At 43.5% G+C, this 144,179-nt stretch overlaps 2 protein-coding genes across 10 annotated transcripts; one reads left to right on the top strand and one right to left on the bottom strand.

The window, feature by feature from the left end:
- Positions 1–34,345: 34,345 nt before the first annotated feature.
- Positions 34,346–92,328, bottom strand: WDR93 (WD repeat domain 93). Of its 3 annotated transcripts, none has more exons than XM_044279484.1 (16): positions 92,149–92,328; positions 79,348–79,625; positions 74,725–74,920; positions 74,581–74,645; positions 74,425–74,503; positions 73,797–73,912; positions 55,768–55,852; positions 54,978–55,161; positions 53,500–53,567; positions 49,490–49,576; positions 46,923–47,057; positions 46,649–46,844; positions 45,030–45,090; positions 37,903–38,059; positions 34,953–35,124; positions 34,346–34,862 (listed from the first exon to the last, which is right to left on the bottom strand). In XM_044279484.1, exons 1-16 carry the CDS (start codon positions 92,234–92,236, stop codon positions 34,760–34,762), a joined length of 2,070 nt encoding a protein of 689 aa, XP_044135419.1. In that variant the 5' UTR covers positions 92,237–92,328; the 3' UTR covers positions 34,346–34,759. The 3 variants fall into 3 exon arrangements, 2 of the variants coding, with proteins under 2 accessions (XP_044135419.1, XP_044135420.1); XM_044279485.1 differs by having other exon boundaries at positions 79,348–79,712; positions 92,149–92,260; XR_006387804.1 differs by lacking the exon at positions 34,346–34,862 and having other exon boundaries at positions 34,998–35,124; positions 45,032–45,090.
- Positions 92,240–114,899, top strand: PEX11A (peroxisomal biogenesis factor 11 alpha). 7 transcript variants are annotated; one of them, XM_044279488.1, is made up of 5 exons: positions 92,240–92,334; positions 92,782–92,825; positions 104,065–104,147; positions 104,298–104,413; positions 112,130–114,899. In XM_044279488.1, exons 3-5 carry the CDS (start codon positions 104,092–104,094, stop codon positions 112,690–112,692), a joined length of 735 nt encoding a protein of 244 aa, XP_044135423.1. In that variant the 5' UTR covers positions 92,240–92,334; positions 92,782–92,825; positions 104,065–104,091; the 3' UTR covers positions 112,693–114,899. The 7 variants fall into 7 exon arrangements, 4 of the variants coding, with proteins under 4 accessions (XP_044135423.1, XP_044135421.1, XP_044135425.1 ...); XM_044279486.1 differs by lacking the exon at positions 92,240–92,334 and adding an exon at positions 92,455–92,548; XM_044279490.1 differs by lacking the exon at positions 92,240–92,334 and adding an exon at positions 92,498–92,531.
- Positions 114,900–144,179: the final 29,280 nt, after the last annotated feature.

The following is a 144,179-nucleotide window of genomic DNA, read 5'->3' as shown; positions in this document are numbered from 1 at the left end:
TTTGGAGGGGGCAGGAGAGGTGGTGTGATGTTATTTAAATGGGACTGTATGGTATAGGCAGGAATATAACTACAGGGGGCACTGCAGGGACATTATAAATACTGGGGCACTTCAGGGTGAGCATTATAATCTGCCTTATTTCTACTAAGAGCAGTATGGGGGGCCTTATTACTACTGAGGGGTCTGTAGATAGCTTTATTACTACTGGGGGAAAAATAGGGGGCTTTATTTCTACTGGAGGCTCTGTGAGGGTATTATTAATAATAGAGGGCTCTTCTACTAATGGAGGCACTCTTGGGGAGCGTTATCACGGTTGGGGGCACTGTAAGGGGCAGTATTACTAATGGGGGAATTCTTGGGGAGCATTATCACTGTTAGGGGCACTGTGGGGGCAGTATTACTAATGAGGGCATTATAGAAGGGAATTACTATTGGTAGGACTATGAGGAGCACTATTACTATGGGCTTCCAGTATCCGTAGTTTCAGGTGCTGCACAGCATACGCTGTGAAGATACGAGATGTGCAGCACCTGAAACTACGGATACTGGAAGCCTGTGCTAGCATTTCTCCTGCGGTGTTGCTATCAGTGTGCGAAGAGTGGGAGAAGAGGGTTGCATTGTCAATCCAACACAATGGGCAGCACATTGAACACATTTTATAAGTGGTCAGAAACTTGTAAATAATTCATGAAAGAATAAAGTTACGTTAAAACCAAGCACACCATTTTTTTTCTTGTGAAATTCCCAATAAGTTTGATGTGTCAAATGACCCTCTTCCTATTGAAAATACAAAAGTTGGATTCAAAATGGCCGACTTCAAAATGACCGCCATGGTCACCACCCATCTTGAAAAGTTTCCCCCCTCACATATACTAATGTGCCACAAACAGGAAGTTAATATCACCAACCATTCCCATTTTATTAAGGTGTATCCATATAAATGGCTCACCCTGTACAGTCGTGGCCAAAAGTTTTGTGAATTACATAAATATTGGAAATTGGAAAAGTTGCTGCTTAAGTTTTTATACTAGCAATTTGCATATACTCCAGAATGTTATGAAGAGTGATCAGATGAATTGCATAGTCCTTCTTTGTCATGAAAATTAACTTAATCTCAAAAGAACCTTTCCACTGCATTTCATTGCTGTCATTAACCACTTCAGCCCCCCTAGCTTAAACACCCTTAATGACCAGACCACTTTTTACAATTCTGCACTACACTACTTTCACCGTTTATTGCTCGGTCATGCAACTTACCACCCAAATGAATTTTACCTCCTTTTCTTCCCACTAATAGAGCTTTCATTTGGTGGTAGTTCATTGCTGCTGACATTTTAAAAATTTTTGTTATTAATCAAAATTTAACTAAATTTTTGCAAAAAAATTACATTTTTCACTTTCAGTTGTAAATTTTTTCTAAAAAAACAACATCTATATATAAATTTTTCTCTAAATTTATTGTTCTACATGTCTTTGATAAAAAAAATGTTTGGGTAAAAAAAATGGTTTGGGTAAAAGTTATAGCGTTTACAAACTATGGTACAAAAATGTAAATTTCCGCTTTTTGAAGCAGCTCTGACTTTCTGAACACCTGTCATGTTTCCTGAGGTTCTACAATGCCCAGACAGTAGAAAACCCCCACAAATAACCCCATTTCGGAAAGTAGACACCCTAAGGTATTCGCTGATGGGCATAGTGAGTTCATAGAACTTTTTATTTTTTGTCACAAGTTAGCGGAAAATGATGGATTTTTTTATATTTTTTTTTTCCTTACAAAGTCTCATATTCCACTAACTTGTGACAAAAAATAAAAACTTCCATGAACTCACTATGCCCATCATGAAATACCTTGGGGTGTCTTCTTTCCAAAATGGGGTCACTTGTGGGGTAGTTATACTGCCCTGGCAATTTAGGGGCCCAAATGCGTGCAAAGTAGTTTGAAATCAAAATCTGTAAAAAATGGTCGGTGAAATCCGAAAGGTGCTCTTTGGAATGTGGGCCCCTTTGCCTACCTAGGCTGCAAAAAAGTGTAACACATGTGGTATCGCCATACTCAGGAGAAGTTGTGGAATGTGTTTTGGGGTGTCATTTTACATATACCCATGCTGGGTGAGATAAATATCTTGGTCAAATGCCAACTTTGTATAAAAAAAATGGGAAAAGTTGTCTTTTGCCAAGATATTTCTCTCACCCAGCATGGGTATATGTAAAATGACACCCCAAAACATATTTCCCAACTTCTCCTGAGTACGGCGATACCACATGTGTGACACTTTTTTGCAGCCTAGGTGGGCAAAGCACCTTTCGGATTTCACAGGCCATTTTTTACAGATTTAGATTTCAAACTACTTTGCACGCATTTGGGCCCCTAAAATGCCAGGGCAGTATAACTACCCCACAAGTGACCCCATTTTGGAAAGAAGACACCCCAAGGTATTTCGTGATGGGCATAGTGAGTTCATGGAAGTTTTTATTTTTTGTCACAAGTTTGTGGAATATGAGACTTTGTAAGAAAAGAAAAATAATCATCATTTTCCACTAACTTGTGACAAAAAAATTAAAAAAATTCTAGGAACTCGCCATGCCCCTCACGGAATACCTTGGGGTGTCTTCTTTCCAAAATGGGGTCACTTGTGGGGTAGTTATACTGCCCTGGCATTTTAGGGGCCCAAATGCGTGAGAAGTAGTTTGAAATCAAAATCTGTAAAAAATGCCCTTTGAAATCCGAAAGGTGCTCTTTGGAATGTGGGCCCATTTGCCCACCTAGGCTGCAAAAAAGTGTCACACATGTGGTATCGCCGTACTCAGGAGAAGTTGGGGAATATGTTTTGGGGTGTCATTTTACATATACCCATGCTGGGTGAGAGAAATATCTCGGCAAAAGACAACTTTTCCAATTTCTTTATACAAAGTTGGCATTTGACCAAGATATTTATCTCACCCAGCATGGGTATATGTAAAATGACACCCCAAAACACATTTCCCAACCTCTCCTGAGTACGGCGATATTTTTTTGGGCACAAGTTAGCAGAAATTGATTTTTTTTTAGTTTTTTCTCACAAAGTCTCCCTTTCCGCTAACTTGGGACAAAAATGTAAATCTTTCATGGACTCAATATACCCCTCACGGAATACCTTGGGGTGTCTTCTTTCCGAAATGGGGTCACATGTGGGGTATTTATACTGCCCTGGCATTTTAGGGGCCCTAAAGCGTGAGAAGAAGTCTACATAGTAGTAACATAGTACATAAGGCCGAAAAAAGACATTTGTCCATCCAGTTCGGCCTGTCATCCTGAAAGTTGATCCAGAGGAAGGCAAAAAATCCATGTGAGGTAGAAGCCAATTTTCCTTTACTTTAGGGGAATAAAATTTCCTTCCCGACTCCAATCAGGCAATCAGAATAAATCCCTGGATCAAGTCTGGAATATAAATGTCTATAAAAATTTACGCATTTGGATTCCGTGGTGAGTTCATGTGAGATTTTATTTTTTTGACACAAGTTAGTGGAATATGAGACTTTGTAAGAAAAAAAATAAAATCTATTTCCGCTAACTTGTGCCCAAAAAATGTCTGAATGGAGCCTTACAGGGGGGTGATCAATGACAAACAATCCAACAACAGTTTAGTGAAGAACAATGCATTTTCCAGCACGATGGAGCACCGTGCCATAAGGCAAAAGTGATAACTAAGTGGCTCGGGGACCAAAACGTTGACATTTTGGGTTCATGGCCTGGAAACTCCCCAGATCTTAATCCCATTGAGAACTTGTGGTCAATCCTCAAGAGGCGGGTGCACAAACAAAAACCCACTAATTCTGACAAACTCCAAGAAGTGATTATGAAAGAATGGGTTGCTATCAGTCAGGAATTGGCCCAGAAGTTGATTGAGAGCATGCCCAGTCGAATTGCAAAGGTCCTGAAAAAGAAGGGCCAACACTGCAAATACTGACTCTTTGCATAAATGTCATGTAATTGTCGATAAAAGCCTTTGAAACGTATGAACTGCGTGTAATTATATTTCACTACATCACAGAAACAACTGAAACAAAGATCTAAAAGCAGTTTAGCAGCAAACTTTGTGAAAACTAATATTTGTGTCATTCTCAAAACTTTTGGCCACGACTGTATATTAGCTTTCTAGAGGGATAAAAACATAGAGCAAATACTCTATAGAGAAAGGAGACATCAAAAGGAATAAGCCTCAAAGAAATGAATACGTAGGCATATAGCTAATACAACAATTTGATAAAAAGAGTCGGTGTTCATATGTCGTCATAAAATTTGTGTGTGTGTACGACTGAATTCATAAATAAATAGATAAATAGACTTGTACATTCCAAATCTTGTTGTGATATGCGCCTCACGTCCACAAGCTCGTCAGATCACCAAAATCGTGATGGGCACCGTTACTACTTCTAGGCACACGACAAGGCACAGAAGGCAAGGAGCGCCATGTGGTTTTTGGAGGGCAGCTTTTGATGGAATGGTCTTTGGGCACCATGTTGCATTTGAAGAGGCCCTGAGGCAACCCCACAGTGAAAACCCCCAAAAAGTGACCACATTTTGTAAACTACACCACTGAAGGAATTTTTAAGGAGTGTAGCGAGCACCTCATTCAACAGCTGTTTCATAGAATTTATAATATTTGGCTGTGAAAATGAAAAATTACTTTTTTTTTTTACAAGAAAATGGTGCCTTACCCCAAACTTTCTTTTTCACAAAAGATAACAGGAGAATATTCCCCCAATTTGCTACCCACTTTCTCCTGCATACAGTAACACCCCAATTGTGCTTGTAATCTGTTATTTGGGGATATGCCAGGGCTCAGAAGGGAAGGAACGGCATCTGGATTTTCTAACATGGCATTTTCTGTCATGGATTTTAAGAGTAATCACTTTTTTATTTTTTGTTGAATGAGCTGCATGAGGGCTTATTTTGGGCACAACAAGCTGTAGTTTTTATTGGCACCATTTTGGGGTACATTTGGCTTTCTGGTCTCTTTTTATCTCATTTTTGGGATTTAATTGATTGATAGTTTTTTGTGAGGTGACTAAAAAAAACTTTTTGGGCATAATTTTTATTTGTTTTGTTTTTTTACACCATTCACTTGACGGGGTAGATCATGTGATATTTTTGTAGAGCTAATTGTTACGTTAATACTCTATGTTGAGCCATTCATTTTAGTGGATTTGTCTGAAACAAACCTGAAAAGATTTGGGGCAATCTGCTGTCAGAAAAATAGCAAAGTTTGGACTGAACCTGGTTTGGTCCAAACTGGTTAGCTCATCCTTAAAGCTAAATTGTTATGACATGTCACCGAACTCTGTGTAATATGCACAGTAGTCATATTTAGCTGTACAGAAGATGTCTAATAAATCTACAAGGTATCAAGGGCAACCTCTCAAGCATATTCAGCCAATCTGAGCCTATAAGTGCACGTCGGCGGGGAAAAAAGCACTAGGGAGGAAGAAGAAGGGGTCTCACATAACCCTTAGAGGAAGTAGGGACGAGGGCTTGACCTGATTGGCTACCAGGCTGACAGACAGCCTGGATGAGTCAATCAGACCTGCAGCAGGCAGGGAGGTGCCCTAGCAGAATGAGCAGAATGCCATTCTGTGCTGAGCTGTAAATGAGGGTGGTTGTGTCTTACGGTGTCTGCCAGAAAAACGTTCTTATGGAGTCAGAGACAGTCAGAAATCAATCAAGCTTGTATTCTATTGGCATGGAGTGTGAAGGGAAAGGCTAGAATTACAAAGAAGAATTGTGTATAGAATAGGGAAGCTGACAGCCAGGAAGAGAAGAGATTAGACTATGTCGCCACATGTTGCTGCTCTCCGAAAGAAATTGTAAGGCATGGTGCACCTCAATGGTAATTAAGTCCAGAGAGTCAGCGTCTGCAGTAAACCAGTGCGCTTCTTTACTGGAGGAATTCAGGTGCAAAACAATACAGGCAAAGCAAAGGACTGACTTCTCCAGTCTCCTGCCAGGCAGAAGGGTTTGGTACTGAGGAAAGACCTGAGCTAGCTGTCCCTATCTCTCTCTCTATCTCTTAGAAGGCTGGTACCCTGGCCAATGGCTGGAGGCCCACGGTCTGTGGCTCAGTAGTCTGGCTGGCTCCTTGATCACAGGGCTGGTGACCCTTGGTCATGAGTCTCTTCTAAGCATTGATCTCTAACTGCAGAACACTAGAGACTCTGACTGCTCTCCTTATGTAAAGTTTCTAACTGAACTAAAACCTTCTAGTTGGAGTGGTGGAGTGAAAAAACTCAGCACAAACAAATACAATGTTACACCGTCTCTCATAGACTTGCATTAGACCTTCAATGATACTCAGTGGCAATGACAAAGCAGTTTTTCAAAAACAGGCAAAAACTGGTTTTCAGATATAATAACATAGCAGCACCTGGCATTCAAAAGGTTAGTCTGTCTGGTTTGGTGGCAAACAAGTCTGGCTTTTTCCCTCCAAACGTGCTCTTCTTTAAACCTTATGGTAGTTGTGGAAAATTACCAGCTTCTCATTATTAGCTACAAAGTCCCAAAAGTCTCTCAGTGTTCGATAACCCTTTCCACAGTACTGTACAAATACAGTGCAAATGAACAGGATATCTATCACAGCAAATATATAAAATGCAGTTACACAGTATTAAACAGTGCAAGTCAATGCAAGTTAACCCTTTACAGTGAAATAAAGTAAGAAATTGATGACTTTGCATAGGAGAAACAGACAAATGTCCACAAATGTTCAGACTTCAAAGTACCCCTGCTCCAGGGCACTATACTCCTAGCAGAACTGATGCTGCTGCAGTACAGACCTGAAAAGAAGCTACCTTCCTTTTTTGTGGGGTTAAGCTTAATTAAGCAGCATATATACATGATTACTGCAACAATACACAAGGTATGTACCTGTGAGTGTTAACTTGAACTTAAGCCTCAAGCCTCAATCTTCTGTTTCTATTTATTCATTTTCCACATGGTTGGAATAAAATTTTTGAGGGGTGGGTTCAAGTTAATTAACCAGCATATATAATGTGATTACTGCAACAATACACAAGGTATAGCAGCAATATACCTGTGAGTGTTAGGCTCCTTTCACACGGGCGAGAATTCCGCACGGGTGCAATGCGTGAGGTGAACGCATTGCACCAGAACTGAATCCAGACCCATTCACTTCAATGGGGCTGTTCAGATGAGAGGTGATTTTCACTCATTACTTGTGCGTTGCGTGAAAATCGCAGCATGTTCTATATTCAGATTTTTTCATGCAACGCAGGCCCCATAGAAATGAATGGGGATGCGCGGAAATCGCATAGCATCCGCAAGCAAGTGCGGATGCAATGCGATTTTCACGCATGGTTGCTAGGAGATGATGTTAGTAAATTGATAAAAGTCAATTTACTGTATTATTTTCCCTTATAACATGGTTATAAAGGAAAATAATAGCATTCTTAATATAGAATGCTTACTAAAATTTGGCTTGAGCAGTTAAAAATAAAAATTAACTCACCTCATCCTCTTGTTAACGCAGCCGGCATGTGTTCTTTCTTTTTCTTTCAGGACCTGTAAAAGGACCTTTGATGATGCAATCGTGTGTCGCCCATGTGGTGAGCGCGGTGCTGTCAGCGCAGGGGTGGCTGAATGAACAAAGAAGATTTCGTCATCAAAGGTCCTTTTGCAGGTCCTGAAAGAAGAAGAAAGAAGACGATGCCAGCTGCGCGATCAAGTGGATAAGTTGAGTTAATTTATTTTTTTAACCCCTCAATCTACATTTTAGTAAGCATTCTGTATTAAGAATGCTATTATTTTCCTTTATAACCATGTTATAAGGGAAAATAATAAAATGAATAGAACACCTAACCCAGACCAGAACTTTAGTGAAGAAGTCCGGGTTCGGGTGTGGGTACCACATTCAGTTTTTTTTCATGCGCGTGCAAAATGCATTGCACTCACGCAGAAAAAACTAAACATCGGAACGCAATCGCAGTCAAAACTGACTGCAATTGCGTGCCTACTCGCGCAGCTTTCCCACAATGCACACACGACACATCCGGGGCAAATCCGGAATGCCTGTGTGAAAGAGGCCTTAACGTGAAAAAGAGTCAAACATCACAGGCTAGGGTAACATTTTACCTGGAAAATGTTAACCCGATATTAAGGATCAGGCCTCAATTATAAGAATATTTAGTTTCCACGTGGTTAAAATTATATATTGTTTTGGCAATTGTTAAATTTAACCCCTTCAGGACACTGCCATTTTTCACAGGACAGGCTATTTTTTGCAAATCTGACATGTGTCAGTTTATGTGGTCATAACTTTAAAACGCTTTTACTTATCTAAGCCATTCTGAGAATGTTTTCTGATCACATATTGTACTTCATGACAGTGGTAAATGTAAGTCAAAATATTTCATTTATATTTATAAAAAATACCAAATTTACCAGAAATTCGCAATTTTCAAAATTTTAATTTTATTGCTTTTAAGACAGATAGTAATTGCTCCTAAAATAGTTATTACTTTACATTTCCCATATGTCTACTTCATGTTTGGATCATTTTGTGAATTACATTTTCCTTTGAGACGTTAGAAGGCTTAGAAGTATAGAAGCAAATCTTGAAATCTTTCAGAAAATTTCCCAAACCCACTTTGTAAGGAACAGTTACAGGTCTGAAGTCACTTTGTGAGGCTTACATAATAGAAACCACCCATAAATGGCCCTATTTTAGAAACTACACCCCTCAAGGTATTTAAAACTGATTTCACAAACTTTCTTAACCCTTTAGGTGTGCCACAAGAATTAAAGGAAAATGTCGATGGAATTTCAGATTTTCACTTTTTTGGCAGATTTTCCATTTTAATTAATTTTTCCAGTAACAAAGCAAGGATAAGCAGCCAAACAAAACTCAATATTTATTGTGCCGATTCTGTCGTTTACAGAAACACCCCATATGCGGTCGTAAACTGCTGTACGGCACACGGCAGGGCGCAGAAACACCATATGTTTTTTGGAAGGCAGATTTCTGAGACAAGGTAACAAAAAATAGCTGTTTCTGTTCTTAATTTTTTTTGGGGTGATTTAAAAAAAAGCTATTTACATGTCCGTATTTATATTTTTTTTAAATCCTAAAATCAAGCAGTTTTCACATTAGCCATCAAGACCTTATGCTCTTTGACAGCCACCACATGGACCATAAACACAATAGACTGGAGGGTACCTCATTGACGTCTATGAGAGAGTTTTCTAGGAATGCTTTGTGACCTGTGCAGAGGTGAAGAGGGAGTAGATAAGCTAGGATATCTGTTGAGGGGAGTGTTGGATTTAAATATATATGTATATATGCCCTTACATATATGCATATATATATTGGCCCTTTTGCATGGGCCCGTCCAGGTAGTAGGTGTATACATAGAGATGTATGTATGCCCCTTTGTCAGCATACATCTCTATGTATATAATATATGTATGGGTGGGCTTATTGCTGCCCATTGAGACCCCCTGTGTTTTATATATATATATATATATATATATATATATATATGTATGTATGTATATATATATATACTTATAGATGTGCCCCAAGCATCTATAAGTGGATATATATACAGTTAACTGCCCCCAGAAGCTCCCATGGATACCCCCCCTCTGGAATGTGCCTGCTGGGTGGGGAGAGACCGACAACTGGACAATTATGTCCAGTTTCGGCCTCTTCAAAGGACAGATGATCAATAAAGATCCTCTGCCCTTTGTCACCATCTCCGGCAGCGCTGGAGATGGTATGCCTAACAGGGACATGGGAACAGAGTTCCCATGCCCCTGTGTGCCGCTCACCTCTGGCGCTGTAATTACAGCGCCAGAGATGTGCGATATCTCCACAGGCGGGAGGATTATAGGATCCCCCTGCCTGGGAGCGCAGGCTGGCGCAGGGCGGTAAAACGGGCGCGAGTGCTGCAGGGTTTAAATACCCAGCAGCACTGCGCTCGGACAGTTCGACCCCCCCCCCCCCTGAAGGAGAGCGCATCCTGCGCTCAGGAAAAGGCGGCCGGCCGGACCTCCCCCTGAAGGAGAACAGATCCGAGCAGAGCGCTGTGCTTAGGAGTCTCCCCAAAGAGCGCAGGCAGCTATCCAGGCTGCGATGCGCTGGGACACAGGAACCCCGACCTCCCCCTGAGAGAGAGAGAGCTTCCGGACATAGAGAGGAATGCAGGCAGTCCACACTAGCTGCTCTGCATTCTCCACCAGACCAGAGGAGGGGAAGACCGAGCAGTCGATCTGCTCCAGAGGAGAATGGCTAAGAATGGCTAAGTAGAACACCACCTCCCCTGATTAACCCCTACACCCCTGGCATATCCCTGACCCCTATCCCACCAACAATCTCACCCTGTCCCTGCCTTATGCCTTAACCCCTTCTGTGCCCCTGATTCCCTTACCCTTGCCCCTAATTAACCCTTGACACCCCTGAGTCTGTGTCCCTGATACCCCGGTGCCCTTGCCTACCCCATAACCCCTGATCCCCTGGTTAACCCTTGCAGTTGGCACCACCTCCCCTGATTAACCCTTTCCCTGCCAGGCCCTGTGAGTTAACCCTTACACCCCTGAGTCCCTTGATTTCCCTGATACCCTGCTGTTCTGTAGAGCATGCCTCTGCTCTGCAAACAATCTAAAGAACCCTGTATTTCATGGCCTGCAGGTATAAACCCCTGCAGAGCCATTGTTGTGTTTAACCCTCTTGTAACCCCGTAGGGACAGTGAGTAGACAGACGGGTGGGTTATGGTTAACCGATAATTGTATGTATGGAAGTGTATTATGGCAATGTATAGATAGTATGTGGGGTGGAATTTGGGATTGTGCTGTGTAGTGTAGTTAGGCTTGTATTGTGTTTATTGTAGTACTGTTTCTGTTCTGCGGTGTGTACGTTTATATGTATATATATTCATATCCATTGATCTATAAATATATATATATATATAGATATAGCGTATTGCTAGACTGGTATAATTGTATTGTGTAATAAATATTCCTTATTGTTCACAATACAGTGTATGTTGTTTTTACTAGTCGCTGCCCTAGTATAGTGTTAGTAAGGCGCATGCAGCTAGATTAGTGATTAGTGTAAGGCAATCAGTAGCGATTTGTTGTTAAGTAAGGCATAAATAGGCAGAGTCATCACTAGACGATTCGCGCCTATTTATGAATATTAATTAGGCGGAGATATCATAAGACGACTCACGCCTATTTATGAATATTAATTATCAATATTTGCATAAATATTGGTGATTGATATTCCCCTTTAACAATATCACCTCTTGTGAATGGTGGATCCTGTGTTATCTATACATAGTTGATATCTGTCATTGTAATTCTGCCCGTGCTGCTTATGTGATGGCTACTGATAAGTTAACTGTATATAACAAGAAGTGTCAACATATTATGAGGCTTACTGGGAAATTTGCATGATTTTAGACATATATATTTTATATTTTTTTTATAGATAATGACATACAGGATAAAATTTTAACAAAAAACATCAATAATTCTAACATAAAAACATGAACATTCTTTTTAAGTAATGAAATAATATGAGTCCAGATATGAGTCCAAAAATAAAGGAGACCTGAGATAAAAATAATACATATAATAAGTATGAATAAGGCTCTGCTCCAAGCCTATTTTTATATTTTGCTAAAAAGTGCAGAAATGAAAGTATTAACAGGACAGGAGTCAGGATCCGGTGTCCTGAGTGCAGACATTGAGTGTTATTACGTTTGTTATAAATGTTACTGGGTCATGATGACTTAGTATTTGAAACAATCGGAAGAACAGCTTATCTTGTCATATCAGTGAGAAGCTGGTGGAAAAGTCTGAATCCTTACTGTCATACATCTGGGAAAATGAGCACGAGCAGAGCATTAACACAGTGCACCTATTCTATAACACTCCCTAATATTATCAATTGTGTCATTAAGGAACATAACAAACACCTAGAAATAGACTGTAAAAAAATTCCTAAATTACACCAGTTTATTAGAACTTTTATGTTATATTTGTAGCTGTTCTTCAGTTTCCTTGAAGTACTACATGGATAACAAATGAAGATGAGAAAAAGGCAGGTAAGGGCTGCATTATAGGGAATTTCTTCTTATATAATGCCCCTAATATATAATTTAAAAAGTTTTTAAGACAATATTTTTTTTTTCAAGGGCCACAAAGGGTTAAAAAATACATCATCTCAGGTAATTAAATAAGAAAGACTTAGAGGTTTCCCTAGAAAAAGGGCTACAAATGGTAAAAAATGAAGAAAAAGCCACCCTTACCAACACCTGCCCCTGTTGTCTTGACACTGGACCGGACCTGATCACAGGTCGACATGCCAGAAATGGCAGAAAAGCTGGCCATAGTAGGGACCCACCAGTGATTGGCTGAACAGGTCTTTCGTGGCATTCCTAACATGTCTGGCCAGGACCAAGAATTAGAGAGCAAGTGGAACCACACCAATGTCAGATTGACAGAAGAAATGGGATTGGCAAGGATGAGTATGTATAATTTTTTAGTCATTTGTAGCCCGCTTTTTATGGGTAACTTTTCTCATTAATTACCTTACAACTGGTTCTGTCAGTAATATGAAGCCATTTTCACACATCAATATTTGATCCTTGTTTATCATCAGTATTTGTAAGCCAAAGCCAACAGTGGATCCTACTAAGAAAACCTATAATGGAACAAATTGCACCTCTTCTGCCTGTTTTTAAACTACTGATCACAGATATTTACCAAATACTGACTGTGGCAGCAGGGTCAGCATTGGGGGGGCAAACTGGCCAATTTGTCTAAGGGGCCCCCTGCTGCTGTTCAGCTGAACGTCCGCGGAAGTGAAAGGTTGGACAACTGAACAGCTGCACTTTACAATGCAGTGTACGGTCTCCTCCCTCACATATAAGAGAAATCATTCACCTAGTGCTGACAGGACCTGCCATAATGCCAGATGCAGGAGGCAGGAGCTCAGCAGACAAGAAGGGATGAAGGACCTGTGATGACCTCATCATCATGTGACCAGAACAGGAGGCGGAGCTCAGCAGTGCAGTAAAGTAATGAAGAAGTCCAGGCATTTTTGTGAGGAAGTATGGATTCAATGTAAGTGCTAGGGAAATGCTGGGAGTTGTAGTCCTCTCCCCTTTACCTCCTGTTATGTAATATCAGAGTACATTACAAGAGGAGGTATGAGGAGAGGACTACAACTCCCAGCATGTCCAGCTTGTTATGTAATATCAGAGTACATTACAAGAGGAGGTATAAGAGGAGAGGGCTACAACTCTCAGCATGGTAAGGCAATTATTATATAATATCAGGGTACATTACAACACCCTGGATATGCTGGGAGATGTATACCGCCTCTTATAATGTACTCTGATATTACATAATAACTGTTTGGACATGATGGGAGTTGTAGTGTTCTCTTATACCTCCTCTTGTAATGTACTCTGATATTACATAATAATGGCTTGAACAGGCTGGGATTTATAGCCCCATCCTCTTATACGTCCCCCTGTAATGTGCTCTGATATTAAATAATAATGGCTTAGACATGCTGGGAGTTATAGTCCTCTCCTGTTATATTTCCTGCAGTAATGTGCTCTGAATTAGGGCCGGGAAGATGGAAAGCCGATGGTAGTCATTCCCCTAGGGCGCCACTTCGCCCCATAAAGGGGGGCGCACTCATGGCCGTCCAACTTCACAAGCCTCAGGCTGGTAGGCCTCAAGCCTGTGAGGCATTAGAACAGAGCAAGAAGCTGCAATGACATCACTGCAACCTCCTGCTCTGGGTCTCGCATGATGACGTCATCAAGTGAGACCTGGAGCAGGAGTTGTGATGTCACTGGGACCGCATGCATCAGGATGCAGCAACACAAGCCACAGACTGTGGTCTGCATTACAGACAGCAGCAGGGGGGCGTTTTAAATTTTTTTTATTAAAAAATCCACACCAGGGGCACCAGGGAAGGGGGAAAGAAGATCATTATATATACTTGGCACTACTGGGGAGGAATGGAGGAGAATTATATACATACTGGCACTATGGTGGAACATTATTTATATATATATATATATATATATATATATATATATATATATATACACGTATATTGGCACTATGGGGGGGGCATTATATATTGGAACTATTGGGGAGCACTACAGGGGGACATTAGAGCCACTGGGAGCATTATGGTTATATTATTACTACTAGGGTACTGTAGGGGAGTTATTATTTGACGCAATATGGAGGTCATTGCTACTAATGGGGGCTATCTTGGGGAGTATTATCACTATTGGGGACACCATTACTAATGAGGGCAGTCTGGGTGTATAGTATAGTATAGTGTTTGTGGACATGCTGTCACGAGGGTGTCACGACCTATTGCTGACCCTGTGGTACCTGGGGTCAGAAGGTCGCAGCGGGTGGCTACTCGCCCGATTTCCAGGGATCGCTCTATGACCTAGTTGTGGGAATGGATTCCGGCCCAGGTCTTCCTAATTTGGTTTACTATCATTTTTATCTTATCTAGTTATCGGTAGTTTTCCTTTCAGCTGTTCTGGGTCTGCCACTCCCAGCCACTATTTAGTCTCTCTTCCTACTTCCCTTCTTGCCAGATATAGACCTTCCTTTCAGGTTATCTATTCTGTCCTCAGGTGGTGTTGCTGTGGAGTTGGTGGAGCAGTTGGAACCAAAGCGGTTGGACCTCTGGTCCTCTTCAGTTTGTTGTCTCTGTTCGGGGTTATATGTGGTGTTTGTGTTGTTTGTCCACACCCTGTTGTTACTCTAAGTGTCAGTGGAGAGGACTAGTGCTCCCACCAGCCCTACTCACTACCTAGGGCTTCTTCCAGGGTAAGTCAGGGACGAGGCACGTGATCCGCATACGGGTGATCTACTCGTCTAGGGACGTCAGGGTAGCCAGGTGCCAGTGCTAGATGAGTTAGGGGTCACCACTGCTCCCTCTCCCTTCTGTTAGGGCACCCGGTTTCCCTTCCCTCTGCGCCTATTATTTTTTTTAGATGCACTATGGATCCTATTGCTGCTTTGGCAAAGCAGCTGCAAGGTCTGTCTCTTGAAGTGACAGAACTGAAGGCGTCGGTCCTTCAGCAGCAGCAACTGCAGCAATCCTTGAGCCCAGTGGTTGCCATGGGTAACCAGGTTAATCCGGAACCTAAGATCACTCTCCCTGACAGATTTTCTGGAGCAAGAGACAAATTTGTGGTGTTCCGTGAAGCCTGTAAATTGTATTTCAGGCTGGGCGCAAATTCCTCAGGTAATAAGGAACAGCGGGTGGGGATTGTTATCTCCCCTGGGGTCTGTTCGTCGGAAAACTACTGACCCCAGGTTGTGCGGAGGATGACAACCTGGGTGTATACATTTCCTCCATAGGTACGTCTCAGTTTGTTTTGCCAGCTACGGACGATTTCTGTTTTCTTAGACAGTGGGGCGGGGGTCAATTTGGTGGATGCTCAGTTTGCTCGGACTTTGGGTTTTTCTTTTAGTCCATTTCTTAGATCTATCCCCATATTTGCTATCGACTCTGCTCCTCTTACTCAGGGGAATCTGACACACATTGTACATAACATTCGTCTTTGGGTTGTGGCCCTCCATAATGAGGTTATTTCTTGCTATGTCCTGGAAGGGCTACCTACTCCTATGATATTGTCTTCCTTGGTTGGTAGCGCACAATCCTGTTGATTGGCAGGCCAGAGAAATATTGGAGTAGAGTGAGCATTGTAGCGACAATTGCTTAAGGAGCAGTTGCTCAGCCATCTCCATTATAACCTTACAAACATTCGTGAACGATTTTGAAGAGGTTTTCTCTGAGAAGGGTTGGCAATAGTTACCACCCCATCGTCCGTATGATTGCCCGGTTAACCTGCTCCCTGGAGCAGAGTTACCTAAGACCAGGTTATATAATTTTTCGGGCCCGAAAGACAAGCCATGAAGGATTATATTTCTGAGAGTCTGGCTAAAGGACATATCAGATCTTCTTCTTCACCCGTGGATACAGGGTTCTTCTTTGTGAAGAAGAAAGATGGGGGCCTGCGTCCTTGCCTAGATTTTCATGAGCTAAATCGCATAACTATTCGAGACCCCTATCCCCTCCCTCTCATTACCGACCTATTTAATCAGATTGCTGGTGCAAAGTGGTTTTCCAAGATGGATTTGAGGGGAGCCTACAATCTGATTTGCATTAAAGAGGGGGATGAGTGGAAGACTGCGTTTTTAAAATTCTGAGGGGCATTATGAAAACCTGCTCATGCCTTTTGGCCTGAATAATGCTACTGCTGTCTTTCAACACTTTGTCAACAAAATTTTTTGTCACCTTATCGGCAGTCACCTTATCGGCAGATTTGTTGCAATATATCTTAACAATATTTTGATTTATTCTCCCGATCTGGAGACACACAAGGTACATGTCAGGCAGGTGTTGCAGATTTTACGGACGAATAAGTTATATGCTTATAATAAATTCCTGTGGTATCTGCTATTGGCTTTGGGGTTCCGTATGGATCCAGAGAAGGTCCGTGAGATTCTAGAATGGGATCTTCTGTAGAACCTGAAAGCACTGCAGCGTTTTTGGGGTTTTGACAATTTCTATAGAAAATGTATTCAGAACTATTCGGTGATTGTCAAACCCCTTACTGACATGACTAAAAAGGGGACTGATTTTTCTAAATGGTCTGAAGCTGCTAAACTGTCTTTTTCCTCTCTTTTTCCATACTGGTCCAGCCGGATGTTTCTCAACCTTTTATTGTGGAGGTTGATGCATCAGAGGTGGGGGTGGTGGTTGTACTGTCTCAGGGTCCGTCTCCAAGTAAATGGCGTCCTTGTGCTTTCTTTTCTAAGAAATTGTCGACAGCTGAGCGAATTTATGATATAGGTAACCGGGAACTTTTAGCTATTAAATTAGCATTTCAGGAATGGTGTCACTTTTTGGAGGGGGCAGCTCATTCCATCATGGTGATTACAGATCATAAAAACCTGTTGTACCTTGAGTCTGCTAAACGTCTTACCCCTAGACAAGCTAGGTGGTCTTTGTTTTTTACCAGGTTTAATTTTGTTATCACCTATTGTCCGTGGGGCAAAAAAGCTGATGCATTATCCCGAAGTTTTCTTGGAGGGGGTGAGGTTGTTGACCGGGTGCCGATTTTACAAAAGGGGGTGATTGTCTCTGCACTACACTCAGATCTGGAGGGGAGGGTGGAGGTTCAGGGGGACGCCCCGGTCTCCTGCCCCCCAGAAAAGTTTTGATGAAAATGTCTGCGTACATGATCCACTTAAGAAACCTATGTACAGTAACTGATATGCTCGGCAGCATGCAGGCTACTTCTTTGTGATCTCTACTTTGTGAAGTGGTATAGGACAGCAGGCTCAAGCACAACATGTCCTTTGTTTAACACTGCAGGCAATCAATGATATGATGTGCCTCTACTGAGCACTTCTATTAAACAGGATGCTGCAAGAACATCATAGATAATAAAAGAAGAACCCCAGGGGTTTTACAGATTAATTACTCTCCAATAATTAGATTTATTGGATTGCTAAATCAGTGTGAGTGTATATGTGTTCTTGGATCTTTGCCACCACTCAGCTGAAACAGTGGTCCATTTTCACAAATAGTTGAGGAGATGCTAAAACAAAGTAAAAACCTGACGTGAAAAATTCTAACATACTAGTGCTATACGGATAGAAAACAATAGACAAATGGAACGCGATCGGAGACAATACTGCTTCCACATAGATAGAAAATCATCTATTTTTAGTGGATGTAACACAAAAGGGTTTTCCAACGCTTGTCTGTGTAGTGTACAGGCCTAAAAATGTGTAAAAGAAGTCTTTGTCATATAATTTCTTATTTTAGCCCATCACTCAAACCAGTATCATGATGTATCAGCCTGAAGTTTAAAGGGGTTGTCTCTGTGCCACTAATGTCAGATAGGTGCAGGTCCCACTTCTGGGCTTGGCTAATTTTAGCAGTCTCATAGAGGTGAATAGAGAAATGGACATGCATGAGCGTTGTGCTCGCCGTTCACTTTTATAGCAATAGTTAAGTGCGCTCACTCTGCTATTTTCGGAACGCTCATAAATGTAAAGAAAGGACATGCGTGCATGTGCAGTGCGCTCTCATTCACTTTGGGGGGCCCATTCGGATGACAGATGACACAACCCACTGACCCCACAAGCCAATATAAAGGGGAGGGGGCTTCTTCCAGGATCTTCTTGCAGCCACCAGGACAGTTTAAGACATTTTGTCTATATTCTTCTAGGACTGTTAACTGAAATCCACCCTGTTGCACAAATCTTCCATCACATGAGAAACTGCAAGAAAATTCCACAAGGGTGAGTACCAAAACGCATGGCCGTAATAGGTATCCGGACAATATCAATAGTGCTTAATCCAAGGTGAACCCCAAGAAAGAGCAGGACAAGAGATAGCAAATAATATAACAGACATGAAGGGAAAAATAGGACAAGAAGGAAAAGGAATAGAAAAAGGGGGCAGTAATCCCATGTGTCCCCCACTCTATACTCTCTGCCAGGTACATCTTTGCTTCCTGTGTCCGCCCCCGATTGTTCTAGTTTTTTGGGGGGGTGTATTAATAGGAAAAAAAATGTCTTATTAGCCATTCTGCAGTGATTTTACATTGCTATACAGACACTTTAGAACAAACCCCCCAAAAAACTGTAGAACAATGAAAATCCACTCCAAAACGGCTAATAGGACGTATGTATATTTCCTATTAATACACCCCGTAAATGGCTGAATAGCAATGTAAATTCAATGCAGAACGGTTAATAGGACATTAACCGTACTGCAGTGGATTTACATTGCTATTCAGTTTATTTGGGAGGAATATACACTCACCTAAAGAATTATTAGGAACACCTGTTCTATTTCTCATTAATGCGATTATCTAGTCAACCAATCACATGGCAGTTGCTTCAATGCATGTAGGGTTGTGGTCCTGGTCAAGACAATCTCCTGAACTCCAAACTGAATGTCAGAATGGGAAAGAAAGGTGATTTAAGCAATTTTGAGTGTGGCATGGTTGTTGGTGCCAGACGGGCCGGTCTGAGTATTTCACAATCTGCTCAGTTACTGGGATTTTCACGCACAACCATTTCTAGGGTTTACAAAGAATGGTGTGAAAAGGGAAAAACATCCAGTATGCGGCAGTCCTGTGGGCGAAAATGCCTAGTTGATGCTAGAGGTCAGAGGAGAATGGGTCGACTGATTCAAGCTGATAGAAGAGCAACGTTGACTGAAATAACCACTCGTTACAACCGAGGTATGCAGCAAAGCATTTGTGAAGCCACAACACGCACAACCTTGAGGCGGATGGGCTACAACAGCAGAAGACCCCACCGGGTACCACTCATCTCCACTACAAATAGGAAAAAGAGGCTACAATTTGCACGAGCTCACCAAAATTGGAGTGTTGAAGATTAGAAAAATGTTGCCTGGTCTGATGAGTCTCGATTTCTGTTGAGAAATTCAAATGGTAGAGTCCGAATTTGGTGCAAACAGAATGAGAACATGTATCCATCATGCCTTGTTATCACTGTGCAGGCTGGTGGTGGTGGTGTAATGGTGTGGGGGATGTTTTCTGGGCACACTTTAGGCCCCTTAGTGCCAATTGGCCATCGTTTAAATGCCACGGGCTACCTGAGCATTGTTTCTGACCATGTCCATCCCTTCATGACCACCATTTATCCATCCTCTGATGGCTACTTCCAGCAGGATAATGCACCATGTCACAAAGCTCGAATCATTTCGAATTGGTTTCTTGAACATGACAATGAGTTCACTGTACTACAGTTTTTTTGGGGGTGTATTAATAGGAGAGAAAAATAAGTCGTATTAGCCGTTATGAAGTGAATTTATATTGCTATACAGCCATTAATAGGGTGTATTAGTAGGAAATATAAGTACGTCCTATTAGCCTTTCTGCTGTGAATTTACATTGCTATACAGCCATTTACGGGGTGTATTAATAGGATATATAGGTACGTCCTAGGGTTGCCACCCGTACTGGAATGACCCGGACAGTCCAGGTTTGTAATCCTCTGCCCGGGTACAAGCTTTTCTCAGACCTGGGCACAGGATTAATTGTATATATCCAACATCAGACTTATCTGTGGAGAACGTATGACATTCTTCTCTTTAAATCTGATTTACTATGCACTGTTCTTTTGCATTAAAGGGGTTATCCTATCCTGTAAAAAAAAAACAGAATGCCCAGGTCCCTCATACAGAACAAACTTGCTGCGTCCCTCCGGATCCATACACGGCTGCCATTGCATCTCCCCATCGTGCAGATCACAAAATCTGGCAATACTCACCAAAGAAGATGAAGGACTTTTTCTTGGGATGACTTCCTCAATCACATTATATCCAATGATTGGCTCTTTAGCTAGGTTATTGTCACTGGATACTAGGAAAGGCACCAGGAGTTCTACTATGTTGTCATTATCAGAGCTCCTTCAATCCATCCAATTAAAAGAATTTCAGTTGTACTTAATTCTATCCCACATATAGGTTTAGAGCCTAGTAATTCTTCTACTGCCCTGACTTCTCTTTGAAGAAGGTACTGCTGTCACAACTTGCTTGAGCTCCAGTATCCCATAATGCCTGAACAGGAACACCATTCAGTTTCCATAGGTCTATTAACCTTTTTCCTATTACATTAATGAGTTTTATTTGGTATCCTATACACTTTCACCAATCTGTAAGTTAGTCGTCCCAGTAGCGAATTGCTGTGTATTGCTCTGTTGAAGCTCCAGTTGTTGGATGCGAGCACACACATTTTGGAAATACTGTAAGGGTCCATTCACACGTCTGTATGAATGGTCCGGATCCGTTCCACATTTATCCTTCATTTTCAATGGGGCCGGAACGGATGCGGACAGCACACTATGCGCTGTCCGCTTCCGCATTTCCGGATCTGCAATTCCGTTCCCCAAAAAATAGAACAGATCCTATTCTAGTCCGCAACTGCGGACAAGAAAAGGCATTTTCTGTCCGCAAAACGCGGAACGCACATTACCAGTATCAGTGTTTTGCGGATCCCCAATTTGCGGACCACAAAACACCTACAGACATGTGAATGGACCATAAGTGTGTAACATATTTTCTTTGGCTTCTATACCTGAAGATGACAGCTCAGGTTACTGGTTTCCCTCACCAGCAACTTCCAGTCTTTTTACTATGCGGTTCTGGGTGCACAACATCCCTAGCATAATGTCCTTCTTTGCCACATCTGTAGCAATTGCAACATGTATGACCTTGGTCTTATGCCTTGCAGGCCTCACAAATTGGATTCTGCTTACTTCTGGAAGACTCTTGGGATGTGACCAACCTTGGTTCTTGAGGAGTCTTAAGTAGCTCTCTTAATTCTGACATCTCATCCCTCAGTTCTTTTAGAGCCTCCTCCCAGTTTGTAATTTCTATATCTGCTGAAGATGGAACTTTTTTAGCTTCCAGTGTAGGTGGAGCAGCTTGAGTAGTAGATGACTCTACTTTTGTAAGCAATCCTTGTTGGGTTATAACTGCCTGCATTTTATTAAGTTTGCAGATTTTTTTTTTCTTTTCGTAATTCTCTTATTATTCATGAAAACAAAGAATAAATGCATATCTTGTCAAACGTCATTGGAAAAAAGACAGGACCAGTTACTGTATTGTCATACCTCAGGGGTATCAAAGGTACCGGGGTTTTAGTATCTATTTAGGGGATCCTTGAATTCCCAGAGTGCCTGTGTGAGTTCCTGTTCCCGTTTGTTCTCTAATATGTGTCAGCCAAGGTTGTCAAGTGTCCAGGAACCCCTGCCTGTTGTGAGTCCCCAAGCCCACCAACTCCTCCATCCTACATAGGTAATTCATTTTCTCGTAGCACATGGATATGGTTGGCAGGTCAGGGGATCTAAAAAGTACAGGAATAAGGAGCTTGGCTGCTGTAATCATGTGGGTCTGTAAAGCATTTTTATGGGGGATGAAGTTAGTTTCGGGTTTCAATAATAGTGCAGTGAGTGTCAATTGGTCCGGGCAGATCTTATTAATTAATTTCCTCTATGGTTATCCAAAATTGCCTAATTTTAGGGCAAAACCACCAAACGTGGGATATGTTGCCTGTGTCCTTGAGGCATCTCCAGCACTCGCTTGACGTATTTAGGTGGATCTTATACAAATATTCAGGCGTGCGGTACCATCTTGTGAGGATTTTAAGTGAGTTTTCCTGAACTCGGACACACCTGGAAAACCCATGAGAGTGAGACATTATGTATTATTGTAATAGTTAGGAGGACGGTGACCTTGAGAGATCTCCTATTCTAAGCTCAGAGATTGAGTCCCACACCGGGTTAGTCTCAACCATCTTGGCAGAGAGCACATGCGGTAACACGTTAAGTGGGGTTACTGGGGACAGGTGATTGTTACCAAGATTCAGCGCAGGAGATTTCTGACACAATTTAATAGTGCTTTTGGTAATTTCACTTATAAGTTCTGAAGCGCCAAGTGTAGGAACTTTGTGCCATAACAAATGCTCCTTCTGTTTCTCTAGTATTGCTCTTTCCATATGTATATGTAAAAGTGCATCACATGGTCTGACCAAAGCTAACCACCTCTCTAAATGTATAGCCTGGACATAAGCTTATATATCTGGAAGTGAAATCCCTCCCTGTTTTTTCTTTCGCGTAAGTAGGGAGTAGGGTAACCTAGCTTTCTTATTGAATTTAGGTACAGAGATTGGCAGGGAACGAAGCATATATAATAACTGGGGGAGTATGTATGTAGTTATCACATTTTTCCTTCCTATCCAGGAAATCCTAGGTATCAAGGATTTATTCAAAAACGTATGTATTTTCGCTTCTAGGGGAGAGTAATTTAGGCGAAACATGTGAGCGGGGTTAGCTGGTATCAATACTCCTAATCTGACCCCTAAGGCCTCAGATTTCTCAAGATTAATTTTTAAATTGGAGATTTCTCCAAAGGCCTTGAAGATATATAATACCCTCGGCATGGCTACACTAGGATTGGTGATCATCGATAGCAAATCATCAGCAAAGGCTGCCATCTTGTGCATGAAGCCCCCTAGCTGGATTCCCTTGATGACAGAGTCCTGTCTAAATTTCAGCAGCAATGTTTCTAGAACTAATATGAAGAGCCTGGAGGAGAGAGGGCATCCTAGTCTTGTACCATTTCCAATTATTAAAGGGTCGGACAGGGAGCAGTTTACCATAATGCAGGCTGTGGGAGCTGAATACAAGGAGAAAATAGCCGTTATAAACTCTGGTGGGAAACCAAAGGCCTTTAACGCGCTACGCATGTAAGTCCAGCTCACTCTGTCAAATGCCTTTTCGGCATCGGTCCCCAGTAGGACTAAAGGCATGGTTTTTTTCCTAGCATAACAGACAGCGTTCACCACCCGACTAATATTATGTCTCCCTTCTCTTCCCTGCACGAAAACCACTTGTTCCTCGCCCACATGCCCAGACAACAAACCAGACATGTGGTGGCTCAACAGTTTAGCCCACCACTTTAAGTCCGTATTAAGGAGCAAGATCGGTCGGTAGCTTCAACAAACCTCCGGCTCTTTCCCCTCTTTGGGGATAATAGTGATGTTTGCCTCCTGAGCCTATGGGGGGAAGACCCGAACCTCGCAGAATGGAGTTACACAATTTAGTAAAATGTGGAATCAATGTATCTGCAAATTTTTTATAGTATACTATGGGGAGGCCATCAGGCCCTGGACTTTTCCCGTGTGGAATACTATGGAGAACCTTAGTAACGTCCTCTGTAAACGGCTTTAATAGATCTTATCTTCGGCAGATAAAGTAGGAATTGCAATGGATTTTAAAAAGTCATCAATTCGGGACTGCAAGTGGAAATTCTCATGGGCTCTGGTCTCTTTTTCCTCTAAGTTATAGAAAGAGGTATAGAACTTACAGAACTCCCTTGCGATTGCTGGGGTAGTTGTTAATCTAAGTCCCTCCTTAGACTTGATTATCGGGATGAAGGATTTATTTCTCTGGGATTTCAACAGGTTTGACATTAATTTGGAACCTTTGTCCCCATGGGAGTAATATTTAAAGAGCAGAGCCTGAAGTATTTTAGCAGATTTAATATTCAGTTGGTCCTTCAATTGGGATCTAAGGGATTTCAGCTGGTTCAACACCTCAGCAGTTTGAGCTGTTTTATGTATTCTCTCTAAGGTGGATATTTGTAAGAGCAGGGAATCTATAATCTGAGTACTTTGTCTTTTAACTTTAGCTCCTAAGCTGATGAGCTCTCCTCTAACTACTGCCTTGTGGGCTTTCCATAATATTGTATCCGAAATCGGGGGAGACTCGTTTAAACTAAAATAATCCAAGAGTATGTTATTAACACGTTCCATATGCGCATTCTCCTCTAATAAAGTGGCGTTCAATCTCCAGGACCAGGACTTCCTAGGAATATCTCTAATATGTAACTTCACGCTCACAGGTGCAAGATCCGAAATTGTGATAGACCCTATAGTGGCACTCAAGGTCGCAGGTATAGCACTGGTAGATAGAAAAACATAATCTAGGAGCTGGTAAGTGGCATGGACTTTGGAGAAAAAAGATAAGTCTTTAACCTCCGGGTGGAACAATCTCTAAATGTCAGATAATCCCATGTCTGCCAAGGCCGCCTGGATTATGCGCCTTTGTTACCCTGATGAATGGGGCGTGGCAGACGTGGAATCACCCACATGGTCTAACGGGAGATTGAAATCGCCTCCTAACAGCAATACGCCTTCAGCAAAGCTTTTCAAGGAATCAAGCATCTGAAGTAGCCATTTAATTTGCCCTGTGTTCGGGGCGAAGACAGGCTAGAGTGACCTGTGTGTTTAGGACCTTCCCTTTAAGAAACAAAAACCTTCCATTGGGGTCTATCAATTTCGTTGTTACCTGAAAGGGGAGGTTTTTGCTTAAGCTTATGGAGACGCCTCTTGACGCTGAGGAGTGGGTTGCGTGTTGCCAGTCAGGGTAGTGCTTACTAGCCATATTGGGGACATGATTATGTCTATAATGTGTCTCTTGTATAAACACTATGTCTGGGTTCTCCTTCCTAAGCATATGATAGACCTGGCTACGTTTCTGAGGTATAGGTCATTCCATTCATAGTAACATAGTAACATAGTACATAAGGCCGAAGAAAGACATTTGTCCATCCAGTTCGGCCTGTTATCCCGCAAGTTGATCCAGAGGAAGACCCCTCTCTAGTAGCTATAGCCTGTAATATTATTAAGCTCCAGAAATACGTCCAGGCCCCTCTTGAATTCCTTTATTGTACTCACCATCACCACCTCTTCAGGCAGAGAGTTCCATATTCTCACTGCTCTTACCGTAAAGAATCCTTTTCTATGTTTGTGTACAAACCTTCTTTCCTCCAGGCGCAGAGGATGTCCCCTCGTCACAGTCACAGTCCTGGGGATAAATAGCTGATGGGATAGATCTCTGTACTGACCCTTGATATATTTATACATATTAATTAGATCTCCCCTCAGTCGTCTTTTTTCTAAAGTGAATAACTCTAATTTTGATAATCTTTCAGGGTACTGTAGTTGCCCCATTCCAGTTATTACTTTAGTTGCCCTCCTCTGGACCTTCTCCAGCTCTGCTATGTCTGCCTTGTTTACAGGAGCCCAGAACTGTACAGTACTCCATGTGTGGTCTGACTAGCGATTTGTAAAGTGGTAGGACTATGTTCTTATCACGGGAATCTATGCCCCTTCTGATGCAACCCATTATCTTGTTGGCCTTGGCAGCAGCTGCCTGACACTGGTTTTTGCAGCTTAGTTTGCTGTTTATTAAAATTCCTAGATCCTTTTCCATGTCAGTGTTACCGAGTGTTTTACCATTTAGTATGTACGGTTGACTTGCATTTTTCCTTCCCATGTGCATAACTTTACATTTATCAGTGTTAAACCCCATCTGCCACTTATCTGCCCAAGCCTCCAGTCTATCCAGATCCCTCTGTAGTAGTATACTGTCCTCATCAGTGTAAATTACTTTACACAGTTTAGTGTCATCTGCGAAAATTGATACTTTACTATGCAAGCCTTCTACAAGATCATTAATAAATATATTGAAGAGAATAGGGCCCAATACTGACCCCTGAGGTACCCCACTAGTGACAGTGACCCAATCTGAGTGTGTACCGTTAATAACCACCCTCTGTTTTCTATCACTGAGTCAGTTACTTACCCACATACAGATGTTTTCTCCCAGTCCGAGCATTCTCATTTTATATACTAACCTTTTATGTGGTACAGTGTCAAATGCTTTGGAGAAGTCCAGATATACGACATCCATTGATTCGCCGCTGTCAAGTCTAGAACTTACCTCCTCATAGAAACTGATTAAATTAGTCTGACATGACCGATCCCTCACGAAGCCATGCTGATATGGCGTTATTTGCTTATTTCTGTTGAGATGCTCTAATATAGCATCTCTCAGAAAACCTTCAAACAGTTTACCCACAACAGATGTTAAACTTACCAACCTATAGTTTCCAGGGTCTGTTTTTGGCCCCTTTTTGAATATTGGCACCACATATGCCATGCGCCAATCCTGTGGGACATTCCCTGTCAGTATAGAGTCTGCAAATATCAGAAATAAGGGTCTGGCTATGACATTACTTAATTCCTTTAGGATACGGGGGTGTATGTCATCCGGTCCTGGCGATTTGTCTATTTTAATCTTTTTAAGTCGCTGATGTACTTCTTCCTGGGTCAGACAGGACACTTTTAATGGGGAATTTATTTTTGCATTCTGCATGTCATCTGACAATTTATTTTCCTCAGTGAATACATTGGAGAAAAAAATATTTAACAGCTTTGCTTTCTCCTCATCGCTCTCTGCGACTTCCCCCTCATTACTCTTTAAAGGGCCGACACCTTCAGATTTATACTTTTTAACATTTATATAATTGAAGAATATTTTAGGGTTAGTTTTACTCTCTTTGGCAATTAATCTCTCGGTCTCTAGTTTGGCCGCTTTTATTTGTTTTTTACATGTTCTATTTTTTTCCTTATAGTTTTTCAGTGCTTCCGTGCTCCCCTCCTGTTTCAGTGAATGATATGCTTTCTTTTTGTCATTTATTGCTTTCGTTACAGTTCTATTTATCCACATTGGTTTCTTTTTATTCCTTAACCTTTTATTACCATACGGTATGTACCTCTCACAATGAGATTTTAGGATGTTTTTAAAGATATCCCATTTTGTGGCTGTATTTTTATTTTTGAGGACTTTGTCCCAGTTAGTTTGGCCTATGGCCTCTCTTAGTTGGCTAAATTTAGCTTTTTTGAAGTTTGGTATTTTTGTTCCTCCCTGTAGAAACGCTCTTTTGAATGATAATTGGAAGGTTATTACTTTGTGGTCACTATTTCCCAGGTGTCCCCCAACCTGCACGTCTGTTGTTCTGTCCGGCCTATTGGTTAATACTAAGTCCAGTATGGCCGTCCCTCTAGTCGGGTCCTGAACCAGTTGGGAGAGGTAATTGTCTTTGGTTATTGCCAAGAACCTGTTTCCTTTATGAGATATACAAGTTTCAGTTTCCCAGTCTATATCTGGGTAGTTGAAGTCCCCCATAATAACCACCTCATTATGATTTGCCGCCTCGTCTATCTCGTTTAGTAATAGATTTTCTGTGGACTCTGGTATATTAGGTGGTTTATAGTAAACTCCTATTAGTAATTTATTGTTGTTTTTAGCTCCATGTATCTCTACCCACAGTGACTCCACATGTTCATGTCCCTCATTTATATCTTCGCGGAGTGTGGGCTTTAGACCGGACTTTACATAGAGGCAGACCCCTCCTCCTCTCCGGTTTTGACGATCCTTTCTAAACAGACTGTAACCTTGTACATTAACCGCCCAGTCATAGCTATCATCCAGCCATGTCTCAGTTATTCCCACTATGTCATAGTTCTCCTCACACATCACTAATTCCAGTTCACCAGTTTTATTAGTCAGGCTTCTGGCATTAGTATACATACATTTGAGAGGTTTATGTATATTTTTTACCCTACACCTTTCCTTCTGAACTGTTCTAGTCCCTCCTTCCATTCCTCCCCCAGTCCCATTACTTTGCCCCCGGTCTCTATCTGCACTATCTTCCCGTCCTATAACGTAATTACCCCCCCCCCCCAGTCCCTAGTTTAAACACTCCTCCAACCTTCTAGCCATCTTTCTCCCCAGCACAGCTGCCCCTTCCCCATTGAGGTGCAGCCCGTCCCTACGATAGAGCCTGTAGCCGATAGAAAAATCGGCCCAGTTCTCCAGGAACCCAAACCCCTCCTTCCTACACCAGTTCTTGAGCCACTTGTTAATCTCCATAATCTCCCGCTGCCTTTCTTGTGTGGCTCGTGGTACAGGCAGTATTTCGGAAAATACTACCTTTGAGGTCCTTGCCCTCAGCTTTTGACCTAAATCCCTGAAATCATTTTTAAGGACTCTCCACCTACCTCTAACTTTGTCATTGGTTCCGATATGGACCATGACCGCTGGATCTTCTCCATTCACATTAAGCAAGTAAAGTGGGATGTGTGCCATGTCATAATATCCTTGCACAAGCACCTAATTCTATTCTATTGGGTGTGGACCATGTTATCCGACTCAAAGGGACTAGGTGAAGGGACAGTAAAACAGTTATTAACAAGGTGAAAGGGCACATAGGCCCCAATAGGCGCAACACAGCTGTTAAATACTGAATATAAAAGATTGGGGGAGGGGACATAGGTAAAGACCTCTAGAAAAATCTAGTTGACCCAGTCACCCGATCTTCTTGTGTTAACAAACATTTGACCATCTGACTCAATGGTTTATGCTTAGGAGCTAATAGGCGGGAGGTGCGAGCTGTTCAAAATTATTATCTCACCATCTCATAAAAACAAGTGGCGATGCTAAAGCACAAAAGCCGCCCCTCATCTCCCAAAGCAGAACAGAATATGCAGGAACATATGAGCAAAGTGCAACAAGAGAAATATTTGGGGTTGTTCACATGTAAGCTTTGGCTACCCCTAAAACTCAATTGCATAAGACACTTTTATAGCAAGGCAGAGATGACTTATCTCGCCAGAATTAGAACTAGAAGTCTAGGCAATCTTTCCATGTTGGCAGAAGGAAGCCATGAAGGGATTTCCAGCGGGGAAATCTCCAGTGCCTCCCAAATCTTGGGAAGTTCATCTGGATGGCGGATGACTAAGACCAAAGGGAAAGAGCCATCTCATAGGTAGTCTCCTCTCTCTCAATTCAGCTGTAAGAGGTTTCAGCGCTTTGCGTTTAGCTAGGGTGCTGGTGGCTAATTCCTGAAACAGTAAAACTTTATTTCCTTCAAATATGACATTAGCTTGTTCCCTTGCTGCTTTGAGTACCACAGCAATGTCAAGGTAGTTCAGGAGGGCACATATTGTATCCCTAGGCGGGTCGCTTGCTGCAGGCTTCGGCCTAGGCGCTCTTTCTATAGTGACGTTTTCGGCCCGCTCTGCGCCTACAAGTATGGCAAATATCTGCCTCACACTGTCTGTCAGTGCCTCCGCTGCTACAGATTCAGGGATGCCCCTTATCCTCACATTTTTCCTTCTTCCTCTATTTTCCTGGTGAAGAAAAACGCTATCACTTGGGCACTTAGCAATCTTATTTGGGTCTGAAGTCCCTTACTGTGCTGCACCAGCCCTGTCTGAAAGTCCTCCACCGCCTCCACCCTTTGCCCCACGTGTGTTACCTCTGACTTAATGGCTGCCAATTCCTGAAGCACAGAGGACAGGGCTTGTCCAAGAGACTGCTGGAGAGAGTGCTGAAGAAAGGCTCTGGTGATCGGTGAAGGGTCGACATCGTCAGGTTGGTCTTAGGAGTGCAGGACCTGGCGTCATCCGATTTATTATCCAGCGCTGACGCTCTGTCCTCAGCCACCGCCATCTTCCCTCTTCCTGCAGGTGAGGCCATCTTCTTATAAAATTCATGTCTCCATGGGGTTTCTTTGCTCTGACTACATGCCCCACGTCTCCGCTCCTTTCCTTGCTGAGTTTGCCCATAGTCAGGCTGGTGAGCGTACTTTAAAAGCTAGTAGATCGGGTGCTGTGGTGAGGAGCTCAGAACTCACACGTCTTCCACCATGCTCAGTTGGCTCCGTCCCCCCTCAAGTTTGCCGATTTTGCTGGAAGATCACTTCTTAAGTTTCTGTTCCCCTCTCTTGATTGGCAGCTTCATTCATTTTCTCAATTAATACATTATCAGTGACAGTGTGGTCATCCAAATAGTATTTCAATTGGAATTTAATGTGTTCACTGAGCAGTCCTGTTCCTACTGATCTCAGGAATTTCCTTTGAATCAAATCCGTTTCAAAATTTGCTCCCACCTTATAGAGGAGAAGAGAAGCCTATACTTTAGTTCTACAGCCCTAAAGAGGAAATTTTGAGGAGATTCTTTGCTGTCTTGATAGACATTTATTAACACTACACAGTTGCTCTCCTTGTAGTGTCCTTTTAAAATGATCTTCAGCTGTGGCAGTGTTCAGTCACTTTTCATCTCATATTTATTATATTCAGGCCGGGGCGTATTGCTTTAACTGCTACCTCTATTACTTCTAATCAGCTGTAGCCTTTTTCTAGTCCCATGTCTATCTGGTCCATAAGATTTGTGTATGACAGACTGCATGAAAGTTGTCATATCTGGCGCAAAGGGGAACTGGCTTAGTTGCCAACAGCAACCAATCAGAATGAGCCTTTTATTTTCCAAATCAACTCTAAACATTGAAAGGTTGAATCTGATCGGTTGCTATGGTTAACTAAAACACCTTTGCACCAGTATAGATAAATTTCCTGCTTTGTCTTTTTCTCCTCTTTTACCAATTTGGTAGCTGAAGATGAGAATTAGACAGATTTTATCCGGTTTTTAGTGTCTGTCAGTGCACACAGTACGTAGAAATAATAATCAGTTGGCACTCTGGAAGAAGGTCGTGCTCGTATCCTGGGTTGGAGGCCCATGCATCCATACATCTGCCTGTATTCTGTTTATGGCAATAACATAAGATTTGTCAGCATCACAAAGTGAGTTCTGATCCACTCCTTCTACTTGAGACATAGTTGCTGATGGTCTGGAAGTGCCCTGTGAGCCTAAAATAATCACCTTATTCTCAGTATAAGGCGTGGAAAAGAGTTAAAGGCCAAACCTTTATGCACAGTTGTACTTTTCTACACTTTATGGAAAATCAACACCTTCTCATTTTGCAAAACAGTATGAATGTCTGTAGATGTTATTTTCACTTACTGGATTTGTTAACTTAAAAAAAAAAAAAAAAAGTTATCTTTACCTTCTCAGCGTCCAGTTCTTTCATTGTGCCAGCAAGGTACTCTTGAACTGAATTTTAGGCCTCAAGTATAAAACTAGTGCAAACAGCGAGAACAGAAGCAGGATTCAGTTAATAGGTGATATCTGGCTGTATCGCCTTATATTATCCTTGTGTGCACTCATGAAGATTCCCTAGGAGGGAGCACTTGTCTTACCAGGTTGCATTCACCTTCAGAATATTGACAACAGGACAAATGAGCACGGTTTGCCATTACTGGAACTCTTATACATTTTAATGGAAAGTGACAGAGACAAAGGGAGTCATTTAATTACAGAAATATGTCATTTAGACAGATTGCGGCGCAAAGAATCTTACTTTTTCCCGCACACGCCAGGTTTACGAGAGTGGGTGTGGCGAGGGATAAAGGGGATGGGCCAACGGCCCATGTCATTCATCATTTTCTACACCTGTTTTAGGTGTAGAAAATGGGCTAAACCTACACCTGCAAAGGAGCCAAAGTTATGTAGAGGCCTACATAACAGGGTACACCTGGGAAATAGTGACCCTAAAGTAATAACCTTACAATTCTCATTTAAAAGAGTGTTTCTTCAGGGAGGAAGATACCAAACTTCAAAAGTGACACCTATAAATCACTACCAGACCGCTTGTAATGAAGTATCAATTTATTACATAATATTCCCCCAAAAAATGTATGACATAAATATAAAAAATGGGGAAGAAAAGGACAAAAGTGCAGGAAATAAGCGGCATCACGTGGAGGGAGACCACAGCAGGCAAACAGTTCACACATGTGTCCGTGTGTTCAAGTAAAAAAACATTAAAGTGCATGTGCAAGTGCATAAGAACATACAAGAATCAATTGGACAAAGAACAGTTACCCTGCCTTGCAGCCAAATTAGCCATAGCGCATCACTGGAAATCACCAGATGTTCCTTGTCTGGCGGAAATTAAATCGCGACTAGACAAAACTTGTCGGTATGAAAGGATTATGGCACAAAGAAAACAACACAATTTAGACAAATTTAAGAAGAATTGGGCATGCTGGATAACGGAAAATCTAATAACTTTCGTGTGAGCCGCGGATTGGACGGAAAACACATTCGGAGGGGAGTGTGTGAGAGGGAGACGGAGAGGAATAAAAGGTGATCACTCAAGATTATCATGTCACAAAAACAACATTACATGTATAAAATGTTATATCTGTATATAGTCATGGAGACACAAGAGAGGAATTGACTCCTGTCCAGCAATTTACTTTTCCTTGTCTAAGTTGATGTATACTGCTTTGACTCAATAAAAAGTAATAAAAAATAAATTAAAAAAAAGAACAGTTACCCATGCTGAGCTACCTCCAGAATGGCGCCAGCCCTGACGCGCATTTCAGCGTACCTTCGTCTGGGAGTACGCCGAAACGCCCGTCGGGGCTGGCGCCATCCTGAAGGGAGCTCAGCATGGGTAACTGTTCTTTGTCCAATTGATTCTTGTATGTTCTTATGCACTTGCACATGCACTTTAATGTTTTTTTACTTGAACACAGGGACACATGTGTGAACTGTTTGCCTGCTGTGGACTCCCTCCAGGTGATGCTGCTTCTTTCCTGCACTTTTGTCCTTTTCTTCCCCATTTTTAATATGTATGTCATACATGTTTTTTTGGGGAATCATGTAATGAATTGACACTTTATTACAAGCGGTCTGATAGTGATTTATAGGTGTAATATTTAGTGTTCTACCATAGGTTTAGCTGTATACTCTGAGATGAGAGTGGCCAGTTAGGGACTGTGTATCCCATAGATGCGGCAAAAATTGGTTTACCAAACTTCAAAAAAGCTAAATTTAGCCAGCCCAAAAAAGAAATTTGAATATGTAAAAAACAAATAAAAGCAGCCAAACTAGAGACTGATAAATGAATTGCCAAAAAGAGCAAAACTAACCCCAAAATGCTCTTAAATTATATAAATGGTAAAAAGTATAAGTCTGAAGGCGTCGGCCCTCTACAGAGTCATGAGGGGGGAGTTGCAGAGAGCGATGAGGAGAAAGCAAAGATATTAAATATTTTTTTCTCCACTGTATTCACTAAGTAAAATAAACTGTCAGATGAAAGGCAGAATTAAAAAGAAAATACCACATTAAAAGTACCTTGTCTGACCCAGGAAGTAGTACAGCGGTGTCTTAAAAAGATTAAAATAGACAAATCGCCAGGACCAGATGGCATACACCCCCGTATGCTAAGATAATTAAGTAATGTCATAGCCAGACCCTTATTTCTGATATTTAAGGACTCTATACTGACAAAAAGTGTTCCACAGGATTGGCGTACAGCCAATGTGGTGCCAATATTCAAAAAGGGTTCAAAAACAGAGTCTGGAAACTATAGGCTGGCAAGTTTAACATCTGTTGTGGGTAAACTGTTTAAAGGTTTTCTAAGAGATGCTATCTTGGAGTACTTTAATGAAAATAAGCAAATAACCCCATAACAGCATGGCTTCATGAGGGATCATGTCAAACTAATTTAATCAGTTTCTATAAGGAGGTAAGTTCTAGACTTGACAGCGGCGAATCAATTGATGTAGAATAGCTGGACTTCTCCAAAGCATTTGACACTGTAACGCATGAAAAGTTAGTATACTAAATGAGAATGCTTGGCCTGGGAGAAAATGTCTGTATGTGGGTAAGTAACTGGCTCAGTGATAGAAAACAGAGGGTGGTTATTAATGCTACACACTCAGATTGGGTCACTGTCACTAGTGGAGTACCTCAGGGGTCAGTATTGGGCCCTATTCTCTTCAATATATTAATGATCTTGTAGAAGGCTTGCACAGTAAAATAAAAATTTTTGCAGGTGACACTAAACTATGTAAAGTAATTAACACGGAAGAGGACAGTATACTGCTACAGAGGGATCTGGATAGATGAATGCCATTCCTGTAACTCCCAGCATGCCCGAACAGCCTACAGCTATCAGCGGGGCATTGTGGGAGTTGTAGTTTTACAACATCTGGAGGGCCACAGGTTGAACATGCCTGCTCTAGACAGTGGAGAAGGAAATTGGGCAGACAGCTTGACATGCCATATGGCTATTTATTAGTGGAATCACCAGGGCAGAGTCTGAGCAACTATTTTCTATGTAGGGGAGGAAGGGGTTAACAAGAGCTGAGCAATGCTCTCCAGGGACATGCAGGTGCTTGATGGTCACATGTGATGAGCCGCTGCCTACACACAGAAAGTGAAGAGAAAAAAAACTGCAGATGGGGTGAGTAAAGCTAAAAATTTCAGAAATTACACAGGTAATAGTGAGCATTACTCCAGATATTTTTACTTTTTAACTATAAAATAGTCCAAAATCATGCTGGTACTCTTCTTTGCCAGCAAGTTAAAAAATACATTGTTTTGTTCTTCCATCACCTGCTCAGGGTGTTGTTCCGCGTAAAATCGGAGGCCTGCTTTCTGAGAAGCGTCCATGACTCTGCTATCTGCTTTCTCCTTTCTGAAAAAGTTTCTAACCTAAGGAAAACAAAATGGCACATAGAGATATGATTCCGGTTTCTTAATGAGAAGTTCACGAATCGTATGTAACACAGTGGATGGACCCACCTCATCTGAAACAAAGACTTGCATCTTTCTTCCCAGTGTACGCTTTGTGAATGGAGGACGGCTGGCTGTTGAGTTTTTATCATTGATTCCAAACCTTCCAGACTGAACGCAAATAGAGAGCAAGTGGCATTTTCATGGGTCAAAATCTCTCCAGAAACCCTTTTCTCATTTGCTACAAGATAAAGATAGAGCATGGTAAGCACAGACCACCCAAAACTGAATGTGGTCTTCTTAGTTGAATGGTCTTCTGAAAAAAGAATATATGGTGGAATTTAAACTATAAAAAAAAAATCTGGATAAAGATGTGGTTTTCTCATAAGAGGTCTATTGGGAAGGTTTTGCGGTACAATGCTGAGGAGCACATGTTTAATTTCTCATATACCACACCATACTGTGACTAAGCTGTTGGAAGTTTTACAAGCTGTAAGGAAATTGCCTACAACCTAGTTAAAGGGAGTCTGTCACCTAACCTGAGCCTTTTAGACCGCTCAGATCAGGGTATAGTCTCCTGTGCCCTCATTACAATGCTACCTTTATTCGTTCTGTCCCTCGCCGAGATCGTCCAAAAAAGACTTATTAAACGTATGCTAATGAGGTTTGGGGCGGCGTTACTGCAGCAAGTGCCCAGAAAACCACATCTCTTTCACCCCTCTAGCCCACTCTTGTTTCCTATTATTACCTCCTCCTCTCCCTCCCAGATCTCGCCCCTGCACCGCTCCACACTTGTCCCACACCTGCGCACTGCTGTGCCCATTATGGGCAGAGTAACAGGTAGTTGGACTGCGCATGCGCCGAGATCTGGGAGGGAGAGGAGGAGGTAATAATAATAATAATAATAATAATAATAATAGGAAACAAGGGCGGGCCAGAGGGGTGAAAGAGGTGTGGTTTTCTGGGCACACCGCCGAGGGGCCTGGGCACTTGCTGCAGTAACACCGCCCCTGGGCACTTGCTGCACTAACTCCACCTCTGGGCACTTGCCGAACCTCATTAGCATAAGTTTAAAAAGTCTTTTTTTTGGGGCGAGGCACAGAACAAATAAAGTTACCATTTTAATGAGTCTATAACCGGATCTGAGCGGTCTAAAAGGCTCAAAGTAGGCGACTTACTCCCTTTAATATCTTTTCATCCACGCACTTAAATATACATGGTCATGACACGTCCCACGAGCCATAACCCTGTTCATTTATTATAATCCTGGACTTGCAAGCTTCTTGATACAGAGTCATCACACCGACACTCCCACCCTGTACTGCTAGAGAGCAGACATGCACAACCATCATAATCAGCACTATGGGGGGAATTTATCATATCCTGCACGCTACAGTTCTGGCTTCAAAAAGTTTAAAAATAGATACTTGCAACTTTTGGGGTTACTTATGCAAAAATTAAATGACTTTCTGTACCATTACACCACTCATTACAGTTTTGAAAAGTGGGTGTGAGGTGGACGTGGTTAGCTATGTTAATGACTTTCACTTCAGATTTATCATTGCGAATTAAAAAGTCACAATAAAAATAAAAAAAATAATCACAAAGTCACTCCATTAGGGGTATGACATAGAAACACTGGAGTAGGATTTCTAGACATCAGTGCAACTACGGTAATAATAATGCGTGAGGATTAGGCGCTCAGAAATGAATATGTAGATATCATGCACAATATACATTACCTCATACATAACCTACCCACTGACACCAATTTATATTTGTTATACACTGCCCCTATCCACTCTTTATATTCATTAAAGCACTTTAACTATCTGGATGATTATGATCCAAGTGCAGATGTCACACTTGCGTTTGGTGTGGATCTGTCATGGATCTGCACAAACGCATCCGTTCAGATAATACAATCGCATGAACGGATCAGTTTGTATTGTCTTTAACATAGCCAAAACGGATCCATCTTGAACACCATTGAAAGTCAATGGGGGACGGATCCGTTTTCTATTGTGCCATATTGTGTCAGTTTCATCAGACAGACATCAAAACGCTGCAAGCAGCGGAAGCGGAATGGAGACGGAACGGAGGCAAACATGCATTCTGAGCGGATCCTTATCTATTCGGAATGCATTAAGGGCAAAACTGATCAGTTTTCGACCGCTTGTGAGATCCCTGAACGGATCTCACAAATGGAAACCAAAATGCCAATGTGAAAGTAGCCTAAAGTGAATGGACGGATATGAATGTAAAACTAAAATTGGGTCTGCGTTCTTGGCGTCATACGCTAGACAATGTGCACATTCTTGGCATCACTTTATACATATACGAGATCAACATGTATAGGAAAATTAGATGACTTAACTTATCGCTAAATATTGTAAAACAAATTTCCTTAGATTTTGGGAAAATAAAACTTTTGAATCGTTCCTCCTGCACCCTGTTTGCAGCGACCAGTGTAATCAGGCCAGTGCAAACAAGCACAGAGGGATGTTTTATCATCTATCTACGCTCGCACTGCCCGGACATCGGGCAGTGTAATACCACCCTAAATACATCTACCGAGTATATTGCATTGTACATAAAACCATATGGGACTGTGATTGTGCAGAATGATTGTATAGAGCGCGAGAAGCATCAAGGGTGAATCTCTAGGGAATGTTCTGAAAAGAAGCTAAAAAGGTTTTATTCCAGAGAGAAAAGGGAAATGATTTTTCATCTATTCAAATGCATTATAGAGGGCAAAATAAGAAGTCATTCTGAACGTGACACCAGACGATTCAGGTTAATAAATATTCACTATAACATTCTAGATAGTAATAAGATGACTCGAAATTGAGTTTTTAAATCTTGTAATAACAATACAATATGCCCAGAGTATGATCTACTGTTAAAGTAATAACCATAGCTAAGTGAACAAGGAATAATGGGAAAAATACAAGGAGGTGTGAAATTACATTTCAGGACTAGAGGTATGAGCTATGCAATGTTAGATATCATTACCCACCTTTAAGAAAAAGACAGTGGTTCATTGCATCAAGAACATACACGGGTTGCCAGGGAAATGCTACTGTGTGGGGCAAAGGGAGACCAAACTGGCAGACTGGTTGTCGTTCAGCAACATCCCAAAGCTTTACCATAGCACTGCGGTAAAATAGAAGCACCTAGAAAAAAAAAAAGTGACTTGTCAACTGACCTTATTCTTATTTAACTGTATTATACTTCCTGATGCTTATACTAGTAAAAATAAACATATTCTACAGTTCTGTACAGGGACTGTCATCATTCACTTCAGTCCCTGTCTCAAGTGGGGCTCATAATATAATATCCCTATTTCAGGCACATAGGCACAATTTACCTATCAGTATCTATAGTGAGTAAAAGTTATACATACTGACTCCATGCATATATCATCCTTGTTCAGATTTTTGACCAAACCAGCACCCCAGTGCTAACCACCCATCCATGTGCAATACATTTAAAAAATAATAATAATAATAATAAAAAAAAATATATATATATTTTATTATACCTTGATAAAAAGAAAAAAAGGGGGCGGGGAAAAAAAGAGTGGTGCACTGGGTTTTCCAGGGGAATAACTTTTTTTTTTTAAACAGGTCAGAATGGCTCCAAAATAGAAGACAATCAATACTCCCAGACCCCCACTGCTGCCGTTACGATGATGCTGTCTACTGCGACACACAGGAAAGGTCTTGGACTGCCTGCACAGCCAATCACTGGCTGAGGAAGCTCGCCACTGCAGCCCCCGATTGGAAGAGGAGGAAGTCCAAGTATTTCCTGTGTGTTGAACTCTGGACTAGGAAGCAGAAATCAGCAGCGACCAGAGTTGCATTGGCACAGCAATAGATCGATTCCACCCCAGTTTGAAACATTCCTGTGGTAACTCCCTTAAAAGCCCTCTGTCAGCATGATCAACCCTATTAAACCAGGCATACTGCCTATTAGGGTTGATCATGCCAATTAAAACGATACCTTTCTTTTCCTGTAAGTTAAACAGCTGCAGAGATACCTGAGTTTTTAATAATATGGAAATGAGCAAATGGGAGCACCAAGGGGCGGGGCTAAATCCTTTGAGAACTGCTTTTGTATTAGCTTTCTAATTATAGAAAACCACTGTTCTCAATATGATAAGGCTGTAGACTGGTGGTAAGTGGTTAGCCTTTCAGGTAGATGTCCGGGGTTTTTTATACTTAGAAAGCTAATATATATTATTGGTATCATAATCATATATTGTGCCTGTAAATAAACCAGCATTACATATTAGCTTTCTAAGCATAGAAAAATTATTTTCTAAATGTAATAAAGCTACAGCCTTTATTATGGGTTAAATGTAAGGGGGGGGGGGGGGAAGAGAACAAAAATAAATAAATACGGTAAATAGAATTCGCTTCTTCGCATTTGAACCAGGAAAATCTACATGCAAGGCAGACCATTTACCTCCAGACTATAGCGTTACCATATTGAAAAGTGGTTTTATATACTTAGAACAGTAATACATATTTCTGGTATCTTTATAATAATATATTGTGCCAGTGAATAAACCAGTAACATATATTACCACAGCTCTCAACATAGTAAGGCTATAGTAAGTAGTGAACAGGATATGTACATGCTATGGTACAGCTCTGCAATTAGCATGCTGATGTCTAGCACTGTCAATGAAAGGGAACAGGGCTCAAAGATTCAGCCCCGCTCCCTGAAGCTCCAACGTACTTATCTGCATATGAAAAATTATCTCTGCAGCTGTTTAACATACAGACAAAAGAAAGGTATAGTTTTTATTGGCATGATCAACCCTACCAGGCAGTAGGCCTGGTTTAATAGGGTTAATCATGCTGACAGAGGCTCTTTAACCACTTCAGCCCCGCTAGGTGAAACCCCCTTCATGACCAGGCCACTTTTTACACTTCGGCACTACACTACTTTCACCGTTTATCGCTCGGTCATGCAACTTACCATACAAATGAATTTTACCTCCTTTTCTTCTCACTAATAGAGCTTTCATTTGGTGGTATTTCATTGCTGCTGGCATTTTTACTTTTTTAGTTATTAATCAAAATGTAACGATTTTTTTGCAAACAAATGACATTTTTCACTTTCAGCTGTAAAATTTTGCAAAAAAAATGACATCCATATATAAATTTTTCGCCAAATTTATTGTTCTACATGTCTTTGATAAAAAAAAAATGTTTGGGCAAAAAAAAAAAAATGGTTTGGGTAAAAGTTATAGCATTTACAAACTATGGTACAAAAATGTGAATTTCCGCTTTTTGAAACAGCTCTGACTTTCTGAGCACCTGTCATGTTTCCTGAGGTTCTACAATGCCCAAACAGTAGAAAAACCCCACAAATGACCCCATTTCGGAAAGTAGACACCCTAAGGTATTCGCTGATGGGCATAGTGAGTTCATAGAACTTTTTATTTTTTGTCACAAGTTAGCGGAAAATGATGATGATTTTATTTTTTTTATTTTTTCTTACAAAGTCTCATATTCCACTAACTTGCGACAAAAAATAAAAAATTCTAGGAACTCACCATGCCCCTCACAGAATACCTTGGGGTGTCTTCTTTCCAAAATGGGGTCACTTGTGGGGTAGTTATACTGCCCTGGCAATTTAGGGGCCCAAATGTGTGAGAAGAACTTTGCAATCAAAATGTGTAAAAAATGACCGGTGAAATCCAAAAGGTGCACTTTGGAATATGCGCCCCTTTGCCCACCTTGGCAGCAAAAAAGTGTGACACATCTGGTATCGCCATACTCAGGAGAAGTTGGGGAATGTGTTTTGGGGTGTCATTTTACATATACCCATGCTGGGTGAGAAAAATATCTTGGTCAAATGCCAACTTTGTATAAAAAAATGGGAAAAGTTGTCTTTTGCCAAGATATTTCTCTCATCCAGCATGGGTATATGTAAAATGACACCCCAAAACACATTCCCCAACTTCTCCTGAGTACGGCGATACCAGATGTGTCACACTTTTTTGCAGCCAAGGTGGGCAAAGGGGCACATATTCCAAAGTGCACCTTTCAGATTTTGCAGGCCATTTTTTACACATTTTGATTGCAAGGTACTTCTCACACATTTGGGCCCCTAAATTGCCAGGGCAGTATAACTACGCCACAAGTGACCCCATTTTGGAAAGAAGACACCCCAAGGTATTCCGTGAGGGGCATGGCGAGTTCCTAGAATTTTTTATTTTTTGTCACAAGTTAGCGGAAAATGATGATTTTATTTTTTTTCTCTTTTTTCCTTACAAAGTCTCATATTCCACTAACTTGCGACAAAAAATAAAAAATTCTAGGAACTCGCCGTGCCCCTCACGGAATACCTTGGGGTGTCTTCTTTCCAAAATGGGGTCACTTGTGGCGTAGTTATACTGCTCTGGCAATTTAGGGGCCCATATGTGTGAGAAGTACTTTGCAATCAAAATCTGTAAAAAATGACCGGTGAAATCCGAAAGGTGCACTTTGGAATATGTGCCCCTTTGCCCACCTTGGCATCAAAAAAGTGTCACACATCTGGTATCGCCGTACTCAGGAGAAGTTGGGGAATGTGATTTGGGGTGTCATTTTACATATACCCATGCTGGGTGAGAGAAATATCTTGGCAAAAGACAACTTTTCCCATTTTTTTATACAAAGTTGGCATTTGACCAAGATATTTTTCTCACCCAGCATGGGTATATGTAAAATGACGCCCCAAAACACATTCCCCAACTTCTCCTGAGTACGGCGATACCAGATTTGTCACACTTTTTTGCTGCCAAGGTGGGCAAAGGGGCACATATTCCAAAGTGCACCTTTCGGATTTTGCAGGGCATTTTTTACACATTTTGATTGCAAAGTTCTTCTCACACATTTGGGCCCCTAAATTGCCAGGGCAGTATAACTACGCCACAAGTGACCCCATTTTGGAAAGAAGACACCCCAAGGTATTCCGTGAGGGGCATGGCGAGTTCCTAGAATTTTTTATTTTTTGTCGCAAGTTAGTGGAATATGAGACTTTGTAAGGAAAAAAGAAAAAAAAAGAAAAATCATCATTTTCCGCTAAATTGTGACAAAAAATAAAAAATTCTAGGAACTCGCCGTGCCCCCCACGGAATACCTTGGGGTGTCTTCTTTCCAAAATGGGGTCACTTGTGGCGTAGTTATACTGCCCTGGCAATTTAGGGGCCCAAATGTGTAAGAAGTACCTTGCAATCAAAATGTGTAAAAAATGGCCTGCGAAATCCGAAAGGTGCCCCTTTGCCCACCTTGGCTGCAAAAAAGTGTCACACATGTGGTATCGCCGTACTCAGGAGAAGTTGGGCAATGTGTTTTGGGGGGTCATTTTACATATACCCATGCTGGGTGAGAGAAATATCTTGGCAAAAGACAACTTTTCCCATTTTTTTATACAAAGTTGGCATTTGACCAAGATATTTATCTCACCCAGCATGGGTATATGTAAAATGACACCCCAAAACACATTCACCAACTTCTCCTGAGTACGGCGATACCAGATGTGTGACACTTTTTTGCAGCCTAGATGCGCAAAGGGGCCCAAATTCCTTTTAGGAGGGCATTTTTAGACATTTGGATCCCAGACTTCTTCTCACACTTTCGGGCCCCTAAAAAGCCAGGGCAGTATAAATACCCCACATGTGACCCCACTTTGGAAAGAAGACACCCCAAGGTATTCAATGAGGGGCATGGCGAGTTCCTAGAATTATTATTTTTTTGCATAAGTTAGCGGATATTGATTTTTTTTTTGTTTTTTTCTCACAAAGTCTCACTTTCCGCTAACTTAGGACAAAAATTTCAATCTTTCATGGACTCAATATGCCCCTCACGGAATACCTTGGGGTGTCTTCTTTCCGAAATGGGGTCACAAGTGGGGTATTTATACTGCCCTGGCTTTTTAGGGGCCCTAAAGCGTGAGAAGAAGTCTGGAATATAAATGTCTAAAAATGTTTACGCATTTGGATTTACGGATCCATGGATACATGGATCGGATCCACAAAACGCATGCGGACGTCTGAATGGAGCCTTACAGGGGGGTTATCAATGACAGGGGGTGATCAGGGTGATCACCCCCCTGTCACTGATCACCCCCCCTGTAAGGCTCCATTCAGACATCCGCATGATTTTTTACGGATCCATGGATCGGATCCACAAAACGCATGCGGACGTCTGATTGGAGCCTTACAGGGGGGTTATCAATGACAGGGGGTGATCAGGGTGATCACCCCCCTGTCACTGATCACCCCCCCTGTAAGGCTCCATTCAGACATCCGCATGATTTTTTACGGATCCATGGATACATGGATCGGATCCGTAAAAACCATGCGGACGTCTGAATGGAGCCTTACAGGGGGGTGATCAATGACAGGGGGTGATCAGGGAGTGTATATGGGTGATCACCCGCCTGTCATTGATCACCCCCCTGTAAGGCTCCATTCAGACGTCCGTATGCTTTTTGCGGATCCGATCCATGTATCCGTGGATCCGTAAAAATCATACGGACGTCTGAACGGAGCCTGACAGGGGGGTGATCAATGACAGGGCGGTGATCAATGACAGGGGGGTGATCAGGGAGTTTATATGGGGTGATCATGGGTGATCAGGGGTTTATAAGGGGTTAATAAGTGACGGGGCGGGGGGGTGTAGTGTAGTGTAGTGTGGTGTTTGGTGCGACTGTACTGACCTACCTGAGTCCTCTGGTGGTCGATCCTAACAAAAGGGACCACCAGAGGACCAGGTAGGAGGTATATTAGACGCTGTTATGAAAACAGCGTCTAATATACCTGTTAGGGGTTAAAAAATTCGGATCTCCAGCCTGCCAGCGAGCGATCGCCGCTGGCAGGCTGGAGATCCACTCGCTTACCTTCCGTTCCTGTGAGCCCACAGGAAATCTCGCGTCTCGCGAGAAGACACGTATATGCGTCCAGGAGGAATAAAGCAACCACCTCCCGGACGCATATACGCGTACAGCGGTCGGGAGGTGGTTAAAGGGAACCTGTCACCGGGATTTTGGGTATAGAGCTAAGGACATGGGTTGCTAGATAGCCGCTAGCACATCCGCAATACCCGGTCCCCATAGCTCTGTGTGCTTTTATTGTGTAAAAAAAAGAATTTGATCCATATGCAAATTAACCTGAGATGAGTCCTGTACATGAGATAAGTCAGGGACAGGACTCATCTCAGGGTAATTTGCGTATGTATCAAATCGTCTTTTTTCCACAATAAAAGCGCAGAGAGCTATGGGGACTGGGTATTGCGGATGTGCTAGCGGCCATCTAGCAACCCATGTCCTCAGCTCTTTACCCAAAATACCGGTGATGGGTCCCCTTTAAGGCTACATGAACAAGACTGTAGTTTTGGTCTGCGTCCAACCTGCATTTTTTGAGGATCACACATGGACCCATTCACTTCTATGGAGTTGGAAAAAAAATGCGGACAGCATCCGTGTGCTGTCGACATTCTTGTGGCCGTTCCATAAAATATACAACATGTCCTGTTCTTGTACTTTTTGCAGACAAGAGTAGCCAGTTCTAGTAAAAAAATGTTGAATGCATCTGTATTTTTGTGATCTGTGATTTGCAGACTGCAAAAATGATACGGTTGTGTGCATGTTGCTTAAAATATTTGATTGTTTTTTTTCTATGTATACTGTCCCAATTTTATCTAAAGTAGTGTGTATGCATTAATGTCAATGTACACAGATAAATAAATGGATGTAAGTTACGGATATTGACTTGTGAAGCTGGTAAATACTGGAAGACACATATCCCAAGGCATATGTGAGAAAAGCACAGGGACAGGACATTCAGCTATTAATTAAACAAGAGGCATGAATCAGATAAAAATTGAAGAACACAAGAAAATGACCTTCAAGGTAGCAAAGTAAATGCCAATATATTGACATATAGGGAGACACAGATACATGATTCATAGGTAAACATAGGGAGAATGCCACCGCATCCCATGTGAGATAAAGCACACGCTAATATACTAAACACTATGCTTATGGACTAAGGAATAAGAGGTAAGAGTAAGAACAAAGCATGGTAAACTGATAACACATAGACAAAGGTATGTCAAAGATTAGAGGTAATAAACGAGAACTCACACCATTAGGAAGTGAGGAGACTGGGAGCACTGCACTTATCAGGTCATCTGGGGAGCCAGCGCTATAAAATGCATAAAGACAGAGTGTGATTTACTGTATTACCCACACATACATATTATACACCCCCATCCAGATTAAATGGGTTGTCAAGCCTTTAGTAAATGAGGGCCTATACGCAGGAAAGGCCATCACTAGCTGATGGATTGGGGGCTTGGCGAGCAGCTGTTTTGTGTAGCTCTATTGCTGGTAGTCGTCACCAAAGCTAAACAGCCCCATCAACATTACAGCGGACCGCGCTGGTCACTGCAGTGCTGCTCCCGTTGATGTCAATGAGAGTAGCACTGTGGTAGCAATCTCTACTACAATGCTGATGGTGCTGTGTAACTCTGGTGCGGGGAGTGGGTTGTCCGACCGCCTGCCGATTAGCTGCTGATGGCCTATCTTGAGTATAGGCCATCATTTACTAACGGTTAGACAACCTGTTTAACGTCTGCATTACTTTATTATTAAAAGGCATCTGTCAGCAGATTTGTACCTGTGAAACTAGATGACCTGTTGCATGTGCACTTGGCAGCTGAAGACATCTGTGTTGGTTCCATGTTCATATGTGCCTGCACTGCTGAGAAAAATGATGTTTTAATATATGCAACTGAGCCACTTAGAGGCTCTGCTCTCTCTGCAACTGCTGCACTTTGATTGACAGGGCCAGGTAGTGTAAATATAATGACGTCTTCCTGGCCCTGTCAATCAAAGTAGAGAGGGCGCAGAAGTTGCAGAGAGAGCAGAGCCTCTAGGTGTAACGGCAACGCTCCCATTGCTCCAAAAGGCTCATTTGCATATATTAAAAACAAATTTTTCTCAGCAATGTGGGCACAAATGAAAATCGGACCAACACAGATGCCTTCAGCCACCACATACAACAGGTCAGCCAGTTTCATAGGTACAAATCTGTTGACAGATACCATTTAATTATCATAATACAGTAGGTGATCATAGTAAAACGTATAATATAATGCATTGGTCTTTTACAAGGCAAGGAATTACTGCATACAGAGTACTCAATATATTAACTACCAGTAAGCATAATAATGGATAAAAGGAGAACATGTAGGACAATTTGGAACATGTAAGGCTACTTTCACACTAGCGTTCGGGGCTCCGCTTGTGTGTTCTGTTTGGAGGCTCTCACAAGCGGCCCCGAACGCATCCGTACTGCCCTAATGCATTCTGAGTGGATGCGGATCCGCTCAGAATGCATCAGTCTGGTATAGTTTGGCCTCCCAATATAAGTCAATGGGGACGGATCCGTTTGAAGATGACACAATATGGCTCAATTTCAAACGGATCCGTCCCCCATTGACTTTCAATGTAAAGTCTGGACGGATCCGTCTTACTAACTTTCACACTTAGAATTTTTTCTGAAATCTAATGCAGACGGATCGGTTCTGAACGGATCCCATCGTCTGCATTATAAGAGCGGATCCGTCTGTGCAGACCCCAGACGGATCCGCTCCGAACGCAAGTGTGAAAGTAGCCTAAGTGTAATCAGCGTCAACTACTGAAACAAACCATGTGGAATTTCTATAGAGCAAATAGTGATCCAAGTAGAGAAGTGTCACCTGTCATGGAGAAGAACAAGGCTGGAGTCCTTTCCCCCAGCTGCAGTCACAAGGTAGAGAGACTTATCTGTGCACCACACCACAACCTTAGCTCTTGGTACAGCCGGAGGATCTCTATTAGAAGTTATGTGCTCCAAAAAATAAAGACTACCTATAGATTTCCCCTCAGGAAGGACAACAACACCTAATGGGAATCCTGGGAAAAAAGAGAGAGGTTCTAAACAAAAAGTACAACAATAAGGGTAATGTAACAAGGACAATCATAGCAACCCACCAGAATGCTTCACGTCCCAAACTGTAAGTGTTCCATCTTCAAGGCCAAATGTCAAATACGAGGAGCAAGAACTAATGGCTGAGAATTTTATAGGAGCTGCACATGGCCACACCACATCAGGTTTTATGTCGCCATCTAAAAAAAATATTATATATTACTGTTAAAGGGGTATTCTGGTTTCAGTAAATACATGTTATTCTTTGTATAATGGAAGGTTATACAATTTGCCAGTGTACTTTGTATATCCATTTCTCATCCAATATGACGTTTCATTATAGACTTCCAGGGGGTAAACATCTGTCCTGGTGAAGAGATGGTCACACGAGTGCTCAGCACGTTACAAGACATCTGATAACTGCACTGTAACCCTACTTACATTAGGCTGCTGGTTTCTTCCCTCTGTTTCTGCTCTTGTAACTTGCTTATCATTGTAAAAATCTGTTATAGATTAGATCAGACGAATCATTCATATATGCTGATCATTCAGACTTGAGGTTCGTTTTTGGCCAATACATCAGAGACAGATCCACTGGAGAATGCAATGACGTGACATGTACGGAGGGTTTCGTACAATTCATAGGCCTGGCAATTCAGGAAGAAGCTCAAGACCCACCTCTTCTGAAAGCACAAGCGGTCAAGGGCTGCAAAAGCGCCTTGAAGCGATTTAGTTCGCAATCGTAGCGCTATATAAGTTATTCATTCATTCAATGTATGGGCTGGTCCTCGGACAGCAGAGAAAGGAGGCGCTGCAGGAGAACGAGTACCAGCTTTTAAACACTTTGAAGATTTACTAATGAAAATGGACTTGCCTACTTTTCCTTCTGTATTCGACAAGGGTGTGTGGCATGGCAAGACAGGACATGGTCTAAGATGTTAAACCCCGTGCCAAAAATTTTGCCACACAGTTCTGGTGCAAACTAAGCCAACAAATGGGATATAAACTTAGAGCAGGCAGCCTAAAAATGCACCAAATTATCAGCCACTGTGACAAATCTGGCATAGTTTAGACTGTCTGGTCTAAGTATTAGGCCTCATGCACATGACTGTCGTTTGGATCCGCATCTGAGCCACATTGGTGGTCCATGGGCCCGCAAAAAAATAAAATAAAAATGATCATGTCCTATTCTTGTCCATTTTGTGGACAAGATTAGGCATTTCTATCATGGACCACCCGTTCCATTCCGTAAATTGTACAACGTACATGGGCGGCATCTGTGTTTTGCCAATACGCAATTTGTGAAACGCAAAACATGGTGCAGTCATGTTCATGAGCCCTTAGAAATAGGAGCACATTTATTAAGCCCGGCATTTTAGACACCGGTCTTAATAAGCTACTGCGCTGGATTGCCAAAATTATGTAGAGATGCAGGCCTCTACATAACTTTGGTGTATCCATCACCGATTCTAAATGTATGACAGCTGACAGCTGTCTTTCATTTAAACCATTTTTTATGCCTAAACCAGCCATCCCACCCTCTTCCCTGCCCATGATATGCCCTCTTTTTTAGAACTGGCGTGAGCAGGGAAGAAGTCGCAGATTCTGCCGCAACATGGTGTGCGTCAGAATCTGCTCCATATATATATATACAGCACAAAAGTGGTGTATATCTGTTCGTAAATGACCCCCATAATACGCAAATCTGCCCCATTGTTAGTTACTGGGATAATATTACATCTTCAGATGTCAGACCGCCGTCTACCCGATATTGATGGCCTATCCTGAGGATGGGCTGTCAATATAAAAATCCCATAAAACCCCTTTAATTATATTAATAAGAGACAAAAATACACTTTACATAAAATACTTACATACTTGAGCTTTATTGGCATCTGTTACCCACAAATATGATTTCACATTTTCCTCTGTTTTTTTTTTTCTTTGCAGCAATTGTACTGAAGTTTATTGTCTGATTCTGCCATCACCAGGCTTTACTGAAGCAGTAACTAAGTCCGCCTGGCTATGCACAAAGCTAGCTGTCATCTTAGTGCAGTATTACTGTAAGTCTATTGCTGCATGGTATAGTAGGACCCGTCTAATACAGTACATAAAAAAAAAAAAAATGGTTATCAGGTTTTGATGGCCTAAATTTAGGATTGGCCATTTGGTTAGGCGTCCGAATCTGGGATTCCCTGCAGTTCAGCATTTTGAAGAGGCCACAGAAAGCTGTGCCCCTTCATGGCTTACACAGCTTTAGCAGCGGCTGTGCCTGGTATTGCAGCTCAGTCCCTTTCATTTATACGGGACAAAGTTATAGTAAACGGTAATACCAGGTACACCACCGTGCTGAGCTGATCAGTGAAGTGGGATCTAAATATCCAGAATACAGAACTCCCAATGCATTCACATTAAAGATCCTATTTAATGTGTGCACAGAAATCTCACAGCGCCCAATCACCATACAAGATTCCTTCTAAAGATAGTGATTTTATTTTTTAATATCACAATGGTCTAGAAAAATTACTAATGCAGTGTTATATCGTTACAAATGATTTCACCAGTTCATTAGAATTTTAAGATACCTGTTATACTTACAGAAAACCTGTATGTAGCCATTTACAGTATTTACCTGATTTGTCCTTTGTCTGTTTGCCCAGTAGGTACATGAGAAGATTCTGGCAGGCATCCCAGTGCAAAATTATGGCAGTAGATAGATCTACAAAAAGAAAGAATAGTCAGGATGGATCGTCAGTATCTTCATTTTGTTGAAAGAAAAAGGAAAAAGTCTGGTACCGTGTTAGGGCTCTTTCACACTTGCGTTCTTTTGTTCCGGCATGGAGTTCCGTCGTCGGAGCTCTATGCCGGAAGAATCCTGATCAGGATTATCCCCATGCATTCTGAATGGAGAGAAATCCGTTCAGGATGCATCAGGATGTCTTCAGTTCAGGACCGGAACGCTTTTTGGCCGGACAAAATACTGCAGCATGCTGCGCTTTTTGCTCCGGCCAAAAATCCTGAACACTTGCCGCAAGGCCGGATCCGGAATTAATGCCCATTGAAAGGCATTAATCCGGATCCGGCCTTAAGCTAAACGTTGTTTCGGCGCATTACCGGATCCGACGTTTAGCTTTTTCTGAACGGTTACCAAGGCTGCCAGGATGCTAAAGTCGGGGGAGCAGTATACATACCATCCGTGCGGCTCCCGGGGCGCTTCAGAGTGACGTCAGGGCGCCCCGCGCGCATGGATGACGTGATCGCATGGACACGTCATCCGTGCGCATGGGGCGCTTTGACGTCATTCTGGAGCGCCCCGGGAGCCGCACGGACGGTAAGTATACTGCTCCCCCGCTCCCCACTACTACTATGGCAAGCAGGACTTTAATAGCATCCTGGCTGCCATAGTAACACTGAACGCATTTTGAAGACGGATCCGTCTTCAAATGCTTTCAGTTCACTTGCGTTTTTCCGGATCCGGCGTGTAATTCCGGCAAATGGAGTACACGACGGATCCGGACAACGCAAGTGTGAAAGAGGCCTTAGCCAATAGAAAACTAGTTGAGTGCTCTCATTAAGAGAAACAAAATAAGAGTATTGCAGGTTTGATACTTTTTAATGGCTATCAAAAATAGAAGTAATGATGTTACATAGCGAGCTTTCGAGACATCACCAGTCCCTTCATCAGGCGTACTACAAGAATATATGAAGAAACCGCAATATATACAATAAGAACAGAGACATGGGGGAATGAATGGACATTTGAAAAATAACAGAACATATAAAAGATCTTGAGAATGAGTCCTTAATTATCTTACAGATAAGGGGTGTGAAAATGTTATGGTCTCTAAATTGATGTTATCTCAGAGACCTGGTGCCCCGACTATGTCTATAGAAGACTCTTTAGATCTTGTAGTGTGTCATAAATCCCAGGGACAAATTCAGTCCAGTATTCAAAGTGTCAAGCAGTGTTATAAATTTGTATTCCCAAATTCTTCTAGCTCTTTGAGATTTGAAGTTACCTTTTAATATGAGAACTTTCATGTGTTCTTCATTGTGTCCTGGGCTACAGAAATGCTTAGCCACAGGAAAGTGTAGCTTCTTCTCTTTAATTGTGTGGCGATGGGACCTCATCGTTGCATTGAGTTTCTGTCCTGTTTCTCCAACATAGAGGCAACCATGGATGTGGAATCCTTGAATTCGAATATCCCACACAATGATGGATTAACTGCTTGCCGAGTATACTTGGAGCCGAATGGAATCGTCTCAGAGTCTGTACTACAACTGACCAAATTCATCCTCACCCATAACCATTTCTCTTTTGACAAGGAGATATATTTACAGTGCACTGGGACCGCCATTAGCTGTAATATGGCACCGCAATATGCAAATCTCTTCATGTCAAAACTGGAAAATAACTTTTTGGTATCCTGCCTCAAAAAAACCCTTGGCCTACTTCCGTTTCATTAATGACATCCTAATAATCTGGACCGACTCTGAAAATGAACTGATAAAATGTCATGAACAATTCAACAAATTCCATCCCCCCCATAAACCTGAACCTCAGCTATTCACACACAGAAGTCAGCTTTCTGGACACCACCATACAACTTCAAGACGGCTCAATACAGACATCCCTGTATCGGAAACCTATTGATCGGCCTACATACCTCAAATGGGACAGCTTCCACCCCAAACATATTAAAAAGTCCATCATCTATAGTCAAGCCGTCAGATATAACCGAATCTGCTCCAACCCATCAGACAGGGATAAGCATTTGCAATATCTGAAAAAGAAATTTTTACACCAGGGCTATCATCCTGCTTCAATTGAAGATCAGATCACAAGAGCCACCAAGATCCCCAGAAGTCAACTTCTCCAATACAATGAAAAGAAACAGAACCAGCGCATACCTCTGGTTGTGACCTACAACCCACAACTAGAGGTGCTGAGGAAAACTGCCAAAAAATTACATCATGTCCTACGTAAGGATGAACGACTAAAAACAATCTTCCCAGATCCTCCCTTACTAGCTTACCGACCACCTCCAAATCTAAGGAACATTCTGATCAGATCAAATTCAAGGCCATGTACCACAGAAAAAGGAACCCATCCCTGTAATATAAGAATATGCAAGACCTGTTCCCATATAATGACAACAGATAAGATCCGGATCCCCAACACATAACAGGACTATAGGATCCCTGGGACATTCACATGTTCTACATCTAATCTTGTATATCTGATTCTCTGCACTAAATGTCACAGGACAGAAACTCAATGCAACGATGAGGTCCCATCGCCACACAATTACAGAGAAGAAGCTACACTTTCCCGTGGCTAAGCATTTCTGTAGCCCAGGACACAATGAAGAACACATGAAAGTTCTCATATTAAAAAGGTAACTTCAAATCCCAAAGAGCTAGAAGAATTTGGGAATACAAATTTATAATACTGCTTGACACTTTGAATACTGGACTGAATTTGTCCCCGGGATTTATGACACACTACAAGATCTAAAGAGTCTTCTATAGACATAGTCGGGGCACCAGGTCTCTGAGATAACATCAATTTAGAGACTATAAAACTTTCACACCCCTTATCTGTAAGACAATTAAGGACTCATTCTCAAGATCTTTAATATGTTGTTCTGTTATTTTTCAAATGTCCATTCATTCCCCCATGTCCTCTGTTCTTATTGTATATATTGCTGATTCTTCATATATTCTTGTAGTACGCCTGATGAAGGGACTGGTGATGTCTCGAAAGCTCGCTATATAACATCATTACTTCTATTTTTGTTAGCCATTAAAAAGGTATCAAACCTGCAATACTCTTATTTTGTTTCTCTTAATGAGAGCACTCAGCTATCTTCATTTTATTACCTTATGAATATTAGGTTTAGGTGTTGCCGCCATCTAGTGGACACAAGTGGTGTTTACACACCAAAATCATACACTACATTACAGAACTCCTGGGACCCGATCATATAGTGTACATTATTGAGCAATCACAGAAAAATATAGAAAATTGTGAGGGCGTATTTCACACTACAGAATTATTACAACAACACATGCTATCTCAGCTTGATTTTGATACCGTGATTTAAATGGGTTTTCCGAGATTTTGATATTGATGGCCTGTCCTTAGGATAAGTCATCAATATCTGATCGCTGGGGGTCCGACTCCCAACACTGCCAACGATCAGCTCTTTGAAGAGACCGCAACTTCAGTGAGAACTATGGCCTCTTCCTAGATCAGTGACATCACGGTCATCGGTCACATGGCCTAGGCGCAGATCAGTCATTTTCAAGTGAATGGGGCAGAGCTGCAGTACTGAGCACAGCCACTGTCCAATGGATGCCACTGTGCTTGGTAAGTTGCAAGGAGGCAGTGGTGGCCTCCTCAAACATCTAATTGGTGCGGGTGCCGGGTGTCAGATCCCTGATGATCTAACATTGATTAGCTATCCTGAGGATAAGTCATCAACATTAAACACCCAGAAAACCCCTTTAATATTTTACCACTGTTCTAGCCTCAGTCTGAACCTTCTGTGGAGGGTTTGCCCAAAATAGAAAGTTTTGCAGGAGTATATTGAATAAAACCTGCTCCTCGAAGGCCACTTATGACATAGGCATGCTTACCGGCATTCATCACTTCTGAATCGCTGGCCATTAGCTTATTCTGATGAAGAAAATGAAACATGGTGTTCCTAATAAAAGAGAATTTTCTCAGTTCTTACTCTAGTCAGCATGTATTACAAGTTTCCAACATTTCATACTAGCAGACTAGCTGCCATAAACAATACATGAACCAAATATAGAGAAATGCCTATGAGCAGAATATTTCAACAACAGGTCAAAGTCAGGATATTTGGGAAGACAAATTTCTACTAAAATGGGAAAGGTTTTTCTTAAGGGCTCATTTAGACGGCCGTATGCTGCCTGCAAAAATGCAGATCATTTTTTTTGCAGATTAGATGCGGTCCTATTCACTTCTATGGGGTCCTTTTCTTCCGTTGCACGGCTCAGCAAAAAAATTAAACATGTCCTATACTTGTCATTGAAAATCAAGACATGGCCCCATTGAAGTCGATGGATCAGCAAAAAAAAAAAAAATGGAATGCAATCCGTATTTTTGCGGAAATGCTGAACTGTCCACAAAAAAACGGATCCGCATTTTTTGCGGACAGCATACGGCCATATGAATGAGCCCTAAAGGAAAGAACCCTGAATGCACCAGCCACACTAAATAGTGCTGGACAATTTAAAAAAAAAATAGTCAAAAAGACAGGGACTCTTCCTCCATTAATGCCTACAAAAAATGTCCTTTGCTTTATCACATACTCCTGAAGCTTAACCCCTTAAGGATATAACCTTGTTATTTTTCCTTGGACAACGCTGTATGAGCTTTTTTTTGTTGTTGCAGCAGCTGGAGATTGATTGTCACATCTTGAGGTACCTATAATTTGTCACATTCTTTATATGATTTATTTTTTTGGGGGGGTAGTTTGAATAAAAAAAAAAAAAGACCTTGTTTTTTCAATTTTTTTTTTACGTGATGGGCCATGCAGTATAAATAACATGTTAACTTTATTTAATGAATCAGTTTGATTCCAGTGATATAATATTTATAGAGGGGTTTTTTTATGTTTTAGTGCCTTTGCTGCATGGAGAAAAATAAAATAAAATTTTTGGGCACCACCCTAAAAGTGATGGGCTCTCTCTGTCAAACCCCTTAGCTGGCATGGTCCTTATTGACAGAGGCATCTAAGGGGTTAAGCAAGCCAATGGGGCACACCCTCCCCGCTCACTTACCATCATGACATTGGTATGGCTGTGATATTGCAGTGCTCCACAGTCTAATTTGACAAAGCTCTAGTGCCTATAATATTATCCTGGAGTATCAGTAGTCTGGTACTTGGCCTGATATGATTTGCCATTTTGTGTCTGACCCGGATATCATATTTGGTATGGTGCCACTGTGGAACAAGACCATCAGCAGATGGCCAGGAGTCACAAGCAGGGGGTCTGAAAACAGCATGAGGCAACCAACCGATTTGGGAATACTAATGTAGAGCATGCAAAAAGGTATTCTCCCATTGATGGACCTTCTCATTTACCTTGACATCCTTCCATCTTGTGTGCTCGGCAAATCTAAACTCAGATACTTTTCAAACATTCCCAGAAATATTGAATCTTGTTGATCCCACTGATGAGAACTGATCAAGTGATTCTGTCCAGTGCCAAAGACGCCGCCGTCTTCATTCTTCTGCACTGCCTCCTGCACACTTCGGAAGACGCTTCCTATATGGCAAAAGGTGATTAAAATGTATTGCAAACATCGCTTTATAGAAACTAACCGATACTGACACTTGTCTCAGATGGTCAGGGTGGCTGAAGATCATACAGTGCCTGTCACTGTCTGCCAACCACTATATTTCAGCATGTTGGCGCATGTGCAGTTACTATTATGCTTTGGAATTAAATGCATCTTATATGATTGCCGGAGTCCTTTGCAGAGAGAAGCCCACATCTTGCCATATCGCGCTTCTAGGCCAATGATGTGACAAATAAGCAACGTCTCATAGCTTTATCGTGTCTTGCCAAAGTGGTTATGGATTTAGAGATTGTGGTTAGGATAAGTCTTTATACTAGTATAGTCGTTGATTACTTTAAAGTGAAATTTGTCTTTAGCTGATGGTAAATTTTCATTAGATGCTCACAGACTACAAACCACACAACCAAAGTGAAAAAGCTGTCAGTATGAAGTGTGGGAAACGCATGTCCATGTGGGGTACCAGCTTTCTCCTATAACAGTGCAGGCACTGTATCCCAGACAGTATTTGCAGGACGCATCCCCAGTGTACATAGAGCTAGAACAACATACATGATAACATGCATAATGTCTACCTGAAAGTGGTTTTGGTGGCCGAATCTTCATTAAAAGTGCTGGCGGAGTTATCTTTGGGTCAGTCATAACAGGCAAAGTGGTTGGCTGTAATACAGAAATACATGTGTTTGGGAGTATAAGAGAGCACAGTCACACTGTGGAGGGCAATACACCGAGCTAGAACATTGCAGGCTAGGAAACAATTACAGCGGTCATTAAAGGGGTATTATGGTTATATTAACCACTTCAGCCCCGCTAGCTTAAACCCCCTTCATGACCAGAGCACTTTTTACACTTCGGCACTACACTACTTTCACCGTTTATCGCTCGGTCATGCAACTTACCACCCAAATGAATTTTACCTCCTTTTCTTCTCACTAATAGAGCTTTCATTTGGTGGTATTTTATTGCTGCTGACATTTTAACTTTTTTTGTTATTAATCGAAATGTAACTATTTTTTTGCAAATGACATCCATATATAAATTTTTCGCTAACTTTATAGTTCTACATGTCTTTGATAAAAAAAAAAATGTTTGGGCAAAAAAAAAAAATGGTTTGGGTAAAAGTTATAGCGTTTACAAACTATGGTACAAAAATGTGAATTTCCGCTTTTTGAAGCAGCTCTGACTTTCTGAGCACCTGTCATGATTCCTGAGGTTCTACAATGCCCAAACAGTAGAAAAACCCCACAAATGACCCCATTTCGGAAAGTAGACACCCTAAGGTATTCGCTGATGGGCATAGTGAGTTCATAGAACTTTTTATTTTTTGTCACAAGTTAGCGGAAAATGATGATGATTTTTTATTTTTATTTTTTTCTTACAAAGTCTCATATTCCACTAACTTGCGACAAAAAATAAAAAATTCTAGGAACTAGCCATGCCCCTCACGGAATACCTTGGGGTGTCTTCTTTCCAAAATGGGGTCACTTGTGGGGTAGTTATACTGCCCTGGCAATTTAGGGGCCCAAATGTGTGAGAAGAACTTTGCAATCAAAAAGTGTAAAAAATGGCCTGCGAAATCCGAAAGGTGCACTTTGGAATATGTGCCCCTTTGCCCACCTTGGCTGCAAAAAAGTGTCACACATCTGGTATCGCCGTACTCAGGAGAAGTTGGGGAATGTGTTTTGGGGTGTCATTTTACATATACCCATGCTGGGTGAGAAAAATATCTTGGTCAAATGCCAACTTTGTATAAAAAAATTGGAAAAGTTGTCTTTTGCCAAGATATTTCTCTCACCCAGCATGGGTATATGTAAAATGACACCCCAAAACACATTCCCCAACTTCTCCTGAGTACGGCGATACCACATGTGTGACACTTTTTTGCAGCCAAGGTGGGCAAAGGGGCACATATTCCAAAGTGCACCTTTCGGATTTCACCGGTCATTTTTTACACATTTCGATTGCAAAGTTCTTCTCACACATTTGGGCCCCTAAATTGCCAGGGCAGTATAACTACGCCACAAGTGACCCCATTTTGGAAAGAAGACACCCCAAGGTATTCCGTGAGGGGCACGGCGAGTTCCTAGAATTTTTTATTTTTTGTCGCAAGTTAGTGGAATATGAGACTTTGTAAGGAAAAAAGAAAAAAAAAGAAAAATCATCATTTTCCGCTAACTTGTGACAAAAAATAAAAAATTCTAGAACTCGCCGTGCCCCTCACGGAATACCTTGGGGTGTCTTCTTTCCAAAATGGGGTCACTTGTGGCGTAGTTATACTGCCCTGGCAATTTAGGGGCCCAAATGTGTAAGAAGTACCTTGCAATCAAAATCTGTAAAAAATGGCCTGTGAAATCCGAAAGGTGCTCTTTGGAATATGTGCCCCTTTGCCCACCTTGGCTGCAAAAAAGTGTCACACATCTGGTATCGCCGTACTCAGGAGAAGTTGGGGAATGTGTTTTGGGGTGCCATTTTACATATAACCATGCTGGGTGAGAGAAATATCTTGGAAAAAGATAACTTTTCCCATTTTTTTATACAAAGTTGGCATTTGACCAAGATATTTTTCTCACCCAGCATGGGTATATGTAAAATGACACCCCAAAACACATTCCCCAACTTCTCCTGAGTACGGCGATACCACATGTGTGACACTTTTTTGCAGCCTAGATGCGCAAAGGGGCCCAAATTCCTTTTAGGAGGGCATTTTTAGACATTTGGATCCCAGACTTCTTCTCACACTTTCGGGCCCCTAAAAAGCCAGGGCAGTATAAATACCCCACATGTGACCCCACTTTGGAAAGAAGACACCCCAAGGTATTCAATGAGGGGCCTGGCGAGTTCCTAGAAATTTTTTTTTTTTTTGCATAAGTTAGCGGATATTGATTTTTTTTGTTTTTTTCTCACAAAGTCTCACTTTCCGCTAACTTAGGACAAAAATTTCAATCTTTCATGGACTCAATATGCCCCTCACGGAATACCTTGGGGTGTCTTCTTTCCGAAATGGGGTCACATGTGGGGTATTTATACTGCCCTGGCTTTTTAGGGGCCCTAAAGCGTGAGAAGAAGTCTGGAATATAAATGTCTAAAAATGTTTACGCATTTGGATTCCGTGAGGGGTATGGTGAGTTCATGTGAGATTTTATTTTTTGACACAAGTTAGTGGAATATGAGACTTAGTAAGAAAAAACAAACAAAATATTTCCGCTAACTTGGGCCAAAAAAATGTCTGAATGGAGCCTTACAGGGGGGGGGGGGGTGATCAATGACAGCGGGGTGATCAATGACAGGGGGGTGATCAATGACAGGGGGGTGATCACCCATATAGACTCCCTGATCACCCCCCTGTCATTGATCACCCCCCTGGTAAGGCTCATTCAGACGTCCGTATAATTTTTACGGATCCATGGATCGGATCCGCAAAACACATGCGGACGTCTGAATGGAGCCTTACAGGGGGGTGATCAATGACAGGGGGGTGATCAATGACAGGGGGGTGATCACCCATATAGACTCCCTGATCACCCCCCCAGTAAGGCTCCATTCAGACGTCCGCATGATTTTTACGGATCCATGGATACATGGATCGGATCCACAAAACACATGCGGACGTCTGAATGGAGCCTTACAGGGGGGTGATCAATGACAGGGGGTGATCAGGGTGATCACCCCCCTGTCACTGATCACCCCCCCTGTAAGGCTCCATTCAGACGTCTGCATGATTTTTACGGATCCATGGATACATGGATCAGATCCGCAAAACAAATGCGGACGTCTGAATGGAGCCTTACAGGGGGGTGATCAATAACAGGGGGGGTGATCAATGACAGGGGGGTGATCACCCATATAGACTCCCTGATCACCCCCCTGTCACTGATCACCCCCCCCCTGTAAGGCTCCATTCAGACGTCCGCATGATTTTTACGGATACATGGATACATGGATCGGATCCACAAAACACATGCGGACGTCTGAATGGAGCCTTACAGGGGGGTGATCAATGACAGGGGGTGATCAGGGTGATCACCCCCCTGTCACTGATCACCCCCCCTGTAAGGCTCCATTCAGACGTCTGCATGATTTTTACGGATCCATGGATACATGGATCGGATCCGCAAAACACATGCGGACGTCTGAATGGAGCCTTACAGGGGGGTGATCAATAACAGGGGGGTGATCACCCATATAGACTCCCTGATCACCCCCCTGTCACTGATCACCCCCCCTGTAAGGCTCCATTCAGACGTCCGCATGATTTTTACGGATCCATGGATACATGGATCGGATCCACAAAACACATGCGGACGTCTGAATGGAGCCTTACAGGGGGGTGATCAATGACAGGGGGTGATCAGGGTGATCACCCCCCTGTCACTGATCACCCCCCCTGTAAGGCTCCATTCAGACGTCTGCATGATTTTTACGGATCCATGGATACATGGATCGGATCCGCAAAACACATGCGGACGTCTGAATGGAGCCTTACAGGGGGGTGATCAATGACAGGGGGTGATCAATGACAGGGGGGTGATCACCCATATAGACTCCCTGATCACCCCCCCTTGTAAGGCTCCATTCAGACGTCTGCATGATTTTTACGGATACATGGATCGGATCCACAAAACACATGCGGACGTCTGAATGGAGCCTTACAGGGGGGTGATCAATGACAGGGGGTGATCAGGGTGATCACCCCCCTATCACTGATCACCCCCCCTGTAAGGCTCCATTCAGATGTCCGCATGATTTTTACGGATCCATGGATCCATGGATCGGATCCACAAAACACATGCGGACGTCTGAATGGAGCCTTACAGGGGGGTGATCAATGACAGGGGGGTGATCAGGGAGTGTATATGGGTGATCACCCGCCTGTCATTGATCACCCCCCTGTAAGGCTCCATTCAGACGTCTGCATGTGTTTTGCGGATCCGATCCATGTATCCATGGATCCGTAAAAATCATGCGGACGTCTGAATGGAGCCTGACAGGGGGGTGATCAATGACAGGGGGGTGATCAGGGAGTTTATATGGGGTGATCATGGGTGATCAGGGGTTCATAAAGGGTTAATAAGTGACGGGGGGGGGGGGGTGTAGTGTAGTGTAGTGTTTGGTGCGACTTTACTGACCTACCTGTGTCCTCTGGTGGTCGATCCTAACAAAAGGGACCACCAGAGGACCAGGTAGGAGGTATATTAGACGCTGTTATGAAAACAGCGTCTAATATACCTGTTAGGGGTTAAAAAATTCGGATCTCCAGCCTGCCAGCGAGCGATCGCCGCTGGCAGGCTGGAGATCCACTCGCTTACCTTCCGTTCCTGTGAGCGCGCGCGCCTGTGTGCGCGCGTTCACAGGAAATCTCGCGTCTCGCGAGATGACGCGTATATGCATCCAGGAGGAGTAAAGCAACCACCTCCCGGACGCATATCTGCGTTAGGCGGTCGGGAGGTTTATCCCCTATACACAAGATAGGGAGTAACTATTAGATTAATCGGGGTACTACCATTGGGACCAACACCAATCAGAAGAACGGGGCTACGTATCCAATAGGGCCCCCTGAAATGAGCAGAGCAGACGGTACTGTGGATAGGGAATACTTATATAACCAGAATACCCCATTAAGTCTCAGTGGATATTTAACAAGCACGTTTCTTGTGTTAAATCAGTCAATACAGACACTTGATTATCCTTCTACATTTTACTTTTCAATGGCTGTTTTCATGCACAGTCTGACACATTCCCCCATACTGGCTGCCCCACTACCTAGCTATACCATCATACCGATGCCCCCACTATCTAGTCAGCCAATGTCCCCCACACCAGTGACCCCATACCTAGTCAGTGCCACCACTACCGAGCCAAATACAGTTTGCTATACCAGTGCCACTATTACCTAGCCAGACCCAGCCACAAATCCCAGGGCCATGTTTCAGTCTGTCCCGGACCTTGTTCATGGCCTCAATGCCTCCTGGAGCGGGCCGAAACGTTGGCCCTGGCATTTCTAATGTAACTGGATGGATAAATATAAATCCTAATTAATTACTAACATAACCAAGTGCCATGATTTTTCAGAAATTATAATCTGGACCTTCCCCTATCACTGAGCACCGGGATTTTCTACAAAAAAGTGATACACTAATGGGCCGGCCACACCCTCATGCCAATGCTACCATTACCTAGCCAAACACAGCCCTCCCCCCCCCCCCCCCCAGCACCAGAGCTGCCACTGCCAAGCCAGACACAGCCCCTCTACCAGTGCCAACACTACCTAGTCAGCCACAGTCCTCATACCATACAGTCCCTAGCCATCCAAAATCCCCCATACCAGTAACACCACTACTCTACCATACTAGTTATCCACAGTACCACCATACCAATGAGCCACCCACAGTCCCTCATGCCAGTGCCACCACTATATAGCCACATATAGCCCCCATACCAGTATTACCACTGTCTAGCCAAACACAGCCTCCTAACCAATACCTTGTCAGCCATAATCCCCCATACCAGTGCCAGCACTACCCAGTCTGACACGGTCCCCTATACCACTCACTGCAACTACAACCTAGTTTTAGGGCTTTCTGTGTATTTTTCCAAAGTATTTATTTTATTTATATTTTTTTAAGAATGAAACAAAATTTGGACTGGTGGCACAACTGCAGCACCACTTCCACTATCCAGCCTAAGGTCATGTTCAGAGAAGATTGATTCAGCGCAGAATACGCTACAACACATGTGAACGGGGTTTTCATACCTCATTCACACATAGTAGATTTAAAGGGGTTCTCCGGGATTTTAATATTGATGATACTAATAATACTGAGGATAGGTCATCAATATCAGATTGGTGGGGGTCCGACATCCGGCACCTCCACCGATCAGCTGTATGTGGCAAAGCAGCAGCAGAGCAGGAAGAGAGACAAGATACAACATGTGCACAGTCCGTCTCCTCATACAGCTGATCAGCTGATGTACCGGGTGTCGGACCCCGCCGAAATGATATTGATGACCTATCCTGAGGATAGTTCATCAATATTAAAAGCCTGGAGAACCTCTTTAAGGAAATGCTGGAGAATTCCAAATCCATACTATACTTTTTACGTTGCAAATTTGCCAATAATTTTTTTGTGGATTTCACCCTTTGCAATGCAAAAGATGTCATCTTTGGAAAATCCAGAGCAAAATCCACATATAACATGAACTCGCTGCAGATTTCAGACATTTGAATGTCTACTTGTAGATGCACAAACGAATACCGGACTATAGTTTTCCACTATTGAATATTCTATGGTATTTGTTATTGGAAAACTTACACAAAATTTGTATATTGCCTGACTAGTTGCATAATTACAACCTAGTATGATTTTAGAGCATTAAGTATGCAAGGGAACACAATGTACCTTCTCTACTACAGAAATTTTATTTACAATGCATTCGGAAAGTCTTCAGAGTTCAGACCCCTTCACTTTTTTCACAGGTTTTCCCCATAATTCAGCACTTAATATCCCACAATGAGAAAGTGAAAACAGAATTTTAGAATTTTTACAAATTTATTAAAAAGGATATACAGACGTGGACAAAATTGTTGGTACCCTTTGGTCAATGAAAGAAAAAGTCACAATGGTCACAGAAATAACTTTAATCTGACAAAAGTAATAATAAATTAAAATTCTATAAATGTTAACCAATGAAAGTCAGACATTGTTTTTCAACCATGCTTCAACAGAATTATGTAAAAAAATAAACTCATGAAACAGGCATGGACAAAAATGATGGTACCCCTAACTTAATATTTTGTTGCGCAACCTTTTGAGGCAATCACTGCAATCAAACGCTTCCTGTAACTGTCAATGAGACATCTGCACCTCTCAGCAGGTATTTTGGCCCACTCCTCATGAGCAAACTGCTCCAGTTGTGTCCGGTTTGAAGGGTGCCTTTTCCAGACTGCATGTTTCAGCTCCTTCCAAAGATGCTCAATAGGATTGAGGTCAGGGCTCATAGAAGGCCACTTTAGAATAGTCCAATTTTGATGACGTGAATACGTCGCGTCTCGTCCTCCCCCTCCACCGGCCTCCCCCTCCCAGGCTCTCGCGTCTATCCGAATAGCCGATGCCGAACAGCTGATGGCTAGTGCTGCGACTCGGCGCTATCTTCTATCTCCGTTGGAGGCTCTTACCCCGTGCTCTCTGGGTCTGGCTGCCTGCTCTGCTCAGGAGGCGGGCTTCAGCTGATTGATCGTCTGGACCGTGTGCTGCTGGGTCGTCTCTCTGCCTGCCGCTTGCTTGCTGCGGACTGTCTGTCGCTTCGGTCCTCACTGTCCTGCTGCCCTCTACCTTGGACTGCTGCCAACTCTCTCGTCTGTCCTCGACATTTGGATGTCAGCTGTGGAGTGCCCCACGAGCAGGACTTCCTCTCTGGATACGTGAGAAAAAAAATATACATATATATATATTGCCTATTTTTGACTCTCCTAAGTTTTTTCTGAGCTGTTCCATTCCCGATGTGCAGGCTTTTCTTTTTCTTTTTTTTGAAAGGAAAAGGGTAAAAGGCTATAAAGAAAAGGAATAAGGAAAGAGGGAGAGAGAGGGAAAAAGGGGAAGAAAAGAAAAGAAAAAGAGAAGAGGGGAAGGGAAAAGAAGGGGGGAGGGGAAAGAAAAAAAAAAGAAAAAAGGGACAGAAAAAAAAAAAAAACGGAGAATACATTCTCTTCTTATTAGAGAATGGCTCCAAAGCGACGTTCAGTCGATGCCTCTGTAATCAAGGTGGGCTCTAAAACTCCAGAAAATAGGATTGATAAATTCCTGAAATCACCTCTCCCATCTGAAAAGAATTCAGTAAAAACGAATCCCTCCGCTAATTCGAGAAAATTTGCTAAAATTCCCCAAAGAGTTGATCAGTCTGAGGACGGATTAGAGGATGCAGATCAGGAGACGGGGGAGGAAGGCCTCCTTTTACAAACACAAACTGAATACGATCCATCTCTCTTGGACAAAATCCTTGGCGCTGTGGAAAACAACGGCAGCTTAGTACAAGGGATGTCCGTTCAATTGGGGTCAATGCAGATCGATATATCCTTAATAAGAGATGACCTAGCAAAGATCCGTGACCGAGTCTTGCATATGGAAAAAACAGTTGCCTCTCTGCAAACTGACATGGACATGCTAAAATCTAAAACTACGCTTCTCGCAGCAGAAAATCAAGCACTCCAAAATAAGTTAGAGGACCTTGAAAATAGGTCAAGGCGAAATAATGTCCGAATAATTGGCTTCCCAGAAGGAGTGGAGGGTCGACTCTTAGAGGAACAACTTAAAGACGTGGTTTTGCATAGCCTAGGTAGCGATAACTTCTCATCGGGATTTCAAATCGAAAGAGCTCATCGAATCCCAGGAGGGAAACCCATTCCAGGGAGGCCCCCGCGCGCAATCATAATGAAACTATTATTGTCCTCAGACAGAGATATGATACTGAGAAGAGCAAGAGAGCTGACACCCATTGAATACCAGGGCACAAGGCTGCTCTTCTTCCCTGATTTTGCTCGGCAAACTCAGGAAAAAAGAAGAAATTTTACAGAGATAAAGAAACGCCTAGCATCCAAGGAGATTAAATATTCTCTACAGTACCCAGCGAAACTGAGAGTGATCCACAATGGGACTCCCCTTTTCTTTGAGACACCGCAACAAGTGCTAGAGTGGATAGATCAAAAGGGCATCTGACATTGTGTACTTTCATTACTGGAGAGTTGGGAGGGGGGTGGGCTAGAATGGGGGAGAACGGCCGAAGGTTAGAGGTTCGCTGAATAGACCGGGCGAATCAACGGAGAGGGGGGGGGGAGGGAAGGGGGGGATGATTACCCACTTTGCAGGCGGGGTTTTTTTTTTTTTTTTTTTTTTTTTTTTTCTCTTCTTCTGTAATTGATGCCTATTAGAATGGTATCTTGGAATGTTAGAGGGCTGGGGGAAAAGGTAAAAAGACAGGCCATTATGGATGCAGTAAAAAGATATCTCCCAGCAATTATCTGCATAGTAGAAACCCATTTAACTAAAGAAACCGTCTCTCGTTTGACAACGGGATGGTATTCTCAATCTTACCATTCTACTTTTAGCAGTTCTGCTAGGGGGGTTTCAGTTCTTATCCATAATTCCATAGATTTTACCCTTATAAAATCCCATGTAGATGATCAGGGCAGATTCGTCTTCCTTCATGGCGAGCTATCTGGATGCAGCTATATCCTCGCTTTTTTTTATATACCCCCGCCATTTTCAATGTATCCACTGATCCAGTTGATGCTCTTCTCTGAAGGGAGACCAGAGTCTCGGCTGATCTTGATGGGAGACTTTAATGCGGTTATGGACCCCAATAGAGATAGATTTTCATCAGACACACAAAGGCGGAGGAATTCTTGTAACTCCCCGCTGCCTCAGTTTTGCTTGGAAGTAGGGCTGGTTGATATATGGGAACATCTTGGCGGAGGAAAGAGAGTGTATTCCTGTGTCAGCAGGGGCGGTAGAGCAATGTCTAGGATCGATTTAGCACTCACTAATGAGTGTAACTTGAGTAACATCCGCAGGGTGCGATACGGAGTAAGAACAATCTCAGACCATTCGCCCGTTTTGATTGAGGTTTGCACTGGGGAGAACAAGGATATTAGGGGGCTGGGATTTAAGCTGAATCCATACTGGCTCACTATTATGGAAAGTCATCAAGCTATTAAACTGCTGATTTCTTCCTTTTGGGAGGTGAATCTGCCCTCTGCAAATATCAATATGGTATGGGATGCCTTGAAAGCATACCTGAGGGGGACTTTTATAAGTGAGATTGCTGCATTAAAGAGAACATTTAAAAGAAAGGAGGAGGAATTGGCTAAGACTGCGGCATCTACAGCTGAGCGATTCACCAGGCAACCTACGGAGCAAAACAGGGAAGAGATGCAGAAGGCTAGCTGCCTCCTGGAGAATTGTGTAATAGAGAAGGCAAACCACAGGGTATTTTTTAAGGGGTTAAATTACTTCTCCGAGTCTGGACGACCGGGCAAGCTTCTAGCCAGAATAATCTCACAACAAGATAAGAAAAATCTATCTATTACCCTGATTCGGAATACAGAGGGGGAAATTATAACAGATTCAGAAGGAATCAGGAATAGCTTTCTGTATTACTTTGCTCAGATATATAAATCCTCCCCTGGCTTGACATCTGAACTGGCGATGCGGTTCTTGGAGAAAATTCCACTCCGCACCTTAAATGAAGCTCAAATAAAATATCTGGAAGAGGAATTGTCTCTCTCAGAGCTGCAGGAGGCCCTGGGGTCTATTTCGGGGAACTCATCGCCAGGCTTGGATGGCCTGCCATACGAGGTTTATCGTAAGTATAGTGACGTGATTCTTCCTCAATTGCTCGAGGTTTTTTCCCAAGCAACACAGGGAGGGGGACTACCAAACTCCATGATGGAGGCTCTCATTGCTTTAATCTTAAAAAAGGATAAGGACCCGGCAGAACTGAGTTCTTATAGACCAATCTCCTTATTAAACACGGATGCTAAGATACTATCCAAAGCTCTGGCTAGAAGGCTGTCGCGGGTCATATCCACCATTATCCATCCAGATCAAAATGGCTTTATGCCAAAAAGGGGTACTCAGCATAACTTGCATAGATTATTTACGAATATTCAGTCCCCGGGAGGTGGTGCCCGCTCCATCCTGTCGTTGGACGCTACCAAAGCCTTCGACAGGGTGGAGTGGACTTTTCTCTGGGAGGTAATGAAGAAAATGCGTTTTGGACCAAAATTTATGGCAATGATTCAGCTGTTATACAATTCCCCGGTTGCCAGGATTAGGATTAATGGGACAGTGACAGAGAGTTTCATCCTGGAAAGAGGTACCCGCCAAGGCTGTCCCCTCTCTCCCCTGCTATTTAATATTTACATCGAACCTTTAGCAACTAGTATAAGGCAGGACTCAAAGGTGGCCGGTTTCGGCATAAATGGGGAGTATGATCGTGTTTCACTTTATGCAGATGATATCTTGGTTTTTATGCATCAAACAGACATTACTCTCCCTCGTATAATGGAGCTGGTTGGTCTCTTCTCTGATCCATCCGGCTTGGAGATCAACTGGGATAAGACCGTCCTCCTTCCTATAGACGAGCTGCGTGGCGAACGGGATAATCAGTTGACGATCTCTGAGTCAATAAAATACCTGGGGATAACAGTTTCTGCCAAACCGCATGAATATCTACAATTAAATCTGATTCCGCTGTTAATGAAGGTGAGGGCTAAAATTAAGGTATGGCAAAAAATCTTGCTCTCTAGAGCGGATAGAATTTCATTAATAAAAATGGTAGTGCTGCCCCAGGTTCTTTATATTCTGCGCAACTCGCCTGTATGGATTGCAGATAAGTACTTCAGACTGATAGACCGAATGCTCAATGATTTAATATGGGGGAGGAAGCGGGTGAGACTAAAGGTACTCTATTTCTCTATGCCCTATGAGCGGGGAGGTCTCAACCTCCCCTATTTTAGGGGTTACTTTATGGCCTCCCAATTATGTCTTTTTAAGGACTGGGAAAATAGCCCTCTCTGCAGTAGAGTGGTGAAAGACTCAGGATTCTCGGATTTCTTCACTGTATTGGAGTCTGATTATCTAGTAAACATACTGAGTGGGTATACACTGTTCTGCAGAATGGCTATGAGGACTTGGTTGGCCATAAGGAGATGGTGTGGAGTTAAGGCTTCACTTATTTGTACCCCATTGTGGCACAACTCTAAGCTCCTTAATTTAAATGACTTAAATTGTTGCCAGTATTGGAGGAACAAAAATGTTCAGTATCTACACCAAGTGGTCAGTGAGGGACAAATATTGCCCCTCATGGAACTAAAACAAAGGGCAAATTTAGGTGAGGTGGTTTGGTTTCCATATTTCCAACTGAGGTCAGCACTATCTTGCATACCGGATAGCCAATTTTTTATTGATACCCCTTTATTTCTACACGATTTAATTTGTAAGAAAACTGTCACGAGAATTAAAATATCACATTGCTATAAACACTTAATGAATAATTTTTGTTCGGATGTTCTTTCTCCAGGACAGAGAGCCTGGTCTTTCTTACTTTCAGAGGTGGGTTCTCCAAGTTGGGAGAACATGGGGGATAGTTTAAAGTTGGTTTCACACAATTTCAATCACATTGTTGTACAATTTAATATTTTGCACAAAATTTATGTGACACCCACATGGTTATATAAAAGAGGCCTTAGGGCCTCTTCTGATTGCCCACGCTGTGGCGATCCCGGGGCAGACCATTTACATCTGTTCTGGGACTGCCCCATGGTGAGCAGATACTGGAGCCTGGTCCAAAACAATCTGGCTCACAAACTCAACATTTCTATCCCTTTGTCACCAAGGATATGGGTCCTGGGAGATTTATCGGAGCTTAATTGTCAGCCTATAAAACGCCAAATGCTGATTAAGGTTATGTTTTTAGCTAGGCTCCTGATCACTAGATTATGGTTTTCCCCTTCTGCACCAGAGTACAACAAATGGTTGGGCCTGGTCAAGAAAGTGAAAACTTATGAAAAGATTCTGCACAAACAAAGAGGATCTTACTTGAAATGGGAAAAACTCTGGAAAGATTGGAATAGGGTTAATTAATTAGAACCTTTTTCCCCCTTAGGCTCTCCATGAAGAAATCTTTTTTCCCTTTTTTTTTTTTTCCTGCAAAGTGGGGTCGGGTGGGGGATTGGCGAAGGGAAATTAATGTCATTTAATATAATTGACGGGTTTATGAATTTTATAATATCGCAAAGTAATATTGATATAAAGTTTTGTACTATAACAATAAAGTATAATGAAAGAAAAAAAAAAAAAAAAAAAAAATAGAATAGTCCAATTTTTTCCTCTTAGCCATTCTTGGGTGTTTTTAGCGGTGTGTTTTGGGTCATTGTCCTGTTGCAAGACCCATGACCTGCGACTGAGACCAAGCTTTCTGACACTGGCTAGTACATTTCTCTCTAGAATTCCTTGATAGTCTTGAGATTTCATTGTACCCTGCACAGATTCAAGACACCCTGTGCCAGACGCAGCAAAGCAGCCCCAGAACATAACAGAGCCTCCTCCATGTTTCACAGTAGGGACAGTGTTCTTTTCTTGATATGCTTCATTTTTTCGTCTGTGAACATACAGCTGATGTGCCTTGGCAAAAACTTCGATTTTTGTCTCATCTGTCCACAGGACATTCTCCCAGAAGCTTTGTGGCTTGTCAACATGTAGTTTGGCATATTCCAGTCTTGCTTTTTTATGATTCGTTTTCAACAATGGTGTCCTCCTTGGTCGTCTCCCATGTAGTCCACTTTGGCTCAAACAACGACGGATGGTGCGATCTGACACTGATGTTCCTTGAGCATGAAGTTCACCTTGAATCTCTTTAGAAGTCTTTCTAGGCTCTTTTGTTACCATTCGGATTATCCGTCTCTTAGATTTGTCATCAATTTTCCTCCTGCGGCCACGTCCAGGGAGGTTGGCTACAGTCCCATGGATCTTAAACTTATGAATAATATGTGCAACTGTACTCACAGGAACATCTAGTTGCTTGGAGATGGTCTTATAGCCTTTACCTTTAACATGCTTGTCTATAATTTTCTTTCTGATCTCTTGAGACAGCTCTTTCCTTTGCTTCCTCTGGTCCATGTCGAGTGTGGTACACACCATATCACCAAACAACACAGTGATTACCTGGAGCCATATATATAGGCCCAATGGCTGATTACAAGGTTGTAGACACCTGTGATGCTAATTAGTGGACACACCTTGAATTAACATGTCCCTTTGGTCACATTATGTTCTGTGTTTTCTAGGGGTACCATCATTTTTGTCCATGCCTGTTTCATGAGTTTATTTTTTTACATAATTCTGTTGAAGCATGGTTGAAAAACAATGTCTGACTTTCATTGGTTAACATTTATAGAATTTTAATTTATTATTACTTTTGTCAGATTAAAGTTATTTCTGTGACCATTGTGACTTTTTCTTTCATTGACCAAAGGGTACCAACAATTTTGTCCACGTCTGTACTAACATTTTGCATGGACATACCGTAAGTATTCAGACGCTTTGCTATGACGCTTGAATTTTAGCTTGGGGGGCCTTCCATTTCTCGTTATCATCTTTGAGATGTTTCTACACCTTGAATGGAGTTTATTGGACATGATATGGAAAGCCCAAACCCTGTTTATATAAGGCCTCATAGCTGACGATGCGTATCAGAGCAAAAACAAAGTTGCCAAGTGCACAGTGGCCTCAGAGATTCTTAAATAAAAGAAATCTGTAATAACCAGGACTATTCCTAGAGCTAGCTGCCCCACCAAAAAGTAATCAAGGGAGAAGGACCTTGGTAAGAGAGGTGACCAAGAACCCAATGGTCTCTCTGGCTGAGCTCCAAAGATTATGTGTGCAGATGGGAGAAACGTCCAGAAGGTCAAGAATCATTACAGCACTCCACCAATCTGGGATTTATGACAGAATGGTCATAAAGAAGCCTCTCCCAGATAAAATACACATGAAAGCCTGCCTGGAGTTTGCAAAAAAAAAAAAAAAACTTAAAGGACTCTCAGACTGTGAGAAACAGGATTCTCTGGTCTGATGAAACAGAGATTAAACTTTCTAGCCTCAATTCTAAGCGTTATGTCTAGAATAAACCAGGCACTGCTCAATACCATCCCTACAGTGAAGGATGGTGGTGGGAGCATCAAGTTGGGGGGGGTTAACAGCTGTGACAGGGAGACTGGTCAGGTTTGAGCAAAAGCGGAATGGAACAAAGAACAGAGATACAGTATTCCTAATGAAAACCTGATCCAGAGTGCTCTACACCAGGAACTGGGCCAAAGGGTCTCTTTCCAACAAGACAATGACCATAAGCACAAGGCCAAGACAACACAGGAGTGGCTTGGGGACAACTCTGTGAATGTCCTTGAGTGGTCCAGCCAGAGCCCTGACTTGAACCCAATCGAACATCTCTGGATTGACCTGAAAATGGCTGTCTAACAGAGGTCCTCATCCAACCTGACAAAGCTTGAGAAGATCTGCATAGAAGAATGGCAGAAAATTCCCAAATCCAGTAGGGGAGAATCATAGTAAGGCCCTGTTCACACCATGTTTTGTCCTTACGTTCAGTGTATATGACAAAAAGTATTCATAGGGCCCCATTCAGCTGATGGAAGCCAAAATACATTGGGATGTGATAAAGCCTGCTATCTGCAATATATATAAGGCAATACTACAATAGTACATGTCTGATGGAAACCTCTAAAGCAGGGGGGTGCACAACCTGCGGCCCGCATGCAGCCCCCAAAGCCAAAGTTTGCAGCCCCTGTCCTCCTGGACAGAAACACAGATGCGTTTCTGCCATGAGCTCCGCACGACAGCGCATTACAGCTCCTGTTCCTGCATTGCAGCAGGGGCAGGACGGGTCCTCCGCTGTCCCAAAGAGAAGGCAGAAGCATGTATCAGCGTTTCTGCCTTCTCAGATAGGTGAGCGTCGCGCTATGCAGGGTGGACCTGGCTTGGGGACAGAGGAGCGCAGAGCTGCAGAGTCAGCCCCACAGCAGGCCGATTTCCCCTGTAACTCAGATTCTGGATGCCACAGTTACAGTGGAAATAGTGCAAAAAAATCTCATTTTTTCACCTAAAGGTCTTTCAGTGACCTCTTGTGGACAGAATATATTTAAAAAATAAGTTAAAAAAATATTTAAAAAAAGGAAAACAAAAAATATATTAAAAACACAATTGAAATAAAAAAATATGATGTGGCAAAAAAAATGTAATTATAATTTTTTGAAAAAAAATATACAAATAAAAAAATAAAAATTGTTACTGTTCACTGTCCACCAACAGGACTTTTATGATCCCTTGGGAGACATTTTATGTGTCAAAAATATATTTTAAAAAAAAATGAGTACTAAACCAATTATAAAAAAAATAATACAATAAAATACAAATAAAAGGAAAAAGTGAAAAATCTACAAAAAGTATCAGTGTCCCTCAAAGGTTTTTTTATTACCTCTGGGGGGATATATTTTGTAGCAGAAATATTAAAAATGAAGTTAAAAAAAAGATAAAGAATAATAAAATACATAAAAGAAAAAAACCCACACCATCCAAAATGGCACCATTATCGGCCCATTCACGTGAAACCATACATATTATACAACAAAACAACTAACACAAAATAGGGAACTAATTATAATAATTTATTTTGGTGTCAGTTTGTATATTTAAAGAATAAAGGAGCTATAGTTATAGTAACATAGTACATAAGGCCGAAAAAAGACATTTGTCCATCCAGTTCGGCCTGTTATCCTGCAAGTTGATCCAGAGGAAGGCAAAAAAAAAAAGAAAGTGAGGTTTGAAAAAAAAATACTTTTTAAAAATGTTTTGTACAGTTTTTCCCCCAAATGAAACTAAAAAATAAAGTAAGCCCCATGTGTCAAGTAAAAAATTGTTTCAAAAATTATTTTGGTAGTTCCAAGAGTTTAAACCACCACGGTAAATCACAAAAAAAGTGTCTGTACAGGCCTGGTTATTAAAGTGTTAACCAATAAGCGCTTTCCCCACTAGTAAGGGAAAGTGCTTACTGGTTATTACATGACGCCTGTAACTGGGGGGAAAGGAGGTGGTAGTACCATTGAGCTCCGTCCTCTGCAGTGAAGGAAAGAGCTCATTTATTAATAGGAGGCAGGATGGAAGGAAATGTCACCACTTTTCCAGGTTTTTCATGTAAAAAAGATATTTTAACAAGTTCCTGCAGCAAGGCCCCTGAAATAGAAGATTCATACTTACCTGCTCCCCGCCACCCTGGTCCTTTGCACTTCTCCCTCTGCCTCCATCTTCTGGTTCCTGCGCTGTTTACATCTGTCAGTGCATGGACATGGTCACACACACCGCTCCAGTCAATGACTGGCTTCAGTGGTGACACGCTACTTGTGGCCACATCACTGCTGAAGCCAGTCATTGGCTTGAGAGGTGTATGTGACTATGGTCTTGCACTGCCAGGTGAAAAAAGCGCGGGGACCTGAAGATGGAGGCAGCAGGGGCAGTGCAGAGGACCGAATTGGCGGGGAGCAGGTAAGCTTAACTCTTCGGTTTCAGGGGCCATGCTGCAGGAACGTGTTCGAAATTCATTTTTACTGGGAAATCCCTTTAAGACCCTAATACACGGTGAGATAATCAAGTCAATTATTGGGAACAAGTGTTCATAAGAGCGCTCATTCATGGTAACTGGCCGGTATAATCGTGCCGCACATCTTTCTGTGTAATCAGGGATGTGCTACTGATAATCAATATAACTAAATGAAGGAGGAATGACTGTTATAGCGATCATTCCTCCCCAGTCATTCTCCCCATGCAAATGAGTGCCGATCAAAACTTATTTTTTTTTTATTTGCGGCCCCCTGAAATAGAGCGTGTGACAATGCGGCCCTCAGACCAAAAAAGGTTGCGCACCCCTGCTCTAAAGGCTGTCCTTTATGAAATTAAATATTTAAAGGATTACAGCATTTATGAAAGAGCTTAAACGTCTGGTTTTGACAGGATTAACCATGGAATTCTTCTATGAATGCACTCACCGGGGTGTCTGATGGGGTTGCATTTTGGGAGGGTACAGCAGCCTGAGAAGGTTCCAGCTCCTTTATCCAGATATCTTTGGGTAGCTTATATACCTCCAGACAAATATCTCCCAAACCTGAGGTGAACAAGTTAACTGATGTGTTAGTGCAGCCTTAGTATACAAAAGGTATATTTAATATAAGAGGGTGTCATGGGGGTCTAAAAACATCTGTCAGAGCCCTGTGGTCCTTTAACGTTCACTCGGTGGTCACTACAGCAACCATCAATATAATGCTGTCTCTGCTACTGGACCTGTCACAAGCAGATGACAGGTCCTCTTTAGATGAATGCAGAAATAATGCAAAAACCTTAACCTAATATTAACTAGAATTTACGCCGCGTTCCCATATATCCAGCCATCTGTTGTCTTCCTCTGGCATGGTACAAAAACACTGGAGAAAAAGTGATGCCAGAACTGATTTCATGGTTCTCTATGGGATCGTTTCTAGCACCCATCGGTTGTCTCCAGATGCAGGACACAACCGATGTACGTGAACCCAGGCTTACAGATCAGAAACTATTCCTTATGACAAAATGAGAGAAAGTGGGTCAGAAATGGAAATTCCATTTTTTTTATACAGTACCCACCTTCTAACAGGATGCCAGCATAGTCACCTCCTCGGGACAGCTGAAAGGCTACGCAGTTGGTCCTCTTACTTAGATCTTCCTGTGAAGAAAACATTACACTTACAGCTGTGGAACATGATCTCCCCTGATCTCACATAAAGACAAGACGACTCCTACCGGCTCATTGAAGGCTTTCAGAAAACTGAGGTTTTCATCACAAAAATAAAAGAGACGTGCGATACCTAGAGAAAGAGGGAGCAGAATATTACGTATCATCCATCTATGTGAATAGAAGTTACGTACACAATGTCAGTTCTTTACCCATGTCATCCACCGTGCTAAGGAAGTAGACTTGATCTTGCACCTGGCAGACAGTGAGGGCACAGACTTCTACTTTATTGGCTTCCCAACCACAAATCCAGTCACGATCAGTTCGGCTGTACACTGCCAGTCCCTCGGAAAGACCAGCAAATAAATATGATCCCCCAACGGCCATGCAAGTAACTGTTTTGGACACCTAGTAATGCACAAAGAGAATGTAAGGTAAACTGGTTAACAAAGCAAAAGCATCCCAGTAGGTACGCTATAAGGCCCCATTTACACATCCATCAAAGTCCAGGAGAAGTGTCTGGGGTTTTTCACTATGATTGATCCATTCTTCTTGTGTCCACAAAGTACGGCAGTTTTTTTTTTTTTTTTTTTTTTACAATCTAAACAATTCTCTATGCAATGGATGTATGGATCTGTGAAAACCACAGACAAAACCAGAATGTCATCTGTGTCCTGTCCATGGCTTTCCAGGATCTATATAATGAAAAACAAACCAAAGTAGTGCCTGTCGCTGACTATTCTGCAGAACAGATGGATCCCTGTGCTACAGAACACGGACAGTACATATCCGTGATACCTACATTTGCATGAGCTTTTTACAATATTCTAATGACTAAATATTAACGCTAGTTCTCACCCTTAGATTGTGAGCCCCCAATACAGTTGGATGGTAAATGTCTGCAAAGCGCTGCGGAATATAGTAGCGCTATATAAGTGCATTCAAATAAAATAAATAAATTATATGAAAGGGTGCTGCTTAGTTTCAGCCAAAAGTCAGTCTAAGGCCTCATGCACACGACCATTGTTTGCTTCCGAGTCTGTTCCGCCGATTTTAGCATATGTACACCACAGCCTCCCACCAAGAGTGCATATCCACATACACATTATATAAACTGCAAAAAAAGAAGCATACCAGGAGGAAGCTGGGCGAAACATACGTCAGGGTGTTCGATCAGCCCCTGGGTCTCTTGGTCTGTATCCGCTATATTTTTGTCGTAATTATGTCAGTTTGCATATCCTTCCATTTTTAGGTATGCTTCTTTATTGCACCTTATATAATATTTATGTGGAGGCTGTGGTGTACATATGCTGTTCTAATCGGTGGATAAGATGCATTATGCAGCTATTTTTTATTCCTCTTTGGTATTAGTACATATATATGTTAGCATTAAAGAGGCTTTTAGCCATTTGGGATCAGAACCAATTGTGGTCACTGCGGTGATATTCTCCCATTCATTGCAGCCTTCTGATTGCTTCATGTGGAAGACATACTGACCAGGTCCCCCAAGGGGTGTTTTTGTCTGAATTGTAAGTCCAGAAGGTATATTTTTAAAGTTTTTTTATTATGATATCTTTACTACAATTAAATAATGGAAGAATTTGTATTATATGTGTGGTTTCATATTTTGGTGGTTTGTGCAACTGGACCACACAGTGATTCTTGTTTATGGATTTGGTGTTCTTTCTCCAGTTTGTGTTGGCATACTTTATGCCCCATTTATCAAAATAATACATTTGTCTTATCCTTAAACCTAACAACTTTGTCTAGAAAAGCGACTCCAGTTTTCCTACTCCACCCTCCTACTAGAGTGAGTGCCACTTTGTTTTGCAATTTATTAAAAAAGTAGTCTCAATAAGAAAATCTGGAGTGAAACTCGTTAACATAGCTAACCAAATCCACTCATTTCAAATCTGGAGTGAGTGATGTAAAACTGCAGAAAGTCGCAAAATTGTTGTGCAAGTGAGTGCAAAAGGTCGCAAAATCCATATTTTGCTACTTTTTGAATTCTGGATCAGACGCATAATAAATTAAGGCTATAGAGTGTATCCTATGGAGATTCCAACGTTATCACGCCAATCCTCCTTACAGGGATCTGTTTGTCTCCAGCAATGACAACTGCAGCACATCAATGGCCTCAGTGGTCTCGTTGGCTTCAGCAGTGTATAGGAGGCAGCTCATTGCCAGGAAGATAATATTATAGCGGCAGGGAGAATCGGAGTGGTGATGCTGGAGGCAGAGAAGGATGAAATGGGTGAATATGCATTATTTTATTATTTCATTACAGTCCTTTTAGTTACTCGTATGATAGTGGACCCTTTTTACAAGTATGAGATGTCCAAAGTAGAGAATCCCAATACCCATTCCACAATCTTTTAACCTGCAGAACATCCTCAGTGACCACTGGCTCTCCAGTGTGAACATCCTGTCAAACACATGAGAAGAGTTTATTAATATCTAACCATGTCATACAAATACAGACGTGGACAAAATTGTTGGTACCCTTTGGTCAATGAAAGAAAAAGTCACAATGGTCACAGAAATAACTTTAATCTGACAAAAGTAATAATAAATTAAAATTCTATAAATGTTAACCAATGAAAGTCAGACATTGTTTTTCAACCATGCTTCAACAGAATTATGTAAAAAAATAAACTCATGAAACAGGCATGGACAAAAATGATGGTACCCCTAGAAAACACAGAACATAATGTGACCAAAGGGACATGTTAATTCAAGGTGTGTCCACTAATTAGCATCACAGGTGTCTACAACCTTGTAATCAGCCATTGGGCCTATATATATGGCTCCAGGTAATCACTGTGTTGTTTGGTGATATGGTGTGTACCACACTCGACATGGACCAGAGGAAGCAAAGGAAAGAGCTGTCTCAAGAGATCAGAAAGAAAATTATAGACAAGCATGTTAAAGGTAAAGGCTATAAGACCATCTCCAAGCAACTAGATGTTCCTGTGAGTACAGTTGCACATATTATTCATAAGTTTAAGATCCATGGGACTGTAGCCAACCTCCCTGGACGTGGCCGCAGGAGGAAAATTGATGACAAATCTAAGAGACGGATAATCCGAATGGTAACAAAAGAGCCTAGAAAGACTTCTAAAGAGATTCAAGGTGAACTTCATGCTCAAGGAACATCAGTGTCAGATCGCACCATCCGTCGTTGTTTGAGCCAAAGTGGACTACATGGGAGACGACCAAGGAGGACACCATTGTTGAAAACGAATCATAAAAAAGCAAGACTGGAATATGCCAAACTACATGTTGACAAGCCACAAAGCTTCTGGGAGAATGTCCTGTGGACAGATGAGACAAAAATCGAAGTTTTTGCCAAGGCACATCAGCTGTATGTTCACAGACGAAAAAATGAAGCATATCAAGAAAAGAACACTGTCCCTACTGTGAAACATGGAGGAGGCTCTGTTATGTTCTGGGGCTGCTTTGCTGCGTCTGGCACAGGGTGTCTTGAATCTGTGCAGGGTACAATGAAATCTCAAGACTATCAAGGAATTCTAGAGAGAAATGTACTAGCCAGTGTCAGAAAGCTTGGTCTCAGTCGCAGGTCATGGGTCTTGCAACAGGACAATGACCCAAAACACACCGCTAAAAACACCCAAGAATGGCTAAGAGGAAAAAATTGGACTATTCTAAAGTGGCCTTCTATGAGCCCTGACCTCAATCCTATTGAGCATCTTTGGAAGGAGCTGAAACATGCAGTCTGGAAAAGGCACCCTTCAAACCGGACACAACTGGAGCAGTTTGCTCATGAGGAGTGGGCCAAAATACCTGCTGAGAGGTGCAGATGTCTCATTGACAGTTACAGGAAGCGTTTGATTGCAGTGATTGCCTCAAAAGGTTGCGCAACAAAATATTAAGTTAGGGGTACCATCATTTTTGTCCATGCCTGTTTCATGAGTTTATTTTTTTACATAATTCTGTTGAAGCATGGTTGAAAAACAATGTCTGACTTTCATTGGTTAACATTTATAGAATTTTAATTTATTATTACTTTTGTCAGATTAAAGTTATTTCTGTGACCATTGTGACTTTTTCTTTCATTGACCAAAGGGTACCAACAATTTTGTCCACGTCTGTAGGTGGCCTTTCCATAGACATATGTACACCATTATGGCTTGGATATCCATTTGCATTAAGGCCATCTGATGTATCAATGTAAACAAAAATTGATGGCCTTTCCATACATGATATGTATGCTGTTATGGTTTGGATTGCCATTGGTATTCAGTGTGTCTGAAACTGTATATCAATCTTTGGTACTATTTCTTCTTGTGGTGAGCATCTAGTATGCATAAGGAGTGTTATAGGCCTTGCATTGCCCCTCTGGGGAAAAGGTATGCAAATTAGTTTTCTTTCCAGAAGGAAAAGAAAGCTCTGCCTCTAATGCCACCAATAAGGCAGCTATCCTATAAGTCAATGTTCGACCTTTTGTACAGGCCTTGAGAGATTACTTGGATAATAATTAAGCCAGCATCTCATCTGCAGACAGATGTTCCCTGGTAATTGACTCTCATCAGTGCAGAGCACAAAGAACTGGTTTAACTGGGTGAGGGGCCTTTAGCTATAATCCCCACCCAGGCCTGTATAAGGGTTGAACACTAACTTAGAGTAGCTACCTTACATCTGGTGGCATTACATCCAACGTGCCTGCTGAGGCCCATCACTACTCTTCCCATACTAGTATATGTAGTACTAAGAAACAAAATAATTCATATGATCCAAAACCTGGAGCATGCAGAAAAAGGTTGTCCATCAGCACTTTGATACAAGAGTCCCACCATAGTGTTAACGGTCCTTACATGTATTTCAGCAGTTGGCTGATGGACATTCAGCTTTGCCTTGAGTTTCTCGGCTTCTCGAGTTTCCTGCCTTATACTGATCTCTTGTATAGCCTGGTCAATGAGAAGCTCCACTACTTTTGCAATCATCCTGTAAGGCTGAGGTAGACAGTCTTGTGACTGCTCAGGATCTCTCAGAAAATAATCTTCTTCTTGGTCTTCATTAGCCCAGTCTTTCTCAGAACCCTGAGGTATTTCTAAAGGTCCTTTTCTTATATACACAGGCATGGTGCAAGCTCCTGTAAGTAAACGCAAGGTATTTGTAACCCAGCTCCTTGTCTAATTTACATGCAGAACTGTCGCCTCCTCAAATGCTGAGAAAACACCTAATAAGAAGAGAGATAAGACATGCTTGTATGAACAGAACTGTTGGTATTATAGATAGGTTATAAGTCAAGGTTTATCCAAACAGTGAAATAATGTACATTGATAGCAGTGTAAGCTAACCAGTAGCTCAGGAACCACACGTGGCCCTCAAAATGAGGTTCTCCAGCTCTTGGCAGCACTAAATACCATCATGCACTGGTGGTACTGTGACGGTCATGTAGTCGTTTTACAAAAACTTGGTACCAGGGTAATAACTATATCAATCTCACTAGGGAAAAGTTTGCCATAACCTTGAGATGATTCAGTCATCCACAGGATCATTCTCAGGGATACCCAACCTGCGGCCTTCCAGCTGTTGCTAAACTACAACTCCCAGCATGCCTGGACAACCTACAGCTATCAGGGAATGCTGGGAGTTCTAGTTTTGCAACAGCTGGAGGGCTGCAGGTTGGGTATCCCTGATTCATATGAATGATCCCACCTACAATACACTGAACTGATCTGGCTAATGAAGGAATCCATTTTTGAAGACACGGACTCTCTGGTTCTTGAGCACAATCACAAATAATCAGCTGAATTTGGCCAACCAAGCTATAAACATGCAGTTTCGGCTGATGATGGCCGAAATCTTCCAGTGTGGCCGATGACTTTTTACAGCAGATGGCAGTCTGCTGTCATCCCTTGGGAGACAATTTTTTTAATGACATCATATGAAAAGTGGACAATAAAATGAGACGACTGCGCTCGTAACAGCTCAGGGAGACCTTTCATTTTTCCATGGACAATACTTATCCCCTTTAATATTTTTCTTACTGGTGTTGCAATATAAACGTTAGGATTTGCATTTACCCCCTTATTAGATATCCCAAAATATGCTGGATTGGATTTGTGTTCTGTATACTGATGACTACACAGGATCTTGTTGTGAAAGACAACATTAAAAAGTCATCTCGGGCCTCATGATACACTACAAGCTTCTACTTCTAAAGAAACATTAGTCAGTGAGGGGGTACAACAGTATATATGTTTCTAAGCTGCTGGATGCAAGCTGGAATGTTTCCATTCCCTGACAGCTAGCAGAGATCTTGAAAACAGTAAAAACAGAAACACAGGGTAAAATTCATCATTCCCCTATGTGTCTTTTTGGCTTTAAAAAGTTGCAAAACCATGAAAACTTTTTGTATGGAAATGACATTTTATGCCAACCTTGCCAGGTTTAGGAAAAGGGGGTGTGGCGAGGAGGGGGCACGGGTGGGGTCATCGGCAGCGGCTCAATCACTGTTTTTTACACCAGAAACTGGTGTCAAAAATGACTGAAATCAATGGAGGCTCCAAGATGCCATACATTTCATTTTGGCGCACAGACTACTAGAGGAGGCATGTCATTTATGACAAGGCCTGCGCCTCATCGTAAATGACATGCCTCCTCCAGCACCACAGGTCCTAGCAGTCTTTATGAATCAGAAAGTGGGATACAGCAACCTTTTCTTATACATTTACATTTTAGCTACAGGTTGTCTCATAGCTCTGTGCATAAGATTGTAGAGACTCGCGGCCTCCTCCTCTGCCCCTGGGTTATAGGAGTTGCAAAATGTTAATTACCAAGGTAAATATACAGGATATGTGGATAGAAGAAAACCCTGGCGTAGGAAAACCAATAAGCTACACAGTGACAGCAAGTCGCAGAAAAGTCACCGACACAAGAGGCTATGGCTACATTGCATACAATGCATCTCAATGGTGTCACAATACGACATGCCGTGACATGGCAGTCACCAAAAATCCAACTTGGATGGATGTTTTGCGACTGACACGTTGCATGCTTCCATTGCAACGCCACTGAAATACATTACATGAAATGTCACCGTGTAGCCGTACCCTAAGGACCCCGTCCCATGGGCGTCGCAGAAGATGTCCGGATGCGTTGCGGGTGCATTGCGGGAAACCCACACAAGTGCGCAAATTCAGTCAGTTTTGCGATTGCGTTGTTCATTTTTTTCCGCACGAATGCAAAGCGTTTTAATGCGTTTTGCATGCGCGTGATAAAAAACTGAATGTTGGTACTGTAAGAAGGTACCTGGAATCATCGTAAATGGAAGGTATGTGTCACGGAGGTTCCTGGCCTCGGTGAAGTAAGAGCCGGCATTTTATGTGTCAGCAGCAGCTATTGCTAATTGACACCTTGAGATTTAGCAAGGCTGTCATAGCTGATCCGGGACAGCTCTTACTGGGAGTAGTCAAAGTGCTGGGTTGGTGACTACTCCCCATGTTCCAGGCCGGGTTTTGCCAGGCATAAAAAACAGCCAGCACTGCCAGGTGTGGTGGATTTACCTCCCTCTGATAGTGGAGCTCAGGAGTCTGTGTGCTGTGAAGGGAGGGCTGTGCTGGGATTTGAGCCGGGCTGGAGGACTCGGGCCCCTCTAAAGGCGAACAGGCATCCTATGGACTTGATGAGGCTGAACTGCTAACAGGGTGTGAATTAACACCCAGAAGAAAAGGTGACTTTTATATGGACTTTTCTTGTGTGTGAACAAACACCAAGCCACCTGCATTTTTTAAAACGTCTTATATGCATTTTGTTATACACCAATGTGTGAATAAACACCACTGTTTCATTAAAGAACTGTGTACTTTGCCTCTATACTGCCTCTATGCTGCGTCCTAACTACCAGAGCGAATCCCCACAATTGGTAATGCTAATCTGCAGCAGTGAGAGACAAACCAGTTGCTGCTACAAAACGTGATGGCTTTGCAGACAGCAGGAGCGACCCCAAGCATCCACGATGCCCCGGAAAGCAGTCCGTGCAGCGATCCCTAAGATGACACCCGCAGAAGACATTGAAACCTACCTGACGATGTACGAGAAAGTGGCCACAAGGGAAAAACTGCCCCGAGACCAGTGGGCTGAGGTCGTCGCTCCTTTCCTGGCATCAGAGTCCCAGCGGGTGTATTTCGACTTGCCGGACGATCAAGCGGTCGACTAGCCGGCTGAACCCACGTGACCCCAGTATTATCACTTACTCCACCTTTTGCAAAAGTGGCTACAGCCTGATGTGCCGAGTCCCCCGACTATGCTGGATAGACTATTGGCTGACATATTCTTGAGGGCGCTGCCACACCCTCTCCAGCACTGGATCGGCCAGGTATCTCCTGGAAATGGTGGACCTGGTGGAACGCTATGAGGCCACCAAGAATTTCAAGGGGTGTTCTTTTGGGAGGAGGCCAGAAACCTAGCCACACCAGGGCTGAGTGTCCTTATCGGGTTGAGCCCATAAACACTAATTGTGGTTACCGACAATCGCTATATGCTAGGAAACTGTGTGCCACAGGTACCCCGAAGGCTCTAGACCACTTGTGCCAGGTGGAAGTGGGAGACACTCAAGCGGAGGCGCTGCTGGACTCAGGGAGCTTGGTGACCCTGGTAAGGGCTACCCTCGTGCGGTCCGCTGAGTATACTGGCCGGAAAGTTGGGGTAATGTGCATTAATGGAGACTTGAAAGACTACCCCACCGCGCTGGTGTCTCTAACCACAGTGACCAGCAGGTTTCCCTGTCCTATGGCCGGTTGTGAGAGTTAAGGATACCCCTGAGACAGGAATAAGCCCAGGAGATTGGCCTTGTTCAGGGGGACGGCCAGAACCCTGGGAACCTGAGGCCGAAGGGCCAGCAGTAGGGGTGACCGCCACTTCGGTGGAAGAGGGGGAGACCACCCCGCGCGCGGGTAATGGTGGGAGACGTGGAGGAGTTGCCACCGGGTCCTGGGTTGGCAGACCTCAACGTCTCTGGGGAGAATTTCGGTACAGCCCAACGCTGAGACCCAACCCTATCCCGGGCCTGGGAAAATGTGGTAATACTTGATGGTGTACCCCAACAACCTGGGGCGGAGACGATGTTTCCCCGTTTTGTGGGCCAGAAACCTAGCCACACCATATTCTATGCTATATTGGGTAAACCAGCTGCAGGGTGAACCTGTTGAACAGTTGGTGCTGCCTGGGGCCTATCAAAAACTTGGGTTAGAGTTAGCCCACCAACATGTTCTGGGGGGTCATCTGGGACTGTAGAAGACACAAGACCGGATACTACAACGGTTTTACTGGCCCAGTGTCTTTAGAGAGGTGTATGACTTTTGTAAGTCTTGCCTAACCAGCCAAACGACTAGCCCCCAGCACCTGTTCTGCAGTCCCTTTAGTACCTCTCCCGATTATCAAGGTACCATTTGAGAGAATCGCTATGCATCTCGTAGGCCCAGTACTGAAGTCCGCTAGTGGGCACCAACACATGTTGGTCATCCTGTACTACACCACTCGGTACCCGGAGGCAGTGCCACTGCGACATACATCTGCAAAACTCCTAGCAAAAGAGTTAATAGAGATATTTTCACGAGTGAGAATACCCAAAGAGGTTCTGACTGACCAGGGGACCCCTTTTATGTCCAAGGTGATGAGGGAACTCTGTAAGTTGCTGAATATCAAACAGATACGGACTTCCATCTATCACCCGCAAAATGACTGCCTAGTAGAAAGGTTTAATAAAACGTTAAAAACTATGTTAAAGCGAGTAGTAGCAAAAGGATGTAAAGGACTGGGACCTCCTTCTGCCCTATCTCATGTTTGCAGTGCGAGAGGTGCCCCAGGCCTCTACTGGGTTCTCGCCCTTCGAACTGCTATATGGCAGACATCCTCGTGGTCTGTTGGATATAGCTAAAGAGGTGTGGGAGCAACAACCCACTCCATATAAAAGTATTATTGAATACGTCACCCAGATGCAGGAACGTATGGAAACCGTGTTGCCGCTGGAAAAGGAACATATGGAGGCAGCTCAGCGAGCTCAAAGTCGGGTGTATAATCGGCAGGCTGGGTTCTGGATCTTTAACCCGGGAGGTCGGGTTTTGGTTCTGGTACCGACAGTGGACAGTAAGTTCCGGGCTAGGTGGCAGGGACCCTACAAGGTACTCGAAAAGGGTGGAGAAGTAAACTACAAGGTACACCAGCCAGGGCGGCGGAAGCTGGAGCAGGTGTACCATGTGAATTTACTCAAACAGTGGAAGGATAGGGAGACCAGTACTGACGACAGCCCGCAGCCGAGTCTTCTAGGAGGAGGGGTTCCGGCCCCTCAGTCTGATGTAAGGGAAGTGGTTGCCACAGTGAAGATTGCTGACAGCCTCTCCTTTAAACAGACTCAGCGGGCCAGGAAGTTCGTCAGCAGGAACATGGACGTGTTCTCAGACCTCCTTGGATGCACTTCCATAATCCAGCATGACATTGTCACTGAGCCTCAGGCCAAAATCCGGTTGAAACCATACCGGGTACCCGAGGCTCGGCGACAAGCCATCTCTCTGAGGAAGTGCAGCTAATGCTGCAACTAGACGTCATCGAGGAGTCTAGAAGTGAGTGGGCAGCCTTATAGTACCGATACCCAAACTGGACGGGACGTTGCAGTTTTGTAACAATTTTCGAAAATTAACCACCTCCCGACCGCCTAACGCACCGATGCGTCCGGGAGGTGGTTGATTTATTCCTCCTGGACGCATCGGCGCGTCATCTCGCGATACCCGAGATTTCCTGTGAACGCGCGCGCGCTCACAGGAACGGAAGGTAAGCGAGTGGATCTCCAGCCTGCCAGCGGCGATCGCTCGCTGGCAGGCTGGAGATGTGATTTTTTTAATCCCTAACAGGTATATTAGACGCTGTTTTGATAACAGCGTCTAATATACCTGCTACCTGGTCCTCTGGTGGTCCCTTTTGTTTGGATCGACCACCAGAGGACACAGGCAGCTCAGTGAAGTCGCAACAAACACCACACTACACTACACCCCCCCCCCCCCCCGTCACTTATTAACCCCTTATGAACCCCTGATCACCCATGATCACACCATATAAACTCCCTGATCACCCCCCTGCCAGGCTCTGTTCAGACGTCCGTATGATTTTTACGGATCCACGGATACATGGATCGGATCTGCAAAACACATACGGACGTCTGAATGGAGCCTTACAGGGGGGTGATCAATGACAGGCGGGTGATCACCCATATACACTCCCTGATCACCCCCTGTCATTGATCACCCCCCTGTAAGGCTCCATTCAGACGTCCGTATGATTTTTACGGATCCATGGATACATGGATCGGATCCGCAAAACACATGCGGACGTCTGAATGGAGCCTTACAGGGGGGTGATCAATGACAGGCGGGTGATCACCCATATACACTCCCTGATCACCCCCTGTCATTGATCACCCCCCTGTAAGGCTCCATTCAGACGTCCGCATGTGTTTTGCGGATCCGATCCATGTATCCATGGATCCGTAAAAATCATGCAGACGTCTGAATGGAGCCTTACAGGGGGGTGATCAATGACAGAGGGGTGATCACCCATATACACTCCCTGATCACCCCGTCATTGATCACCCCCCTGTAAGGCTCCATTCAGACGTCCGCATGTGTTTTGCGGATCCGATCCATGTATCCATGGATCCGTAAAAATCATGCGGACGTCTGAATGGAGCCTTACAGGGGGGTGATCAATGACAGAGGGGTGATCACCCATATACACTCCCTGATCACCCCCTGTCATTGATCACCCCCCTGTAAGGCTCCATTCAGACGTCCGCATGTGTTTTGCGGATCCGATCCATGTATCCATGGATCCGTAAAAATCATACGGACGTCTGAATGGAGCCTTACCAGGGGGGTGATCAATGACAGGGGGGTGATCAGGGAGTCTATATGGGTGATCACCCCCCTGTCATTGATCACCCCCCCCCCCCTGTAAGGCTCCATTCAGACATTTTTTTGGCCCAAGTTAGCGGAAATTTTTTGTTTGTTTTTGTTTTTTCTTACAAAGTCTCATATTCCACTAACTTGTGTCAAAAAATAAAATCTCACATGAACTCACCATACCCCTCACGGAATCCAAATGCGTAAACATTTTTAGACATTGATATTCCAGACTTCTTCTCACGCTTTAGGGCCCCTAAAAAGCCAGTGCAGTATAAATACCCCACATGTGACCCCATTTCGGAAAGAAGACACCCCAAGGTATTCCGTGAGGGGCATATTGAGTCCATGAAAGATTGAAATTTTTTTCCTAAGTTAGCGGAAAGTGAGACTTTGTGAGAAAAAAAAAAAAAAAAATAATAATTTCCGCTAACTTATGCAAAAAAAAAATTTTTTATGAACTTGCCAGGCCCCTCATTGAATACCTTGGGGTGTCTTCTTTCCAAAATGGGGTCACATGTGGGGTATTTATACTGCCCTGGCATGTTAGGGGCCCGAAAGCGTGAGAAGAAATCTAGGATCCAAATGTCTAAAAATGCCCTCCTAAAAGGAATTTGGGCACCTTTGCGCATCTAGGCTGCAAAAAAGTGTCACACATCTGGTATCGCCGTACTCAGAAGAAGTTGGGGAATGTGTTTTGGGGTGTCATTTTACATATACCCGTGCTGGGTGAGAAAAATATCTTGGCAAAAGACAACTTTTCCAATTTTTTTTATACAAAGTTGGCATTTGACCAAGATATTTTTCTCACCCAGCATAGGTATATGTAAAATGACACCCCAAAACACATTCCCCAACTTCTCCTGAGTACGGCGATGCCAGAACTCGCCATGCCCCTCACGGAATACCCTGGGGTGTCTTCTTTCCAAAATGTGAAAGAGGCCTTACGCTGCTGTTTTTCTGCACGAAAACCAGTTTGGAAAAACTGCACGTTATCTGCAACGAGTGCAGGTAGACAAGGTAAAAAAAAATGGTTTGGGTAAAAGTTATAGCGTTTACAAACTATGGTACAAAAATGTGAATTTCCGCTTTTTGAAGCAGCTCTGACTTTCTGAGCACCTGTCATGTTTCCTGAGGTTCTACAATGGCCAAACAGTAGAAACACCCCACAAATGACCCCATTTCGGAAAGTAGACACCCTAAGGTATTCGCTGATGGGCATAGTGAGTTCATAGAACTTTTTATTTTTTGTCACAAGTTAGCGGAAAATGATGATTTTAATTTTAATTTTTTTTTTCTTACAAAGTCTCATATTCCACTAACTTGCGACAAAAAATAAAAAATTCTAGGAACTCGCCATGCCCCTCACGGAATACCCTGGGGTCTCTTCTTTCCAAAGTGTGAAAGAGGCCTTACGCTGCTGTTTTTCTGCACGAAAACCAGTTTGGAAAAACTGCACGTTATCTGCAACGAGTGCAGGTAGACAAGAGTACGGCCCTACAGAGCGGGAGGATGCATGTGGCCAACTCGTGACCACCCACGGCGATCGGTGGCCTCACAGGTTTGCCACCCTTAGGCCCCTTTAACACGGGCGAGTTTTCTGCATGGGTGCAATGCGTGACGTGAACGCATTGCCCCGCACTGAATCCTGACCAATTAATTTCAATGGGGCTGTGTACATGAGCGATGTTTTTCACGCATCACTTGTGCGTTGCGTGAAAAGCGCAGCATGTTCTATATTCTGTGTTTTTCACACGCAGGCCCCATAGAAGTGTATGTTGTAAAATGACCATTTGGTGACCCGCACAGGGCCGACTTCGAAGTGGAAAAAGCCTCTTCCGCCCGGTTATTCCAGTGAACCATCACTGACTTGCGTCCCTTCAGGAGCTCTGTCAATGGCGCATCTACAGTAGCAAAGTGAGGAATAAATCTCATGTAATAGCCTATCTTTCCTAGCAATGACTTTACTTGTTTAGTGGTGACAGGTCGGGGCCAATTTCTTATCGCCTCTATTTTGTTTACTTGGGGTTTAATCACTCCGTGCCCAATGACATACCCCAGGTATTTTGTCTCCTCTAACCCTATCGCGCATTTTTTGGAGGTTAGCGGTTAGTCCAGCTTTTCGAAGGGAGTCTACTACAGCCTGCACTTTGGGTAGGTGATTTTCCCAGTCGGTACTGTGGATGAGATTATCGTCCAGGTAAGCTGAAGACGATGTAGTCGCAGCACAATGTCCATTAGCCTTTGGAAAGTGGCAGGGGCGCCATGCAGACCAAAGGGTAACACCTTATACTGGTATAGCCCCTCCGATGTGATAAAGGCCTGTTTTCTCTTTGGCAGCCTCCGTTAAGGGCACCTGCCAGTACCCTTTCGTGAGGTCCAAAACAGAAAAATACTGGGCTTGTCCTAACCTCTCAGTTAGCTCGTCTACCTGGGGCATGGGATACGCATCGAACTTGGATACCTCGTTTAACCACTTCAGCCCCGCTAGCTAAAACCCCCTTCATGACCAGAGCACTTTTTACACTTCGGCACTACACTACTTTCACCGTTTATCGCTCGGTCATGCAACTTACCACCCAAATGAATTTTACCTCCTTTTCTTCTCACTAATAGAGCTTTCATTTGGTGGTATTTCATTGCTGCTGACATTTTTACTTTTTTTGTTATTAATCGAAATTTAACGATTTTTTTGCAAAAAAATGACATTTTTCACTTTCAGCTGTAAAATTTTGCAAAAAAACGACATCCATATATACATTTTTCGCTAAATTTATTGTTCTACATGTCTTTGATAAAAAAAAATGTTTGGGGGAAAAAAAAAATGGTTTGGGTAAAAGTTATAGCGTTTACAAACTATGGTACAAAAATGTGAATTTCCGCTTTTTGAAGCAGCTCTGACTTTCTGAGCACCTGTCATGTTTCCTGAGGTTCTACAATGGCCAAACAGTAGAAACACCCCACAAATGACCCCATTTCGGAAAGTAGATAGACACCCTAAGGTATTCGCTGATGGGCATAGTGAGTTCATAGAACTTTTTATTTTTTGTCACAAGTTAGCGGAAAATGATGATTTTTATTTTAATTTTTTTTTTCTTACAAAGTCTCATATTCCACTAACTTGCGACAAAAAATAAAAAATTCTAGGAACTCGCCATGCCCCTCACGGAATACCCTGGGGTGTCTTCTTTCCAAAATGTGAAAGAGGCCTTACGCTGCTGTTTTTCTGCACGAAAAACAGCAGCGGACAACTTGCGTTGTCCGGATCCGGCGTGTACTCCACTTGCCGGAATTACACGCCGGATCTGGAAAAACGCAAGTGAACTGAAAGCATTTGAAGACTGATCCGTCTTCAAAATGCGTTCAGTGTTACTATGGCAGCCAGGACGCTATTAAAGTCCTGGTTGCCATAGTAGTAGTGGGGAGCGGTATACTTACAGTCCGTGCGGCTCCCGGGGCGCTCCAGAATGACGTCAGAGCGCCCCATGCGCATGGATGACGTGCCATGCGATCACGTCATCCATGCGCGTGGGGCGCCCTGACGTCACTCTGGAGCGCCCCGGGAGCCGCACGGACGGTAAGTATACTGCTCCCCCGCTCCCCGCTACACTTTACCATGGCTGCCAGGACTTTAGCGTCCTGGCAGCCATGGTAACCATTCAGAAAAAGGTAAACAGCGGATCCGGCAATGCGCCGAAACGACGTTTAGCTTAAGGCCGGATCAATGCCTTTCAATGGGCATTAATTCCGGATCCGGCCTTGCGGCAAGTGTTCAGGATTTTTGGCCGGAGCAAAAAGCGCAGCATGCTGCGGTATTTTCTCCGGCCAAAAAACGTTCCGTTCCGGAACTGAAGACATCCTGATGCATCTTGAATGGATTTCTCTCCATTCAGAATGCATTAGGATAAAACTGATCAGGATTCTTCCGGCATAGAGCCCCGACGACGGAACTCTATGCCGGAAGAAAAGAACGCAGGCTGTGAAAGAGCCCTAAGGCTACTTTCACACTTACGGTAGAAGGGTCCGGGAGGCTGTTATGCCGAGGGAACAGCCTGCTGGATCCGTGCTAACGATAGCCCGCCGGAAGTTGCTGCCGCAAGTGTGAGCATAGCCTGAGGCTACATGCACACGTTCAGGATTCATATGCGGAGAATCCGCACTGAAATCCGCAGGTGTTCACAGGCAAATCCGTGCGGTCAATCCGCATTAATTGGTGCGGATTTGCATGCGGATTTGCGTGCGGATTCGGTGCGGATTTTCTGCATGCGGATTTCACTAAGTGAATTAAGAAAATCCGGTCAGGAAAAAAAAAATTATTGACATGTCGCGGATTTTAAAATCCGCACCGCAGGTCAAAATCCGCGCGGAAAAAATCTGCATCGTGTGCATTGAGAATTTCAAATTCTCATAGAATACAATGTACATGACCTACGGTGCGGATTTTCCGCACGCAAATCCGCACGCAATCCTGATCGTGTGCAGGGGGCCTAATACAGCAGCAGCAAAGCAAAGCAAATAAGATTAGACGACTGTCACATACACCTGCCGTGCAGACATTGAAATCTGCAGCATGTCAACTGTGCGGATTTCACCCTTTGCAATGCACAAGGTGAGATCAGCGCAAATCTGTCAAAATTCCACAACAAAAACCACAAGTAATTTGGTGCGAAATGCAGAGAATTATTATTATATATTTTTTAAATCCATGTGGAAAATCTGTTTGGCAACCTACACCTGTGCTATCATACCTGTGCAAATCAACAGTGTTTTACACAAGCAGAAAAGTGGGTGAGATTCTCAGCAATGCAGCCGATGACAAGCGATGCCACCGTGAAAACCAACACATTTTGGGTGGTTTTTGTGGTGGTGGAGTTCCTCCAGATCTGCTACAGATTTTTTGTGGATGGCTTTGTATACATTAGTGGGGTCATTTATCAAACTGGTGTAAAGAAGAACTGGCTTAGTTGCCCATAGCAACCAATCAGATCCCACCTTTCATTTTTTAGGGCTCCGTTGAAAAATGAAAGATGGAATCTGGTTGCTATTAGGGATGAGCAAATTTCATATTTTGAAGTTTGTGTGTGGGTTTGTGTTGTGGTATTTACTGAATTGCGTTATGGATTCCGTTACCATGGACCATAATGCAATTAATTCCATGACGGAATGCATAACTTACTGTAAACTGGACGGATCCGTTCTGCAGGGCCATTGACTTCTATTATGACGGAATGAATAACGGATTGCCTCTAAAGGCAGTCCGTCGCGGTCCGTGGTAATGGAATCCATAACGCAATTCAGTAAATACCACAACACGAACCCGCACACAAACTTCAAATTATGAAATTCGCTCATCCCTAGTAGCAACCAATCAGATTCCATCTTTCATTTTCCAAAGGAGCTCTAAAAAATGAAAGGTGGGATCCGATTGGTAGCTATGGGCAACTAAGCCAGTTGTACTGACCCCATAGGTTTATTTTATGTGCTGTTGCTGTTCTCTGAGGATGACTGTAGAGTTCTCTAATAGGATTGCTTACTGCCCACCCAACTAACACCCATTACTTTATTTTACCCCCAGCATGACATTTACGTACACGTGTGTGATTCACCAGCAGACCACTGCTGTAAGATTAGGCAGACAGAGCGCATGCGTCAGCCTCAGAAGCCGCTTCTCCAGTGCACTTTACCCCACAACCTGTGTCCTATATAAATGCTCCTCACCTCCCGCAATCCCGGTCACTGCCAGCCCGGATTCACCAGCCCCAGCCTCCTCTGCCTGCAGCTTGCTTCGCTTGCTACTCGTCACCATAGCAACCAAACCCCAGGAAGAGCCTGGGAACAAATACGGAAGCAGAAAAACGCCCGCTTGACGCCGTATTTTTATCTAAAACGGGGCTAATAACCGAGGTATTATTTTGGGCGAGTGTAGCCGGCTTGTTAAAAGATTATTCCGCTATTTGGCGAGCCTCCGGAACGTTGTGGTAACTTTAGCAGTTGCCGCCGGAGCCGGTAGGAGGCGGACAGTCACGTGACCGTGCGCCTGTCAGTGGCTCGCTGTGCGGTGGGCGGTCCTGTAATGAGTTGGGGTCGGCGGCGGTGAGCAGGTGACCTGGTGTGTGAGGTACAGTGCGCTCTATCAATGGTGCAATCCCCTTAGTGTGTGCACCCAGCAGCGCTAACGTTAACCCCTTCCTGACAATGAGTTTGCGTTTTCCTCCCTGCCTTCTTGGAGCCATAACTTTTTTTATTTTTCAGTTGACATAGCCGGATGGGAACTTTAGTTTTTTTTTAATATTTCATAGGATGTAGAAAGCTGGAAATTAATTCCAAGTTTTATGGGTTTTGTTTTTACAGCGTTCGCTCTATGGTAAAACTGACTTGTGCTCTTCATTCTCCAGGTCAGTACTATTCCGGTGATACCACATTTATACAGTTTCCGTAAGTTTTAATACTGAAAAAACTTTAAAAAAATTATTTTTTTTTCTCTTCGCCATATTCTGACCATAACTTTTTTTTTTTTAATATAGTTACGTCTGCGGAGCTGTGTGAGGGCTCACTTTTTGTGGGACGATTTATAGTTTTTATTGATACTGTTTTGGGATATGTATGACTTTCTAATAATTTATTATTTTTTTGTAGGTAAATTGATAAAAATAAGGCAAGTCGGACATTTTTTTTTTTATTTTTTTTTTTGCATTTACCATATTGGTGTTCTTATTTTTATTATTATTTTTTGTTTATATTAATTTTAGGGAACAGAGTTTTTATATATATATATATATATATATATATATATATATATATATATATAAAAATTCGGCGGCACCAGTAAACTGGCTCAGGTGCAACGTCCAAGGGAATGAGCTTTACCTTTAATATACACCAGAAATAGGACAGCACGCCAAGACTTGAAATTCACCCATGTGAAGCAGTAGCGACGTTTCAGCTCACAACTGAGCCTTTCTCAAGCAAAGAAATACAAGCTTGTGCCTACCTTAAATAGCACTCAGATAAGCAGAGGTGACCAATGAGATCAAAAACATGTGACCATTTACCATGTGAAGACCATTTACCTAATTAAGTCATGTGAACAATTACATATGCAAACAATTCTGACATTTGATACATAAAATTGCACATATTTGTGTTGCATCCAAACACTTTACATTTGATGGTGCATTTATCACAGTGCGTATATACGTAAACACAGTGAATTTAATAAATAGTATATAAATCATTAAAATCATCCACCACGGAGACTGGGAGAAAAGAGCGTTTGACAAGATCGCACGTCCATGTGAATACTGGCCAAAAATAGCATTTTTAACTAATACTGCAGGAACCACATAGTGTCAAAGACAAACCTCTAACGCAAATATGCGCACGCAGCTCAGCTCCACTACATCGCCAGTAACCCGGCTCCGTTGTATTCCTAGGTGAGAGCCAGCGCATGATGCGGCATTGACTTAGAAGTGTCATCTTTGTTTCTGGAAGGGCACCAATATTACCAATGTGTCAACCTGACTATCCGGGCCAATCGGAGAAGGATCCAACCTCCCGGATGGATCAACCCCTCCAAAGTTGTGGTCAGGTAAGGGGGACACCACACGTAATATGGTATACCCCGAACCATCTCACCGTTACGGTCCATAGATAGTCTAATGGGGATCTCCGATGTATATCGCTTGCTAGCAGAGATTGATTTGACACAAAGTGGAAACAACGCAGGAAAAACATCCTGTTCATTCTATACGCATGGAACACTGCGAACTGTCACATATGTTCACGCTTCTATATTCGCCATCTTCGCATCAGTCTACATGGTGTCTAAAAGGAAAAGAGAAAAGAGAGAGTTACTCATATGCTTGTAAATCTATATTCCACCTATAATACAGGGATTGTATTCGAAAGCATCAATCATGGAATGTCAGGCAAGCAGCCATCTAAACACATCCAGGGTTATATTCAACATTTAATTCTTTAGGTGTTAAGCTGTCTAGGGTGTATATCCACCACATTTCTTTATTTTTCAATATTTTGAGTCTGCTACCCCCTCTCCTAAGGGGAGGTACATGATCTACAATCCAGCATTTTAATTCACGTTCCACATGTTTATGTTCAGTAAAATGCTTCGGCACTGGTAAATCACATCGTTTCTGACGTATTGAGAATCTGATTATTCAATCTGGTTTTTAAATCAGTTGAAGTTTCTCCCACATATATCAGGTTGCATGGGCAAGTCAGAACAAAAACTACAAAATTGGAGTTGCACGTCAAATGAAAATTAATGGGGTATGTTCTTCCAGTGGCAAGATGTATGAAGCTGCGTCCTTTGCCAATATACTTGCAGTTTACGCAGCTCAGACACGGAAAACTACCCAAACCATGTTTTGTAAATGTCATTTGATGTGTTCTCTGTTTAGGGCCACAATCTGCTCGTACCAATTGGTCCTTCAGACTGCTAGCTCTCCGGTATGATAACAGGGGAGGCAGTCTGAATTCTTGAATGTCACTGAATGTGTTCCCCAATATGCTCCAATGTCGTTTAATGATCCTACCAATAGCAGCACTTTCCTCCGTATGTGTAGAGATAAAAGGTATCCGACGTGGGGGATTATCAATATTCTTACCCGCTAGGGTTTCTGCTCTATCCATGGTATAAGCCCTCTGTTTGTGTTTGTACAGCAACTTTGGCGGATAGCCCCTGTCCTCAAATTTCTTTGACATTTTATCAAGGGCCTCCGTCAAATTGCTGTCCTCTGAAGTTATCCTTCGTACCCGCAAAAATTGTGAGTACGGTAAATGTCTAACCATATTTCTCGGATGATTACTATCATACCGTAATATGGTGTTTTTGTCAGTGGGCTTAGTGTATAATTCTGTATGGAATTTGTCCCCAGAAAAAGTGACCGTGGTATCAAGGAACTGCACCTCCGTATGTGAAGAGACCAATGTGAATTGAAGATCACTATTTTTACTATTCAAGTAAATGTGAAAATCAATCAATTTGTTTTCAGTGCCAGTCCAGATGAGGAAGACATCATCGATATAACGCCACCACCGCAGAACATGTCTGAAGTGGTGTGAAACATAGATGACGTCTTCCTCAAATTTTCGCATAAAAATATTTGCGACCGTTGGGGCCACATTAGACCCCATCGCCACACCCCTTAGTTGTTTGTAGAAAGTATCCTGAAAAAGGAAATAATTCCAATGCAGGACAATGTGTAGAAGAGATAAAACGAAGTGCCTAGCAGATTCAGTCATCGAGGAAAGTTCCAGCATATATTCCACTGCTGCTATACCTAGTGTGTGATCAATCGAGGTATAAAGAGAGACCACATCAGAGGATGCAAGAATGTGTTTGCTCACTATCTAACTCAACCGCATTAAGTTTACACAGAAAATAAGTCGTGTCTTGAATGTATGAGACTGCCCCTATCGCAAAATTGCGGAGTATCCTATCCCAAAAAAAATCGCAATGTTACTGAATATTGACTCCGAACCGGATACTATCGGCCGGCCAGGGGGATCCACCAGAGACTTGGGGAGCACATATATCACAGGTGTGACTGGATGTGCCACCACAAGGTACTCACAGAGGTCCTGGTCAATCGCCCCCGCCGCCAATGCATCGGTAAGGCATTGTCTGATGATCCTGGCGATTTCAAATTTAGGGTCACAATTAATCGCCATATACACTTTCGTATCACCAAGCTGTCGCTCTATTTCCGCACTGTATTTGTGTTTATCTAAGAAGATATTGAAAAATAAAGAAATGTGGTGGATATACACCCTAGACAGCTTAACACCTAAAGGATTAAATGTTGAATATAACCCTGGATGTGTTTAGATGGCTGCTTGCCTGATATTCCATGACTGATTCTTTCAAATACAATCCCTGTGGTGTAGGTGGAATATAGATTTACAAGCACATGAGTAATTTTCTCTTTTCCTTTTTAGACACCATGTAGACTGATGCGAAGATGGCGAATATAGAAGTTTGAACATATGTGACAGTTCGCGGTGCTCTATGCGTGTAGAATTTACTGGATGGATTTTTCTGCGTTACTGTATCCACTTTGTGTCAAACCAATCTCTGCTACTAAGCGATATATATGGGAGATCCCCATTAGACTATCTATGGACCGTAATGGTGAGATGATTCGGGGTACACCACATTCACGTGGGGTGTCCCCCTTACCTGACCACAACTTTGGAGGGGTTGATCCATCCGGGAGGTGGGATCCTTCTCCGATTGGCCCGGATAGTCAGGTTGACACATTGGTAATATTGGTGCCCTTCCAGAAACAAAGATGACACTTCTAAGTCAATGCCGCATCATGCGCTGGCTCTCACCTAGGAATACAACGGAGCCGGGTTACTGGCGATGTAGTGGAGCTGAGCTGCGTGCGCATATTTGCGTTAGAGGTTTGTCTTTGACACTATGTGGTTCCTGCAGTATTAGTTAAAAATGCTATTTTTGGCCAGTATTCACATGGACGTGCGATCTTGTCAAACGCTCTTTTCTCCCAGTCTCCGTGGTGGATGATTTTAATGATTTATATACTATTTATTAAATTCACTGTGTTTACGTATATACGCACTGTGATAAATGCACCATCAAATGTAAAGTGTTTGGATGCAACACAAATATGTGCAATTTTATGTATCAAATGTCAGAATTGTTTGCATATGTAATTGTTCACATGACTTAATTAGGTAAATGGTCTTCACATGGTAAATGGTCACATGTTTTTGATCTGTATGCTCATTGGTCACCTCTGCTTATCTGAGTGCTATTTAAGGTAGGCACAAGCTTGTATTTCCTTGCTTGAGAAAGGCTCAGTTGTGAGCTGAAACGTCGCTACTGCTTCACATGGGTGAATTTCAAGTCTTGGAGTGCTGTCATATATATTATTAAAAAAAATTTTTTTTTAACTCCAAGTGGACCCCAACATGCAATCATTAGATTGCAATTTGTATTAAACTAAGGTTTTTTTTAACCACCATTAGCATATACAAAGATCAGTCTATTACTATTCAGTGCTGCCACCTGCTGGCCTAAATTGTAATAAGCCTTTGGACCCTAGTACAGACTCTGGCTTATTATTGCAGTACAGGGGGAAGTTTTCCTGCTTGGGAAGCACGCTTCCGGATTTTTAGCCTCTGAAATGCCGTGGTCACGTTTAATCATGGCATTTGAGGGGTTAAATGTCCGCAACCCAAAGGAAAAGACATGAACCTTCCTTAAATACAAGGCGTTACTTAACACAGGAATGTATAGTGCCAAAGTGCAAAGTGATGCAATTAATGTAATAATGGTCGCACCTTACTACTGACAGGAATGGTAATGGAATGTTCCACAAGGCTTCGGGCTGGTTCACATGAGTTTGATTGGTTCGGTAAACATGGTCTGTGTTTCGGCTGCATCTGCGGGACTGTCCGCGGCTCCCCTGACCTGATTTATGATCTAGTCCGTTCTATCGTACTCACAAGATGATGTGATCATGTATGAACTGATTGCACCATAAAAGATTATGAAGGAAAACCGGCTTGGTTGTCCACAGCAACCAATCAAATTCTACCTTTCATTTTCCAAAGAAGCTGTGAAAAAGAAAGGTGGAAACTGATTGGTGGCTATAGAAAACTAAGAGTCCGTTTTCCTTTACACTAGTTGTGATAAATCTCTCCCTGTGTTAGGCCTCATGCACACGACCATTGTTTTGGCGGCTCCGATGCGGACTCATTCACTTCAAGGGGGCTGCAAAAGATGCGGACAGCACTGTCCGCATCCGTTGCTCCGTTCCGTGGTCCGCCCAAAAAATATAACCTGTGCTATTCTTGTCCCTTTTGCAGATAAGAATAGGCAGTTATATTGATGGCTGTCCACGCCGTTAATGGCTGTCCACGCACACAGACGCCATCTATGTTTTGTGGATCCACAATCTGTGGACCGCAAAACACACAACGGTCGTGTGCATGAGGCCTTACAGTCAGTTAGCATCAGGGTAGCGACGGTCTGGGAGATGCGTCCAACACAAAGACCGTCGAAGATTTATCAAAGGGGTGTAAATTAAAAGGAGCTTGGAAAAATGAAAGGTACAATCTGGTTGGTTGCTACAGGCAACTAAGCCAGTTTTCCTTTACACCAGTTTTGATAAATGTTTCCCACACGGATCACGGTCCTGTAAATCAGACCTAAGGGTGCCTTTGCATATGGTGAAAAACTCTTCCAGATAATATGCAACATAAAGACTTCCCCATGTTATCATATGGGGTTGGAAAGTGTCCATCCCCGTCCTGGTTCCAACGCTCTGCTGCATAAATAATGTTGTGTTGCAGTTTTTCAAAAGCAGAATGAGGGAGATTTATCAAAACTGGTGTAAAGGAAAGCGGCCTAAGGCTACTTTCACATTAGCAGTTTTTACGGATCTGCAAAAAACACTTCCGTTACAATATCACAACCGCATGAACGGATCCGGTTGTATTGTGTCTTCTATAGCCGTGACGGATCCGTCATGAACTCCATTGAAAGTCAATGGGGGACGGATCCGTTTTCTATTGTGGCTCCGCTTCGTCAGGCGAACAGCAAAACGCTGCAAGCAGCGTTTTGGTGTTCGCCTCCAGAGCGGAATGGTGACTGATCGGAGCCAAACTGATGCATTCTGAGCCGATCCGTTTCCATTCAGAATCCATTAGGGCAAAACTGATCCGTTGTGGACCGCTTGTAAGAAGAGCCTATGGTGGATCTCCCAAAAGGAAAGCCAAAACGAGAGTGTGAAAGTAGCCTTATTGTTCATAGCAACCAATCAGATTCAGCCTTTCATTATTCAAAGCTCATTTGGAAAATTGAAAGCATCAATCTGATTGGTTACTATGGGCAACTAAGTCAGTTTTGATAAATCTACCCCACTGTTTTCATTCATGTCAGTGGGGGGATGCATATTTTTTGCCGGATTTTCCCACCACATGTGAGCGCCCTCTACAGGCCTAGCGCACTTATGGTCAGGCATACATCTGGTGCACTTGTAGATTGTGTAGTCTAAGTTTACACTTGTATTAGACAGTTATGAAATCTGCCCCATTGTTGACCACCAGAACTAACTCATAATGGTGCCTGTAGGCAGGGAGTATAGTGCTGACGCCACGCTGTTCCTGCTCTGTGACATATTGCAAGCGGTTAGGGATCCACAGCACTCGTAAATTCAAAATATCTTGTGGTTTATTCAGAAAACAACAAACATAGCAACGTTTTGACGTGAAGTCTTTATCAAGCAGTCATATTATAGAGCCTCCGAGTCTTACCCAAAGCTCAAGGTCTGAGTGCCAGTCTCTGTTGTAGACTCTGCCATATGCCAGATCTACCACCACCATTGTGAGAATGTATCTCTTCCATTGGAGGTACAGAACAATGTAAATAAGAACACACGTGTGAACCCAGCCAAAACTTTTCACATCAGTGAAGATTGTCCTTCTGCCCATTTTGTTGCCAGCTATTATGCCCAGAACCTGTTTGGGACAGGCTGAAATCAAGGTATCACTCTGTGTGTTGGCAATGTGAGATCAGTGGCTCAAAGTCCCTTTTTAGGGTGCCACATACTCATCCAAATCATTAAAGGGGTTGTCCGAGTTATGAAAAAAATATGTAGCACTGTAAATCTGATGGGCAGCAATTATAACTAAGCTTAGCAAGTTTTAAGTAGAAAAAATTTATATTTTCTAATTTCCCTGGTTCTATTCTGGCTTTTTGTTTACCTGCAATGACAACAATCTCTGCCCCTTCCCCGCTCTGCAAAAGGAGCAAATACAAGAGCTGCCCGAGTGCCATGTCTGCCTGCTGGGAGACTCAGCAGCATGTTGTATGTGTAGGACTACAATTCCCAGCTATACAATGACACTGCTGATACACACAGGATCTTCCCCCTACCTGTTCTTGTGCAGAACTCCTCTAGTCTGTCAGCTCCTGTGCCCAGCATTTGTCTCCTCACGGTCTGCAGCTGCTCAGTAAAGCCTTCAGCCCTGAGTCTGGGCAGCTGAAGGGGTTAGGAATCCAGGGAGAGAGCAGACAGCAGTGAAGGGGGGCGTGGCCAGCACAGTGACATCTCCTGTACAGACACATCTGCTCTTTCAGGCTTGTGCAGGAATCCTCATCAGAGCAGGGAGAGAAGCGGACATCACTGGTCATGTGACCCTCAGTGAAATCTGAGAAACCAGCCACTGGAGATAAAGTCCTTTCATTTGCCTAGTTAGAAACATACAAAGAACAAAAAAATAACTTTGACAACCCCTTTAAGAATTGTCTGTCTTCCCAATTTGATGCCAGATCTCGTGTCCAGAACCTATACAGTCAAGGCTGAACTCAAGTGAATGTTATATTTGGCATCACTCTCTCTGTATGTTGGCAGTGTGAGATCAGTGGCCCAACAATAGGAACCACCGTGCCAACCAACAGATTTGGCTTTAACCCCTTAGGGACTTAGGACGTACCGGTACGCCATGTTTGCCTAGTCCTTAAGGACCCAGGGCGTACTGGTACGTCCTAACTTTAAAACGCGATTGCGGTGGGGGTTAATCGGAACACACGCACCCCAAAATAGTGCCAATAAAACCGTCATCTCATCCCGCAAAAATCATACCCTACCCAAGGTAATCGCCCAAAAACTGAAAAAATTATGGCTCTCAGACTATGGAAACATTAAAACATGATATATTTTTTTTATTTTATTTTTTGCTTCAAAAATGAAATCATTGTATAAAACTTAAATAAAAAAATTAAAAAAAGTATACATATTGGGTATCGCAGCGTCCGTGACAACCTGGTCTATAAAAATATCACATGATCTAACCTGTCAGACGAATGTTGTAAATACCAAAAAACTGTGCCAAAACAGCTATTTCTTGTTACCTTGCCTCACAAAAAGTGTAATATAGAGCAACCAAAAATCATATGTACCCTAAACTAGTACCAACAATACTGCCACCCTAACCCATAGTTTCTAAAATGGGGCCACTTTTTTGGAGTTTCTACTCTAGGAGTGCATCAGAGGGGCTTCAAATGGGACATGGTGTAAAAAAAAAAACAGTCCAGGAAAACCTGCCTTCCAAAAACCGTATGGCATTCCTTTCCTTCTGCGCCCTGCCGTGTGCCCGTACAGCAGTTTACGACCACATATGGGGTGTTTCTGTAAACTACAGAATCGGAGCCAAAAATATTGAGTTTTGTTTGGCTGTTAACCCTTGCTTTGTAACTGGAAAAAAATTATAAAAATTTAAAATCTGCCAAAAATGTGAAATTTTGAAATTGTATCTCTATTTTCCATTAATTCTTGTGGAACACCTAAAGGGTTAACAAAGTTAGTAAAATCAGTTTTGAATACCTTGGGTGTAGTTAATAGAATTGGGTCATTTTTGGGTAGTTTCTATTATGTAAGCCTCGCAAAGTGACTTCAGACCTGAACTAGTCCCTAAAAATTGGGTTTTTGAAAATTTCAAGATTTGCTTCTAAGCCTTGTAACATCCCCAAAAAATAAAATATCATTCCCAAAATGATCCAAACATGAATTAGACATATGGGAAATGTAAAGTTATTATTTTTGGAGGTATTACTATGTATTATAGAAGTAGAGAAATTGAAACTTGGAAATTTTCTATATTTTTTTTTAATATTTTTGGTAAATTTGGTATTTAAAAAAAAAAAAAATACATTTTTTTTACTTCATTTTACCAGTGTCATGAAGTACAATATGTGACGAAAAAACTGTCTCAGAATGGCCTGGATAAGGCCTCATGCACACGACCGTTGTGTGCACCCGTGGCCGTTGTTCCGCTTTCCGTGATTTTCTGCGGACCCATTGACTTTCAATGGGTCCGTTGAAAACTCTGAAGATGCACCGTTTGTCATCCGCCTTCGTGATCTGTGTATCCTGTCCATCAAAAAAATATGACCTGTCCTATTTTTTGACGGACAACGGTTCACGGACCCATTCAAGTCAATGGGTCAGTGAAAGGTGAAAGAACACGGATGCACACAAGATTGGCATCCGTGGCCGTAGGTTACTTTCATACAGACAGATCCGAAGATCCGTCTGCATAAAAGCTTTTTCAGAGCTGAGTTTTCACTTTGTGAAAACTTAGATCCGACCGTATATTCTAACACAGAGGCATTCCCATAGTGATGGGGGAGGCTTCTAGTTAGAATATACAACGAACTGTGTACATGACTGCTGCCTGGCAGCACCCGATCTCTTACAGGGGGCCGTGATCCGCACAATTAACCCCTCAGGTGCTGCACCCTGTAAGAGATCTGGGGCTGCCAGGCAGCAGGGGGCAGACCCCCCTCCCTCCCCAGTTTAAATTTCATTGGTGGCCAGTGCGGCCCCCCTCCCTCCCTCTATTGTAATAAGAACATTGGAGGCCAGTGTGCGGCCTTCCCCGGCCCCCCCCCTCCCTCCCTCTATTGTAATAAGAACATTGGTGGCCAGTGTGCGGCCCCCCTCCCTCCCTCTATTGTATTAATAACATTGGTGGCACAGTGCGTGGCCGCCGCCGCCGCCCCCCCCCCCCCCTCCCTCCCTCCCTCTATTGTAATAATAACATTGGTGGCCAGTGTGCTGGGGCTTCTATCGGTTACCATGGCAGCCAAGACGCTACTGAAGTCCTGGCTGCCATGATTTGTCAGTGAGCAGCATTATACTCACGTGCGCCGTGGCCGCCGGGTGCTCCTTCTTCTGTCTGTGCGGCGCATTGCTAATGCTTATAGCTCACGTGTTCCGTGGCCGCCAGTCGCTCCTTCTGTCTGTGCGGCGCGTTGCTAATGCTTATAGCATTAGCAATGCGCCGCACAGACCTATGAGAAGGAGCGCCCGGCGGCCACGGCGCACGTGAGCTATAAACATTAGCAATGCGCCGCACAGACAGAAGGGGCGGCCACGGCGCACGTGAGTATAATGCTGCTCACTGCCATACCATGGCAGCCAGGACTTCAGTAGCGTCTTGGCTGCCATGGTAACCGATCGGAGCCCCAGCATTACACTGCTGGGACTCCGATCGGAACTGCCGCTCCGTGGTCATATCGCATATATCGCCCACCCCTACTTAGAGGACCTTTCACTAGTATACAAACTAAAAACTAACTCTATCAGTGGCTATGAGCTGTGCGCTGCGATTGGCCAGTGCTGCAGCAAGGGACACGCCTCCTACAAAAAAATCAGTCCAGTACAACAGACGGAGCTGAGACACCGGAGCCTATACAGGGCGAACGGAGCGGCGCCCCAGACATACTAGTAAGTGCAGGGGGACCCCTGGGCACCGCTCTGCCCACTGATAGTTAGTTTTTAGTTTGTATACTAGTGAAAGGTCCTCTTTACGGGGTTAAGCTAAACCTAAGGGCAGTATCCTGGCGACTCCCTGGTTTTCACCCTTTAACCGCTATACAGGGATCATGGGGGGGACTGCTGGAGCATCTATGTTGGATTGGATTAGCAGGTGATTGGAGAGGTGAATAATTTTTATTTTATTTTCCTCAAAGTTTATACATTTTCATATGTTGAATAACCCTTTTAATGTATGCTTTTGTGAGACCAAGTTTTCGGTTAATACGCCAATCATGTAATGCCTCACTTTCTGATACTCCAGGCGAAGCTGACCTACGTAATACTAATCATGGAGTCATTTGTGAAGTTCACAAACCAGAGTCAAGGAAGAGATCGACTTTTCAGGTACGGTTTCCCTCAGTCATCCCTATGGTATCATGTACTCAATGTGTGAGCCGTTTAGTTCTAGTTACCTTGTAGTATATGAGAAGAACCAGGAATCCTCATTTGATTTTTCTATGATCCCACCATCACGCTCATTTTTTTCCATTTCAGAGCTACTCAGTATGCATGCATGTTGCTTAGTTATGTTTTAGAAAATAAGGCTGGCAGAGAGAAAGTGGTAATGAAGCTCAAACGAGTGGAGTCTAACATGAGTTCTGGCCGTAAATGTAAGTACTAGACTGGGCTTGGCTTAGTTGCCGTTCCTTCCCCTCGTCTGCTGACTTTGTTCTCTGCTGTGTAGTAGTCTGCCTGCCCTGTTTATCCCTCGTATTGTCCAATCAATGTATTAATACATTCCTCTGCCTATAGTTTTATAAAATGAAGAACTGAGAATGTTGATCATCTTGACAGACCGTTTTTAAGATGTAGATTGCCCGATGTTGTGATAGTCATTGGTCTGGCTTAGGATGCCTCCAGTGATCTGCTATGATTGTTATGAGAGCCCAACCATACATTTCCACTGCAGCAGGAATGTATAAGGCTACTTTCACACTAGCGTTCGATCGGATCCGTTCTGAACGGATCCGATCATAATAATGCAGACGGAGGCTCCGTTCAGAACGGATCCGTCTGCATTATTTTAGCATATAACAGCTAAGTGTGAAAATGGCCTCGTACGGATCCGTCCAGACTTTCAATGTAAAGTCAATGGGGGACGGATCCGCCTGAAGATTGAGCCATATTGTGGCATCTTCAAACGGATCCGTCCCCATTGACTTACATTGTAAGTCTGGACGGATCCGCACGCCTCCGCACGGCCAGGCGGACACCCGAACGCTGCAAGCAGCGTTCAGCTGTCCGCCTGTCCGTGCGGAGGCGAGCGGAGCGGAGGCTGAACGCCGCCAGACTGATGCAGTCTGAGCGGATCCGCTCCATTCAGACTGCATCAGGGCTGGACGGCTGCGTTCGGGTCCGCTCGTGAGCCCCTTCAAACGGAGCTCACGAGCGGACCGACAAACGCTAGTGTGAAAGTAGCCTTACCTGTAGAGTTGTTGCGATACCAAATTTTTGATTCTGGTATGATACCATGAAAAAGTATTGCGATATTCGATACCACGCGAAAAAAATAAACCAAAAAAGCCACGTGCATTCCGCATTTTTAAAAATGGCGAATCGCGCAGTTTTTATTGATTTTTTATTTATTTTTTTCTGTTCCGGCATTCACCACCTAGAATTTTTTTTTTTATATTTTAATAGTTTGGACTTTTCTGACGTGGCGATATGTAATGTTTATTATTTATATATTTTATATGTGAAATTGGGAAAAGGGGGTGATTTATACTTCATATTTTGGTGGGATGTTTTTTTTAGTTTTTTTTTACACTTTTTATTTAATAACTATTACCCCCCTTAGGGGATAGAACCTGGGATCTTTCATCCCTTGTCCTATTCAGCCTGATAGATCTCTATCAGGGTGAATAGGACTTCACACTGTCCCTGCTGCTCTGTGCTTTGTGCACACAGCATCAGGGATGTTACCATGGCAACCAGGGCTTCTGTAGCGTCCTGGCTGCCATGGTAACCGATCGGAGCCCCAGGCTTACACAGCTGGGGCTCCGATCAGAAGCTGCCACTGCACCACCAATGAGGGGGAGGGGAGAGGACCCTGTGCCCACTGCCACCAAGGATTTTAATACTGGGGGGTTGAGAGGGGCCGGCGCACTGTGCCACCAATGATTTTAATGGAATGGGGGGTTGAGGGGGGGCACACTGCACCACCAATGATTACCCCTTTATACAGGAGGCGGGTACTGGCAGATCAGCGGCAGTTAACCCCTTAGGTGCCGCACCTGAGGGGTTAACTGCCGCTGATCGCAGCTCCCTGTCAGGGGCAGGGTGCCGGCAATGCGATTCTGCTGCCGGCACCCGCCTCCTGTATTGTGTTAAAGACTGACTACTGTATATGAGTCCAGACTTTCACTATTAGGCTACACAGAGCGGCGCCCAGCGATGTCCCAGCACTCACCATTAGTCCTGGGTGCCGCTCCGTTCGCCCGCAGTGCCCCATTACTGTCTCCTCTCCTGCTCCACATGCTGCTGATTACTATCGGAGCGATGGGGAGGAGACATCAGCTTCACTAGTGGGCGTTCCTTCTCCCTGGCTGTAGCGCTGTCCAATCGCAGCGCAGGGAGAAGGAACGCCCACTAGTGAAGCTGATGTCTCCTCCCATCGCTCCGATAGTAATCAGCAGCATGTGGCGCAGGAGAGGAGACAGTAATGGGGCACTGGGGGCGAACGGAGCGGCGCCCAGGACTAATGGTGAGTGTTGAGACATCACTGGGCGCCGCTCTGTGTGGGAATAGTCCTATCATTGGTGGCGCAGTGCGCCCGCCCCTCCTCCGCCCCTCTCTTCTCATTGGTGGCAGCCATGAAACCCATAGGACACATGGGGATTACTGAGGAAGGCTATGGTGTGTTATTTCTTTACCACAGAGCACTGTTCCCTAAGGCAGTTACCAAAATCCTTACTTCTGCCTCTTCCACCCAATCCATATGCAGTTGGGAAAAGCTCCCATTGACCAGGATATGATCGCCTAGTGGGGGATTATCTCCTCTAAATGAGACCTCACCAGCTTTTTCTTCTGGTCAGTCCAGTCTGTGGTTTCTATATGATTTATTTTCCAAATCTCACCTAGCCAAGAAGCCCTGATTTTAACAACTGTCGACAAGAGCAAAGGAAATCGGGCTGTTAAACCAAAACCATAGATTGAGAAAATTATAAAAATTCCACATCCTATTCATTTCTTGTAATATCTTATTTCTCATATAAATTTAACCATATTCAGCAGATAACCATCATGTCTGCCTGTTTCCTGTAATCATCTAAGGCTACTTTCACACTGGCGTTTCTGGGTCCGCTTGTGAGATCCGTTTCAAGGCTCTCACAAGTGGCCCAAAACGGATCAGTTCAGCCCCAATGCATTCTGAATGGCTAAGGATCCGTTCAGAATGCATCAGTTTGCCTCCGTTCAGCCTCCATTCTGCTCTGGAGGCGGACACCAAAATGCTGCTTGCAGCGTTTTGATGTCCGTCTGACGAAACGGATCCGTCCTGACTTGCAATGTAAGTCAATGGGGACGGATCCGTTTTTACTAACACAATATGGTGCAATTGAAAACGGATCTGCCTCCCATTGACTTTCAATGTGAGTCAAGACGAATCCGTTTGCATTATCATGAACAAAAAAAAATTAAATAAATATTGTTTTTTTTTGTTCATCTTATAGATTTTTTTGACTGGGTGACTAAAATAATAGATGGTGGAGGTGCAGTAGACATTGCATATCTATATTTTAGTAAGGCTTTTGACACTGTCCCACATAGAAGACTTATCAATAAACTGCAGTCATTGAGCTTGGACTCCCATATTGTTGAGTGGATTAGGCAGTGGCTGAGTGACAGACAACAGAGGGTTGTAGTCAATGGAGAACATTCAAAACAAGGTCATGTTACCAGTGGGGTTCCACAGGGATCTGTACTGGGACCAATTTTGTTTAATATCTTCATAAGTGATATTGCAAAAGGCCTCGATGGTAAGGTTTGTCTTTTTGCTGATGACACAAAGATATGTAACAGGGTTGATGTTCCTGGAGGGAAACGCCAAATGGAAAAAGATTTAGGAAAACTAGAAGAATAGTCAGAACTCTGGCAACTGAAATTTAATGTGGATAAGTGCAAGATAATGCACCTGGGGCGTAAAAACCCAAGGGCAGAATATAGAATATTTGACACAGTCCTGACCTCAGTATCTGAGGAAAGGGATTTAGGAGTAATTATTTCAGAAGACTTAAAGGTGGGAAGACAATGTAATAGAGCAGCACGAAATGCCAGCAGAATGCTTGGATGTATAGGGAGAGGTATAAGCAGTAGAAAGAGTGAAGTGCTTATGCCGCTGTACAGAACACTGGTGAGACCTCACTTGGAGTATTGTGCGCAGTACTGGAGGCCATATCTCCAGAAGGATATTGATACTTTGGAGAGAGTTCAGAGAAGAGCTACTAAACTAGTACATGGATTGCAGGATAAAACCTACCAGGAAAGGTTAAAGGACCTTAATATGTACAGGGAGTGCAGAATTATTAGGCAAGTTGTATTTTTGAGGATTAATTTTATTATTGAACAACAACCATGTTCTCAATGAACCCAAAAAACTCATTAATATCAAAGCTGAATATTTTTGGAAGTAGTTTTTAGTTTGTTTTTAGTTTTAGCTATTTTAGGGGGATATCTGTGAGTGCAGGTGACTATTACTGTAAGTAATTATTAGGCAACTTAACAAAAAACAAATATATACCCATTTCAATTATTTATTTTTACCAGTGAAACCAATATAACATCTCAACATTCACAAATATACATTTCTGACATTCAAAAACAAAACAAAAACAAATCGGTGACCAATATAGCCACCTTTCTTTGCAAGGACACTCAAAAGTCTGCCATCCATGGATTCTGTCAGTGTTTTGATCTGTTCACCATCAACATTGCGTGCAGCAGCAACCACAGCCTCCCAGACACTGTTCAGAGAGGTGTACTGTTTTCCCTCCTTGTAAATCTCACATTTGATGATGGACCACAGGTTCTCAATGGGGTTCAGATCAGGTGAACAAGGAGGCCATGTCATTAGATTTTCTTCTTTTATACCCTTTCTTGCCAGCCACGTTGTGGAGTACTTGGACGCGTGTGATGGAGCATTGTCCTGCATGAAAATCATGTTTTTCTTGAAGGATGCAGACTTCTTCCTGTACCACTGCTTGAAGAAGGTGTCTTCCAGAAACTGGCAGTAGGACTGGGAGTTGAGCTTGACTCCATCCTCAACCCAAAAAGGCCCCACAAGCTCATCTTTGATGATACCAGCCCAAACCAGTACTCCACCTCCACCTTGCTGGCGTCTGAGTCGGACTGGAGCTCTCTGCCCTTTACCAATCCAGCCATCTGGCCCATCAAGACTCACTCTCATTTCATCAGTCCATAAAACCTTAGAAAAATCAGTCTTGAGATATTTCTTGGCCCAGTCTTGACGTTTCAGCTTGTGTGTCTTGTTCAGTGGTGGTAGTCTTTCAGCCTTTCTTACCTTGGCCATGTCTGAGTATTGCACACCTTGTGATTTTGGGCACTCCAGTGATGTTGCAGCTCTGAAATATGGCCAAACTGGTGGCAAGTGGCATCTTGGCAGCTGCACGCTTGACTTTTCTCAGTTCATGGGCAGTTATTTTGCGCCTTGGTTTTTCCACACGCTTCTTGCGACCCTGTTGACTATTTTGAATAAAACGCTTGATTGTTCGATGATCACGCTTCAGAAGCTTTGCAATTTTAAGAGTGCTAGATCCCTCTGCAAGATATCTCACTATTTTTGACTTTTCTGAGCCTGTCAAGTCCTTCTTTTGACCCATTTTGCCAAAGGAAAGGAAGTTGCCTAATAATTATGCACACCTGATATAGGGTGTTGATGTCCTTAGACCACACCCCTTCTTATTACAGAGATGCACATCACCTAATATGCTTAATTGGTAGTAGGCTTTCGAGCCTATACAGCTTGGAGTAAGACAACATGCATAAAGAGGATGATGTGGTCAAAATACTCATTTGCCTAATAATTCTGCACGTAGTGTATAGCTTGGAAGAAAGAAGAGACAGAGGGGATATGATAGAAACTTTTAAATACATAAAGGGAATCAACTCTGTAAAGGAGGAGAGACTATTTAAAAGAAGAAAAACTACCACAAGAGGACACAGTTTTAAATTAGAGGGGCAAAGGTTTAAAAGTAATATAAGGAAGTATTACTTTACTGAGAGAGTAGTGGATGCATGGAATAGCCTTCCTGCAGAAGTGGTAGCTGCAAATACAGTGAAGGAGTTTAAGCATGCATGGGATAGGCATAAGGCTATCCTTCATATAAGATAGGGCCAGGGACTATTCATAGGATTCAGATATATTGGGCAGACTAGATGGGCCAAATGGTTCTTATCTGCCGACACATTCTATGTTTCCGTTCTGAACGGATACAAGCGTTTGCATTATAGGTGCGGATCCGTCTGTGCAGATACCAGACGGATCCGCACCTAAACGCAGGTGTGAAAGTAGCCTAAGTCAGGCATGCTCAACCTGCGGCCCTCCAGCTGTTAAAAAAACTACAGCTATCAGCCTACAGCAGGACATTGTGGATGTTGTAGTTTTACAACAGCTGGAGGGCCACCGGTTGAGCATGCCTGACCTAAGTCAAGGCGTGAACAAATTACTGTTAATACTGGGGGAACTGCTCCAGGATCCATTTTTTGGTAGTTTTTCTTTAATGTGGTCAGTTAGTAAAACAAAGGAGTAAATTTCTGTAAGTACTGGGATTCTGTTTCTAGGATGTTTAGCCCTACGTTATTCCTCTGTAGTCTTTTCAAGTGTCTTCTTCATTACAACACGTTTCTCCAGAAATATTTCTGTTCCAACACATACTTGAATGTAGCATTTGCAGAATTGGATTATCCTCTTTAATATGATAATTACACAATAAGTTACTAAAGATACTTGTGCAAACTGGATTTCTCTTTTCAAATTTTTAAGTCAAACATATTTTTGGATATCTTTTTATGATGCCTAAACCCCAAAATATTGAATGCCTCCACACATGAAGAAATTCCAAAACTATAATTTATTAACAATGATATTATAAAAAAAATCTGCTGACAGCAGTGTATAATTCATAAGATTGTTACCAAGACAATACTTTATCGAAAAATGATATCCTAAAAATACAACAACATGATTTAATTCATAAAATAGGCAGCAGATAAGAACAAACAGGAGAGGACTGATAGACCCAAAAGGGGGCCGAGGGGTCGGCCACAGCAAAAATTCTGGTTACCGACAAAAGACGGATATAAAGTAGGAAAAGACTGCCAGCGGGGAGCATGCCTAGAAAAATTAAATTAAACCTGTTTCAATGAACCTAGGTGCAGCGATCCCCAAATTGACAGAAACAACCGGCTGACGGAATGAGTACAAATAATATATAATACCAGATGCTGTGCGTCGGCCCCTTGGTCCACTCCTGTCCAACGCCGTTTCGCCTGTCCACCTCCTATGCCTACATTTTTGAGAGTCTTGTAAAACCCTTTAATGTTGGTAGAAGCTACAGCTGACCATTTATCTCCCTTAGGCCTATTGCACACGGCCGTTTTTTTTTTTCCCGTTTACTGGCCGTTTTTTGCGGTCCGTATACTGGAACCATTCATTTCAATGGTTCCGCAAAAAAAAAACGGAATGTACTCCGTATGCATTCCGTTTCCGTATTTCCGTCTTTCCATTCCGTTTTAACATAGAACATGTCCTATTATTGCCCGCAAATCACAGTCCGTGGCTCCATTCAAGTCAATGGATCCGCAAAAAAAACGGAACACATACGGAAATGCATCCGCATGTCTTCCGTTTCCGTTCCGTTTTTTCCTGAACCATCTATTGAAAATGTTATGCCCAGCCCAATTTTATCTATGTAATTACTGTATACTGTATATGCCATACGGAAAAACGGAACGGAAACAAAAAACGGAACAACGGATCCATGAAAAACTGACCGCAAAACACTGAAAAAGCCATACGGTCGTGTGCAATAGGCCTTACAGGGTTGGTTGGGCATTCAAATGAATTGCCAACCAACAGGCCAGAGCAGGCACTTATTGGCTTCTCAATCTGGCTCAGATTATGTTTTTTTATGACGTTCATATATAAAAGGAACATATTCTCTTCCTGGGAGGATTGCTTTTTGTTCATCGATAAGTAGAGTATCAGGAGATCATCTCTGCGTGGTCTAGATTGGAATGCGCTTGGAGTGATCATTTTGTTGATGTGGATCTAAGGCTCTGACAAGTAATTAACTGTATTTCTCTTTCAGTATTTCGGCTGGGTAACGTGGTTCATGCTATCGAAGCTTCAAAAGCCTCTATCCAGCTGCCCGATGCCGTTCTGTGCTACTGCTTAACTGCGGCCAATTTAAACCGCCTTCTGTATTTCACTTGTGACACTGTCCTATGGGTGAGAAGTGTGGATCTAGTTTCTGACATCAACAAGGAGAAGTGGCGACATCGTGCCAGCTTGTGTTATCTCTACTCGCTTCTCTTTCAGCTGGCCAGGGATTTCTATGAGTTAATAAACTGCATGGAGAAAGAGAAGACATGCAGACGAAAAGGGGCCAATCATGAGAACGGTCTCGCTCTGAATTCAAGCAATACATTACTAAAAAGCTTGGAGAACTACTTCTTTATACTTGGATTAAGTTTAAAGAACCACCCAGCCCTCTTATTAGACACCATAAAAAATGTGTGTGATCTCTTTAGTCCTCTTGATCAATTAGGATTTTACAAAACCAATCCTGGATTCATTGGAATTTCTGGCCTGGTATCTTCCATTGTGGGCATTATGACTGCAGCCAATCCACAGTTAAAGTTAAAAAACTGATTGGAGGAAAGAGATGATGACCACTTGATATTTCTTATGCTGCTAGTTTATACAGCTGATGATTTTACTCCCCTAGATGAAATGAGATTTAACTCATGCTGGTTTTACCGTGCAGAGCTGCACAAGCTGGCCCTAGATATAATGATTTCTTTTCACTACAACCAGTAATAATTATGCTGTAATTATTCTTTATACAGTTCTAGCCTATTCCACAGCACTTTCTATTTGGTGGACGTGATGAACTGCAAAATGGACTGTTTGAAACAAATAACTGGCAATGAAACAAATGGACGAAGGACCCTAGCTATAGGGTGAAGAGTCGTGCACCTCTGGAAGTAATCCCACCCATTCCGCTTTGATTGATGTCCCAAGTCTGGGATACATCTTTACTGGATAACTCAGTGCAAAGCAAGGTCTACTGTCCTTGGTTTTATCTGCGCATGCGCAAGATGCTGCTGAGTGACATCCTGGCCATGGAATGTCAATCAATACAGACTGTTCACCTCACAGGCACCACCTAGACGACTCTTTGTGTTCAGAAAGGAATTACCTAGAAGTAGAACAATATTGCGCCTTGCGACATGCCACTGCTGCGATGTGACACCCACAGAAAATCCAGCACTGATACATTGTGGTCTATGATGGCATTTTCACATGCAAGTCATACGCAACATGTGACTTGGCTGTGTTCTTTGCAGCCAAATGACAGTACTAAAGTCTTGCAACAGCAATTTGCAGTCAGGTTGTACAATCTGTTTTGGGTTGCACATCTTTTCTGAGACTTGCTGTCACACAGCCGTGTAGCCTGGCAGCCATGTTAATTTCTGAAAATCTAGTGACAGGTTCCCTTCGAAAGGGCAGCAGAGTTGGATGGAGAGGTGTGGGTGAGCAGCCCAGTTCTATTTGTGCCATGGGCATTGTTGCAGTACAAGATGTGTGACTTTTTCCTGAAATGTTGCAGTTTCAAGTCATGCATGAAACTATAAATGCTACAACTTTATTCCTCATGCACACAGAGGCTGAATGGGGCAGTAATCTGGCAGCCATGGACATAGATGGTGTCTTACCCTGCCTTCCTACCTCAAATTTAATACATAGGCCCACATTTGTTAACATATATGCGCCATTTGTTGGCATAAAATGTTGCACAAATTGTATTATTCATCATGTGCACTAATAAGTTGAAAAGTGAGCATGGTTACTAAAGAGTATTCATGGTATTAAAACAAATTTATTTAGTAAGGCAGAAAATTGAAAATTTTTAGTACATATGTACCCCTGCTCATAACAGGTGTAGCTTATATTTCTGAAGAGGCAGGCATCTTATATTTTTTACTTTATTTATATTATGTTGCCGATGCCACCACAACATATGCCGCAGTTGGCAGCTGTTTCAATACAATTGAAACCCGTCTGCAGTGTCCGGGATCAGATATAACTCTGAGCCAGGTCATTTAACCACTTAGTCAATAGCACCAGTCTCATCTCAGCTGTTAGACAAAGGGAAAGAAAACTCCCTCTGTCTGCATCCAATCTACCCCCAGTACAGTTGTGGGATGCTAAATGATTGTCATGGTGGCCCAGGGGCCTTGTGAAAGCTGAGCTTTGCCTGCTTGTATTACACTTAGAGGTAAGGTGTAATAGGAGATCAGTAAAATCACTATACACTGCAATAAAATAAAGCAGTGTATACTTCAAGCAATCAAGTCCCTTAATGTGACTAAAATAAGTTCATATAAAGCTTTTTAAAAATATTTGAAAAAACACATCTGTTAAAAATTCAAAACAAAATTCAATTTTCCAATGCCAGGATTGACAGTTTTTGTCAACTCTCCTTCTCAAAAAGCTGAAAAAAAATAATTATCAACAGCATGTTCTGAAAACAAAGCCTAAGAAAATGTGGAATTGCAGTTCCCCCCCCTCCATTTTCACCGTACAAAAACAACAAAAAATATATATATTTCTTTTGGCCATTTCTAAATACGTGAAAATGGTGCCATGAAGGAAAACATCTCTACCCACCAAAAACAAGGCCTAATATAGCTTTTTCAATAGAGAAATAAATCTTTGGATGCTGTATTGTGGAGATTTTCTTCTCTAGAAGACAGCTGAGGTTTTGGATTAGGGTCCATTCACACGTCCGTTGTTTGTTTCCTGATCTGTTCCGTTTTTTGCTGAACAGATCTGGACCCATTCATTTTCAATGGGTCCTGAAAAAAAAACGGACAGCACAATGTCAGATTTTTTTTCAGGACCCATTGAAAATTAATGGGTCCAGATCTGGTCCAGATCTGTTCAGCAAAAAACGGAACAGATCAGGAAAGAAACAACGGACGTGTGAATGGACCCTTAGGGGTGTACACAGATCTTCCCTGCCCCACCCAGTCTGAGTGCACATGCAGAAGTCATTTGCCAGGCAATGCAGAATGTGGAGCACAACACCCTAGATTTCTGAGCAAACAAAATTTTAATGAAAAAATTGGAATAAAATAAGTAGTAAAGTCAGGCTTGGCCTCGCCCACTTCATCCAACTTATTTGTCAGTAAAGAGGAACAGGTGCTTATTCTGACCACCGTATCGGTGTAGTTCTAGCAACAGAGCTGCACCCTAACAGCTGCTCAGCAGGGGTTTCGGGTGTTGACCCCTGCTGATTAGCTAGGAATGACCGATCCTGCGGAAAGGCCATGGCTTAGGGTGCAGGATGCAGTTTTTTTTTATTGTAGCTAGCCTAAATTTATTTAAATCATTCCCACAATGCAGAACACCAGAGGTTAACGAGGCTGCTAAACTGGCTAAATTGAAAACTGCATGTCAGAACTGCACTGTGTGCCAGCGCCCTTAGTGAAGGCTGCACAACCCCTTTTAAGAAAGAAGACGTCCAAATGCTTCACCTACGACACCAAATGTGTAAGGCTAGGGTTACATGACGGCATGTGTCGCGCGACAATTTTTATAATGATAGTCTATGGTGTCGCACTGCGACACGACAGTAGCAAAAACTCCATCCAAGACTATCCATAGACTATCATTATAAAAAATTGTCGTGCGACACATGCTGTCGTGTAGCCCTAGCCTTATAGTGGCAGTCTGACAAGTCTCGAAGAACAGTAACATACCAGTTGTAGCATCAACCTTTTTATTTTTAGCTCTTACACAAACCAGAAATGATAAAATAGCCCCAAAAATTCTTATGTATTGGTACTTGCGTTTCTATTGTTTTATTTTAATTCTCTACATTTTTACACACCATTAAGTATCTCTTATAAAGAAATACCTATACTTTACACTGTGAAATTCCTAGTGCAATAGTAAAAGCTTTACAAAGCAAATACAGGAGCTGACGTGCACTGTTCTTCTGTACAGTAGTTTGACTAAGGGTATTACCATATCAAATGGCAGTGTGTGTGCTCTTTTTGTAACATGTGCTGCTGTGTGCAGATTCTTATGAGAGTGATTTACTTTTTGATTTTAATTTTTTTTTCAAATTTTCTTTTTTAAAGTAAATGGTGAAATGGTTGCAGTCTTACATGTCAGGACTAATTACTTTAATGCTGCTGACTTTTTATTTAATTTTTTTTTATGCGGTGCATGACTTTGAAATAAAATCTTCTAAGACATTGCCTGTTTTTTTAATTTATTTTTTTAACTATGCCGTAACATTGGGTCCCACTGGCCAAACATCTGCAGATCACAAACCCTTTAATAAATTCCCCCAATCACAAGAACAGGGACCTGTGCTCCCCCTCCCCCATCTGAATGGAGCAGCATGTCGTGTACCCTGATGTTCACTCTAGCTTGACATTTTAGACCCTGACGTTTCTTCCTGATTTTTGACCATGGCATGGTATTGTATCTGATTTGTCTGTCTGTTCTCCTGGTATAGACTTTGGCGAGGTTCAGACCCTGATTGATTCGGCTTGGTTCTGTCTCTCTTGGTCTGCCTCGGCTTGTCTGTTTCCGATATTTTTCTAGTTTTGTGGTTACTGATCAGCTACTATTTTATTTTTTTCCTGGCCTTCCCCCTCGTATAGACCCCTGCACTTATTTAGGAAGGGACTGTTGACCAGGTGTGGGCCGCTGTTTAGGGTGGCTCATGCAAGTACTGTAGGTACAAACAGTGGAACAGGTGAGTTCAGGGGTTCACTTCTCCCTACTGTGACACAGCGTTCAAGCATGTACACTGTTGCTCCATTCAGCTCTATAGGGGCTTTGTAATCAACTATCTCTGGCAGTCCCACAAAGTTAAATAGAATGGTGGACGTGGCGCACCGGCATTGCATTCATGTGATATGCGGGGGGGTTGACAGTCAGACTCCCCACTATCAGACACTTAGAAATAGGGGATAAATTGTCCTAATAGAACAACCCCTTTAAGCCCTGCATTTTATACACCAATTTTAATGAAAAATGCACTGAAGCAAGATGTGCCAAACTTATTTTAGAGTTGCCAGCCTCCCAAATAAGTTTGGCGCAGCTTCTGGCAGTCTGTGTGCCAGGAAATCCAGTCTGGATTGATCTATAATTTATGCAAGTTTCTGGTATGGACTATAGCAATTTTATTAGGGTCTGGGGATGGAAGCACACAATTTTCACTAAGCCTATACTGTCCTCATACACGTTAGCACGGTGTGTAATCTGACATGTAGCTAAACCTTTTTGTCCTCTGAGAGAAAAGAGACTGTTCCGCTTTAAGGTTCTCTTTATTGCTCGTAGACTGACAGGAAAGGTGAAACTACAGATTAAAACAGTAGTATTTTAGAACATAAATACCATGGTATATGGCATAAAACACAGAATAATCTGCTATACATTCAGTATATAAGATAATACAATGATAGTAATGAGCTATCAATACAAGAAACATAATAAAATGCAGTAAATGACACATAGATAGTGCTCTTACCGACTATGCTCAAAAACAGGCTGAATAACAGATGATGTGACAGGAAAACCAGTGAGAGAGCATGGTTGCTGAGACATAAGATGGTGGCTGCTTGCTGTACCAGCACAAGACTAGCAAGAACCAGGAACTACCCACAATGCTCTGGGACTCCCATAATGCATAGAGAAAAACAGGCTGGGTGAAATACCTAAACTCATCAATAGATGGTGCTGTTACGACACAATGTAATGCAAATGAATTACAACACAGTTAAATGCCATGTCAACTGATAAAGAGACAGAAACAACTGGAACTGAATCTGGGGACAGAACACTCCCCGCTTGACGTCAACCGACGTCACTATTATATTCTTTTGGTGCAAACAGTAGAACGAGTTCTCCTACTGGTCTGAGGAACAATTTGGTCTCTCCCTGTCTCCGTATTTTCAATTCTACTTTGCGTATAATTCCGTCCTTACTTGGGAATGTCTTAGTCACAAGTCCTAACGGCCACTCGTTTCTCCGTGACTGGCAGTCTTTCATTAGGACTACATCGCCAGTCTGGAGGTTAGGCTTATTGGTTTGCCACTTTCTCCTCGGTTGCAGAGTGGGAATGTATTGCTTTTTCCACTTGTCCCAGAACGAGTTTGAGAGACTCTGTACTTGTCTCCATCGATTTTTGTAAAGATCTTTGGAATTGAATTCTCCAGGTGGAGCACAAATTTGTTCAGTCTTTTGGGTAAGCAGTGTGGCGGGTGTGAGAACTGTTGGGTCATCAGGATCGCTAGAAATCGGGGTTAGCGGTCTGGCATTTATGATAGCCGATACTTCTGCCATGAAGGTAGTCAGGCTTTCATGAGTCAGCTTTGAAGATCCTTCGTGTAAGAAGATTGAGTCGAGGATTCTCCGTGCGATGCCTATCATCCTCTCCCAAGCACCTCCCATGTGAGAAGAGTGTGGTGGGTTGAAGGTCCAAGTACATCCTCGTTCACTGAGGTATCTTTCTATGTTGTTAACATCCAAGTTGGAAGAGAGTTGTAGTTCTCTCGCTGCTCCGACAAAGTTTGTGCCTCGGTCAGAACGAATGTGTTTGACAGGTCCTCTAATGGCAATGAAACGTCGGAAAGCATTAATGAAACAAGAAGTATCCATAGATTCAATTACTTCAATATGGACAGCTCTGATGGACAGACAGGTGAACATAATCGCCCAACGTTTCCCGTGCGCACGGCCTCCCCTGGTTTGCCGGACAACCACAGGCCAAGGTCCAAACACGTCTAGGCCAACATTGGTGAAGGGTGGATCCATACTTAGTCGGTCATACGGGAGGTTTGCCATCTTTGGTGCCTGTGACATACCACGGAGTTTCCAACAGGTAACACATTTAAATATGAATCTGCATACACATCTTTTAGCTCCAACTATCCACATTCCAGCCGCTCTTAGAGCTCCTTCAGTAAACAGACGACCTTGGTGCTTTGTCTGTTCATGGTAATGTTGCACGAGCAGAGTAGCTATATGATGCTGTCCAGGAACTATTGCAGGATGTTTCTCTGCTAGGCCTACATCGGCTTCCATAAGGCATCCACCTACCCTTAAGAGCCCATCTTCATCGATCACTGGGTCTAGTTTCCTTAAAACACTACCTTTAGGCACGGGTCTTTGGCTGACTACACAGTCGATTTCCGTAGCATAGGTTTCATGCTGTACAGCCTGGATAATTACATTTTTTGACCGCTCTAGATCGAGAGCTGTGTAGACATGTTTACAATGATGCCAACCTCTACAGATATCTTTATCTGCCGATGAGGTTGCTTTGTACGACCGAGCAATGTGGGTCAGGCAAGTGATGGCACGGACAAGAGATCTCCAAGTAGAGAACCTACTGAATCTGTGGGATTTCAGGTGGTGGTCCAGAGTCTCCGTATGTAACACAGATACCTGAAGACGTATCTCAACATCAGCATGGGGGTCTACTAGTTCAAACATGGCAGTTTCTGTTGTGTTGGGCGTCGGTTTATACAAAAAGGTGGGGCCTGTAAACCAAATTGTATCCTTGAGACGGTCAGCAGCGACGGATCTGGTTGCTTGGTCTGCAGGGTTGAGATGAGTAGGTACATATTTCCATTGTTCAGGAGAGGTAGATCTTCTGATCCTTAGAACTCTGTTGTTGACGTAGACATAGAAGCGTCTAGATTCATTACAGATATATCCCAGTACTATCTTGCTATCTGTATAGAACTCAGAATCTTTAATCTCTAGGTCCATTTCTGTAGCGATGAGTTCGGCTAACTCCACCGCTAACACCGCGGCACATAGTTCCAGGCGTGGTATTGTGTGTTCCTGGAGTGGCGTTAGTTTTGCTTTACTCATGACGAACCCTACATGGCATTGTCCGCTGGCATCTAACGTCTTCAAGTAAGCTACCGCCGCAATTGCTTTGACTGAAGCATCGCAGAAAACACAAAGTTTTTGTGTCTCAACCTTGGTAGTTGGTATAGAAACATATGGACGTGCTATGTGAAGATCCGATAAGGCTGTAAGGGAATTCTTGCAGGTCACCCACGTGGTTCTTTCCTTCATGGGAAGGGGAGTGTCCCAGTTCGACCCTTCTTTGGTGAAGTCTCTTAACATAGCTTTACCTTCGATGAGTATAGGAGCTGCAAATCCCAGTGGGTCATATAAACTGCTTATGGCCGACAGTACTCCTCTGCGAGTAAAGGGTTTTTCTTCTCTGCTAACCTGGAAAGTGAAAGTATCAGCTTTTATGTCCCATAGTAGGCCAAGGCTCCGTTGCATCGGAGGCGAGTCAAAGCCTAGGTTGTCATGGTCTTACCTTCTTGCTGTTCTCCTTCGTTTGACATGTGCTGGCGGCCATCTTGGTTTCTGGGTTTCTTGTAGCCTCCCACCCTGCGGCTTCTCCTTCCCACTGGGAGGAGCTGGATGCCTAGCTCATATATATAGGAGGTCTGTGGCTTCAGTTCCTTGCTTGGTCCTCCTGTGTTCACATGCTTCTAAGACTGCTGCTGCTTCTGGTTCCTGATCCTGGCCTCGTCTGACTACCCCGCTGGTTCCTGATCCTGGCTTCGTCTGACTACCCCGCTGGTTCCTGATCCTGGCTTCGTCTGACTACCCTTCTGGTTCCTGACCTCTGGCTTCGCAAGACCCTGCTTCGGTTTAGCCATCCGTTTGGACTTTTGCTTACAGCTTGATTTTCAATAAAGCCTTCTTATTTCCACTTATCTCTTGTTGTACGTCTGGTTCATGGTTCCATGACATTAGGACCAAGCCATGAATTCTGACGGTACAGGGCCATCCTCGCTACCTACGCTGATTGCCAGACTTGATCAGCAGGATCACCTGTTGGGTCGGTTCGCTGTGGCGTTGCAAACCCTGCTTGAACGCACGGCTCATTTCGCTTCCGTTGCCGATGGGTCGGTTGTCGCTCCTGGGCCCGCTCCTACTGCCGCTCCGGTTGTTGCGCCAGAGTCTACCCCGACACCTGTTGCTGCGCCTGTGGTGTCTCGGGGTATGACCGGTTCTGCCCCCCTTCCACAGCGCTTTGGGGGAGAGCCAACTCAGTGCCGAGGTTTCCTTAACCAGGTGGGCATTTATTTCGAGTTGCTGCCACATGCCTTTCCTACTGAGAGATCAAAGGTGGGCTTCTTGATCTCGCTGCTCTCGGACAAGGCCTTGGCCTGGGCCAGTCCTTTATGGGAGAACAACAATCCGGTGGTTGCCGAGTTTTCCGGTTTTGTTGCTTCTCTTCGGAAGGTATTCGATGTGCCGGCTCGTGCTGCCTCTGCTGCGAAGCTCCTTATGTCCATCAGACAGGGTTCACGATCCGTAGCTGAATACGCCATTGAGTTTCGTACCCTGGCAGCAGAGGTGGGCTGGAATAATGAGGCTCTGGTCGCTGCTTTCTCTCATGGTCTCTCGGATGCCTTGAAGGATGAGGTTGCAGCTAAGGACCTACCAGTGGAGCTCGAGTCTCTTATTTCTTTCCTGATTTTGATTGACACCAGACTCAGGGAGAGACCTTCCTTTAAGGAGAGCCTGCGGAGGCCTTCTAACAGATTGGCGCCTACGTTTGCTGTCCCACCCGTGCCTCCCTCTCCTCCCACGCCTCCTGGGGATGACTTGTCTGGGGGTGAACCCATGCAGCTGGGGTTTGCTCGCCTGTCCGAGGGGGGGAGGGTACTCCGGAGACGCGAGGGCCGATGCATGTACTGTGGTCTCGGTGGGCATTTTCGGTTGGCATGTCCGAACCGTCCGGGAAACGCTCGCACCTGAGATCCTGTCGGGGGCAGATCTTGGGTGGAGTCTCCTCGTCCCCGGTTTCCCGTGTTGACAAACCACTGATCACTGTTGTCCTCTCCTGGGTCGGGGGCTCGGTGACGACCCAGGCGTTGGTGGACTCTGGTGCTGGTGGTTTGTTCATTGATAGTGTGTTCGCTGCCGCCAATTCCATTCCTCTGCAGCCTCGAGGTTCCCCACTGGCTCTTGAGGCGATAGACGGCAGACCCCTTCTGCCGCCACACGTGACTCATGAGACCCTTCCAGTGGGGATAGCCATTGGTGCCGTTCACAGAGAGTCGGTCTGTCTCCAGGTGATTTCGTCTCCACACTACTCGGTGGTCTTGGGGTACCCCTGGCTCCAGAAGCATAATCCGACTTTCGATTGGAGATCGGCCGAGATCCTCTCGTGGTCACCGCAGTGTGGGGCTAGTTGCATCCATGGGCCTGTCAAGTTGCTGTGTACTTCCTCGGACTCTCTGTTGCCTCCTGAATACGAAGAGTACAGGGATGTATTCGATAAGGTGCGCGCGGTTGCCCTACCTCCGCACCGCCCATACGATTGTGCCATAGAGTTACAATCTGGTGCCGTTCCTCCTTGTGGCAAAGTCTATCCACTGTCGGTAGCGGAGAATGAGGCCATGGAGGAGTACGTGAGGGAGGCGCTTTCACGCGGACACATTCGCAAATCCTCGTCCCCGGCAGGGGCTGGATTTTTCTTTGTGAAAAAGAAGGGCGGTGAGTTGAGGCCTTGCATCGATTACAGGGGTCTCAATCGCATCACGATCAAGAACGCTTACCCGATACCCTTGATTTCCGAGCTGTTCGATCGCCTCAAAGGGGCCACGGTCTTTACCAAACTCGACCTGAGGGCGGCATATAACCTGGTAAGGATCAAGGCGGGCGATGAGTGGAAGACCGCGTTTAACACCAGGACCGGTCATTATGAATCCTTGGTTATGCCCTTTGGGTTGTGCAATGTGCCCGCAGTCTTCCAGGAATTCATCAACGATGTTTTCCGTGACCTGTTGCAGCAGTGTGTGGTGGTCTATTTGGATGACATCTTGGTATATTCTGAATCCATGGAGGCCCACATTATGGATGTCAGACGAGTGTTGCAACGGTTACGAGAGAACAGGCTGTTCGGTAAGCTTGAGAAATGCGAATTTCACCGATCCCAGGTAACCTTCTTAGGTTACATCATTTCCGCTGAGGGGTTCTCCATGGATCCTGAGAAGGTTTCGGCTGTCTTACAGTGGCCCCAGCCCAGTGGTCTCCGTGCCCTGCAGCGCTTTTTGGGCTTCGCCAATTATTATCGGAAGTTCATCAGGGACTTTTCCATGCTAGCCAAGCCTCTCACGGATCTGACCAGGAAGGGCAGTAATTTCCAGGTCTGGCCGCTCGAGGCCATCCGAGCTTTTGAGGCTCTAAAGTCCGCCTTTGTGTCGGCTCCGATTCTGTCGCATCCCAACCCTGGGTTGCCCTTTGTCCTCGAGGTGGACGCGTCTAAGACGGGAGTAGGCGCCCTTCTGTCTCAGCGTAGAACACCAGAGGGTCCTCTGCTTCCTTGTGGGTTTTACTCCCGGAAACTGTCTTCCGCGGAGTGCAACTATCAGATTGGTGACAGGGAGTTATTGGCCATCGTGCAGGCCCTTAAAGAATGGAGGCACTTGCTCGAGGGTTCGGTGGTTCCGGTTCTCATCCTGACGGACCACAAGAATCTGACCTACCTTTCTGAGGCCAAGAGATTGACACCACGTCAGGCCAGATGGGCTCTGTTCTTGTCACGTTTTAATTACGTGGTCTCCTACCTACCCGGTTCCAAGAACATCAGAGCGGATGCCTTATCACGGCAGTACTCCGAGCTGTCCAGGGAGGAGTCGATTCCGACTTCGGTCATACCTCCGAATCAGATCCTGGCCGCCATTCGCACCAGTCTGACCTCTCCCCTGGGTGAGCAGATTTTGGCGGCTCAATCTGGTGCTCCCTCTGGGAGACCCAACGGCAGATGTTTTGTGCCTGAGGAGTTGCGCACTCGGTTGTTGCGAACCTACCATAACTCCAAGGCCGCGGGGCATCCTGGAAAGAATCAGCTGTCCTGGGCTGTTTCACGTCTGTTCTGGTGGCCTTCTCTACGTTCTGACATCGCCGCATATGTAGCGGCATGCTCCGTTTGTGCCCAGAGTAAGTCTCCTCGGCACCTTCCGTTGGGCCTTTTGCAACCCATAGCCACCGGGGAGCGCCCATGGTCACACCTGGGGATGGATTTCATTGTGGACCTCCCTGCATCCCGAGGCCATACGGTCATTCTCATGATTGTGGATCGGTTTTCCAAAATGTGCCACTGTGTTCCTCTCAAGAAGTTACCCTCTGCACAAGAGTTGGCCACGATTTTCGCCAGGGAGGTTTTCCGGTTGCACGGTTTGCCCAAGGAGATTGTGTCGGATCGGGGGAGTCAGTTTGTGTCCAGGTTCTGGCGCGCCTTTTGCTCCCAGTTGGGGATTCATCTCTCTTTCTCCTCGGCCTACCACCCTCAGTCCAATGGGGCCGCAGAACGATCCAATCAGGCCTTGGAGCAATTCCTTCGTTGCTATGTCTCCGATCACCAAGACAATTGGGTTGACCTCCTGCCTTGGGCTGAGTTTGCCAGGAACACGACGGTGAACTCTTCCTCTGGGACGTCTCCCTTCATGGCCAATTATGGGTTCCAACCTGCCGTGTTACCGGAGGTATTCTCTCCCCAGGATATTCCGGCTGTGGAGGATCACCTTTCCGTCCTACGTGCTTCTTGGGTACAGATCCAGAGGTCCCTTGAGGTCTCTGCGCAGCGCCAGAGACTCCAGGCTGATCGCAGACGAGCGCCCGCTCCTTCCTACCAGGTCGGAGACCGTGTATGGTTGTCCACCCGCAACCTCAACCTTCGAGTGCCCACTCCCAAGCTGGCGCCTCGCTTTGTTGGTCCCTTCCGAGTGCTTCGCAGGGTAAACCCGGTAGCCTATGCCCTTGCGCTTCCTCCTGGCATGCGGATCTCCAACGTGTTTCATGTCTCCCTGTTGAAGCCATTGGTGTGTAATCGTTTCACTTCCTCGGTTCCTCGGCCCCGTCCGGTCCAAGTGGGCAATCGTGAGGAATATGAGGTGAGCAATATCCTGGACTCACGCCTGGTCCGCGGTCGGTTGCAGTTTTTGGTCCATTGGCGTGGTTATGGTCCAGAGGAGCGTTCCTGGGTTCCCTCCGCAGATGTCCATGCTCCTGCTTTGCTCCGAGCCTTCCACGCACGCTTCCCTCAGAAACCGTTCCTTACTCCGCGGAGGAGGGGCCCTTGAGGGGGAGGTACTGTCATGGACTTACCTTCTTGCTGTTCTCCTTCGTTTGACATGTGCTGGCGGCCATCTTGGTTTCTGGGTTTCTTGTAGCCTCCCACCCTGCGGCTTCTCCTTCCCACTGGGAGGAGCTGGATGCCTAGCTCATATATATAGGAGGTCTGTGGCTTCAGTTCCTTGCTTGGTCCTCCTGTGTTCACATGCTTCTAAGACTGCTGCTGCTTCTGGTTCCTGATCCTGGCCTCGTCTGACTACCCCGCTGGTTCCTGATCCTGGCTTCGTCTGACTACCCCGCTGGTTCCTGATCCTGGCTTCGTCTGACTACCCTTCTGGTTCCTGACCTCTGGCTTCGCAAGACCCTGCTTCGGTTTAGCCATCCGTTTGGACTTTTGCTTACAGCTTGATTTTCAATAAAGCCTTCTTATTTCCACTTATCTCTTGTTGTACGTCTGGTTCATGGTTCCATGACATAGGTCTAAATCCTTCAAGTCTTCTGAATGGTCCTGAGAAGGAAAGGCTTCCATCAATTTCTGGCTGTTAGAAGCGATCTTGTGTAGCCTCAGGTTAGACAGAGAGAGCATCTCCTGGGTTCTTTTAAGAAGACTGATTGCAGTCTCATCTGAGGGCATTGATTTCAGACCGTCATCCACATAGAAGTCCTTCTCTACGAAGAGTCTGACATCCGCTCAGTACTTTTCTTCTACTTTCTGAACTGCGCGTCTTAATCCATAGATAGCGACTGCAGGAGAAGGACTATTGCCGAAGATGTGAACTTTCATATGATACTCTGTAACCTCTTTAGAGGGATCGTTGTCCTTGAACCATAGGAATCTCAAGAAATTTCTATGTGCCTTCTTAACTAGGAAGCAATGGAACATCTGTTGGATATCAGCCGTGAATGCAACGGAGTCTCTGCGAAACCGGAGAAGCACTCCTATGAGCTTGTTGTTTAGATCCGGGCCTGACAGCAAAACGTCATTCAATGATACGCCTTCACACTTGGCACTTGAGTCAAACACTACTCTGATTTGACCTGGCTTCTTCGGGTGATACACGCCAAACATGGGCAGGTACCAGCGCTCTTCCGAGTCTCGAAGTACAGGTGCTAGCTCTGCATGACCATTCCGGAATATCTTTTCCATGAAGGTAAAGAAGTGATCTCTCATCTCAGGTTTGCTTCTTAGGTTGTGCCTGAGAGAGACAAATCGCTTGAAAACTTGCTCTCTATTGTTGGGTAAGCGTTGTCTTTGAGGTTTAAAGGGTAGAGGTGCAACCCAGCTTCTTGTTTCGTCCTGCACCATTCCCTGCTCTATTATATCTAGGAACAGTCTATCTTCGAATGACATCGCTATACGATTGTCTTCTTTAGTCTTGCGGAAGACTGTGGATCCCAGGTGGTCTTGATTGGCATCGCAGATGAAGTCATCGTAGGTGGGACCTGCAAAGGTACCTGGTGATGAAGTGCTTTGAGGCAGTTCCTTGATGATGATTTTCGCATGGTTGGAGAAGAGATGGGCGTCCATTCTCAAGTGTACTGGTAAGCATGCTGTAGACAGTTGTTGGTTTGTGTACACCTCCCAAACAGACTTCTCCTACAATGACCTATCCTAGGTCAAGTCTCTGGGCATATGGAGCGTTGTGAGGTCCATTAATCTGCTGTCTAACCTTGTGGACCTGTAGGATATCCCTCCCGAGGAGTAATACTATCTGAGCTTCAGGATCAAGGTTTGGGATCAGGTGTCTTATACGCTTCAGGTGAGGCTGATGCGCTGCTACTTCTGGCGTGGGTATCTCGGACCTGTTGTCAGGAATCTGGTTACATTCCAGTATAGTTGGTAAAGGCAGACGCACTTGACCATCGCTGGACTCAACTATGTAGCCACTTGCCCTTCTTCCGGCTGTTTCCACAGTACCAGCACAAGTTCTTAGAGAGTAGGGGGCACCGGGTCCTTTGATGTCGAAGCTATTAAAGAAGGGAGACTTCGCTAACGACCTGTTGCTTTGATCGTCTAGAATTGCATACACTTTGATGGCTTTGCTTCGGTCGTCTGCTGGGTAAACCTTCACTAGGGAGATTTTAGAGCAGGATCTGCCTCCTCTGAGGTCTCTGCAAACCTCTGTACATTTAGAAGTAACTGCCAAAGTGTCAGTATTTGTGTCCTTCAGCTCCCCGCTTTGCTCTTGGGTTTTGGATGAAGCCCACGATGGTGGCCCAGGGTGTAGAGCTGTGTTATGGTTTGAGCTGTCACATTCGGCACACTTTGCACTAACCTCACAGTCCCTGGCGAAGTGCGAAGTTGACGAGCAGCATTTAAAACAGATGTTGTTCTCCTTGAGGAAGGTCTTGCGGTCTTCCACTGACTTTTCTCTGAAGGTTCTGCACTTAAGTAGAGAATGAGGCTTCCTGTGTAAGGGACACTGTCTGGTCGGGTCCTTGGGTTTGTCTCCTCCTTGATAGGAGCTGAACTCTTTATGGACTGCACCTGTGGAAGAAACGTTAGTTTTGTGGACCTCCACCGTTGCCCTACGAGGTTTACTGAGTGAGGTGGTGGCACATGACATCATGAAATCAAAGCTAGGATCATTTCTGATTTTTGCTTGTTCAGAGACAAAATCTACAAACACATTAAATGGAGGAAATGGTACATTGTAAGTCTGTTTATACCGAGAACCATACATGACCCACTTCTCTTGCAAGTTGTATGGGAGCTTCTGAACTATGGGATTCACACCTCTAGCAGTGTCAAGAAATGTCAATCCCACCAGATCCCCTTCTGCCTTTGCTACACTCAGTTCCATTAATAAGTCACTTAACTCTCTAAGCTTTGAATAGCCTTTGTTCACTATTTTAGGAAAGTCCTCAATTCTCTTAAATAAGGCGCTTTCTATGACCTCTGCTGCGCCATAAACCTCATTAAGTCTCTACCAGACCCTTTTTAGACCAATGTCTGGATAATTTACATTGATGTCTCTAATCCTTCTAGCGTGTTCGGCGGACTCACTTCCCAGCCATTTTACCAGGAGATCCAGTTCTTCACTACAAGACAGACCTAAGTCTCTGATGGCATTTTGGAAGGAAGCTCGCCAAGCTCTATAGTTCTCAGCACGGTCGCTGAACTTTACAAGTCCCTTGTTGACCAGCTCACGTCGAGCAAGGAACCTGGCAAAGTCCATTGTGGCTTGATTGGCGCTGGAACCGGCTGGTGGTGTGTTGTCAGAGTGAATGTGTGGTGCATGGCCATACCTGTTGGAAGTCTCTGGTTTAATCCTGTCTGTGTAATACCGTTCTGAAGCAAAGGGCATCTCTCTTAGCAGGGGCGGATTTCTGATTCTCTGTTCTGGAGAGAAGTTGTTGTAGGCAGTTTCACTCTGATGTGTATTCTCTAGTCTGCTGCAAGGAGACCGATAGTCGACTTTCTGATGATCCAAATAAGCAGGTAGGCTTGGCTTGTCAACAAACCGCTTTGTATTAAGCTGTGGATCTGGGTCGTCGTCCGACTTGGAATGTTGATAGACATATTGTAAGGTACGCTGTTCTGGATCTTGGTATTCAACTTCTGGATGGACATTGCTGCGATGACTCTTGGTTTCCTGAAGTTCCGTGGCTTCTAGATACTCTGCTTCCGCTATGGCAGCTGCTGTCTCTTTATCTGCGGCCAGTTTTTCTAGAGTTGCTTCAAGTTGCGCTTTCTCTAGCTTTATCTGCACCTCTTGTTCTATGAAACTGGCTTTTGCCTTTGCTGCTTCTGCTTTGGCGCGGGCAATGGCGGCAGCTTCTCTGATCGATGTCCTATTAGAGCCACTTATCTGAGACCTTGTCTTAATGGAAGATGCTCGACTAATAGACATGTTGCGACTGTTAGGAGACTGCTGCGATATCCGTAAGTAGGCTCTGCGTGGATAATGGCGGGCTCCGTGTAGTCAGATATTCGGTGCGACTGTTAGAAGACTGTAGCGATATCCGTATGCAGGCTCCACGTGGATAATGGCGGCTCCGTCAGTCTGATCTTCAGAGCTTGTTCTCAGCAGTCATTTCACTGCTGTCTATGGCAGTTGTTCACTGAGCTTGTTCTCAGCAGTCATTTCACTGCTGTCTATGGCAGTTGTTCACTGAGCTTGTTCTCAGCAGTCATTTCACTGCTGTCTATGGCAGTTGTTCACTGAGCTTGTTCTCAGCAGTCATTTCACTGCTGTCTATGGCAGTTGTTCACTGAGCTTGTTCTCAGCAGTCGTTTCACTATACTGTCCTCATACACGTTAGCACGGTGTGTAATCTGACATGTAGCTAAACCTTTTTGTCCTCTGAGAGAAAAGAGACTGTTCCGCTTTAAGGTTCTCTTTATTGCTCGTAGACTGACAGGAAAGGTGAAACTACAGATTAAAACAGTAGTATTTTAGAACATAAATACCATGGTATATGGCATAAAACACAGAATAATCTGCTATACATTCAGTATATAAGATAATACAATGATAGTAATGAGCTATCAATACAAGAAACATAATAAAATGCAGTAAATGACACATAGATAGTGCTCTTACCGACTATGCTCAAAAACAGGCTGAATAACAGATGATGTGACAGGAAAACCAGTGAGAGAGCATGGTTGCTGAGACATAAGATGGTGGCTGCTTGCTGTACCAGCACAAGACTAGCAAGAACCAGGAACTACCCACAATGCTCTGGGACTCCCATAATGCATAGAGAAAAACAGGCTGGGTGAAATACCTAAACTCATCAATAGATGGTGCTGTTACGACACAATGTAATGCAAATGAATTACAACACAGTTAAATGCCATGTCAACTGATAAAGAGACAGAAACAACTGGAACTGAATCTGGGGACAGAACAAAGCCCACTCCCAGATGTAAAAATAGGTTAAAAAATTATAGAGTAACTGAGCTAAAAAACTAAATTCTAACAGGTGTACATAGCTTTATAAGTTCTTCCCGTTGTGCGTAAATTTTTATTAGTGTATTAACTGTAACACTTGACGTATGCTTTCTATAGTGTTAGACATGAAGACAATAATAAATAGTGTCTGGAGAGTATTACAATTCAGTCCCAAGTTCAATAACAATCCTCAGTTTTAGGCCTGTTTCACACTGGCATTACTCGTTCCAGTAGGGGAAACAGCCTGGCGGATCCGTAACTACAGTGTACATCCGTGAGCTGCCGGAAGTCCACCCGAAACCATTTACTATAATAGGGAGCGGCGTAAATAGGGCTGCAGCAGGGCAAATATGCTGAGCAGTGGCCGGACCAAAAAAATGCTGCGTGCACCGTTCGTTTTGCAGCATAATTAGCATGATGGCTGTATTCGGCACAATTACAGCGATAACAAATTTTATATATATAATGTTTTATTACTTTTGCAAGGTAAAAACCCTTTAAAAAAAAAAAAAAAAGTTTTTGCCCCAATGCATCCCAAGGCTCAACTTTTTTTTATTTTTTATTTCTTTTTCTGCAGAGCTTTGTGAGGCATTGCCTTCCTCTGGATCAGCTTGCAAGGTAAAAAGCTGAACTTGATGGACTTATGTCTTTTTTCAGCCTTATAAGCTGTTACTATGTACAGTATAATTTTGGGGTACATGACACTTTTTGGTCACTTTTTTATTCTGTTTGTTGGTGGCAAAAACCTGTAATGCTGACTTTTTTTTTTTATGGCATTCACTGTGCAGTTTAAATGACGTGATAATTGTGTAGTGCAAGTTATTACAGATGCGGCAGTACCAAACATAGAGTATGGAAAGGATTTTCTTTTAAAGGGGTTATCCGAGGCTGGAAATGCCTACTGCCTGGGCTCCTCACACTGATTCTACTTACCTGGCTCCCTGTGTCGCTCCTGGTCGCCGCTGCTTCGCCCCATGCGCAGAGGAAAACATCCGGTCTCGGGTAGGGGATGGGGGCAGGCAGTGATGGGGATGAGTCTCCCTAGCGTGACCAGCAATGCTAGGAAAGCTGGTCCCCATCACAGCCTGCCATTGGCTGACCTGGAAATCGTTGGAATGGTGGAGAAATTCAGAGAATCTCTCAAAAGGAATTTCCTGGAACCCAAGTCCCTATATCGTTGTAACCACAGAAGCCAGTCTGCAGGGATGGGGAGCCAAGATAGAAGACCATTGCTTTCAAGGGTTCTGGAACCAGGAGATGAAGAAAAAAATCCTCAAACTATCAGGAACTCTAGGCTGTTTGGGAAACTTGACAAAATCTTTTATTTGGGCAGCACATAAGGATCTTATCAGACAACATGACGGTAGCATTTCTCAAGCATCAAGGGTGAACGAGATACCCTCTTCAAGCTCTTTCCCAACAGATTTTTTTTTTCCTGGGCAGAAGAAACAGTCTTATCAATTTCAGCAATCCATTTTAAAGGATCACAAAATCAGTCAGCAGACTTTCTAAGCAGACACCAACTAGACCCAAGAAAGTGGTCCCTGAACAAAAAAGTGTTCCAGGATTTGACAAAGAAGTGGGGATATCCCGAAATAGACATTTTGCTACAAAGGGAAATGCACAAGTTCTTTCTTCTCCCTAATTCAGAGAGATCATCCAACTGCGGTAGATGCCTTATCGCAAATATGGGATATGAAACTGGCATATACGTTTTCTCCGTTCCCTCTAAATCCAGCAGTTCTCAGGAAAATCGGGATGGAGTCAACAAGTTATTCTAATAGCCCCATTCTAGCCAAAACAAGCTTGGTTTCCAGTCCTAAACTCCATGGCTTTAAAGCAGGGATTCCCAACTTGAGGCTCTCCAGCTGTTGCAAAACTACAACTCCCAGCATGCCCACACTGCCTACCGCTATCAGCCTACAGCAGGGCATGGTGGGAGTTGTAGTTTTACAGCAGCTGGAGAGCCGCAGGTTGGCCATTCCTGCTTTAGAGCATCCAATCACGCTCCCTCTCAGACCAGACCTGCTGTCCCAAGGCCCAATCTGGAACCTGGAAATAGACTGTCTGTCTAAAATTTTCAGCGTGGATCCTGAAAGGGACTTGTAATCTTAACAAGGACTATCAGACAAAGTCATATCAACCCTACAAAAGGGCCATAAGCAGGTAACTTTGGCCATTTATAAAAAAAAAAAATATGGAAGAAATTTTGCACGTGGATAGCACTAAATAATGTGAATCCACTGCTTTCAAAGTTGGTGGAAATTTTAGATTTTGTACAAGAAGGCTTTGACAGGGATCTTAGACCCAGAACCCTGAAAGTTCAGTTAGCAGCCTTGGGTTGGTTCCTAAACTGTTCCCTTGCAGAGAATAGATGAATAAGCAGGTTTATAAGAGCAACCACAAGGAGTAGTCCACTCTGAAATAATCAGTCCCTCCCTGGGACTTAACGATAGTTCTCAATGGTTAAATTAAAGAACCCTTTGAGTCAATACAAAATTGCTCCCTGAAACATCTATGCCTAAAGACTGTCTTTTTAGTGGCAATAACATCGGCCTGTAGAATAGGTGAGATACAAGCTTTGACTACCCGGGAATTGTTTAAACAGGGTAACCAACCATTGATATGGTTCAGAAGGTTGGTGTACAGAAGGTTGTAGTTTGGAAGGGTGGGTCAGAGGAACTCCGAGATTTTGTAAAGGTCCTGAATAGCAACGATATTGGTTTGCGGTTTACCTTTGAATTAGACCTACACACCATTCCCTTCCTCGATGTCCGCATAACAAAAGAGGGAGAGAGACTTACTGCGGGTATGTATAGGAAGGAAACCGCAACCAATTGGCTGCTACATTGGGAAGTCATTATCCCACACCACTTAAGCGTGGTATACCTAGGGGCCAATACCTCCGTACCCGGAGAAATTATTCTGAGAGTGAGGCGTTCTATGGTGAAGCTAAGAAACTCCAGATGAGATTTAAAGAGAGGGGTTACCCCCAAACGGTTCTCAGGGGCGCCTTTCAGAATGCCCTGGACAGAGAGCGCACTGAACTTCTCGTTCCTAAACCAAGGACACAAAGTGGACAACAGCCAGTACGTCTCATATCGACTTTTGATTCAGCAAATACACAGGTGGTCTCGATTCTTAAAAGATATTGGCCTATCCTACACTTGGACCCTGACCTTAGGAATGTGCTTACTGCACATCCCTGTGTCACATACAGACGAGGGAGGAGTCTTAAAGACCGTCTGGTCCATAGCCACTATATAACACCAAGTGGAGTAGGGACATGGCTGGATCGCAAGCCATGCGGCATGTTTAGATGCGGCTCTTGCAAGGCATGCACTTTTATCTCTACTGCGAAGTCGATTACATGCCCGGTAACTGGGCACACCTATAAAATCAGGGACTTCTATAATTGTAGGAGTAAGGGTGTGGTATACATATGTCAATGTCCATGGACTACATAGGAAAAACAATTAGAGAAGTCAGGCGGCGGATATGCGAGCATGTGAACGATGTGGTCAAAATTAATATCACTCCGGTCACGTCATATGTTAACGATGTCCATGGTGGTAACCCTAACTGTCTGAAGTTTTCGGTCCTGGAGACCATTCCCCTATCGCCAAGGGGTGGCGACTGGGATCGAAAAATTCTCCAGAAGGAATGCGTTTGGATCCATCGTTTCAAATCTCAGGCACCCCTTGGTATTAACGAGAGACTTACTTTCTCGTGTTTTTTATGATCTGTGGGGGAGGATGTGCTCTCTCTTGATCTCTCTGATCATGAACAGACCTGCTCGGTAAAATATTTTAGCCAGGAAAAAAATAACTTGATACGTGAAGTATCCAAATACTGACTGGACAGCGTTAATTATCAAACACGCGCTTGGTGCTGCCCACGATCTAGAGCAGTGGGGCGAACATATGGCACGGGTGCCAGAGGCGGCACTCAGAGCCCTATCTGTGGGCACTCGCACCCTGGAAAAAGTCTATAGTGTACCAATATGCCTTAGACTTTTCCTGCTATTCATCAGCGCAGGGCGCTCTATGAACAGCACAGGCAGGACACTGAATGTAGGCAGGTTATTCTAGCTAAATGATAAAGTACATGGAAGATATACTATACTGGGCTGTAGTATTCAGGTTAAATTGCCGTGTTGGCACTTTGCGATAAATAATGGGTTTTGGGTTGCAGTTTGGGCACTCGGTCTCTAAAAGGTTCACCATCACTGATCTAGAGCATGCACGTAGGTGAAATACTGTGTAACATGTCTCTGTTTATCTTGTATGATTCACACTTATCTTCCCTATATACACCCTCCTCCCCCTGCTATGTGACTAATATAGTGTTGTGTCTAATGGCCACACAGAGTGTGTCGCCTCTATGGGCTCACTATAGTAGGGGGTACTTTGGACTATACATCTGCGATCTCCCTCCATACTTGACTGCTGTGGCAATATTGTTGAAGCCTCGGCACAGGATGGGGACACTTTTGATGCAGCACTTGTCATCTCGTCGTTGTATTATCTCTAGGGGCAATAATGATACGCTAGCGCAATAGGGAATTCCATGATATAATAGCCATTAGCTATACACCCAGGTACATGATATACATATATGTATCATAGGGTCTTGCGACTATGGTCTCATGGATGCCAGCTGGCCAGCCACGTATTACCCCTTTTAACACTGCCTCCTAAGTATGACCATTGGTGTGTGTCATACATCGTGTTAATGTCTGTCTGATGTTCTGATCAATATGGACCTCAGCACACCACACTTTTATCTTCATTTACTGCCTGATGGCTGTCCGGCAACATGCATAAATGTTTGGGATGGTGTGGGCTGCGGGCTGCCTCTCTGGGTAATAGATTTGACAGATCGAGAACGATGTGGCTTGCAGACCGGATGTGACATCGCAATGCGTTCCAAAGGACCGGATGTGGCCGATTTCTGCGGTCCAAGGTACGGAGGTGACGCATGGCAATGTTCCCCAGTAACAGCTAGAACCAGTGAGCAGAGACTGTGATACATCAAACGGATATGACGACTGTTTGTGCTTCAAAGACCGGATGCAGGATACACATGCAGTCCATAGATCGGAAGTGACGCATGTGGATGCGTCCCGCTACTGGAAGTGACCTGCCCGGCGTCCTATTCAGCGCCAAGTTTGAACAGCTGGCGATGGGGTATTTAGGGAAGCAGGTAATGTAGTGTGTGTGTGATCAGTAAGAGGCACAGGATGATACCAAAAGGCAACTAAAAGTGAGTAAGGACCTTGTGATCCTAATTGGCATCAATGGAGCCTTATACTATATTTTTTACAGCTTCTTGGACAATGTTTTGGCCCTTATCTGAATGGGCCTTTGAGTTATCTAACTGCCTAGGACATTAAGTAAGTAAAGATACCTAGGGGGTGGAACTGTAAATCTATATTAAGCTCCCACCCTGATGTTTTTCTACCTTCCATTTACAGGTGGGGTATATCTAATGGTCCCCTCGGTCCTATGCACATTATTGTCTGCGTTTCTGGTCTTGTGTCCTCCTCTGTATCATGAGTATATCTATACATTATATCTACTTGAATATGATGGTTTACCCATGACTGTTAATACCCCCTGATGAACCTAGAAATAGGGGAAACGCGTTGGCGTTTGTGAGAACTAACCTGGGAGTGTACTGCTATTGATGACGCCCCTGTGTTGGTTTTTCTATACGGTGCCATAGGTGATATCTACACCTTCACACCAATTGTACCTTTTCTATTTATGCTATCTACATGGGCTGTTGTCTATACAGGTACTAACTCACCTGTGACACAGAAGATATCCGTCAGTTTACGGGGTACCGTGGTATTGTGTTTTTCTGAGAGGAGGGTGTACGGAGGGCAGTGAGTCCAGGTACGAGGACAGGGAGTCTCCACTACCAGGGGACGTCCCTGGGCTGAGGAACTATTCAGGGCGAGTGTAGGGACAGGCTAGACACATCCCAGCACTCCCCATTGCTGTCCTGTGTACACCAACCTTCTGAACCGTATCAATGGTTGGTTACGCTGTTTAAATAATCCTTATCTTTTCTATCATTTGTTTCACAATATTCACAATATTCCTGATCAGTTTTATCCTAATGCATTCTGAATGGAGAGAAATCCGTTCAGGATGCATCCGGATGTCTTCAGTTCCGGACCGGAACGTTTTTTGGCCGTAGAAAATACTGCAGCATGTTGCGCTTTTTGCTCCGGCCAAAAATCCTTAAGACTTGCCGCAAGGCCGGATCCGGAATTAATGCCCATTGAAAGGCATTGATCCGGCCTTAAGCTAAACGTCGTTTCGGCGCATTGCCGGAGCCGACGTTTCGCTTTTTCTGAATGGTTACCATGGCTGCAAGGACGCTAAAAGTCCAGGCAGCCATGGTAAAGTGTAGTGGGGAGCGGGGGAGCAGCATACTTACCGTCCGTGCAGCTCCCGGGGTGCTCAAGAGTGACGTCAGGGCGCCCCACGCGCATGGATGACGTGATCACATGGCACATCATCCATGCGCATGGGGCGCTCTGACGTCATTCTGGAGCGCCCCGGGAGCCGCGCGGACTGTAAGTATCACTGCTCCCCCGCTCCTACTATGGCAACCAGGACTTTAATAGCATCCTGGCTGCCATAGTAACACTGAAAGCATTTTGAAGACGGATCCGTCTTCAAGTGCTTTCAGTACACTTGCGTTTTTCCGGATCCGGCGTGTAATTCCGGCAAGTGGAGTACACGCCGGATCCGGACAACGCAGTGTGAAAGAGGCCTAAGTAAAAGTTATGTTTTAAAGGGTCAACTCTGCTGGAAAATTCTAGATTCTATGATCCCTCTATAAAGTATTCATTAATTTTAGCTGGACATTTATTCATTATATTTCCATTTTAATCAGCTGAAACAAAAAAATGTTTTCATCCATTTGCATACATCATTGTGTGATAAAAAAAAACACTGGTGGGGGGGTAACTTTTAGCCTCTCTCTCGGTTTCCTGTCCCGATAGTGGGCGGGGAGACATCCTCCATTTGGTGCTGTTATGTCGGACTTCTGTAAATACAATTACCGGTAGGACTAATTCCTACTTTTGTAACTTGGAGAGCTTCTTTGTTTTTATTTTTATTTTATTTTTACTAAAATTTAATTTCACTTTTATTTTCACTATTTATTAGTCCCACAAGGGAACTTTGACAAGCGATCTTCTGATCACTTATTTAATGCACTATACTACTTATGTGGTACAGTGTATTATACTGTCAGTAGGTATGATACTGATCTCTGGCACAGCCTGTTAGGCATAAACTGAGAGCAGAACATGTGAAGATATCGGCACCCTGCGATCTCATTTGTAGCGGTGTTGATACATGATACCTCCTCACTCTGAAACTGCTTAGATGCTGTGGTGGCTATTCACAGTAGCATCTAATGGGTTAAATGGCCGGGATCGGTGCATCCACCGATCTGGGCTGTTAGAGCAGGCTGTCTTGATGAGAGCTAAGCCCCGTGCAGCACTCAGACTAGGCCTCTGTAAAAATGCAATATCCTATAAAAAGACGTATTATTAATCACTAAAGCTGGGTTCAAATCATGTTCCTGTCTCACATTTAACTTATAGAAAAAAATCTGTCACCATAGATTTCTAATGTAAAAAAAAAAAAAAAAAAAAGTATACCTTTTGCTGGACTCTGCAGAATGGAAAAGCTTAGTGTACTAAGCTTTTTTATATTTTTTTTTAAGCGTAATACATTAAGAGAAAAAACATGATGTGAATGCAGCTGAAGGGGTTAGTGCCATAAACTGACATATTGACAGTACAGTGGTTTTCTCTTTCGAAATACCAAAGGTGTATTACATGGCAGGAGCAGCCATTCTCATCTCTCCTCAGGCGGCTTCTTGTGCTGGCTTTGAAGGGGTGCCCTCCTTGCCAGTGGTACTGTACTTTTCCTTTTATAAGATGTACTGCAATCTGCCTGCAGCGTCAGGACGTAGAGAGTGCACTCTGACCTGACGCTGCAGGAAGTCTGGTGACTGCAGCGCGGGCCCTGAGAAGAGAACGGGGAGACTGCCTAGCCCGGAGAGGAGCGGCGGAGCAGGAGAGGTAAGTTAGTTTATTTATTTTACAGTCTGATATGGGGGGTCTGAGGTCTGAAATGAGGGTTTGATTGGAGGTCTATAAGTCTTATGGGGGTCTCATATGGGGGATCTGAGGTCTGATATGGGGGTCTAATGGGGGCCTTAAGGGCTAATAGGGGTCTGATATGGTGGTCTGGAGATTTTATGGGGGTCTGATGTGTGGCTCTGGAGGTCTGGTCTGAGGCCTGATATGGGGGTCTGATATAGGGGTCTGGAGGTCTAATGGGGGTCTTTTTTATGGGGGTTTGTAGATCTGTTCTGAGGTCTGATACATGGAGGGATTGGTCTGAGATGGGGGTCTAATGGGGGCCTGAAGGGCTAATAGGGGTCTGATATGGTGGTCTGGAGATTTTATGGGGGTCTGATGTGTGGCTCTGGAGGTCTGGTCTGAGGCCTGATATGGGGGTCTGATATAGGGGTCTGGAGGTCTAATGGGGATATTTTTTATGGGGGTTTGTAGATCTGGTCTGAGGTCTGATACATGGAGGGATTGGTCTGAGATGGGGGTCTTATCTGAGGTTTGATATGGGGGTCTGATCTGAAAGGGGGGATTTTTTGTACTGGCACACTATCTGTGTATTTTCAGGGGGACTGTTTCTGCAGTATAGTATTGGGGAGCACAGTGGGCACAGTATTGGGGGTGGCAGAATGGGGTTTTCAGAAGGTGAGAGGCTGATGGAAAAGTAGGAAACTAAGATACGTTTGTCAAACTCTGCAGAGAGAAGATATTACTGACAGAAATCATCATGGCGGTCTGGTCTGAATGGAGAAGATGATGAAAAAGAACATCTACCTCAGAGGAGACATCACTGGATGTAAGAGGTACATGTGTGGCGCTGTATTACCCTGTATGTTCTGTAGCGCTGTATGTAATGCTTTCCAAGCATGCCTTTTAAAGGTGTTGTCTGCTTTTTTTCGTACGAGCGCTGCCTTCTCTCTGTTTTCCTGCTCACCATAGCAGGAGAAAATCATCCCACAATTTGTTACTCATTTTTTCCTGAATATGGTAACACACCATATGTGGTCATAAAGTGTTGTAATGACTGCAGAGCTCAGAAGGGAAGGAGCGCCAAATGATTTTTGGAGGGCAGATTTTGCTGGAGTGGTTCTCAGGCTCCATGTTGTATTTGAAGAGACCCTTAGGTACCTCCCTAAGTGAGCCTATTTTAGAAACTATATCTCCCCCCAAACTTATCTTTAAAGGGGTTTGAGCATTTTGACCCAACAGGCGTTTCACAGAATTTAGAAACACTTGGCTGTGAAAATGAAGATTTTTTTTTTTTAACAAGAAAATGTCCCTTTAGGCCCACAGTTTCCTTCAACAAAAAATATCTAAAAGCTTCTGCACATCCAGACACTTCTGATTTCAGTGAACTACTGCAGAAATAACTTTGGTTACAGTGTCCATGGAGATTGCTCTGCATGAGATGTCAATTTTCCATTGTGCTGTCTATAGAATGTGTTGTATTGCACTTTAATTTCCAATAATGATGATGGTCATGATGAGACTTGTAGTTCTCTAGTCGCCATCATGATGATCTGCAGCCTCTGAGGTGTGTTTTAGGCTTTGTTCAAATTTGCACTAGTGACTTTCACTGTTCTGCTCTGTCATAGGAGCACAACAACGAAAATCGGGGCCATTCAGGATATGGCACATCACACATGACAACATATGGGGGTCTGGAGATCTAATGGGCGTCTGATGTGGGGCTCTGGAGATCTAAGGTCTGGTATGGGGGTCTGGAAGTCTAATGGGGGTCTGATATAGGGGCATGGGGGTCTGGAGGTCTGGTCTGAGGTCTAATGGGGTCTAGTCTGAGGTCTGATACATGGTGGTTTGGTCTGAGATTTCTGACATGGAGTTAAAGGTCTGATCTGAAAATCAGGGTCGTTCAGGATATGGCACATCACGGATGACAACATCTGATGGATCACTATGTACGACCCTGCTTGACAGTGGCTCTAGCAATTGTGCAACTACATACATCTGTCGAGACATAATGCTACATATTGCCGCCATAATTCAATTTGGCCAAAATAACCACTAGTGAAGTGTGTATACATTTGTTTTCTAGGCCCCTCTGTATAATTTTCTCCTATATACTTTTTTGTATACATTTCTTAAGGTTTGAAACAAACTCTGCTTGCTGTCATACAATAACTTTTATTTTTTTATAACTTAGCTGCAAGACTAATTCCAGATAAGGTAAAGCCATCAGAACTGTCTTCTAAAGTGCCAAGCACTTGCGTTATCATCACATGACCAAGACAGATTTTTATCTGCTGCAATAAGAATAAAGGTTACTATTTACTGACTGCAAACACAGATCTTGCACAACACAAGGAATTGATACAGAAGATGGTATCAATAAAGTTTGCTGAAACAGAATACTCCTTTTAGCCTTTTGTGCTCTATCAAGTACTACAGTAGAAGTACCACTTTCAGCCATAGACAGCTATGTCCACCAGAGGGCAATGTTTGCCAAAATAAAATATTTACCAAAATGACAGAATGTTGCTGATAAGAATTCTCTCTTCAATGTTCTATGAATCCCTGCACTGCCCCCTTCAGGTCTTGCACTAGTTATTGCAGTATTACACAGTATGCCACATTTACCCGGAGCTGTCCTTTAAATACATTAAATGCTTGTGTAAATCAGGGAATTCCTTTAACTGGAATTGTAAAATATATATATATAATCACATCCTCAGGTTAGCATCTAAGCTTCTGTAAGAAGACACAGCCATTTTTTACCTCAAAGGGGTTGTGTCACAAAACACAAAAAAATTACAATTCACGCAAATGGATAACCGCAATTAAAACTTAACTTTTGACTCTTGGGCCCATATCTTTTAACGTAGCTTTATTTAAATGTTATCGCTTTTTGAAAAAAATAAATAACTTTTGACTCATGGGCCGATATCTTTTAACGTAGCTTTAATCAAATGTTAAGTTTTAATTGCGGTTATCCATTTTGTTTGAATTGTTATTGGAGAAACGGTTACCGCCGATAATACATAGTTTTGACTATAGCAATTTTTTTTTCTAATTAAAAAAATTTGTCTAGCCACTGGGCTATTCAATAAAATGTATATGTATAGCGCCACCTGCTGTTTGTTCTTTTCCATATTTTTTGGGTCCGTGTCACTGAGCTGGTCGCACACGCTCAGTTTGAACCTTCAACTGCCACCAGCCATATGTTCTATTAGAAGCTGTGGCAGTTACAGAGAGACAGCTGCTGCAGAAATGGTGTGCCCCCTGAGGTGCCAGGCTGAAAATAATCTAGAACAGTAATGAATGTGGAGATCTCTGGATCCATGTGAGGTACAGGGCTGGATTTAGTTTGGTTAGAAATAGATTGTCATTTACTATATCATCTCTGATTATTATTTTTTTTACAAAAGTCAAGGGATAACCCCTTTAATGACCCAGCCACATTTTGCAAATGTGCCATGTGAATTTATGTGGTTATAACTTTGGAACGCTTTTACTTATCCAAGCCATTCTGAGATTGTTTTCTTGTGACACATTGTACTTTATGGTAGTGGTAAATTTGAGTCAATGGGCCAGATTTATCATTAGCTCAGGTCAGAATAATGGAGTGAAAAAGTCCCAAACGCTAAAACTGCGCACAATTTTGCGACTTTTTTCTGCTCTGCACTATGCTTGCCAGTTTTCTGAAAGTGGGCGTGTTTTCTTATGTAAATGAATCTCTAGACAGATTTACTATTGGGACTATTTAAAAAGTCGCAAAAAAGTTGCAATTTCACTCCAGTGAGGACCATGCTTATCTTATGAGACTTTTTAATAGAACATGCAAATTTTTTATAAAAATGTGCGACTTTTTCGTAAAGATGTGCGACTTTTGTAAAGCTGCTTACTGACTGATAAACTGCTACCGTCAAACTACATTTATTACAGTCTTAAAGGGACGATCATAAATCTGACTTGGCTAAAACTGACTTTAGCCATATGTTAAAGTGGAGTGAGCTGTCAGAGTCATGATAAATCTGGCCCAATATGTTTTACCTTTATTTATAAAGAAAATTCTGAACATTTACAGAAAATTTTGAAAAATTTGCTATTTTCAAAATTTCAATTTTCCTGCTTTTAAGGCCTCATGCACACAACCGTGGTGCCGCCATGCCCGTGTTAAGGACAGCAAACTGTGAGTCCGCAAAACACAGACACCGGTTGTGTGCACTTTGCACTGCGGTGTACACCCGTTGACTTCAATGGGTCTGCCACCCGCAATATGCAGTCAAAGATAGGACATATCCTACCTTTTGCTGTGTGAAGGCACGGACATGGAAACTCACAGGAACACACAGAAGTCCTTCAGTGGGCTTCCGTGTTCAAACATCCACACCGCATAAGATAGGACATGTCTTATCTTTCGCTGCATCTTGTGGATCGCAGAACCATTGAAATCAATGGGTCCACAGCGCGATGCGTAGTTCACACAGCGATGCCTGTGTTTTGCAGACCTGTAGTTTGTGGTCTGAAACATGGGCACGGTGGCCCCACGGTCGTGTGCATGAGGCTTAACACAGATTTGGTGTCAGACCCCTATTAATCTGATATTGATGATCTACCCTGAGGACAGGTCATTAATATCTCAGCCCAAAAGTCAATGAGTCACCTCCAGATTATTGTGTCTATGGCCCATGGAGGCTGCTGTAAAGCCTGTCTCCAAATGCAAGTGCTGTTAAGACTAGCTCAGGTAAGATGGCTGCCCCCATAATTATGTTCAGAGAATACAATAAAAAAATTACAATCAGAAAATAAAAACAAATTAGAAAAATTGAGATGTGTTGCTGGTTTTAACTGGCATAAAAATTATAGGTGACACATTCCCTTTTAATGTTTAATATGGCTGTGTAGAGGATAAAAAAAAACATGGCTGCTTTCTTCTAGAAATAGTGCCACACCTGCTCACATGTTGTTTGTGGTATTGCACTTCTATAAGAGTGAGCTCCGACACCAGACACAACCCAAGTAGAGGCGTTTATGTCATACAACCCTTTTAATCTAGGTTATTTTTTCCTGCTGTGCGCCGTGTTTAGCGGTGATCTGCTACTAGTGCCTCCCATTCACCGCTACAGTCATGGGCTCTGTCTGTGTAGGTACTGTTGTTCTGGGATGGACTCAACAGTTTCCTCTCAGCCCTGGCCACAGCATGCTTGCTGCTAGTTTCCTGCAGCACTTCCTTAAGGGTCGGCGTGCGTCACTTCCTGTGCTTTATGGGTTAGGTCATGTGACCTCGTTGACCAATCCTAGCTCTCCTGCACATATTTAAGTGGCTCAGCCCCCTTCCCAGATGCTTTAATGTCAAGGTCCTTGTGTCCTGCTAAGGTTCCTGATATCCGCTTGTGTGCCTGTGTTCCTGACTTGTACTTGTGTTCCTGGATTCTGCTACCTGTTTGATCCCTGCCTTCTTGCCTTGACTCTCCTGTTGCCGATCCGGATTGCCTGACCTGTACCAGTGCTGCCTGCCCTGACCTATTGCCTATTTGACTTCGCCTCTGCCTCAGCCTTCAGTCGTACACTGTTTCTCCTGGTAACGACTTAGCCTGCTTACAACGCCTGTACCTGAGATGTGGCACAATGGGTTCACACCTGCTGGTTTGTGACCAGAAAAAGCACTAGTCTATGTGTGCTCCAATGGTCCTGGCCACCAGAGAGGCTGATGCTTTCTCCTATAGTTTGCAAGCATGACCACCACTGATGGATTGCAGGGTGGTCTTTATCCATGGAAACGAGCAGTGTATAATGTGAAGGAGAAATTAATCCAGCCAGCAAAGGAAGCAATATGGATAATAACAGTACATTAGTAAGTGTCTTGTATTAACTTTCTCTACATGATAAATGCCACTTACTGAAGTGAGACAACCCATTTAATCACAGCAGACGGACTAAAAACTACACATGGCCTGCCTAGA

Source organism: Bufo gargarizans, chromosome 2 (assembly GCF_014858855.1).
Source record: "Bufo gargarizans isolate SCDJY-AF-19 chromosome 2, ASM1485885v1, whole genome shotgun sequence".
In the NCBI taxonomy this organism is placed as follows: Eukaryota; Metazoa; Chordata; class Amphibia; order Anura; family Bufonidae; genus Bufo; species Bufo gargarizans.
This window is presented reverse-complemented; position numbering and strand designations above follow the sequence as displayed.

What these genes read in the sequence shown, in the direction of transcription:
- WDR93 (XM_044279484.1), bottom strand. Translation starts at nt 92,236, where the DNA reads ATGGTGACGAGTAGCAAGCGAAGCAAGCTGCAGGCAGAGGAGGCTGGG. An exon ending in CCACTGTCTTTTTCTTAAAG is followed by an intron (nt 35,125 to 37,902) that starts GTGGGTAATGAT and finishes TTTATCTTGTAG; the next exon opens with CAAATGAGAAAAGGGTTTCT. An exon ending in AAGTCTTTGTTTCAGATGAG is followed by an intron (nt 34,863 to 34,952) that starts GTGGGTCCATCC and finishes TGTTTTCCTTAG; the next exon opens with GTTAGAAACTTTTTCAGAAA.
- PEX11A (XM_044279488.1), top strand. Translation starts at nt 104,092, where the DNA reads ATGGAGTCATTTGTGAAGTTCACAAACCAGAGTCAAGGAAGAGATCGA. An exon ending in GGAAGAGATCGACTTTTCAG is followed by an intron (nt 104,148 to 104,297) that starts GTACGGTTTCCC and finishes TTTCCATTTCAG; the next exon opens with AGCTACTCAGTATGCATGCA. An exon ending in CATGAGTTCTGGCCGTAAAT is followed by an intron (nt 104,414 to 112,129) that starts GTAAGTACTAGA and finishes TTTCTCTTTCAG; the next exon opens with TATTTCGGCTGGGTAACGTG.